This window comes from Ixodes scapularis, unplaced genomic scaffold (genome assembly GCF_016920785.2).
Source record: "Ixodes scapularis isolate PalLabHiFi unplaced genomic scaffold, ASM1692078v2 PGA_scaffold3__209_contigs__length_174095766, whole genome shotgun sequence".
NCBI lineage: Eukaryota > Metazoa > Arthropoda > Arachnida > Ixodida > Ixodidae > Ixodes > Ixodes scapularis.
In genome coordinates, this window is record NW_024609868.1 from 119,024,466 (window position 1) to 119,147,842 (window position 123,377).

The 123,377-nt window shown below is 44.1% G+C and overlaps 1 protein-coding gene across 1 annotated transcript; it reads left to right on the forward strand.

Moving 5' to 3' along the window:
* Positions 1 to 41,462: 41,462 nt before the first annotated feature.
* Positions 41,463 to 115,623, forward strand: LOC8052841. The gene is made up of 13 exons (XM_040211184.2): positions 41,463 to 41,558; positions 55,462 to 55,506; positions 61,563 to 61,727; positions 64,468 to 64,824; positions 69,387 to 69,716; positions 75,023 to 75,108; positions 83,188 to 83,274; positions 85,895 to 86,054; positions 99,317 to 99,607; positions 100,809 to 100,909; positions 107,553 to 107,763; positions 114,889 to 115,065; positions 115,416 to 115,623. The coding sequence occupies exons 1-13, from the start codon at positions 41,522 to 41,524 to the stop codon at positions 115,520 to 115,522; spliced, it is 2,154 nt and encodes a 717-aa protein (XP_040067118.1). The 5' UTR covers positions 41,463 to 41,521; the 3' UTR covers positions 115,523 to 115,623.
* The last annotated feature ends 7,754 nt before the right edge of the window (positions 115,624 to 123,377 follow it).

Below are 123,377 nucleotides of genomic sequence, written 5' to 3' on the forward strand. Positions count from 1 at the left end.
CATGTAATCCGTGATAGTTGCATAATCCGGTTCGGGCACCACAGAAAAATTCGCAAACACAACGTCCAGGATGAAGGCGGTTGCTCACATTCAACGGAACTCTCGCCGTCGCCGATGAGCAGCTCTCTGTCGTGATAGATGCACAATCCGACTAGGGCAGCACAAAACTACGCAAACACAATGTCGAGGATGAAGGCGGTCGATCACAATCAGCGGAAGTCTCACGAGCGCCGACGAGCAGTTAGTTCTTTGTCGAAACGCGTCCAACAAACACAGCACAATAATTCTATGGACTCCGACGAAATTCACAAATATTACCAAAAAATTAGTATGAACGTATTCCGGCCGTTCAAGACGAAAAACCACGGCTGCGACTGCAACGCACGAAAAACAGAAGAACACTGACGCCTGACGGAAGCTTTTTAGAAACCGGACCTACGTGGCCCCTACACTCACCGTAATTTGGAATACGGCAAAGACTTCGGCCCCAGTGAGCCCATCAGCGCGTCGGAGCGAGTCACGTGACATATTATAGTCCAAGCGTCCCTGTCCCACGGAGAACGGTCACGTGTTACACACCACCCCTCTGATTTGCTAGAAGCGGCCTTTGCACTCGCTCACAGCCACACGAAGACACATAAGAAGGTGTGGAGGCTTATCAGAAGACGAGGTCAAAGAGGGGTGGACAAAGCAGCTAATCTCCCTCTGCGGCTTTGTATAAGCCACCTGGGCTGCCCAAGGAGGGTCGCAAAATGGGACACGTCAGGACTTGCTTCACGCAGTGGCGTGCGTGCTCTGATGCCGACCGCGAAATCACGAAATAAATAACACAAAACAAATTCGAACGCATGAAACAAGAGATGCAATTTCACCCGTACGAAAAAAGAAAAAAGAAAAGGAAAAAAAAGCGTCGGGAGGCTAGATATTTTGGTGTCAACTAAGGATCGCGTACTATAGCCGGGGTGTCATAAATTCGGCACTTTCGATTGTCTTGCGGAATTGTTTCGTTAGAACTACACACAAAAATAAAATCTCAGTGAAGGTGCTATAAGTAGTGCGAGGGCCAGTCAGGTGAGTTTGTAATACACGAAATGAGGGCGCCACGGCCCATAGTTTGTTCAGTGGTTCAGCGCAGGAGGTCTTTCTCTGGTTAAAAGTAAGCAGATTCCGTTTTGCTTCATCTTGTTTTTCTTTTCTTTTTTAACGTCGGATTTTAGGCGGTTAAGAAATAGACATACCTCGCCGGCATAGGCCATTCATGCGGGAATCTTGACGCTCAACCAAAAACGGCATCGCCTACGGTATGTCAGGATGGCGTCGCCGCGACCCATCCTTTTTTTCACAGATATTGGCTGGACCAAAATGGTAACGGCGCAATTTTTCATATTTGATCCTATGTGATCCTATGATCAATGCTGTGTGCTGTTTGGGTTGTATATTGACACGTCTTCGTTCATCTTTTGCGAGTGAAGATGTTTTGTTTTTAAGTCGAAGTTGAACTGATGAAACTGACGCACACGCGACACGTAATTTTCGGCTCCTCTCGGACGAAGAGTTCGATCGGAGTTGCAAAAACTATACTCCATCACTTCCTAACCATACGCGACTTCGTGTAGCGATTAATTATACTGGATGTTTATACCGCCGTACATCAGCAACAGTTTCAGCAAAGCAATAAGCATTAACGGATATGAAATCATGGGTGTATTAGACTGGCATCACCATAACGCCCCTTTCACACCGTGTTAATACAGGGCGTATAATTCGCCCATACACCCTTTTTACACGATTTCAGACGCCATCGCAGTAAGCGAGGTCGTAAAAAGGGTGTGGAAGGGATGAAAAACATCAGCACACCCTTTTTACACCCACCGATATTCAAATATCGTGTAAATGAAGTGTAAGAAGGGTGTTTTTCCTAACTTACACCCTTTTTACACGATTATGGGTGTTATAATGTTTAGTGTGTGGGACATTAAAACTAATAGTAATTTGTTTATCATCTTTGCTTAGATAAATGTTTCTGAAGTTTGGCAGGAAAGACCCGCCTTCCAACATGAACCCGAATCTGGTCTTTGGTTTGTTTTGAAGTCATGGCAGAGTACTCCTAATAAAATATTGAAATAAGCAGTTGAGAAGACAGCAGATGATACTTATCTCACTTGGTCTCCAGCTTTAAAAAAAAAATATGTTTACAGATTGGCATAGCGAAGACACCCTTTCAAACACATGTATCTTAAACAACCATAGTTACATGTGATTTATCTTCAGCATGGGTAGTTACATCGACCACGCAAACGGCACGGCTTTCCTCTGCTCTTGTCCCTTCCCCCATCTTGTTTTCTTTTGCGAAGATCGGCATTGATAAGAATAGCGTAGGCCCCGACGACAGCAAACTGAGCTTGTTAGTGGTTGTCCGCACCAATTTAATCATAACAGTGTAACCCTCTTTTTTAAGAATGCAAACAAAACAATGCTCTCCCACTGAAAAAAAGGAGTAAAGTGGATTAGAGTATGATCATAGCACCTCTAAACTCACAAAGCCTGCCAGTTCGACGACGGAGTCATAGAGTGCCTGGTCACAGATTTGGAACGTGAGGATTTGGTAGCACAGAGCATTAAAGAGCCATTCCTCGGGGAACCTGGACGTCAGCACACAGCTTTTGCAGTGGCGAGGACCCAAAACATACTTTTTTCGTGTTTCGCGTCCGCTGCAGCGAGACTCTTCTCCGTTGTATGCCACTCCACCTTTTCCATTTCGGCGACCGCTCCTCATGGCAATCTGCCAGGTTTCGTCAGCATAAAGGAGGCTATGATACGACATAAACTGGTGCTCTGTAGCGGGGCGCCATCCTGCTGCGTAACCTTTGGGCAGCCCCTTTGTCCACAGAACTCTGAGAATGTAGAGGTTATCTATCCTACCTGTGACATTATCCGCAACTCACAAATTTCAGTGCTGCAATGGATTGTTTACAGCAAGGCATGCAAGTGAGTCATTTTTTTTTTATCCGCAAAACTTTCAAAAGGCCGAATTGTTTACCTCGGCAAAAACTGCACGGTTCGGGGTACAGCCACGCAGGCGGCAAGGCGTTGACACCAAGAGGTCCCGTTCTCTTTCCCTCGCTGGCTCTTGTGGTACCCTTGTCTCCGTCGACTGAAAGGAAAGTCCCTTCAGTGTCGTGCATACTTGAGCCTCCACTGAAGCAAAAATGATTCCATATGAACCTACTTGCCATTAAAGACCGAAGTTCACTTCTTCACTCTTATTTTCTACCGACCTAATACAATGGTTTGTTAACAGGAACACCGCCGTTAACTAGAAAACTCATTCGTAATGCAAGTCCTACGTAGTAAGGAATCATGTTCAAGGACTAATTCAACAACAAGCATGGGCACTAAAGACACCCTCTTACATGGTTGGGCATTAGTGGACCTGATTTGGCTAACATTTGCGAGGCCTAGCTTGACAACATAATAAATGACATTGTTTCTGGTCACATTATTTTTTTTAGATGCCTTGGCATTAGTTCTGACCTTGGACTGGTTTTGAGCGCACCAATATCATGTTTGCAACTTCGCCATGGGAACCACGAAGTTCTTTCAAAACTAAATAGCAAGCTTTAAAATAAAATAACAAAAAAAGTTGTACAGATGCACGAATATAATTACCATTGTTTATGCCCGTACCTGCTGGCACCCGTTTCCAGAAAAATCAACAAATACCAAAGTAATGCACATAATATACATCGTGAAGAGGCCTGCCGAGAACCTGATGAAATGCCAAGAATGCATGAACTGTTAAGTTTTTCGTTCACTGCATGGTTCTCTAAAGGCCCGTTCACACTCTTGCGACCTCTTAAAACTGGGTTCCTTAAAACCTCTTACAACGGATGGATAGATGGATGAATCCGGCTGAGCCCTTTGGATCGGGCGGTAGCTTATGCCACCTAACCATTTTGTTTCACCATTTAAGCTTAGAATATTTATATGTGAAATCTATACCCTTAGCGAAAACTAATACGTTTGAAATATACCACATTCTAATTTGAGTGTATTTGAAATACAATTCATAATTGTAAGTACACGAAAAATATACCGAAAATATAAACTTCTTTTTTTGTTACCTAGTACTAAAATATACTTCTAAAAATCATTTTAAAGTACCTTTACTCAAACTACATTTGAAGTTCCCTTCATGCGTTTTGAAATATGTAAATACTAAATTAATAGGCACAAAATACCTTTCGCATATATTTCTTGAAATATTTATTTAATTCATGCAAAATATACTCCAACCCTAAAAAAATGGAGCAATCAAGAATGCGTGCAGAATACTCTTAAAATACCTGAAAATCGTAAATACTGTTGTGTTATACTTTAAGTACCTTTTGACTGCAATACTTTGGTAGTTTGACTTAAACTACCAAAATATTTAAAAGCTCCCCTTCTGAAGTTCACTTCAAGCAGATATGGAGTACACTGAAGCGCCTAAATACATTTGATTAGTTTGGCAATTGAATTGCGCAGCATCGCACTGATAAATCAGCCCAGTTTATGTTATTGTTTCCTTTTTTCTATCAAGAACACACCTGATCAGTTCCTTGCACACCAATCACAAACGGGGTTCGGGAACTACAACCACAACATTTGCTGATGCTGGAAAGCTTCAGCAGGTGCTGTGAACAGATACGTTTGGCGTGGTTTTGTTAGCAAAATGTTAGTTCACTGAACGTGTATACTCACCATTGTACGTGATGTGAATAGTGACTTTAATACAGTGACATTAACTACCATATTAAATAGTCAACTACTAAAAAGGAGAGGGAAAACAACTACTGTAAAATATTTATTTTTCGCGGGCTCAATATTTCGCGATTTAGGTCAAAGTTGGAGTTTTGGAATAATTCGCAAATTCTAATTTTCGCGACGCGCTGGGATCGCAACATAGATTTTAATGTTTTTACATTTTGCCGGAATTGTTTACGGGACCTATTTTTCGGAATTGTAGGCGATGGGCCAACTTTGCGAGAATTAGGTCCTCACGAAAATAAAGTCGTTTATAGTATTTTAAAGTGAAGAAACTGCCTTGATTCGCTTCGCCCTGAGTGGTGCTACGCAGAGAAGCAATAACATGTATTTTATGAGCCGTTTGTGTGGATATTGTTTTAGGGACTGTGCCGAATTGTTATTAGTTGTACCAATGCCTTTAGTAAGAGATATCGTCCACGAACTTCAAAACACTGTTTCCCCCTTGACAGACTCCCAAGGAGAAGATCGAATACTTGTAACCTTAATAAGCGCAGAGGTGGTCACCGAAAAAATTATTACCTTCAATATGTAGGCTATATAAGGCTCTAGAGCAGTCAACGGGACTGTGAATGAGCTCTTCAGTGCGTCAAGGTGTTTGTGTTTGTGTTCGTTTCTAATGTGGCTTTGTGAGATGTATTTAGTAGTGCCTTCAAATACCACAGGGACACCATTTGCTGACAAAATCGAAAATAAAAAAAATTGTGTACCCGGTTTTTAATCCACAAATGGCATCTTGAGTGTGAAGGAATAATATTTTTTGGTATATCTAAAATATTTTTGATACATATTTATAATGTATTTTGAATACATTACGCGCGTATTTCGAATGCGGCCAAAATAATACAGAATAAATACAAAATGAATATTCGTACTAAATATATTTCAACTTCGTTTGAAGTACGGCCTCTTTTTGCTAAGGGTATCCACTCCGCACCGCAAAGAAAGTGGGGCTATGAAACCCCTTGCCATCAGTTAATAAGAAAATACCTGGTTTTCTCTCGCTTTCTGCCACCATTCACTTAATCTTTGCTTGGTAATCTCTACAGTCTTGAAATCCACTCTCCCTTCGCTGTCTCTAAAACCCAATGACCTTATTAAATTCATGTTGTCTTCAGTAGGCATAGGGTGAAGCCCTTTACAGTAGATTATCAAGTGCTCAGCCGTCTCGTCCTCCTCCACAAGCAGTGGAGGAGGACGAGACGTCCTCCTCCACAAGCAGTCTTCCACAAGCAGTGCACACTGTATCCATTTCCTTGTACCTCGCTCTGTATGTTCTGGTTTGCAGAACACCCGTCCTCGCCTCAAACAACGAGCTTCCCGTAGAGTTGTCATAAATGCTTTCTTTGGCAATAACGGTTTTGTTTAATCTATAGCTTTCCAGAGCCGTCTTTGTCTGCATTCCGTCTAGCCACCGATCTCTTTCTGTAGCCTTAACTTTCTTCTTAACTGAGACCTGCTCTTCCGTATCTCCACCATAGCCTAAAAACTTTCCTCTTAATTTCCTAGTGCGCTGTCTCCACCTTGTGTCTATACTCCTCATGCATAAATAGCTGAAAACCTTTCGTGCCCATTGGTCCCTATCCATTTGCCTCGACCGATCCTCAAATTCTATCTTGCTCACCACTTCCCTGCTCTCAAAAGACGCCCATCCATGTCTCCTTGTACTCCCTGGTTTGGCGTTTTGTAATGTGCCCCCAAAGCCAGCCTATATACTCCGCGCTGTTTTATTTCTAGTCTTGCATCCACTTCGGATTACATGCATAGCACTGCGTTTCCAAAAGTCAAGCCAGGCACCATGACCCCTTTTCAAATCTCTCTCACCACCTCATACCTGTTGTATATCCAAAGTGCTCTATTTTTCATTACAGCTGCATTTCTGTTGCCCTTACCTATTATATACTTTTCATGCTCACTGAGATATTCTGCACCATCACATGTCCATACTCCTAGATACTTGTATTTACTAGCTCTCTTAACTGTAATATTCTGTATTTTCAGCCTCTCAACTTCATCACAGTTAAAAATCATGACTGCTGATTTTTCACTACTGAATTCTAAACCTAATTCCTCTTCTTCCTTACCACAGATGCTCATTAATTCCTGCAACTCTGTCCTGTTGTTAGCCATTAGTACAATATCATCCGCATACATCAATCCCGGTAAGGATTGCTGAATTTTTTGGCCTAGTTTACTGTACAAAAGGTCGAATCCAAGCCCACTCTTCTCTAGTCTATCCTCCAATCCTCTCGGATACAACATAAACAGCAAAGGCGATAATGGGCACCCCTGCCTAAGGCCTCGTCTTACCTCCATTTCCCCCGTCGCCTTTCCTTTCCATGTTATAATCACCTTATTATCTTTGTAAATGTTCCTTAATAGGGCTGTTAGTCCTTAATCTAGGTTTAAGCTCTCCTGTATGTCCCACAGGTTCCTTTGGTTCACATTGTCATAGGCACCCTTGATATCCAGAAATGCCAGTTAGAGCTGTCTGTTTTGTTTTTGCACTATTTCTATACACTGTGTTAGAGAAAATATATTGTCCTCCAACCTTCTTTGTTTCCGAAACCCGTTCTGTAACTCGCCCAGTATGCCCTCGCAATCTACCCATTTCTCAGTCTGTTCTTTATAATCTGCATTACCAACCTGTAAATAACTGGTGTCACGGTTATGGGGCGATAATTCCTAATATCAGAATTATCTCCCTTTCCCTTATATATCATACTCATCCTACTAAACCTCCATTCATCTGGAATATTTCCTTTTGTTATCATAGTGCTCACTACATCCCTTAGTTTTGCCTTAGATTTAGGACACAAATTCTTCACCAGCTTGATTGGGATCCCATCTGTGCCTGTCGACGTGCCACTAGAGGCTCTTCGTTCTGCCTTTTCCCATTCTCTTTGTCCAAAATCCGCGATATCACAAGCTGGACTGCTACTTCCTTCGGTTCTCCTATCTTCCACATGAACCCGTTCCCGAAATTTCTCCTCTATCACTGCTCCTATATATCGTACCGCATCATCTCCCTCTAATTGATCTCCCTGATGCGAGAGTATGAACCTCTGTCTAGCTTGCGTCGTTTCACCGAGTGAGTTCAAGTGCTCCCAAAACTTCTTAGCTGCGTTTCTATCTTTCTTGCTTACATTACTCATCCATTCCTCACCCTTTCTCTGAATTTTCGCATTGATCAAACTGGATGCCTCTCGGCGACAAGTTATAAAAGTGTCCCATTTTCTCTTTACTTCCGTTTCTGAATCCCCACTGCGCTTAGAATACCTGTGTTCTCTAGAGGCTTCTTGACGTTTTTGTATCGCTTGCTTCACTTCTTTGTCCCACCACCTTTTTGGTCTACGTCCTTGCTTCCCCTTTCGTTTACTCTGAACTTTGTCTAGTTCCAGAGCAAAAAACCTGGTTAGGCTCTCATAGGTCCAATCTGTATAACGTTGCCCCGAAACTGCTTCCTCTATTCTTTTAGTAACTATTTCCAACTCTTTGTCGCTGCAGAAAGTTTGCTTTGAATTATGTTGTCTAGTTTCAGCATTTACTTCTCTGGCAAAATTCAGCTTAAGGCCAACATGAGCCCGAATCTGGTCTCTGGTTTGTTTTAAGTCATGGCCAAGTACTCCTAATAAAATATTGAAATAACCAGTCGAGAAGACAGCGATGATACTTGTGTCACTTGGTCTCCAGCTTTAAAAAAAATAATGTTTACAGATTGGCATAGCGAAGACACCCTTTCAAACAGATTTATCTCAAACAACCATAGTTACATGTGATTTATCTTTAGCATGAGTAGTTACATCGACCACGCAAACGGCACGGCTTTCCTCCGGTTTTGTCCCTTCCCCTATCTTTTCTTTTGCGAAGATCGGCATTGATAAGAATAGCGTAGGCCCCGACGACAGCAAACTGAGCTTGTTAGTGGTTGTCCGCACCAATTTAATCATAACAGTGTAACCCTCTTTTTTAAGAATGCAAACAAAACAATGCTCTCCCCCTGAAAAAAAAAGGAGTAAAGTGGATTAGAGTATGACCATAGCACCTCTAAACTCACAAAGCCTGCCAGTTCGACGACGGAGTCATAGAGTGCCTGGTCACAGATTTTGGAGCGTGAGGATTTGGTAGCACAGAGCATTAAAGAGCCATCCCTCGTGGAACCTGGACGTCAGCACACAGCTTTTGCAGTGGCGAGGACCCAAAACATACTTTTTTCGTGTTTTACGTCCGCTACGGCGAGACTCTTCTCCGTTGTATGCCACTTCACCTTTTCCATTTCGGCGACCGCTTCTCGTGGCAATCTGCCAGGTTTTGTCAGTATAAAGGAGGCTATGGTACGACATATTGCCGCGCGCGCAGCTGGCCAAGTAGGCAGCGCGCGCGTGGCCTAAGGGTTATCGCGCTTGCTTTCCAATCTGAAAGCCAGGGTTCGATTCCTGGCCGCGGAGGCACATTTTTTATCGACTCGGTAAAGTAATGTTCTGGTAAATTCGAGAACCGTGTTGCTTGTTCGAGGTCGGAACGTTCTACACGCCGAACCTTCCACGCCGATTATTCCAGAAGCCCACACGTGTACATAAGGGGCTCCGCGTGGCGATCTGCAGTCAGTCTCGCCCCAGCGTTCGACTCTGCTGTCACGCCGACTTCGACGCTCTGTTATTACCTTTTGTACCCTTTTTATTTTTGGCACAAGTTCGCCACATTAAACGTTTATTTCTTCTTGTTTATTGTTTTTGGTCACCACCCGTGACAATATACTGGTGCTCTGTAGCGGGGCACCATCCTGCTGTGTAATCTTTGGGCAGCCCCTTTGTCCACAGAACTCTGAGAAGGTAAAGGTTATCTATCCTACCTGTGACATTATCTGCAGCTCACAAATTTCAGTGCTGCAATGGATTGTTTACAGCAAGGCATGCAAGTGAGTCATGTTTTTTTCATCCGCAAAAACGCAAAACTTTCAAATGGCCCAATTGTTTACCTCGGCAAAAACTGCACGGTTCGGGGCACAGCCACGTAGGCAGCAAGGTGTTGACACCAAGAGGTCCCGTCCTCTTTCCCTCGCTGGCTCTTGTGGTACCCTTGTCTGCGTCGACTGAAAGGAAAGTCCCTTCAGTGTCGTGCATACTTGAGCCTCCACTGAAGCAAAAATGATTCCATATGAGCCTACTTGCTATTAAAGACTAGAGTTCACTTCACTCTTATTTTCTACCTACCTAATACAATGGTTTGTTAACAGGAACACCACCGTTAACTGGAAAACTCATTCGTAATGCAAGTCCTACGTAGTAAGGAACCATGTTCAAGGTCTAATTAAACAAAAAGCATGGACGCTAAAGACACCCTCCTACATGGGTGGGTATTAGTGGACCCGATTTGGCTAATATTTGCGAGGCCTAGCTTGACAACATAATAAATAACATTGTTTCTGGTCACATTACTTTTTTAGATGTCTTGGCACTAGTTCTGACCTTGGACTGGTTTTGAGCATACCAATATAATGTTTGCAACTTCGCCATGGGAACCACGAAGTTCTTTCAAAGCTAAATAGCAAGCTTTAAAATAAAATAACAACAAAAGTTGTACAGATGCACGAATATAATTACGATTGTCTATGCCCGTACCTGCTCGCGCCCGTTTCCAGAGAAATCAACAAATACCAAAGTAATGCACATATTATACATCGTGAAGAGGCCTGCCGACAGCCTGATGAAATGCCAAGAACGCATGAGCTGTTAAGTTTTCCGTTCACTGCATGGTTCTCTAAAGGCCCGTTCACACTCTTGCGACCTCGTAAAATTGGGTTCCTTAAAACCTCTTACAACGAGAGGACACACTGGCACCCTCTATTGGGTAGCAGTGTTAACTCGGCGGTCTGGCATATTTACTATTTCTCTTGCGCATTATCCTTTCTTTCTTGGCTCGAAAAACTTTTGTCAACGTTATAAACAAGCCTTTCCTACAGGTATTACACACGTTTGACCTCGGAAATTCCGCGAAACCTTCGCTCTTGTAAAATGCAGTTCAAGGGTCAACGCACAGATGGTGCCAGAATGCCCCCAGTATGTACCCTCGTCCTAAGAACTTTTAAGAAGTTTTAACAGATCTCGTCTCTCTCGGTCGTACTTGGTTGCAAGAGTGTGAACGGGCCTTAAGACTCAAGTTTTTGCAAACTGTGTTCATTTTCTTTAATCTTGGAAAGTGCTTCCAAGATAGCAGTGCCCATGTATCCTCCCGAAGTTGCTGGTGCACGCTTGGGACACCCTCGGAAGCTTCTGCCGTTGACATTGGAAACCTGTGGACGCACACATACTGCGGTTCCATCCTCCAGCCAGGGCTACCCGCTTGCGCTTGTACAGCTTTTGCAGTTAGTTCATGCTGAGGCGAGACGAGGTATAGTGGCATTTGCACATTCAAGATATCAAAACCCACCACATGTCGCTCCGAGCGGCATGATGATGATACCCAAGAGCTATTTCGCGTATGGTCTATAAAACCTATATAATGCACGATGCTGAACCTTCCAATTTCTACATAGTTTAGAGCCGGGAAGGCGGACATGCAGCAAGGCACGCACCTGCAGTTGCATCCACTTTGACAGGTGTAATGGGCTTCCCTCCCACGGCGCCATACTTTGTCACGCCTGGAATGTTGGCCTGTCACACTCCTATTGACCAGGTCCTCGCCCTTGTAGAGGCACCGGGACAACAGGATCAGCAGCGCGAGTCGAACTTGGCCTTGCCTATGGCCCTGTGAAATTTTTTTTCTGGTCGGGAAACCCCGCCTCGGAGGTAACGCTGCAAGTGTAAAGGTAATCATTAATAAATAGGTGATCAAGCAAGTTTTACTACAGGTATAGTTCCTGGACATATTCTCCACTGGTGCAATTGCCATCTTGTTCCTCCCATGTATTAAGAGTTGTCCCAAGGAAGCAACAATGATGTTACAAAACCGAAAGTGTCATGCTGCCGAAAGTCTGCAGTTGGTCTTCAAACCTCTAGTGAATAAGACAAGCAGGCACAAGTGCCACTGTCATCATGGCGTCCCAACTTGTTACTGTGAAGTGACTGTGGACTGTCGAGGCATCGTAAAGAATGGTGCGGCAAACACACCGGATGACTCACCCCACCTAAACCCCCTTGACGAGTTTGTGCTAGTTTCGTAAGTGGCATCAAAGCGCCTGAGCAGGAGGCCCGTGCAGGACTTGGAAGCAAATGGCAGTGTAGCCCTGAAATGAGAGGCACTTGGAAGTGAGTGGCAGCACGGTACTCACTCGTGGCACGTGTCTCTCGCTTTCAGACAATTCAGGCTGGACCGCATGTAAGCGATTTAGTGAGCAACGAGACGAGCATCGGCAACAGCGACGGAGATTTCTCACTGTCGCTTGTAACGCTGCTCGGTCCTTGAATTACTAGAAAACGTCGCTCATCACATTGGTCGCTTGCTCCAGTAGCTTTCATGCAGTGTGCCTCATCGTGCGGCTGAGCGATAGCAAAAAGGGTCGCCATCGCTTGTCCCGTCGCTCCCTTCATGGTTGTCAGCACTTGCAAAAATGTGAAGTGTGAAATTTATGTAAAGCTTTGTCCATACCGGCTCTCAGACTGCTGGCAGAACTTTGGGTTTCAGTGAAATACGACCACATGGTTTCTCAGTCTGCTTATGTACTGAGGAGGAAAGCTGACGAAGTAGTTGAAAAATCAGTTCATGATCTCTTCAAGAAAGTTGTTTGAAACACCTCATTTTCTGTTGTTTTTTTGGCTGCCTACAGTGCCGTCCGACGGCACTCCACCCGTGCCTACAAGTGCCGTCCGAAAGAAAGTCGAACAGCACATGTATCCCTGGGGAGCCCGTTAACCAACCCCCCACATACATTCATGCCGCCTCGCGGCAACAGTATGCGGCTGCTAATTACAAAATTATTAACCTACTTGGTCCCGTTGCACATGATGCCTCGCAGCGTCCAGCCCCTCTGTCCCATCCCGAGCCCCGCTGTCCCCCATGTACCTCCGGAAAGGGACGCCCATACCATTTTGTTAAATTGGCTCTGCAGTCATATTTAAGCGCCTACCTTCTTTGCGGTTTCCACGTCTCTTAGGGTTCGGGCAAGCCAGCGGGCACGGAGAGAGTAACTAAATATCAGTGAGTCATATTTTAACCGGAAGATGCGGAAACCTCCTCCATTTACGAGGGCGACCGGCATCGCCGAAAGCGCGCAATATGTGACGTCTTTGGTCCTGGGCTTACCACTGGTCAGAGCCGCTAAAAGCTTTTTTTAGTCGAAATACAAAATATAAGTGTCGCGAACCATTTCAGTTATGTATGAAACTAGTTTTTGTTTGGTAATTTAGATCAGAAAATAAACAAATGCAGTTTATAAAGTATGGCGACAAGAAAAGACTCGTCGACAAACCCGCCACCAAGCGGCGGGAAAAACGACGCATACTAGAAAAGGCTTGTGGGATGAGGCTCCGAAGAACAGCGAGCGTAGAAAGGTCCCGGATGTACGCGGCGGCGCTGCGGTCGTAAACCGGATCGAGGATTCGACTGGTCCCGAGCGTTCCGAAGGCTTTCAGCACGGGCTTGGCTGGCGATTTGGCCGTTTGGCGGTATGGCAGCGCGAAGTGGCTCCCGTTCTGAACTGATCTTTACACTGTGTTTGCTGTAGTTTGTGGCCAATGAAGTGTTATGCCAAATTAGTCCTTAATCGCGCAGCAAATGCAATGCAAGCCGCCCTGGCCACCCGCCTCATACAGCCTATCCAGAATATGCTTTCGTGGCGCCCTCTCGAGCCGTCGACACGGAGTGCAGCAGCCGTGAGCGCTCGATGAGCTCACTACTCCTCTAGTTCACGGCCACTCAAGCCAGGACCTACGACGTCATGAAGGAGGTTATCTTTTGTTTGTTTTTTAATTCTAAATTGCCTATAACTTTTAAAATAAAGCGAAATTTGAGAAAAGATTAAGTTACTACGTTCAGTGCGCTCAAGTTCGGTGCAAATTAAAAACCAGTCAAAAAGTTGTTGCAGGGCCCCCTTTAAGCAAAGTTTCGTTGACAACATTCTTTTTTTTTCCCCCAGTGTTAATGGTAAAAAAGAAATGACGTAAATATCGCCAAATGCCTCGACAAAACAAAATGTTCGAGAAAAAGATTTTAAAAAGTAAGCCCACACTGTGGATCGAATCCGGGTCCGCTGCCCATGAGGCGAGCTATGCTACAATTTCCAATAAGCTACGCTACAACTTCGAAAAACTCGTTTTGACAATTCGCTTTACATTAGACATTCGGACGGCACTTGAAGACGTGAGTGGAGTGCCACTGCAAGGCACGTGAACGTTCTGCAAGAGTGCCGTCGGACGGTACTCGACACTACATTATATATAAACCGGGTGTTTTTGCGAAGACTTTCAAAAATCCTAAAAATTAGGGTGATTGAAAAAAGAAGAAACTCTCTTCGGGAACAAACTACCAGCCACGGCGGACGTCAGGAATTGCCAAAAACCTACTAATTAGCCAGATAAATAATTAAAACTTGTTAATTAACTTTTTAATTAGGGGAAATAGACATATGGTTCAAATTAGAAAGTTGATGAGCGTTATCGAAAACCACTAAATCAGTCATTTTCAGAAAGACTTTGAGCGCGCGAGACTAGTAGTAGCGCAGTAAAGTTACCACTCGTGGAGCAGGTACAAGGCTAGCATTTGCGGTAAGGCGCCCGCGCGATTTTTCCGTCTCTTATCTAGCCCAGCTTTGTACCTGCTCCACGAGTGGTAATTTTAGTGCGCTACTACTCTTCTCAAGCGCTTAAAGTCTTTCTGAAAATGACTGATTTAGTGGTTTTCGATAGCGTTCAGCAACTTTCTAATTGGAATCATATGTCTACTTCCACTAATTAAAAAGTTAATTAACAAGTTTTAATTAATTATCTGGCTAATCAGTAGGTTTTTGGCAATTCCTGCCGTCCGCCGTGGCTCGTAGTTTGTTCCCGAAAAAGTTTCTTCTTTTTTCAATCGCCCTAATTTTTAGGACTTCTGAAAGTCTTCGCAAAAACACCAGGTATATCTTTTTGTAATTACTCAATGCGCGTTTTTTCCCACAACCTTCACAATACACTACAGCCAGAGGGCTACCAAATAACTGCAACATATACAGCATTTTGTATAAAAAGTTTGTGCCCTAGTCAAAAAAGACCCCTTCGAAAGCAACATCAACAATGCAGAGAAACGAACCTGATTTCGAACACCCGCAGTGAAAGCAAACGGGGTACAAATACGAGCGCCAGCACATAATGGGTACCATAGCAGTCATGGGTTCCGCGAAACACACCGCCTAGTTAGGTGGTACCGCAGCCGTACAAAGGCGCCACCCGATTTGTAGAACTCGCCTTGTCCACCGATCCACGAGATAAAGCTCCCGATACACTTACGAAGTCCCGTCCCCCCCTCCGGCTTCGGTGGGACCTTCGCCTCTGTGTGCGTTCCCGCAATCTGACTGCTCGCTCAGTGACAGGCAGTGGTGACAGGTCGGTTGCGGGACTTCCTCGGGAAAAGCTCGAAGGTCATCCCATGCGCAAAGCACGTGTGCGACAAGAAGCCCAACACGTTCGCCGCGTTCGCCTTCACGCTTCCTGCACACACACACAAGGACACTTCACAAACACTCCGAAAAGAAAGCACTGAAAAATTCAAGCGAATAGACGAGTGCTCACCAAGTAGACACAAAACCCACAGCTCGGTCCATGGGCACGGCGACATCTGAGACACTTTTTGTTTTTCGGAGAACGTTCTTCGAAGACACTAAAGGCGCTAAAGGCCTGAAACTGCCCGAAAGTTTGCAGCTTACTTTGCTTTTGATTTTGGTTACGCTGGCGATGGCGTCGCGGCCGACGCGGCGACGTTCGCTGGTGACGACGAAACTCATTTGACGCAACGTGAATGTTTCTGTCTTAATCGACATACATTAGAACTTTTAAACGTAAAAAAAATTTGTTCAAACATTTGTCTGATTCTTTCTAATGAAGTATGTTGGTTGTGTACTAAACTGAACCTTGGCCTGTCTCAGCTTCGTCGTATACTAAACTGTAGCTTGGCCGGCCTCAGCTTGGTTTTATTTCAACATGGCGGCGACAATCGTTGCGTGCTGTGTTGTGCTCAACCTATTTTCTGTGCATTGGTCGTCCTGTTAGCCACCTCCTGCAATCCACATCAGCCGCAAGTATGCTGTCGGAGTATTGTGTGCCCGCCAGAAAGAATATACAGTCTTCTCGGAAGCAAGGCTGCTACTAGGGCTGCTTGGATCGTGGCTTGGACGTCGTCGGCTCCCACGAACCGCTTCCGCGAGCCCCACGTCGTTTGCTTGGTTCCTTTACGTTTCCGGCGATGAATCCCCCAGCCTTGGCCTTGGCCTCATCCCTACAGGACCCAGCTGGTGAAAACAATCTACGACAACGCGGCGTCTTTGTAATGCGATTGCTACGATCAGTGGCTCTTAAAACCTCGGTGGCCCCCCTTCAATTGTGAGCTCTGTCTGTGTGTGTGTAGGCGTTGTAAAGAGAGCTCTTCGGTGTGAGCGCTCTTACCTTCACAGTGTGCAAACTCTTCGAATGGTTATTCAACAGGCGGCGCTGCGAGACGCGAGCCTTCGGCGTTGCTTCAACTCGCAGTGTGGTGGTGTGGTTCTCAAAATGGGCACTTATACTCATTTTCATACATAGCGTGCATAGCTGTTACAGGTACTGAAGTGGTGCGCATGAAAATACAGAAGAAAAAAAAATGTGCTCCTGGGCGCGTTTCGTGGACGAGTGGTAGGGCTGCTCTGGCGATACCGACGTCTCGGCGGCAGTGGTTCAAACCCACTAGACGCGCAGTTTTTTTGTTTTTTTTTTAGCCATTTTTTGTGCAAGATTGTGCGCATTGCCGAACTGCATATTTCGATTCCTCCTTTCTTCTTGCTATTTATTTGTAAGTCGCCGAGAGGCCACATTTCTACCATCTGCTCTGCCGCTTTGCAAGTGTTATTTGCCTCCAGCACCGAGTTATTTTTATTTATTTTTTTTCGTGCAGCGTGGAATGAGGAATCTCACTGATTGCAGCCTTGCCCCAAAATTTATAATAGGACGTTAATCGACAATAGTTGTGGCCTGAACAGCTTATTTGGAAATAGCTGTCAAGGGTAGGAATCCCCCTCTCGGGGTACTTGCGATGCACCTTGAGGCGAATGGCGTTGTGTGTGAATTCGGCATGCTTGACAGTCCCCGTGCTCGAAACTTCTACATGGCGAGGTCTTCGCTTCGGGGACGCCAGCTTGCCAGATAGACACTGCGCCTTGTACTTCGCGACAGTACGGGCGCACACTCCGGTGTTGTTACTGACCGTCTCCAGGACTTCACGACCGACTTCTCCGGGAAACGCGTTCTTGTACTCGCGCACACGTTGGCGATCACCTGCTTGCACTCTTTCAAAGTCTGCGCACAACGAACCTTTGAAAATATCCGAGCAGGAGAGGTACCTGAGCTTGTTGCGTAAGACGCCATCTTCTCAAAACCAGCCAGTGCCACACAACCCGAAAACCCGCAGCTGCTGCTGCACGGACGAAAACGAAAACAATTTAAACTAGTTTACATTATCTTTTCCTTTTTATTGAAAAAAATTTGTGCTCCGTCGAAATCATAACACCACTATCAGTTTCTAGATCCAAGGAGGCACATTTTCGACTTTTTTATAAGTGTTTTTGCAGGGGACGCACTATTGTATGGGGTGAACGTGGACACTGTGGGCGGTGCAAATCGGTGCGCTAGCTTTGACTGCGTTGCATGCTACCAATGAAACGGAGTATAGTCTTGAATAAGCTGCTGCACCTTCACTCGCTCCCAGAGACGCACCCCACGACAGTTTTAGAAATATGTTAAATGCAGACGCAGGATTCGGTTTCGAATAATGTGCACGACGCGAAACTTGTTGAATCTCGTATAAAACGAATTCTCAAAACGAGTACTCGCAGGTGTAGCTATGTGGAAAGGTGCCCGCTTCTTACGGAGCGAACCCAGGTTCGATGCAAAAAATAAACATACGTTTTTTTTTGTTTTTTTTTTTACAATTATTCTTGAGAAAAATGAATGTCGACGAAACTTTGTGCATTATCTCTCTTTTCCTTTCCTTTTTAATTTTTTTTTTGCACAATTATTGAAAATAGAATGTCGACAAAGCTTTGAACTAAATGGTGTCGGACTCCTTTTCTAGAGGTGCATAGGGAAACGGCGGGGCTTGGGTTGCCGGATGGACGCCGCGAAGCAGCATTCATACTTTTTTTTTCGGTAGGGCAAATGCTGCTGACCTGTGACTCCCGTTGAGAAGGGGAAGAGTCAAAACAGAGTCACATGAACAATTGACTCTCTAAGAGAGTCGTGAAGTGTCAAAGAGAGTCATGGAAGCAGTGACTCCCTTTGGACTCCATTTTTTCTAAGAGTGTAGTTCTCAAGAGAAACTATTATTTCCATTCGTGAACTTCTTTTAATGTATATGTAAACTGTTGCTTTTCAGGGTGAACTTGCCATTTTGCACTTCAGCTCATAGCCATATCGTTCCCATGTCTTCACACTGTTGATTTTTGCATGTATGTGCATCATATAAAAGCCTCGGTTGTTTCGAAGGGACTGAGGAAATAGCCTTCTTTGAAACCAGCACTGCATTGCAACGATATATTTAATGTGGTGAAATAAAAACTTCTCGAGTTGAAAGTATGCACTCTTGTTTTTTCTCTTCATAGTTCCACTGGGCGTGCCTTTCTTTATACGAGTGTTTCTGACGGTACCAAGCAAATCTCTTTAACACATCCCCATTCGCGGTTCGAGCGTCGAGCAGCTTTTTATTCTGGATCGGGAGAGCCGCAGCACCGCTAGAAGGAAAGCACGAAGATCTGCGTTGCCGCGAGTAACGGTAATGCGATGACAACGTACAGGCGAAATAAAAATGCTGGCAATACTTCAAATTCAGCTTGTGGGTCAGCGTAAGCGTTCGTGACGACAGAGCACATATTCGTATCGAAAAAGGCAAGCGCCCATGCATGAAATGGTTCACATCCGCCGCGTCGGCGACGAACCTGCTCAGCAAGAATAAAGTCTACACCAGCAGCGACATCGAGAGAAGGCTCGACTTCGAAAACCACAGGTAGGCGTTGGTAGTATCCTTGCTTCGCTCTTATCAAGTGATGCGTTGAGAACGCTAAGAGAAGTACTTGCGCCTTTTATGCACTCCTGTGCAGAAGCACGATGCGAGACGTCGCATACTGCGGGCGTCGCGTAGTTGCGTCACCAAGTGCTGAGTCCCTCGCGTCACCGCGTTCACAGCGTCTCAGCCGCGACTGCGTCGATCGCGTAGGCTTCCCGTTTCAAGCGTTTCCGGCTTATAATCGACGGCGTAGGCTCCGTGTTTCAGGTGGCGGCGGGCGCCATGTTTACCTTACCACAGCGGCGCGAGTGGCGTCATGTAACGTGCCAATTCGCAAATCAATAAAACAACTGGTTTCGTTTTGGAGCGGAAGTTACGTCTGGTCACGTGACATAAAAAAATTGCCTTGGCGGAAGTGACGTCATGTCACGTGACAAAGGGGCGTGGCCAGGTGCTGTATGGGATATGGTTTGCTTATACTCGGCCCGACCAGCATGATTCAGTCAGTCGGCTCTTCTATCCTCTTCCTTCCTTCTTTCACTTTTCCTTCCACCTCTTACTCTTTTCTTTTACACTGTCCCTTCCTTTTTCAACTTCTTAGGCGGCAAGGGCTAACCTTGGGGGGAAACAGGTTCTGTCCCTGCAACCACACTCTTGTATGGTGCCCGGGCAGCACTGGTAGACTAAGTGTGTCAGCCAAGCTCTTCTTGCTATGGTAGATTACCTACCCTCTGGTTGGGCTACGTAGTGGGCGATGCGCCCGGGCACTGAAATTCCTTCCCATCTTTATGGGATCCGGAACTAAGCCACTAGATCGGGCCCTGAAAAGGACCCGCACCGAAGTCCTTGGCATTCCCATTAAGACCCCTGATCCTTTAAAATTCCCAGAGTTTCTTGTTTTGCACTATGAGGGCGAAAAGCCACTGGCTAAACTTTCTCCATTTTTAGTATCCAAAGTTCTTGAAGGTATTACCGGTGCAAACTTTAGCGCCAAAACGATGGCATCAGGCGACCTTCTCGTTGAGGTAAACACAAAGAAACAAACTGAATAACTTTTAGCCCTGAACACCGGCTCAGACTACAAGGTCATTGTGACTCCTCATCAAAAGTGAAACACCATCCATAGGGTCATCCCTGAAGATGACTTGCTCGACTTGACAAATACAGAGCTAGTTGAGGGTCTCTCTGGACAGGGAGTTGTTGCAGCATGACGTATCACCATCCGTCGTGACGGTATAGAACGCAAAACGAGGCATGTTAGTCTGACTTTCGACTCCACAACTCTACCCACTAATGTAAAGGCATGCTAGCTTCAGTGCCGTGTCTGGACTTATGTGCCGAACTCTCAGTGCTGCTTTAAGTGCCAAAGGTTTGGCCATGGGTCGCGGAACTGTCGGGGCAGCGAGACCTGTGCCAAATGCTCTAGTAAAGAGCACGTCGCTGATGCGTGTGAGAACGAAGCGCAGTGCACTGACTGTAATGGAAAACATCCAGCATACTACCGATCCTGCCCGTTATCGAAGCAAGAAAAAGAAATTCTCACCTTGAAGGTTAATGAAAACATTTCCTACATTGATGCAAAAAACCGTTTCGCCTTTGTCTGTGAAGGCTTTTTCCCTCGCCTTCGCTAACCTTGAAGGGCCAGGCAAATGTTCTTGCGGAACATTTTTCTGAAGTGTCTAGCTCATCTAATTATGCTGCAAAATGTAAGAAGTTCAGAGCTGTAGCAGAAAAGCGGCCAATTGCTATGTCGGAATCAGACACTCTTGTACACAACCAGCCTTTCACAATGTGCGAACTCGAGGTGGCTATTGGGTTAAAAAAGCAGTCGGCACCTGGACTTGACAAAATTCACTATAAAATGTTGTGGAACTTGTCTCTGGAATCTCTAGGCCATTTGTTAACATTTTCTAATGATTTGTAGGTGGCTTCGGCCTTTCCCCAGTGCTAGAAGCAGGCACATATTGCCGCGCGCGCAGATGGCGACGTGGGCAGCGCGCGCGTGGCCTAACGATGATCGCGCTTGCCCTCCACGCAGAAGGCCAGGGTTCGATTCCTGGCCATGACTACACATTTTTTTTTTTACACTGTAATGTGATGTTCTGGTGAATTCGAGAACCGTCTTGCTGATTCGAGGTTAGAATGTTCTACGCGCCAAACTTTCTACGCCGAACGATCCAGAAACCCACGAGGGTACATAAGGGATTCCGCAAGGCGAGCGGAATCAGTTTTCGCTCCAGCGTTCGACTCTGCTGCTACGCCGACTTCGACGCCCGCGACGCTCTGTTATTATCCTTTGTACTCTTTTATTTTTGGCACAAGTTCGCCACATTAAACGTTTATTTCTTCCTGTTTATTTATTTTTTTTTTGTCACCACCCGTGACATTTTGGTGCAGGTGTGGGGTAACCGCATGCCCGTGCAGCGCTCCCTTCCGAGTTCCCGCAATGCAAGTCCGAACGCAAGCCCCCAAGAACCCAACGAAGACCAGACTGAGATCCGATTAAGTCGCTGGAACCTTGGCCTATCCCCGGAGTTAGGACCCTTGCCACCCAGGACCAGGCAAACAAGGAGGACGACGATGACCAACCAGACGGAGACCCCGGCCGCTCCAGCCGTCGTTTAACTGCCCGTCGTACCGCGGACGGCTGCTCCATTCCACGGCGAGCAATACGAAGACGTCGAAGACTGGATTGACCATGCAGTATGAACGCGTTGCCCGCTACAATTGCTGGACCGACGAGCAGCGCCTGAACAACTCTATTTTTCACTTGAGGGTACTTCCAAGCACTGGTACGAAAATCATGAGTCCTCTTTGACGTCGTGGGACATTTTCAAGACCGACTGCAAAGCTACGTTCAGCAACTACCACCGCCGAGAGAGAGCCGAGGACCTACTGCGAACCAGAACCCAGGTCCCCAACGAGAGCGTCACCGGCTTCGTAAAGGATGTTCTTCGCCTGAGCGCCCGCGCCGATCCTCAGGCTACAGAGGAGAAGAAGCTGCGACACCTGACGAGGGGTGTGAAAAGCGATATATTCGGAGGTCTCATTCGTAATCCTCCGACAACTGTCGACGGGTTCGTCACGGAGGCGACGAATATGGAGCGTGCCCTACCAGCACGCGCCAGACACTACGAGCGACACCCTGGCGTGACAACTCTGGCGACGTCCGGATACAACCTTGGTACCGACCTCCCAGGCATCCGTGACATCATCCGTGAAGTCGTCCCGGAAGAAATCCGCAAGGCGCTCCCCGCTACGGATCGCCCGTCCTCCCTGTCGCTCGCCGAGGTCGTGCCAGAGGAAGTTCACCGGGCCTTCCAACCTCAGGTTCCGATCAACACGACGACGCCAGAGGAGCCGACTTTGAGCTACGCCGCCATGGCCCGACGACAGCCGCAAGCTAACCGCCAGGCCACGGCGCCACCCCGACGAGACCCTCCGATGCCACAGTATCCTCGACGCCAGGAAGGACAAGTCCAGGACGTCCGCCCGGTGCAACCCTCGTCGAGGAAGACCGACCGTCTGGCGAACGGCCGAACGACGCCCGCTCTGCTACCACTGCGGGGAAGCCGACCATGTGTACCGCCGATGCCCATACCGACGACTCGGGCTCCGCGGATTCCAACCAAACGACCCGCGCCCCCGGTATGGTGAACGCCCTCGGGAGATCGACGAGTACCTGCGACGACCCCAGTCCCCCGAGCCCGCGTCCCGCCGAGAGTTCCGGTCGCCGTCGCCGCGACGTACAGCTTCGCCGATGCACCGACCCCGACTTGAAAGCCTGTCGCCCCTCGCTCCTCGCCGGGGAAGCTAGGCGCGGCAACCCCTGGAGGTGGAGTTGCCGAAGACGACCAACGTAAAGAGCCTCCAAGAACGACGGAGCGCTCCCACCCTCACGACGCCACTAATCACAACGACGCTTCTGGGTCGGTGTCCAACAACCTGAACGTTGTGATCGACGGCCTCGACGCATCGGCACTCGTGGACACCGGAGCAGACTACTCAATCCTGAGTGGGAGGCTCTCCCGCCGCCTTCGAAAAGTCATGACGCCGTGGGATGGACCACAAATAAGAACCGCCGGAGAACACCTCATTACACCAGTCGGGAGATGCACTGCTCGCGTCAAGATCCATGGTGAGACATGCCCTGTGAAGTTCGTCGTTCTGCAGGACTGTTCGAGGGACGTAATCCTCGGAATGGACTTTCTCTGCGAGTATGGCGCCGTCATCGACCTCGCGGCAAACCAGTTGACGCTGCGAAAGCCTATCCTGCTGCCTATGGAAACCAACACGACGTCAACCGCTATCCGAGTTATCGCCGACCATGTGAACCTACCACCGCGGTCCAGTGCTTTCGTCACCGTTATAACCGACGCAATCATGCACGGTGAAGCTCTTCTGAAAGGCAGCGTCCAGCTGCTCCTCGAAAAAGGAATTGGTGTCGCAAGAGGCGCAACGGATCTCCAAGAAGGACGTACAACTGTTCTTGTGACCAACTTTCGAGACGAGCCGCAGCACCTAACGAAGGGTACCACCGTGGGCCATGTCGAGGAGCTTCAGGCGTTAGCCGTGGTCACCGCAACCTCCGAGGAAACCTCGTCCCAACAGCAGAAGAGCACGACGCCGCCGCCGCTTCTCATCGACCCCGAGCTCCCAGCCCCGAAGCGCCGGCAACCGGTTGATCTCCTCGCCGAATACAGTGACTGTTTTGCCACGACATCGAAAGTTCGCCAAACATTAATGGCGAAACATCGCCTTATTACTAACGACGACGCACTCCCTGTCCACCAGTCGCCGTATCGAGTCTCCTTAAAGGAAAGGAAAGTGATTCAAGATCAAGTCCAGGAGATGCTCGACGACGACATCATTCAACCCTCTAGAAGGTTATGGGCGTCCCCAGTCGTCCTTGTAAAGAAGAAAAACGGAACCCTGCGATTCTGCGTGGACTATCGTTGACTGAACGCTGTGACGAAGAAGGGCGTCTATCCGCTCCCCCACATCGACGACACGTTAGACCGACTGCGCCACTCCCGATATTTTTCGTCGATGGACCTGATAAGTGGTTACTGGCAGATTGAAGTCGACGAACGTGACCGGGAGAAAACTGCCTTCGTCACTCCCGACGGACTGTACGAATTCAAAGTGTTGCCGTTCGGACTTTGTACAGCACGAGCCACCTTCCAGCGCGTCATGGACACAGTGTTGGCAGGTCTGAAATGGCAGAGCTGCCTCGTCTACCTGGAAGATGTCGTGGTATTCCCGCGAGATTTCGACGGACACCTCAGACGACTTCGAGCCGTGCTTCAAGTCATCAAGACCGCCAGCCTGTCACTCAAGCCAACAAAGTGTCGGTTCGCCTATGGGGAACTAAAGTTCCTCGGCCACGTCGTGAACAACAAAGGTGTTCTACCTGACCCTGAGAAGACCCGCGCCGTAGCTGCATTTGCGCCGCCGTCTGACAAGAAGGCAGTGAGAAGATTTCTCAGACTCTGTGCCTACTACAGGCGCTTTGTTCGAGACTTCGCCAAACTATCCGCACCGCTGACACACCTCACGAAGGACGCCGTAAAGTTCGAGTGGACAGAAGAACAGCAGAGGTCATTCGACGAGCTCAAACAAAGACTCCAGACGCCCCCGATTCTTGGCCATTTCGACCAGTTTGCTGGAACCTAGATCCACACCGACGCCAGTAACACCGGACTGAGTGCAGTACTCGTCCAAGTGCAGGACGGAGCAGAGCGAGTTATCGCATACGCAAGTCGGACGCTGTCTAATGCAGAGAGGAACTATTCAACAACTGAAAAGGAGTGCCTCGCTGTCGTATGGGCAATAAATAAGTTTCGCCCATATTTGTATGGAAGCTCTTTTCGCGTGGTCACAGACCACCACTCGCTCTGCTGGCTGGCGAATCTGAAGGACCCCTCCGGACGCCTCGCCCGGTGGAGCCTAGGACTGCAGGAGTTCGACATGACCGTGGTGTACAAGTCCGGCCGGAAGCACAATGACGCCGACTACCTGTCGAGGGCCCCAGTCGAAGCCGGTCCTTCCTGCACCAAAGAGGACGACGATGAGTGTTTTCTCGGCGCTCTGGATGCCAGCGACATGGCAGCACTCCAACGAGACGACCCTGAGCTGCGAGCACTCATCCAACACCTAGAGGGACAAGGAAGCGCCGTTCCCCGCTGTTTTGTACGAACACTGCCAACCTTCTCCATCCGACAAGGTGTGCTCTACAAGGAGAACTTCAGCGACAACAGCACGGCGTGGCTGTTGGTGGTCCCTTCCAGTCTTCAAGAAGAAATTTTTCAAGCCTGCCACGATGACCCGACGGCGGGACCCCTTGGTTACAGCAGGACTCTTGCCAGGATACGCGAAAAGTACTACTGGCCCAAGCTTGCAAAGACAGTGCACCACCACATCCGATCTTGCCACGAGTGTCAACGGCGGAAGAAGCCACCGACGAGACCGGCAGCACTTCTTCAGCCTATTTCGCCGCCATCTGCCCCATTCCAGAAAATCGGTATGGATTTACTCGGACCGATCCCACCGTCGACGCAAGGAAACCGATGGATCATCGTCGCAACCGATTATCTCACGCGGTACGCCTAGACAAAAGCCCTTCCATCAGGAACGGCTGTTAAAGTCGCGAAGTTTTTCATCAAGTCCATCGTCCTCCGGCACAGCGCTCCCGAAGTCCTGATCTCAGACCGTGGATCATCATTCATGTCCCAGCTGACGCAAGAAGTCCTCCGTCTCAGCCACACCAGCCATCGTCGCACCACGGCGTACCACTCGCCAGATTAAACGTTTATTTCTTCCTGTTTATTTATTGTTTTTTTGGTCACCACCCGTGACAATATGATTTTCCTTCTAAAACCCGGTAAAAACTCTACCCTACCAGGAATTTATCGTCCCACTGCAATGACCAGTTGCCTTGGAAAAACTTATAAAAAGTAATAAATAGACAATAGGTTCACTTTTTAGAGAATGAGCGAATTCTTGATCCCAATCTGTGTGGGTTTAGAATGGGGCGATCAACATTGAATCATCTTGTTCGGCTGGAAAGTTTCATACGTGAAGCATCTGTTCATCGACAGCACTGTGTTTCGATATTTTTTACCTAGAGCAGGAGTTCTCAGCCATTGATGTTTCGCGGACCCCTTGTGGATAGGCGGAGGTGATGGAGGACCCCGTTCGTGGTGAGGGGAAGGGAAAGTATAGGTTAATTATGACGGTGATTTAATAAATGGATATAACTGAGGGCTAGTGTGAAGTAAACTTCACTTATTGACATATACACGAGAAAATTCACCCGAAAATCGGAACGTTTGTTCACAATTTGAAAAAAAATACAACTTTTATTTTCGGGCTTGACGGATGAGACTGGACTTCGCGGACCCCCAGAATGCCTTCGCGGACCCCAAAGGATCCGCGGACCCCCATTTGAGAACCACTGACCTAGAGAAAGCTTATGATAACTTGGCGTTATGGGATTTTAATGGACTTATACACATATGGCGTCCGTGGCAGGATATTGCGCTGCGTAAGAGAGTTTATGACTAACCGAACTTTTTAGGTTAGGTTTGGTTCCACACTTTCGGATGTTTTTCCTCGGGAAAATGGCGTCCCTCAAGGGGCTGTGCTAAGCGCCACTTTGTTCGTGGTGACGATAAACAGCCTTGCTGCAGTGATACCTACATCAGTTTCATATTCATTATATGTAAATGTGCAGATTTCGTTTTCGTCCTGCAATCTCTCAAGTGGCGAACGCAAGCTTTAAGTCTCAATAAACAAAATGAGCAGATGGGCCGATGAAAATGGTTTTAAGTTTTTTTTTCTAAAAAAACTGTGTGTGTGCCCTTTCCCTACGTCGTGGTCTGTTGCTTGATCCTTGTTTGCAGCTCAATAGCGCTGCAATACCTATAAAATAGGAGCACAAATTTTTAGGGGTTATTTTTGGCAAGAAACTTACCTTTCTGGCTCATGTCAAGGAGCTGAAGCAGAAATGCTTGCGGTCGTCTTATATTCTCGAAGTGCTTTCATACACTGCCTGGGGGTCTGACAGGCGATGTCTCATCCGATTGTGCAACTCACTCGTCCGTTCCCGTCTGGACTTTGGTGCAATTGTATACAAATCGGCACGGCAATTTGTCTTAAAAATGCTAGATCCAGTTCATCATCTTGCCTTCGACTCGCCACAGGAGCATTTCGGACATCGCCTGTTCTGAGCCTGTATGTAGATACACAACACATGTCACTAGAGAAGCGCAGGCAATATCTTAGCTTGGGTTATGGGTACAAAATTAAATCTGATCCTGTGCATCCATAATATATTTCTATTCACACTTCCATGTTTTTGCGGCTTTTTTGAAAACAAACTTAGCATAATACGCCCATTACACTTCCGGCTTCAGAGCATTTCTGCCTCCCTGCAGCTGTCTCGCCTGAAGGCAACTTGATTAAGGAAACACAAACTGTTGCTCCTTGGAGGGCAGTAAGATTATCATGCGACTGGTCGCTCACAAAATGTAATAAAAGGTTAATTGACCATCAGGTTCTTCATAAGGAATTTCTCCCATTACGAGAAATATCAAGACTATGTGCAATTTTTTACTGACGGGGCCAAAAGCTCGTCTTTCGTAGCTTCCGCAGTTTATTCGGAACACTTCAGTTGAGCGAGACGTATTGACAGTGTTGCAAGTATTTTCACTGCTGAGATTTACGCTGTGCTCATGGCGCTTGAACACATCTTAGAAGACCGTGTGAAGAAGGCAATTTTATTTGTAGATTCCCAGAGTGCTCTACTGGCTGTATGTTCTCTTACCGTTACAAAAAATCGCCTCGCACAAGCGCGTGTTCAATTGAATCGCGTTCTCCTGCCTGGCCTCGATATAAACTTATGCTGAGTGCCAAGCCATGTAGGTATTCCAGGTAATGAAGCAGCAGGTAGATTGGCTGACCCTGTTAATGGTGGCCTAAAAACATCGGTTTGCCTGCCCTATGAGTATTTTAAACCAGTTAAAAAAAAATCAATTTATGAACTTTGGCAGTGAATCACGAAACAGGCCACAAACTACATAATATCAAACCTTGCTTAGGATTATGGGAGAGTTCCCACCAGAGGAACCGGTTCCACGAGGTCTTGATGTGCCGCTTGCGTATTGGACACACGCGTTTAACGCATCCATATTTACTTTGTAATGACGATACCCCGCGCTGTGAGCATTGTGGCAATACATTGACTGTCCAACATAACCTGCGGCACTGCAGGTACTTGGATAAAAAAAGGACGAGCATGTTTTGCTACTATTTTTGAACCCCATCTTCCATTTCATCCCACATTTTTGCTAGGAGATGAAACTCTTGTAGCTTTCAGTAAAGTTTTGGAATTTCCTGAAATAACAGGCTATCACACCTGTTATAATCCCTCCTTTTTCACCATGTTTATTTTTTTTTACTTTTCAGATAATTTCCTATTGATTATAACGTTTATAATTACCTGAAATTTATGTTCATAGCTTTTGCACGATTCATGTTCATACTTTTATTGCATCACCAGCCACTATAGCTCTGTCTTCTCCTTAACCTTTTTCGTGCAATAGTTTATGCACCTGGCGCATTTGCGCCTAGTTGCTCTCGCGCCATAAAATTCCTATCAATCAACCCTTTTGTGATCGTGAGTCTATAGCAGCGGTGGCGCACACCCCATTAAGCTGTCCAAAGAAAACTGTCGCCCCGAGCGAGCGGATAAATTACTCTTCCCCACTTTTCTACTTCAGCATTACTAAGAAGGTCGCGGGTCTATAGCCGAAGCGGTATAAAACACGACTGAGCCGGCTAAAGCCCATTGGAAGGTCGGAGGCCTAAAACTTTGGTCGCGTAAAACACCCTTTAGTCGGCTAAAACAAATCCAATTTTCGCGATGCTATCGATTTAGGGACATAAACCACTCCATAGCCCGCTGAAGGAGATTGCATAGTGGCGAATCTGTAACATTAAAGGCATACATTTTTCTATAGCTCGTTAAGGAAACTGAATAGCCGCGAGTCCATAGCTTCTTAGAAACATCTGATTCTATAGCGGGCTACAGAAATCTAAATTATCAAGTTTTATAGCTTTGAAGAGATCGATTATTCTTTAGTTGTCTATAGCTTTCTTTATAGTTTCTTATGGCAGACCATAGCGCGCCATATAGCAGTGATAGCTCACCATAGGATTTTCCATAGACCATTTTCATCACTAGTTACCCGCATTTTATTGTAACTTGAAAAATATTTAGTTAGAGAAGATGTAACTAAGTAATTTAACTTAAATACTTTTAATTGCCTGAGTACCACATTTCTATGAGACAAAATTTGCTTGTTGGAGATTCGGCCGCCGTAGACAACTGACGAATTGTCTTAGGGATGAGCAGTATTTCGTACCAGTAGAACAGTGATATATTTACGTGTTGATGCGAGGCCACAGAAATTCCTTTCATCTATTTACAAACGTATGAATGTTTTAGAAATATCTGTAAATCGGTAGTGATAAAATATAAGTAGGCCTGTAATCACATTCATTTATACCAGTGTAGTTTATCGAAATACTTCAGGCAATGATGTGTAAAATAGGCGTGGCACCGTATTTCTTACGGGTTTTTTTGCACTTTGTTGTGTAACTAAGCGAGTGGATTAGAAACGACGTAACCCTCTACCTCATATGTTTACAACCTCTATACAGACGAAAATAATTTATATACAAAGGGTTGTTTTGTATTTTCGCTTTAGTCAGTCGAAATTCAGTCTCATTCATGTTATTCCTGAACTATGCAGTTTGTGATATACATTACTCGATAGCTGAGAACACTGGAATCACTGAGATAGTGCGGGAAGAAAGTATAATTTAAAGTAATTCTTAGACTTCCACCATTTTATTTTTTATGCGTAACATTACGATATTGCGTAATCTTATGAAGTTCTGCAAAAAAATTTAATAACGGAACAACCTATTCTTAACAAAATTCTTTTGACTTTTTCGTTCTAGATAACTGACGGAGTCATTTTACTTGCCCCAAGTCTGATTTCACAACTGGTTATTTGAGTCGGATATTATCAGAGCATCGAGCGCGCAATTCCGAAACTATACAGTTTGTGATAGTTGGCACTTGTACGCTGACTTGGCACCAAAGTTTCTAATTTAGCAGAGCCAACCAACAACTATACATAGCACATCGTATTGTTTACCCCTGTAGAGATTTGTCACATGAAATTAATTTCCAATTCTTTAATGAAAATTTATGGTTTTACTGTCGGGTTCAAGTCTTCAGGCAAGCCTCCAGGCATTTTCGTTCTGCTTAATCACTGCGAAAATAGCCCAGGGCGGATGTATAAGTTAAGCTTGGGAGCTGTGTGTGGGGGGGGGGGGGGAGGGGGGGGGGGGTTGGGAGTCTGCTCAGATATGACATTGCGGCCGAAACGTTGCCAGATATATTTTGTTGACCAAATATTTGCTATATCACCAAAAACTAAAATTTTGCTCACGTATACCAATTTTTTTTATTAAACAAAGGTTGACCTTCGCGAGGCTTAGGGGTAATGGAAAGGGGGGGGGAGCAGACGCCTCCCCCTCCCTTCCCCTAAATCTGGCTTTTAAATATCTCTATTTGAGCCCTGACCCTAGTGAAAAAGCCATTTGTATGAGAAATTTCTTGTGTCCAATAAACATATAAATCATAAAATATATATAAGAACATATAAGAACCATATAAGAATCGTAATAAGAACTATAGAAGATTTATAAGAACATTTAAGAATATACTTATATATTATAAGTATATAAGTATATAACAGTGTACTTATATACTTAATTATAAAAATATACTTATAGAAAACTTCTCACGAGTTTCTTTTATGGCTCTTATATATATTATATAGGTCTTATATGGGTCTTTTATGGTTTCTATATATTCTTATATATCTGGTATGATTCATATGTGTTTATTGGACACAGAAATGTTTCATACAAACGAGATTTTTTAATAGGGGACATACGAATTTCGAACTGGGGAACTATTCCGGTGTTGGAATTCGAACTAGAATAACGTACCACCTAGCTCAACCTTCTACGTTACTATAGAATAACGTAAATACATTCACTGTAAGACGGCACCACACGAAGATAAGTAGTCATGTCCAACCTGTTTTGTTGTAGAATATTATGCATTGTTAGAAATGGAGCGAACAACGTAAAGCTTGTTTAACATTTGTATCTAAATTTTGAATATATATATATTTCTGTACAAATATTCTAAATGGAAACATTTAGAAGCTGAAAGGTATTAATGCTCAAGATTGGCGCGGCTTGAGCGGTGTTTTGGTGTTTTCAAATAAGGATCCATAGGGGGTGTTGTATATATATATGTATATATATATATATATATGTTAAATAAATTTTGTAAAACCTCGCAGAGGTACCCACACAACGGAAGGAATCTTACTTTTGCAAGATATTTATTCTTTGCATGAACAAAAATGGCATCTAAGAGGATATTGAAAAAACAACTTTTCGAATTGCACGCTGACGCAAGGTCGATTGCCAGAGGAATAAGAAATACCAAAAGAAAGAATAATATGCATTTCAAAGACAACGACAGCGGACGAGACGACACCGAGCGCTGCTTACAACTGGATTGTTTATTGAAAAACACACATTATATGTACATATCATCGAGTTCTCGGCCCAGGAAGGCAAATGTTTTACCAGATAGGTGCGGTGACTGTGCACTTACGGGGTTTGTCTCTCCCCTCGACCTTATGTTATGGACTTCGGAATTTTCTCTCTCCGATTTATTTCTGAGTTTTCCTACTATCTTCCTTTCTGGCAGATTCGAAGTACATGGGCCTCTGTCGTAGTCTGTAGACCCCTTCATTGCAAGCGCCGTTGGCTAATGACGTCCCCGCGAACTTCCGGTAGAGGACAAACCACCCTCGCCATACCAACGCTTCCAGTGTTTCAACACACGGTGGAAAAATGGTGGTAGTTTGCAGCACAGAAAAGCAGCAGAAACTAGTTGATAAATCGAAATCGACGGCTACCATTAATTTGAGATAAATAATTTTTAGAGGCTTTTTTGTCGCATGTTGGTTTTCAGTGTCGACCAAAAAATCTAAAAGCGAAGAAATAAAATATACGGCTGTATGCCATACATCTAACCTAAAAATACTAACGGCTGTACGCCACACAACATACAACTAAACTAAAAAAAAACAATAATCAACACGATTATGTAGCAATTGCTCCAGCTGTTCATTTTTTTTTAATTTCTGTATTTCGCTTCCGAAACTAACAGTAAATGTTCCTTTAAAATTATGTTACTGCATTCTACCGACCAGGCGTTTGAAGTTCTTTACTAAAATGTGCACTATAGTGTATTGGTATATGTCAGCCGATATTATGCCGTCCTAGAAAAGAACATGCACCACTATAATTTATATTGCATGTTAGATGATAGGAGATTGAATTTGAGTCACCGCCGACCTTGGAATTTGTTTTCCCAGTACATGCTTACTTTTTTTGTCAAAGGTGACTTTCGTTTGCAATGTTGTTGGATTCTGCTGGTAAACGTTTTCAGAACAATTTAAAAAATGCATTAAATGCGAATAGGATGGTTGACACTAAAAACTTTAAGATCTTTTCAGCATCTCGATTTCTTAGTGACACAGTACTTCACTCAAGTACCTTGCGCAAAGTGCGAACTTGAACCCTGTCCAAAGGCAGTGCATGGGCACACGTGCCTACATAAGTCGTAGTATCCAGGGCAGACCATATTTAATCGCAATGGCTATGAAGCTAGTAAAACTTCGTTGTTTAACTCTGTATAAAATGTAAGACAGATAAGAATTATTTTTGGAACACTGTAAAGAAAACGAACTGAATATCGCAAAGAAATCGGAACACGAAATAAAAATGTTCCAAACCCTCCAAAAAAACTTCCTACGTTGAAGATTTCTTGTACCCTTGCCATTTAAAAAAAAATGAGGAAGCTATTTTCTATTATGCCGATTGGGTGATGATCTTGTGGCAAGCAGTGGAGAGCACTACTTTGTTCTCGCCATCCTCATAAGCATTGATAATTTGGCTGATTGATTTCAGTCTTATTTTTGGTTGGTTAAGTCCTAAAACTGCCCTTAAGCAAATTTTGGTAGACGAATTATGGTAGCTTTTGTAAATATTCAGCCCTAAACAACCAAAAGTCAGTGTATTTGAAGTTTCTTAACTGATTAGAAAACCATTAATTAATCAGCAACAGTCGCAACACGAACCGTTTGTAGTAATGTTCAATAAATAGTTTGTGAACAGTTCGCCGGTGACTAGCTAAAGAACCGGTTAGCCAGAGATTTATTGGAGATTTTTCAATACTCTTGAGGGACGACTGATCCATTCTGATTTGTTTTATTGGACGACAGAGGGTCCTCGCTAGATCCCCAACTTCGGGATTCCCGTAAAACTTCATCGTCCCAAGAATGTTGAGATCAACAGGCTCGGAAACCCTGCCGACACAAAGCTACCGGAAGTCTCTTGGGGGGCAAGAAAGTTTGGAAACAATAAAATTGCATATAAGAGGGAGACTTCCTGGCAGACAACGCAAGCTTGTGTACCCTGTCATTGAAAAACCTTCCTGTCCACCCTACGTACACCTTGTCACTCGTCATTGCAATATCATACACCACTGACGCATTACATTCAATAAATTGAGGGGGGTGTTTGTAAGGGTGTTTTGAATGCACCCGAAGTTTTCTCACATCTGAAAGTAAAAATTATGCGAATATCATGCGGAAACTAAAATAAATAGTTCTCCTCGATTTTCTGAAAACCTCATCCAATGAACACTCGACAACCTGGAATTTGAATTCTATGAAAAGATGTTGCGTTTCCTTGTTATCATTTGGAAATACAAATAGACGCTTAACCAAGTCTACGTTGCGGTCAATTACCTTTTCAGGGTTTCCGTCTTAACGACTATTAGCGGCAAGATGTTTCGGTGGCACCCTCGTTCGGGTACCTTTCGTGACATCATTACCTAGTAAACAGCAAGCTTGGTGATGTCCGTAATGAGCATTCTGGAAGTCTGAAATCATAGAGCTCTCAAAGAAACACTGCCAACACCGTCAAAATTAGTGAGGAAAGGTAAAAAACACAGGCGAGCTGGTGAATGGTATTCATAATAACCCTGAGACGAAGGAAAAATAAAAAAAAAAACGGACAGTACAACGAAGTCTCTAACACAGCTTGAAATTTTTATTTAACAACCATCGTCTTATATACACGTCACCGACCTTCAAAACAGTTCAAAAGACCTCCTCGCCCACTTCACAGAGTATTCCCACCCTCAACATAAACCGACAAACGCACACAAAGCAAACACGCCCAAAACAAAAAGGGACACTTACTCGAAAAGGGAATGCAGGAACTTCCACAATCGACAAGGTCAGACCGAACCAAACATCACTTATAAACTCTTTTGTTCCCCTATAAAAAAAAAACAATTGCCCGAAAAAAAAAAACCCAAACGAAGAGAAGAATTCCAACCACGAAACAAGTGACACACACTTAACAAAAAAAAATTATAAACCTAAAAACTTTTTTGTTCCCTTATCAAGAGATAATGAAGGTTGACTGATACAGTTTCCGAAGCTTAAAATGCGTAAATTTTCCTTTAACACTCTCGTATGGTTATTTTTTTTCTCTATGTACGACTTCTGTACCCTTCTGTACCGTCAAAATTGAAGTTCTTACATTCCTCTTATTTCCGTCCATGAGACATCCTTTGCTGACGTCATAGTCAGCATTCGGCCAATTGTGGTGGGCCGACCACAGTGACACTTTCGATCGCTCACGTCGCCAAGGTTAATCTTCTGGGAGGAGAACAGAGACGGTCTGTGGTTATCCGGGAGGCACAAAGCAGGATCCTGATAAAAAGGAAGCTCCTTCTTCCCCTTTTCTCTGGAGGGCATCGGAAATGACGTCATGTGCAAGCCATGTATATTTCTTCTTCCTTTCTTGTCCAGTTCCGGTTTCGGTTTCGGCCAATTGCGCATTGTGACTTTATTGAATATATACTTGACGCTGTAGCAAAATACTGATTGAGTAGTCTTTTGAAACCATAATAAAAAGCCTGGCAAAAAAAACTTTTCTGGAGGGTGTAGTGTTTTTTTAAGTGCAGGCGCCGCGCGGCGCCAGGCCGGTACTCGCGTCCTGTTCGAACACCAGTCCCAGCCGGGAGTTGGCGACAACCCAATGGGCCTGATCTGTAACGTAGTCAATGACAACCTTGAAAGTGCAGGGTGTGACTCATTTTATTCGGGCTTCTTGCCTCGTGATTGGTTGCTGGGCGTTTGTATCGGATAACGTCGCACACTCATTGACTGCGGAGGGATAATGAAATGCTAGGGACTTGTCAAGCCCTGCGTTTTTTAAGCTGCCAATGACTCTAGCGTCATAATCGTTCTGATGAATACGAATCCCGGAGAAAAGCTCACCGGAGAAAAGCTCACCGGAGAAAAGCTCACCGGAGATAAGCTCACCGGAGAAAAGCTCACCGCAAAACCGGCGGATGCGGAGAAAAGCTCACCGGCCATTGAGCGTGTGCGCAGAAAAGCTCACCGATATTTTTTCTTCTTTTTATACGGAGGCTGTTGGATTGTCCGTAATACATATCAATTTATTATCATTAAAATTCGTCAGCTTTGTAAAAAAATAAAATGTCCTCTTTTGTAATATTTGTCAAGCTTAATGGGTATATTTCTCCCAAATTAATAATTGCGGGCCAGTGTTTTTTGTGGCTTACTCTCTAGGCAACGAAAGCCTAACTAAAATCTTTATGAACTTGAAGAACAGGAAAAAGTTAAAAAAACGCAATGATGACTGCCTAAAACCTAAAAATCAAAGGTGTAAATGCCGAAAATTCAAAAGTGCACGCGCAACTCCGCGGTGCCTGAAATTCTCTTTGAAGCTTTTGTTAACATTTGAAAACAGGATAAAACAGTCGATAGGATATCGAGGCTTATTTCTTCAACGGACGTGCACGCTTTCTAACCATTCGTGCTGGTGTTTCCACACGTTCCCTTTGTGCGATAGTGTCCTTCTACGGTGCGCCAGCCATGACCTTCAGAGGTGCACACCGTCTCCGTTGTTATTCGTGAGCTATATAAGAACTAGTCATTTGTAAGGTACGTAGCGAATTGAGAGAGTTGGTAAACGTTATACATGATGAAAACCGGTCAAACGACGACGACGGAGTGAAGACAACAAACACGTCACGACGAAGCTGTTCTCGCAACTAAAGTTTTGTTAGTAAAATTAACAGAAAGAAAACAGCGTAGCCTACACTGATTACATTAACAAACATCGACTTGTCTATCAGGCACTACACAATATTTGGACCTCAAGCGATTCAGACACCGCTATTCATATCAGCTCGCAAAAAATAAACCTCTTTATCTGACAGAGCTACCGACGGCGCACCCCCAGCTGTCAATAAATTGTTGCCTTTTTTACCGGTATACGATGTTCTGACTTTATACTTGCGGCTTCATTAATTTACAGAATGGGTGATTACTAATTTCTGAGGAATTAGTAAATATGCCCGATGAACCTCAAGAATATTACAAAAACGAGGACATATTTTTAATGAAGTGACGAATGCGAATTGTGTTAAATTGCCACGTTTTACGCAGAATCACGCTAAGCTAAAAAAATATCGGTGAGCTTTTCTCCGCATCTGCCGGTTTTGCGGTGAGCTTTTCTCCGGTGAGTTTATCTCCGGTGAGCTTTTCTCCGGTGAGCTGTTCTCCGGTGAGCTTCTCTCCGCCGCCCGATGAATACAGCGACGGTTACAGGGACTGGCTGAAGTTTGTAACCAAAACAAAAGACTCACTCCGAATAAACTTACGAAGCGGATCCATGATGTATCCCAACTTCCATACTGTCAAAGTCTGAAAATATATCTCCAACCAAAAAATGAAAAGCAACCCGACGTTTCAAAACCAACACGGTTTCTTCTTCAGGGGTGACTGAAGGCGCGCGGACACAGCAACAGCTCCCAACCTCTTCGTCTTCAAAAAAGGAAAGAAAAAAAAAAAAAAAAAAAAAAAAAAAAAAAAAAAAGAGAAAAGAAAAAATTAAAAAAAAAAAGAGAAGTTAGGAAATCGGAAAAATTGTAAAATAACTTGTTAGTTATGAAGATGGTCATCTCTTCAGCTTTTCCGTCAGGTCACGGAGGCCATGTGCGTACACAGAGGGCAGAGCGCCCAGCGACCTGTTTAGGTTTCCTGGGGTGTGCTGGATGTGCCACGATTCCAAGAAAAGTCTTCTTCGAAAATTGGGCTCTGTGTCCACCACGTGCGCGTTCGCGAAGTCAATGCGATGGTCTAGGGTATCGCAATGTTCGGCGATGGCGCTGCGCTCACTGTCAAACTTCCGCACGTCGTTCTTGTGTTGGCGGATACGCTCGGGAAAGTTCTTTGTCTCGCCGATGTAGGTTGCAGGGCACTCTGCGCAAGGAATGGTGTAAACCACGCCCTGTGCTTTTTCCTTTGGTGGACGGTCTTTCGGTCTTGGCATAAACCTTCCCAGTGTGGACGTGGGCTTGTGGGCCACCAGAATACCTTGCTTTCCCAGTACTCGTGCGAGCGCTTCGCTGGTTCCCTTTACGTAGGGAACGCTTATGCGCGCGACTCGATGGGGCTGTCGTTCTACTGGCATCTGGTTTTGTCTGGCGAGACCTTGCCGTCGGGCGATGCGCTCAATAAAGCTGCTAGAGTAACCATTTTTCTTTAGGTCTTCAATTATGGTCTTCTTCTCCTTCTTTCTATCGGTTTCCGACGAGCAGATGGTCGTTGCCCTACGCAGCAGGGTCGAAACCACTGAGGCCTTATGACTCGTTGGATGGTTGGAGACAAAATCGAGGTAGCGTCCGGTGTGTGTTGGTTTTCGGTACACCGCAAACGTCAGATCTTGTCCTCGTCGGTTCACCAGCACATCAAGGAACGGCAAGGTGCCATCCGTCTCATATTCTACGGTAAATTTAATGGCCGGCTCGATAGAGTTGAGGTGCGCCAAAAAATTATTCACGTCCCGTTCCTTGAGAATGCAGAAGCAATCGTCTACATAGCGCATGAATACTTTGGGGCTGTTGGGAAAAGACCTCAGCGCTTTTTGCTCGATTGCCTCCATCGTGAGATTCGCCGTTGTGACCGAGATGGCCGCACCCATTGCAGTGCCACTGACCTGTTTGAAAAGCTCCCCTTTGAAGGTGAAGTATGTGCTGCCAAGACAAAACTCGAGCAGACGGCACAGCTCTTCCACAGTGAGGTTGGTTCTTGTGGTCAAGGAGCTGTCTTTTTCGAGGGCTTCGCGGGCTGCAGCAACTGCAAGGGGAACTGGGACACTGGTGAAGAGGGACACCACGTCGAAAGACACCATGGTGTCACCATCGCCGAGATGTAATTGCGAGGCGCGTTCCACGAAGTGGCCAGCATTTTCTACATGGGTCGACGTGTTTCCGACAAGGGGAGCCAAAGTCCGGTGAAGGTAACTGGATAGTGCCCGAAGCGGTGACGTTGTAAAGTCCACAATAGGTCGTAGAGGCACGTTCGGCTTGTGGATCTTTGGAAGGCCGTAAAAACCTGGAGCGGAGCCATTCCTGCAAATAAGTTGCAAGTAAAGGCTCTTTGACTGAGGGTATTTCTTGAAAATCTCTGCCAGGATTTTGTTCAAGTTCCTCTGAACCTGTGGCGTCGGATCTTTCTTGAGCTTTACGTAAGCATGGCTTCCAAGAAGGTCCCGTACCTTTTCCTCGTATACCTCCCGATCCAGGACGACGGTCGACTTCCCTTTGTCAGCCGGCAGAAGCACAATCTCCGTCTCTTCACGAAGTTTCCGAAGCGCTGTAACTTCTTCGGCCGGCAGGTTGAGTCGTTGCCGTTGTGGGAGCTTGGAAAGGATGCCCACCGCTTTAAGCCGCACTCCATCCCGGATGCTAGGGTCTAAGCGCATAATTCCGTCCTCCACAGCCGCGACCATTTTTGGAAGAGGCGGCCGTTGCGTGGTCATGTTAAATCCGTGGCCTTTTGCCAAGACCGCAATCTCGCATGGCGAGAGCTGTCGAGAGGAGAGGTTCTTGACAAAGTTTGTGTCATTGGTGCCTCGACTTGAACGGTCCGATCTTGTTAGCCTTGAAATCTTCTCTTTCTGAGAAGTCCGTCGTTTATCCAAAGCAGTAGATGCGACACTTGTGGCAAAAGCCTGCAAAGCCGGGAACACGTCCGGGATGCGGTGCTCGAGTTGCCGGCGTGCGAAGAAGAGGTCCAGTTCTTTTCTTCTTATTGTGGCCTGGCAATCGTGAATTCTGGCGCTTACCAATCGTTTCTCTGCCTGCGCCACGATCTTGTGCCCTTCCTCTGTGTGGACAAGGCGCTTGAGACGGAGGCTTCGGGGAACAAGGTTCATATCCCGGCAGGACCTCGTGAAGTCGAGATGAGACTTGTAGGTTGAAATGCTGCGGGTTACGTTGACAAACCGCTTCGCTAGCTGTGCTGTTTCCGGTCCGAAGTCAAGGCGTAAAGACTGGAAAGTAAACATATTCGACAGATATCTGCCTGGTTGGGTGAGAGTTAAAGTCTGAAAATATATCTCCAACCAAAAAATGAAAAGCAACCCGACGTTTCAAAACCAACACGGTTTCTTCTTCAGGGGTGACTGAAGGCGCGCGGACACAGCAACAGCTCCCAACCTCTTCGTCTTCAAAAAAAAAAAAAAAAAAAAAAAAAAAAAAAAAAAAAAATTTTTTTTTTTTTTTTTTTTTTTTTTTTTTCTTTCCTTTTTTGAAGACGAAGAGGTTGGGAGCTGTTGCTGTGTCCGCGCGCCTTCAGTCACCCCTGAAGAAGAAACCGTGTTGGTTTTGAAACGTCGGGTTGCTTTTCATTTTTTGGTTGGAGATATATTTTCAGACTTTAACTCTCACCCAACCAGGCAGATATCTGTCGAATATGTTTACTTTCCATTCCATACTGTCAGCTCAATAATAACACCTCTACACTGACCCAAAATTTGTTTTATGCAATCTACTGGCTTCGCTTGATTTCCAAAATCGAGTAAAAAAAAAAAAGTGGTTTGCAACAATGAAAGCTCTGTTCTGCCGCGTTATATGTTTTGAGACGTCATTGTGTTGTCCTCTTTTTTTTTTCTTCGTATATTTCTCCTTGTCTTGAAGTTTTATAAGTATGATCATTTGCCAGCTAGCCTGCCCCATTACTTTTATTTCAGTGCTACATATATGTTCCTTTTAATATGTGGTGTCAGGTTGCTCCGCGTTATCGTGGAGCTAGCAAGAAAATTTTAGTGACCTATATATATACAGCAGGATATTTATATATTTTTATATTTACAAGCTTGTGATTTACCTATAGTTCGTACGCTTCTTCTGATCAACCGACCCGGACGCATTCAGTAATGCTCGTTCACCCCCAATCCTGACAGTATAGACCTTTGCAAAAATCGCCTTCTGCGCGCTGCCATCTTTGTCTGCTGAGCTGTGGAGCGCCTTCTGAGCATGCGCTGTTGCTCTGCTGTGCGATAGATCAAACGCTGCTCATGCGTCACAGCTCAGCGAGTCAGCATTTTTCGCCCGGGTGATAAGCGATGGAAAGGTCTATAGAGTTCTAGAATATGGGGCCCCACTGTAGTCCCTTGTTTTGAAACCCCGGCTCCGTGTTGTACTTCTATGTTGGGCATGCAGTAAGATAACTTCCCCACAACCTTCCGCTTTTGGCACCGCCTTTCTAGTCCATGAGAAAACCCAAGCTCTCAATCAATAGCGTCGATGCACAGACACTTACTAAGGAACAAAGCACATGCCGATTTTAGTTTGCAATCGCTTGTTCTGCAATTTAGAAGGTCCTGCTTTAAACCGATCAGATATGTACTGGAAACAGTAATCATAGCTCTTCCTTTATTCGGTTCAACCAATAATATGGGCGATCAGTACGTCGTACCTGTTGGCATGCTGCCTAAGTGCCATAATTGTGTCCCCTCATTTGCCACTGAAACGGTTATCATGATGCAGTCCCCATGCCGATCTTCCTTCTCACTGAGAACTTTTAGCAGATGGTATTTTCAGTGAACCATATTGGTGTCGACATTTCACATTGCACCTCCAAAACGTGCTGTTAAGGGCCAGTTCGAAATAATAAGGTGATTTCGAAAAAGTCTTGGTAAAATGCTTAGTTCGCTGAACAAGACCAACGACAGTAGTCCCCTGGGAGTGTACGTCGGACTGCTCTAGAGCGAGTGCGCAGTTTGCAAACGTGTGAAAGAGACCGTCGAGTTCCCCCGCCTTTGTATCGTATTTCGACGCGGCTGTCTGCCGTCACTTCACGGCGGTTTCATTGGTGGCTCGTGAGAGATAACCAACAAGACCGCCAATGGGATCCGATAGACAGGATGAGCGATAACTCGAGCGCCGTTGACCTCGCTTGAAGATGGGCATTTGAGTATCTTCTTTGCAGCGAAGATGAAGCGTCTACTCCTAACTCTACTTTTATTTGAACGTAAGTAATTTTACGTCCTTTTGTACTCCCAATGCAACTATTATTCCTTTTCCCAGCAGTGACAATAGACCCTTTTCAAAAGTCAGAGTCATCATGTGCCAGCAGCGAAACCTCAAATATTCTCGCCCTATTGCCGGTGATAGGGGATCGTGCTCGCCTAAGTCAAAGACCCTCAACTTAGTGAATCAGAGATGACATAAAAGGGGCGACATCTTCTCCGCTTTCTGCTCTGTGTTTCCAAAAACGTTCGTGTTTTTATTTTTATTTTTTTTTTTTTGGTATGGAGAAGCTGTGCAGTGCCGCCATTAGAGCGTCGGGTTCGGTTATACGCATGGTGGGTAAACTGACTTCCGTAGAAAGTCATTCATAGCAACGAGAAAGTTTATCCTATATGTCTATTTTAAAAATATCCAAAACGAGTTCTGTTCTGCTATGGCCACTGCGACTTTAAAAAAACGTAGGACGTGGCGACTCCCGAGAAGCTTGTTATCGCTTCAGCCAATCAGATTGCAGCATTGGCTGATAAAAACGCCCAAGAACCAATCACAAATTAAGAAGTTTGACTAACATAATATGCCACGCCCTGCTTTTCTTGAGCTGTCAGTGACCATGCGGAGCGCAAGTTTGTCACCTTCTTGGTGGGGGATTTCGGCGACGTCGGAACCCCGAGCTCCGATTGGCTCCGTTTCGAAGTCTAGTGGGGGAAGCCTCAAGGCACATAGCATTGAAGTCTCCCCACTTTCCTTTCAATCAGAGCCAACCTGATCTCGGCGTTCCGACGTCACCGCAACCCCTGCGCAAAAAGCAGACGAACTTGCGCTCCAGGCCTCCGCCGGTTGCACTAATTTTATGTGAAAGATCTCTCGGAGGAAGTTGTAGTGGGAGGAAGTTTCGGAGTGTACCATTTATTGAACATGAAAATAAAATGTGCTACGAGATCGAGTAGAAGCTTAAAGGGGCGATGCAACAATTTTTGTACTTCGCGCAAGTACCGCTTAGAACAACTCCCTGATATTATTGACCCGTGAAACACGCGAGCGTTTTTCATCTCACGTAATAGAGGTCGCAATTTTTTTTTAAGAACAAGCAGTGGTTGTTTTTTTAACACGCAGCCAGGACAAGCGGCCACGTGATCTGGATAAGATTATATGCCGCCAATGTTGATTATAGCCACGCGCTGGAGTTGGCATAGCACAGGGTACGCGCCAAGCACGGAGCCAGGATTTTGGTTCGGGGGGGGGGGGGGGGGGGGGGGGCGCCCATGACAAAATGCTTTATGAGGGAGAGCACGGAGAGAAGGTCCCAGAAAGATATAAATATTTCGAGAAAAAACCGGGCCCAATCCCCCCGCCCCTCCCATGGCTACGTGCCTGGTACGCGCTGAGTTCCAGGCATTGTGGTTCGGCAGTTGTCGTCGCTGCAGTGATTGGACACGGGCCACTACCCAAATGCTTGTCGAGCTATTGATTCTCACGAGCCCAAATCGAGTGCTCACGCAATGCTCGGATCCAATCTATGAACCGCATTCAAATATCGTTACTGGGAAATACTGCAATTCCCCAGCTACGTCAACAGAGGGAATCGGTGACCGAGTGGGCTAGCGCACACCAGCTCGGAGCACCTGGAGCGAAAGCTCACACTGCAGAACTTGGGGATCCAGGGTCTAATCCCCACCCCTACCCGTTTCGACCTGGATGAGCGTCGTACCGGCGTGCGGTTGTGTATGATGCCCAGCCGTACGTAATGCGTTACAAGTAATGGATTATTTCCAATCGATTACATTTTTTTGTAGTTTTGTAACGCGTCAATTACATCCCTTAAGGAGTAACGATCCTCAATATCGAATTACTTTTTTTGCTGTAATCGATTACAAAATTACCCATTACAATTTTTCTCAACCTTTTTTTTCTTTTTTTTTTGTGTGTGTGGGGGGGGGGGGGGGGGGGGGGAGTTGCTGGAGTCACACAGCTCTAAGCAACGGTCGATATATTTTTTTTTTCAAAACGACTATAAAAAAAAAAGACCAACACGCGGCCCTGACGTCACGCATCTGCGGTGGCACTGTGGACGGCACTGCGCATGCGCAGACGCTTCAAGTCACGGAAATTCGCTTTCTGCGCACGCGCAGTGCCCACACCTGGTGTGGGCAAATACGGGCTTGTTTGTAAACAGCGTGTCGGTCTATAAGCACGGGACCTCAAGGATTAGGAAGCCACTTCACTAAACCTCGTTTCCTGGGTACGTTTTTTTTTTTTTCTTTTTTCTTTGGTACACAGAAGACTGCGCCGGGTATGAAAAATGACCTTATCCAGTCTCTTCTGAGCAATGTATTTAGACAGCGCTCTTTTTATTACTTTATTTTTTCACAAGAGGGATTGGGTGAGTTGGCGTCACTCACTCAGCACCAAGCAAAAACGGTCAAGGCTTTGTTTTTTTTTTTTTTTTTTTTTTGGAACAATTGAGCGCGAGACTCCAAGGATTATGCTACATTAATAAAACGACAAAAAAAGTCAAATTTGGGTGTTTTACGTGCGAAACCAACGACGGGCATCTGGCACGCCCCAGCGGAGGACTGAGGATTAATTTGGACCACCTGGGGATCTTTTGACGTGAAACCGAAAGCTCGGTTACATGGCGCCTTTTCCGCAATAAGCCTCCCTCATATTGCGAGGCACCTCGGTCGGGATTCGAACCCGCCACCCAGGGATCCGTAGGCCGGCGCTCTCGCCTCGGAGCCACCGAGGCGGCTATTTTTAATAAAAAGAAATTGAACGGCAAGTAATGTGGGAAGTAATCGATTACTTTTTGAGGCTGTAATTGTAATTGTAATCGGTCACTTTTTACAGTGAAGTAATTGCAATTGTAATCAGTTACGTCTTTTCAGTAACGTGTACAAGTCTGCGTGTATGACTACTGCGTGGTGAACGTTAAAGACCCCAGACTAGTGGTTGTACTGCATTGGATAAACTGCTCCTCCACAGCCAAGGTTACTAGAACAATTCAGTTGGGAGACTGCTATAAGCTTACTCGGTAAACGTGGCACCGATTCGTACTCAAGAACCGAACTATAGTCGGTTACAAGTCCCAAAAAGGTAGGAGAATCTCCTCCCACAAGCGTGATGCGCCGGTTTCAAATCCCTCCGCAGTAGAAAGTCGCGCGTTACTCGCGATGTCACGGAAATGATGGGGCACTATTGGATGCGGAGGTGGTGGAGGGCTATATGACTCCCTTTGAGGGGCATTCGCCGCTGACTTCTTGTCTTGTAACTTGGGTTCGGAGTTTTCGGTTTAAAGGCCGCCGTACAGTTCGCGCTTTCCACTTTTTTTGCGTTTCCTCCTCCCCTGCCCTCCTTTCCTTCCTTCACCGCCCCCCCCCCCCCCTGTTTACCGCCCTTCCCCGAGGGGACAACACGGAGAATGGATTAGGAGACGCCTCCGTTAATCCGGCCTAGCCCGCCGAAAAGGGGGCCTGCTGCTTGACCAAAAATTATTTCGCTGCCCGAAAAAAAAAAAAGAAAAAACGCCGCGGGCAGCGACCGAATGCGCTTTGCCGGATGCGCAACGCTCCGTCCGCCTTGAACAAGCTTGTATGCACTGGACTAACATTTTTCGCAGCGCGGCAGGTTTAGTGTAGGTCCTCCTATCTTATGGTCCTGCAAGACTTCCCTGTCCGCCACAAGCTAGCCAATAATTCAAGAACATAACGACGGCAGCGTATTCAAACAGTGTAAAATGAAATGTATATAATATTTATAAAAACACCGTTGTCTTCACTGCTTGGCTTTCAAATTTTTAGCGTTGCGAATAATCGTAATCAAACTATTTTTATGATTGAAGACCCCTCGTCGTGTATCGACCCCAAGATTACGCTTACGTGAAACATGATTCTGCGCGGAAGCGGCTCGAGTCACCATAAACTTTTTTTTTTTTTCAACGTGGATTTTGTTTTTTAATTTAGCTGAGGTACCACTGGCAGAACACGAATCGCATACTTAGAAGGTATATACCGTCTGAAAACTCATATAGCTGGTTGAGTGAATGCAATACTATCGCATTCGTTGAAGCTTGATTTGTTGATTCGAACTTCAACAAATCACACGCACCCATTCTCCATATTCCTGTTTACCCAGTCATAGTCGTTCCCTCACGATGCAATACGTGTACAAGTAACTGCAGTTTATGCATTGTTGACGTTGCACAGCCGTGATCGCACGGTTTTTAGAAGCGCTATAGAACGACCACAAGCGTCGAATTCCAGTACACTGATTGATTTCTGTCTCACCGCCGTGACGCCCCACGAGAAAAGCGATTTCGTTCTGTCTGTGAAATTAGGAACACAGAAATCAAGCTATAATCCCGGTGATAAAACAAAGCGAAATGGATCTCTGTAGCCAATACCCAACCGTTTGCGAGGTGACTAGGCGAAAGCATATATTACTTTCGTACCTTTACGCTATGCACACCGCCAGAGAGAGTCATACAAACTCCTTAGAGCTATTGCCAACACGATTGCGTTTGCAAGCCGGTAGTTTGACTCGGCTGGGATTCGTCCCTTTCATACCTCTCTATGAAACCAGAAAGGTAGATACTTTTCTACATGGGGTGGGTTTGTCCGGGGCCTTCAGTTATTTACGGCCAAAATCACACTGGAAGCGCTTCAGCAATGTTCACTCTGGTCGACACACGTGCACTGTAAACATGCCAGTCGCCTACTCTTTCCGAAAAGATACTTGACGAGCCAATCTTAGAGACCGACTGATAACGAGGCCGAAATGATGCTCATACCTCAAAAAAATTATAACACAAATTTGGCCTCGTCATTCCCAAACTGGTTGCCGGACGAAATTCTCTATGCGTATTGCAAGCCAGGGTTGGTAATAGTAACATAAGATACGTACGGCAGAATTCCCTTCCATAAATAAAATTATTCGGCTGACACCAAAGTAACGCGAAATTGGTGCAAAGAGTTTTGCAAAAGGGAGCGTAAACCGAAAGAAAGGGGGAAAAAAAAACAGAAGAATAAGAGAAATAAGAAAAAAAAAATCTCTGGTGACGTGGCCAAAAAAATTTCTGTTCATGCGATTTTTATTGTCACGTGACCGAACAAAAAAAAATAAGCGAAATAAAAAAGAACACGAGAAAAAAACCATCCCCTGCCCGGTTTCGAAGCTAGGCCCTCTTGATCGTGAAACTAGCGCGCTATTCGTTGCGCCTAGTTGCGCCAACATAACTTTTTTTTTCTTTCTTTATTGCAAGTTGCGCCAACATAACTCTGCCTGTAATGCTCACGCATTCTGACACCATAGGAGAAAGCTTAGGTGCCTTCGTAGTTTTTCATGCATGTGTTATCTTTATTTGTGTCAAGAGTTCACGTTCCAGAATGCTTTTAGAGTTTTGGAGCAAAACGAGTTTCTTCATCTGAGTCACCTTCTAGAGCCAGTAGACCGCACTGGGTCCTCCGGCTAATCAAGCAGCTATTTTCAAATTCTCTGACGTGCCCGTCCTCGCATCCGAGGTCGCCGTTTGACAAGCTTATCTTCCACCTGGTAGCCGGAACCCCCAGCAAAGCGCACATGAAGGCTCCCTACCCACGGCAGCTTTGTTCCGTCCCCACTCCCTCTCGAGAGGATGGCTCGCCCCGAGGCTAATCCCATTCTCTAGACGCCCTTTCCACCCAACGCTGGCCCTTTCCCTCCCCGTCTCCAGCTTCGGGAGAGAAGATTCTTCCCTGCAGGACGTCCCGTTTGTACAGCGGCCTTCAAACCGATAAAAACCGATAAAAGTACGCCGAATTCCTTTTTGGAAAATCGTTTTTAACCGAAAAAGGTCAGTTTTTTTTTTAAGTTCGGCATTTTCGACTTCAAGTGATAAAAACCGATAAAAGTTCGTCGAATTCATTTTCGAAAATTCAGTTTTAACCGGAAAAGGTCACTTTAACCTTCCAGTCGTACAGCAGAGCCGTGGCGAAAAAGTGGAACGACAGCGTCTATCAAAGCGTGTCCGAATGTATGGAATGCACGGATGGCATCACGACGATTTGCTTTAATGTGCGCATCATCGATCGGAACTTGAAGTCCGAAATGCCGCATGGGTTTGCCATGTACGGGGGTGCTTTCAAACTCGTTGCAAGGAAAACTGACTTGATGCAAGCTCTGCATGTTGTGTTGCGCTTCAAAACATCGCACCGTGACTCTTTTGGCGGTCACAATCGGTTGATTGTCCGATTTTGGCTCAGGCAGCGCTTCATCTGCTCAGCCTGCCAGTGTCCAGTGTTAGCGTTGAGGGGGCATTCTCGAAGCTCAGGGTGCGGTTCAAGGAAAAGAACCTGGGAAAGTACATGTGTGTGTACTATAATAAGATCACCTAGTCCTGATGTACAGAAGGTGAAGTTCCATGTTTTTGGGGCGCTCCATATCTGACTTGTGTGTACTTCTGTGTTTTTATTTTATTGTTTTACTGTTGCACACATTTGGCAAATGAAGTGTCCATTTCTTTTTCAATGTGTCTGTGCCGTTATTCTTTGAGGGATCACAAATGCCAGGTACGAGAATCATCTGATACGGTGTCCGTTGGTGTTTCTTTTATATTCACCGAAAAAAGTTGATAAACATTTTTGTGCATAAATATACGCCGAAAAAAAACGAAAATTGAATTTTAAAATAAACACCGAAAAAAGTACGCCGAATATTGAAAAAATAGAAACCGAAAACGCGGATCCCTACTTGTAACCTACTATAATAGCCATCGCAACGCCGCCATTTCTCCCGCTGCAATCACTCGGAGAACTGCACGGTTGCTCGTTTTGGTCCGGGAGTATCGCATTCGGTAGTGTTCGCTGTGACTCTTCTATTTTGGCTTAAATCGGTCATTTTGGCGCCGAAACATAAACGTTCGAAGGGGTTTCAGGGATGTTAAGCCCCGTCTCCCAAGCGGACGTGCCGCGAACTATACTACCGAAGTTAGAACGCGCCCAGGTCGGGACGGGCCACTTGAAACCACCGGTGAGACCTGGTTGTACAAAAACAATATAGATTGTGCCGGAAAACATTATAAACTAAAGGTTTTAGAAAACATCAAGCGCCAGTCATTTTGTGCTAATCTCTAATCAAAGTTCCTACAAATAGAACTTTTTTTGTTTGTTTTTAGGCAAAATCATGCTTTCTAAAAGCTCATAGTGAACACAGCAAAGAAACAAGATTGAGAAGCCATCTCTCGCTCAATGGTCGAGTACTTTATTTCCCTATCATTGAGTCGTTTACTTGCATAGGCTGTTGGATGTAATATACACCCCAATGTTCTTGCAAGAGTACTCCCCCGGCATAACCGCTCCAGCCATCCGTCCTTAACACGAAAGCTTTTGAAAAGTCCGATTCTCTGAGAATTGGAGGGGAGGAGAGTGCCCTCCTCATTTCTGTGAATGCTGCCTCTTGGGCATCCGTCTAATCCGCCTAATTTTTCGTGAGTTAAACTAAGTATTGAGCTGCACGTCCGTAGTTAGGAATGAATTGTCGATAATAATCCCTCAGTCCAAGGAACGATCAAACTTGTTTCTTTCTTCGGAGGTTTTTCGATCCGAATATTTTCTCCAGCATAGATGATAACAGTACGATTTCGCAGCCGCCAGTTTGTGTCCAAGAAATATTATCTTGGCCATTCCGGCTTCGAACTTTTCTGGTTTGACGGTCATGCCGGCTTCTCTTATTTTTTAGAATACACTGCACAGCTTCTTGATGTGCTCGTCCCATGTTTGTGTTCCTATCAGCGCGTAGTGCAGGGGTGGCCAGGCTGACCCGGCCTAAGAGCCCCTAACAAAACCACAAACCTTCCAGGAGCCGCGGGGGGGGGGAGGGGGGGGGGTAGGGGGGGGGGGGGGCGGGCAAGCGTTTGTCCAGAGCAATAAACGAAACTCGAACTACTTTCAATCTATCAGAGTCAAAAGCAGCCCAACTGTACATAAGATAGCAGTAGCACAAGACTACCAAACCGCAACCTGTCTTTCGATTTAAGCCACCCCTGCGTTTTACGTTTGGAAGGTCACCAAGAAGCGTCCCCAATAGTCGTGTGAAGACAGCCGATGCTGTTTTGATTCCGAATGGCATATACTTGAACTGGTACATCCAAGACGACGTTGAGAACGCCGTTTTTTTAGGGGTCCTTAGGGTCCATCCGTCCGGCGTCCGTGCTCATATCGATTGCCATCCCATCTGTCTGTCATAGATGAAACGTTGCATGTTGCCGCTCAACGTCTATACAGAAGAGGGCGCTGCGGTCAAATGCGTATATAATCGCGTTAAACTTTGCATGCATTGGCTCAACGTTTATAGACACGAGGGCGCTGCGGTCAACTGCTCAAATGCGTATATAACCACGTTCCATACCACACATTCTCTTTCTGACATGGACTGTTGGCTTAAGCGGTGGAGATGCGCTCCCACGGCTTCTAGCGGATCCAAGCTGATGCGCTAGAAGAACCACTGGCTATGCATTTCACCTACCATAAAGCAGTAATAATGAAGTAGAAACGCACCCGGAACTCAGCACTAGCTATGAGCAATAAAAAAAATCAGCACCATCAGCACTACTTATGAACAATAAAATCAGTATCATCAGTACCACCAGAGCTTCGCCCCAGTCAACATCATTCACCACATGTAGATGTGATTTGTTTTTATACTTGTCAGTAAGGGGAATCTGACAATATCCTTTGACGAGATCCAGTTTAGGAAAATACATAATTCTCGGCCTCCGCGAACATTGTTAAGTTTTTCGAAGTCAATATCACCAGAAAGAAGCTGTAGGGTGAGATAGCAATTTCTAGGAAGCAAAGTCTGAGCGTCTCCTACACCTCTTCATTTTTTCAATTCATTGCAAATAGTATGGGGTTCTGCTGCGTCTGTATGGGAGATGCTGTTGTAAGCTGTAAATAACATTTTAATAAGTTTATCTTTCGAGGAACGTCGCTAAAAATGTCTTTATAAACTTCTTGAGAATACGTTCGACATCGTCACGTTGCGCTTCGGAAAGTTCCTTGGACTCGCCCACTTCCTTGCGATTTTGGGTCTTTGAAATACTCAAGCATGGTAATAGTATTTCAGAGTGTGATACTTCCACTGCTACAACTCAACACCCCTGGTTCTCACCCCGCTTAAAATCTCATTTTATGTACTGCTACAGCAAATTCCTTGAAACAATTTCTTGGCGTGTCCTAGGTCCAACGAATAGTCAACCTAATTCTTCTTTTCAACCCTAGGGAATTGGCCCGTTCAGTACATAAGCAGCTTGTTTTGTTCACTTGGTAGCAAGATAAATGCGCGATCACCCTTAAAGGAGCTGTGCAACGATTTTAACGTTGAAAGAATTGGCATTTTCTGCTTTTGATATTGTTCACTGTGTCACAAATGGCAGAAAACACACCTCCTTTCATCGTAATGTTACGATTCCGCCGCGTAATAGCGAGGCAAAACTTGGAATATTTCCCGACCTGCAGCCACGAGCGGCGGCCATGAGAAACAAGCGGCGTGACGTCACTTGGGTCGTTGTAAGAAAGATAGCAAGTTGTGCGAATACCTGCTCGATAAAAGGTAACTCTTTTTACAAATCGTGTCGTTCCAACGTATATATAAATGCGTCAACACCCTGGTATCATCAACAACTTTTATTATACGGAGTTTTAGTGGCGCCATCTATCCTAGGTCCACAAAACCGCGAACAGCCGCCAGAAGCCGGAGGGGGAGGGGAACAGCGCCGGACGGGCAAGGACGGGTGGTCACGCAGTCGGCAGCGGATGAGTTCTCGCTGCTCGCTGATGGCTCTAAAGAGAGAACTTTTCCGGAACTCCGCGCCTACTCTAGTGACGTCACTGTGCACGTGACCCGGAAGACGATGCACGAGTTGAGAGGCGGCAAAAACCTGGATCTTTTTCATTTTTTTAAGTAAAAACTAGGGTATCCAGGCAAAATCTGTTTTCTGTAGTTCACTGCAGAAGTTCACTGCATCAACTTCCACAATTATTTAAGCAAAGCCCTGAAATTGTTGCACAGCTCCTTTAAGTTGTCTTTTTGACGATCTCATGTCGTAAAACCTTTTTTTGTGATATTTGAGCCTCACCTAGTTTCTGGTGGGCCAATTTTAAGGTTTGTCCAAGTCTATTTCACAGCTCTAATACATAGCTATATGTCGTTTTGAATTCTACGCTGAGGTCATCTTGGGTCCAGTTCTCCTTTAGGACTGTCAGTTGCACTCGGACGTGGCGGCCATACAGAAGTTCAAAAAGAATCCCAAACCAATCCCAAACTCGAATGAGCAAGAGATAAGATATCGATCCCACGAACGTGGCCTCTTTTGACACTCGTACATCTATTTTAGTGACTCATTAAACCTCTCCGCTAGTCCCTTAAATAGAAAATGGTATGGTATGGACAACATTTGCCGAATTCACAGCAGTTTGGTCACGTCATGCATATATTCTAATTTAAAATTCGCCCTTTTGTCGAAAAAACAGTTTACCCAGCAATCCCACACGCGAGAACATATCTAAGAGCCCTTTGGCCACCCGCCTTGTGTCCTTCATTGGTAGTGCCACTACATCACGGTACCTGGTTTCGAAGTGCCCCATGGCGAAAATAAATAGATTTTCACCTTCGGAGGTTGAGGAAAGGGGACCAATAATGTCAATGGCTACCCTTTCGAACGGAGTGACAAAGATGGGTATTCGACCCGCGGTGCTCTCGGCACTTTTCTTTTTGGAAATCTTCTCTGTCAAATGTCACAAGAGCTGACATACCTTTTAGTGTATGCCTGTGCTCCAGGTCAATAAAACTCTTCAAGCACCATGTTTGTTGTTCTATTTACACCTTGGAGACCAGCCATTGGACTGTCAGGAGGTATTTCGAGGACCTGCTTTCTTAGCTCGTTCGGAAGAACGACTTGTTTAAACTCCTTGCCTGATGATACATGATAGTACCGGAACAAGATGTTTCTGGAGATTTAGAAGCTGTGAGAGCTTCCTTCTCTGATACGGAATATCGTTTCTGTCATCTCCCAGTAAGCCCACAACGTGGGTGCATTCTTCTGCACCGCTTTAGAATTTCTCGAGTTATTCCTATATTTCTAACTACGGCTATTTTGGCTCGCCTCGTGCGACACTTCGGTACGGCTTCTGTCACTTCACTGACAAAGCACTTGGTTTTATCCTCAAGAATATTGCAGCTTCATTAATTGACTTTCGTCACATGAGGAGCTTCTGAGTTTAGATTCGAGACGTTCACTTCGCGTGCCCCTAGGATGTTGCCTATTATAAGATCATATAGTTGGGTGTCCATGCACTTGGCTACGACCTCTCCGATGAAGGAAGGGGAAGCTACTGAAATGTTTGCTTCAGGTAGCGTTTGAGATGTTCTATCAACAAAGAAAATTAGGCTCCTCGCATCGCTCACCTCTTTCAGGGGAACCAGACCTGTACGTACCACCACGGTATCACAGCCTGTGTCCTTTAATACCATTACTCGTTAACCGTTAAGAAGGCCTTTCATGACAGGCATTCCCAAGTTCAGCCTTCCCAGATTCCTCTTGTCAATCCGTTGCTGCCGTTCATTGTGGTGCTCTTAGACCGGACACATGAGGCCTACGTGTACGATGACGGCCCGTCCTAGACATGTGGCCTTTTATTTTGCAAATGTGACATAACGGTTGAGCTTGACCTGGTTTCGAATGGCAGAGAGACGTCCAATGGCCTTTCTTGCCGCACAAAGAGCACCTCATCGCCGTATCTGGTAGGTCCCAATCTTTATGTTTGTTTAGCGCCCGATTCACATCCACATTTCCCCGGAGAAACGCTAAAGTTGACTGTCCTTGGGCCTTTAAAACATACCAGCAGCCTCTGCCGCCGGCGATAACGATTTGAAATTCCTCTCTCTTATGAAGACGGCTAGTTCGGTGGGGAAATTTTTCAAAATGGTGTTCGACCACCAACAAGTCCAGTGCATCCGTGCATGTCTGCTGAGATTTCGATATATAGATCCATCGGTCGAAGTAACCAGCCCACCTCGTGCCGTATTGTTTGGCAATTTCTCCCTCCCCGGGCCTACTTTCTTTGAACTTCTCGCCATAAACAATTGCTGGAAACCGAAATCGAGTGAGAAATGCAAAAAATATTTTTTTTCATAATCTAAGGATATCTAGGGGGCATCCATCCATACACGTCCAATGTTTCCCCCGTTAAGCACATGTTCGACGCAATTGCCCATTTTCTCTTGGCCATTCGTGCCCTACAGCGACCCGTTCGAAGCGTGTGAGGTGTGCGTCCAGGTCATCTTTCTGTTCCTAGAAGGCTGGGATCATTTCGTGCGGACTCACTTGAGCTCCCGATAATTGTTTGCCCTCGCCACCACCGGCACCTCTAGAGGGACCTGGCCTTGGTTTTAACTCAGCGATCCTAGCTCTTAATTAGAGCGCTCCTTCTTCCGACTGCAACCTTTCCCGAGTTGCTTCTCTTTCTGAGGCTAACTTTTCCTTGGCTCCATCTCTTTCGGCGGCCCGTTCGTCTCGTTCTCGTGCGCGTTCCTCGTCTGTCCATTCATGTGCATCCGGTCCCTGTAGACATAGAGGCTCCGCCACATCTAACCATTTCTTAATATCCATGTTAGTCGTCGAAAATGTTAAGGGTAACACCCGCGGTCTCATCCTGTAGCGAACGCCAAGCTTGTCAGGCTTTTAATCTGATATAGAAAATGAATACGAAACCGCTAGTTGTGAGAAATCGTTATTTAGAAAGTGCCGCACAAGAAAAATAATAGATAATGAAGGACAAGCACGCACAGTTTGTGTTTGCGATTAATAGCCAGTCTGACCTGTCACAAGTATTGGTTCAATCATTTATTCATTCATTCATTGTACCTTTATATCGCCCTCAGGGGGCTTTACATAAGGGGGGACAAACAGCAAATTATGTTAAAACTCACTGTGAAAACACACACACCAACAAAAAACAGTTTAGGTTAATTACGTGTAAAGAGCGGCAAGTGCCGCTCGAAACGTGCTGGGCTCTTCTATATTGTTAGAATGTTATCGGGGAGTGAATTACACGATATATCAGTTCTGCGCGCCACCTCACGTACGCGGTACCATAATTTGAATGTCCCTGCCACTTGCATGTACTTTGATCTTGGTTTGGCTCACGGGAGACTCATACTATGGTGCCTGGAACACGACTCCGACTGGTGTGTTTACCGCGGCCAAAAAAGTGGTCCCTCGATTTCCGCCTGCTGATGTCATAGAAGTGTCATGTTGTCCCCGGTCGCGACCCTGGCGGCGTCCCAACGGTTGTGGTAGAAATAGCAGACGTCTGTTCTGCTACAGGTCGCTCTCCACTGTGACAGGTCACGGGAGCCAGAGCAGCCGGAATCTGGGACGCCTGGGATGCCGTGACGACAGCGACACTCGCGTTCGCTCGTGCTTTTCGTCAGCATTTCTATGGCCAACCGCCAGGATCGCGACAGGCAACAGCATGACACTCCGGCTTCTGTGACGTCATTTGTTGCCACTTGGGGACCACTTTTGATGTATGGGCGGGATAAGACGCTAAACACACCATTCGAAGACGCGATCCAGGCACCATACTCATACGATGGTATTGCTCTGTGAGCTCGGAGTCCATGGGTTGAGACGACGAAAGGTCTGCAATAGCATACCTGGGTCTTCGACTCTCGCCCCTTTGTTTTTCTCATTACAGGGGTGGAGAGGGGTGAGTATGGTCAATGGGGTTGAATCAATGCAGTGGAGACGAACGAGGGTCCTGGAGGCAGAGCTCGAGAAGGAATGCCTGGAGGTTACTAGTGCTAAACCAAGAACGTTTCACGTAGCAACAGAATTGCAGGGCAACTTGCGATACTTTTTTTTTTCACAGGAGCTGCTCGATTGTTGGCGACTTCCTCCAGTCCACTGGCCCTAGGTAAGTGTGCATTCAGAACTACCTATATCTACCAACCATTAAAAAGAATTCGAAAAACTTTAAAAAAAACTTACTTAATATCAGGCTACCTTAGCTCTCTTGAATTTGGTGATAGCGCTTCCATTGAGAAGGGTGTTACGCAAACCACCTTTATTATTTTTAAAGCCGGCAACAATTGCCATGCGGCGAACCTTTGAGCCCCCTTTTACCTGTTAATGGCGTTGAGACGTCACGGCCTCCTTTTTAGAGCAAGCTGAGAGGCAAGCAAGGGCCGCATAACATTGGCCCTGACGTCGCTTTGGCAAGTTTTTCTGCTTCTTCCCTTTCTCACCTGTCCTCGATGGCCACCAGGGGGCGGTGCTAACGTCGAAAAAGGGCTTCACCCAACAGTTAACAGTGACCGGGCGGATTTAATCAAAGCATTGGGTTTTAAAGACAGTGAAGGAAAAATAGACTTTACACGGGTAGAAATAACCAAGCGGAGGTTATCAGACTGGTGGCTAAAATCGAGGCAGGGGTGAGATTTAATCTTGGAATTCAAAACATATAATTAGATTTATAATGTTGGCTAGGTGGCGCAAGCCACCGCCCGATTCACAGGGTTTAGCCAGATCCATCCATCCATCCATCCATCCAAGACACACTGAGGGAGTTCGTTGGGTCAGTTAGTAGACTTTGTACACATAGATGTACGTACGTTAATAAAAAAAGTAGTCAAATAACGTTACTCGTTACTAGCTCAACGAAGTGATTAAGTACGTTACGCGTCACTGAGATTCAAAAGAAACTCGTACCTTCAGCTTAAACGAAACGCGTTCCTTTCTCGTCACTCTGAGTGTATTGTTTTTGTGTAGCAGTAGCCGCCTCCCAGTGTTTAGAAGAATTAGACAGCATCAGGAAAAATCAGTTTGGGATTAATGTTACTACGGTTGTAAGCATGGGTTAATGCATGTGAGTAGAAACAGAGAGGACAAAAACAAACAAATGTACGTACTAACTTTGATGTACCAGCTGGTTGCTGACACAATGATATCTTAATAATTTAGTGCCGTAAGATCCTTGAATCGAACGTTTTTCCTCTGGCGAAAACTAAATTGGGTGACTTGTACGCGTTCCCCTTTAGATGTAACCACTGTTGTACGGAACGGCGTTCCTGGAACGCATTCCTTTTAGGAGGAATGAAGGAACGCTGCCATTCCATTTTGCATAGCTGGAACTGGAACGGGAACGCGTTACATTTTAACTAGAAAGGAAAGAGTAACGGCGTTCCTTTTTTTCGTCCAGTGGGATAATTTTTATTTTATTTTTAACAGGGAAATTTTTAAAGTAGGAAACCAATATCTGTACGAAGAGCAGGATCGCGTCAACTTTTTGGCTACTAATCTTATGGATTTTTTTTGTGTGGTCCTCGCTCGCTGACAGTTTGGGGTGCAGAAGAGCTGGTGAACACTGATTTTTTTTTTTGAGTGCCCGAAACTGTGCTACACAAAGCAAAACTTTTAGTCATAGGAAAAGACAAAGAAAGAGGGTCGTTTCAAACTCATGCTACTTTCTTTGGTTCCACGAATCCTCACACACCCAGACATCTAAGGCCGACTTCAGCCATTTCTGAACTTTATAACGATACCAACAGTTACAATAAAATCACAGGTTGACAGACATCGACGCACCCTTGTGTCCAAAACATTGGTCACTCAAAAGATACAAAAAAAATACTTTAATACCTTTTCTTGTCCCCCACCTGCAAACTGAACAACAAATTCAACCTTCACAAAGAAGTATTTGTAGTTTTCAAGACTGACCTTCCAAACGCCCTACACTTTTTTATCTTGCTCTTCTTGCGGACAACAACATCGAGGAGCAACTGTTGTTGAGTTCTAACAAGATACTTTGTTAAATTGAAACGTTCGAAGTTGTTGTAAAATGCTCGTGCAGTGTGGGGTAACAGTACATTTGGCTCGTCTGAATCGTCCACTACAAACATGAATATGGTTAAAAGCTGAGATTTTTAACTTAAATATATCAACAAATAAAACCGTGCTTCCGCCTGTTTTCTTCTCCTGGTGCCTTTCCATCAAGACATACAAACTCGTATGTTGCCTATAAATGGGATAGATTAAAAAAAAAACTCTGCTTGATTTAACTAAACATGGTAATCAGCAAAAAACAAATGTAACTTATTTGTAGCGATCGTTCCATTTTTTTAAACTGTAACAGGAACGAGTTCCTTTCTCACAGATGAAACTTGTAACGGGAACGCGTTCCAAAAATCAGAAGGAACGAGGAACGAGCTTCCGTTCCTTTTTTTGAGGCGCATGTACAACACTGGATGTAACTAAGCACCGTGACTCGTTACACCATCAAAGAGTAACGAAAGCGCATTACTTGTTCCTCCTCTCAAGAAGTAGCTAAGTCGTTTTTTCGATACATTAAAAATTAACAAGTAGCGCATTACTTCTAACAAGTTACGTACAAGTCAGGTCGTACTTAATGGAGATAAACAGTTCAATAAGCGTCGAGGAATAGAAGACACAACTATGAAAGAACACTGTTTTGCTAGCACCGTAGTTTAATAGACCAAACGGGCAAGAAGGAAGCAAGCAAGCTCAAATAATCAAATAGAAACACACTTCTGACTCGCATACCGGGCACCAAGTCAACAGTGAAATAACTCGATGGGACGCAATTTATTCATGGGTGTAGGAACGCGAACTTATTTTTCGATAGAGCCACAGTGGAGGTTCACTGACGCACCTCTCCTCCCGAACTGCAATAAAAAGCCCTCAATCATTTCTCTTGTCACACTTTTCCAGCTGTGTTTTAATGATAATGATCTCGCCAAAGTCGAAAAATATTTGGCACGAATTACTTTTTAAGGTGCCTACATCCAAATTTTTACAACTTTCTGCTATTAAAAAAAAAAGCTAAAAGCAAGCGTTGAAATTTTATTCCTGATCTCGCTGTGAAGAAATCTAAAAAAATACCTGGAGATTTCATTCAGTTTTTTTAGCTATGCATATTTTTATACGCCTCGCATGTTCGAAAAGATGTTCCTTTTTACTAAGTCTTCAAACTCGACATTTCCTTGAAAGTAATATGTTAATATTATCTACAACAATATTCAGAAAAAAATTACGAGTCTCTGTAATGCCAAATTAGAGCGGAGCTCTTGAGTAGGAGGGGGGAGGGTACAGAAGGGAGGAAGTTTCCTACCTCCAACGCCGTATCCTTCCCTTCTCCTCTGCTGCTCGCCTCTCATTTAGCGTGAATTTTTCGCAATTTCCCGCTAAATTTAGCAAAAATTTCCCCACTAAGTTTAGCGAAAAATTTTTTCGCTAAATTTAACGGAGAATTTTTCCGCTAAATTTAGCGGGTAAATTTTCCAGCTATACGTAGCGGAAACGTTTTCCCCCTTAATGTAGTGGGAAAATTTCCTCGCTATTTAGCGGAAACATTTCCCCGCTAAATTCACCCAGAAAATTTTAAAGCTAAATGTTGTGGTAAAATTTCCCCGCTAAACTTAGCGAATAAATTTCCCCAGCTAGGTTTAGCGACAAAATTTCCCCGATAACTTTAGCGGGGAAACGTCCCATAATGCAACGCCCCCGGTTATACCGACGGCTAGGGCGACGCCGCTCAAGCCGGAAACGGGACACCTGAGACGAAATCCGCTGCTGCGGGAGCGGATTCGCTCCCGGTGGCGGCGGCGACGAGCGCGTTGTGTTTACTTCTATTTCCTTCGAGCGGCAGCGGCGGCGCCGGCTGCGGCAGCTGTTCTCGTGACATTCCGTCAAATATGACGAGAAGTCGCGAGACTTCCCACCTCGGCTGTCTCTCCCGGGCGTTGCTGCCATAGAGTTATTATAGTGTACGCTAGAGGTTCAAGGGGCGTTAGTGTGCTGACGCAAATTGAAGCAGACAGCAACCAGTCCAAAAGTGACTTTCCGTAATGCATTTCTATGGGAAAGAGTGAGGGCATTTTCTCCCTGCGCTCTGAGTCAGGCCGATGAAATAATTGGTCAGTAACGGCGTTTATCTTTCAAATTCATCGCATTAAGAACGGTGCTTTAACGGCTCCGTACGTGTATTTATGTGCACTGTCCGACACTGTTAGCGCGAACACGACGTCGGAACTTTTCAGCATGAGGGATATACGAGCCGAACGAACGAAGGACATGTGGAAAAACAAGAGAGACGGCCAGAACTACGCAGTAACACTCGATCAGTTAACTACCCGTGCATGTACGATCAAAATAAATTGAAGGCCACGTAATATATTCCGATTTTAAATAAGTAAGTACCGCTTTGTTCTTTCTGCTCGTGAGGATATGTGCGAAGATGTTTGTTCTGCGTTGAAAACATTACCCGCACGCTCGAAATCTTTGAGAATAACTGCCGGATAAAGGCTGCCCGGCAGAGAAAACACTACGAAGAGCCACCTTTCATAGCCCACATACCTTATTCTTTATTTGAATGTTTTTAGCCGCTCATGCACGACTGGGTCATTTTCATATGGTGACAGGACTGGCACTCTATCAATATATAAGCGACACCGGGATGCTGGCGAACCTTGAACACACACTATATTCTTTTCGATTGTTATTTTGTTTTGAATCGTCGCTTGTTTTTACACACCTGCTGCAGAACAGATGTTTGGGACTGAAATGTAGCGAAGTTAGACATCGTTCACCGATGAAGAAAAATGCGCTAGCTAAAGCAATGGACCTTTTCCAAGAAGCGTTCTGCGCACGCGCGAGCGCCCGATGCCAAGCGGCGGAAGTAGGCACGAAAAATCGAGGAAATTCGGAAAGAGGCTGTGGATTAGCAAGTATAACACGTAATTGCAGCATATATATAATTGTGTTACACAAAAAAAGAAAGTGGACGAAAAGAAAAACACAACGTCTGGGTGGACGCCACGGATGCCCCTCTTTACAGCCGCGTTGGGCTCGCGTTGGCTCGCGACGCAGCTCAGAGAGCGAAGAAACTGGTAGCGTAGCTCCCAAAATCGATTGGTAGCGCAGGTAGGTCACTTCCTCAATTTTTAGTTCGTGCAGCCACCACCTGGTGCCGTCGGTATGTGGAAAAGGTCCATTACAGTTTTAGAATGTTATTCAAGGTACATATTATTCGATACGACCCAAATAACCAAAGCGTTCCGTGTTATTTTCCGGCGAAGAGACAAAATGCACGCGCGTTTTCTCATAGGAATGCACAGGAGCTCCGCAAAAGTAGACTGGTTGCTGTCTGCTTTATTTTGCGTAACGAAAGTCGCATAGACACTAGCCCCAGTTGAACCTCTAGCGTACATTATAATAACTTTATGGTTGCTGCACCCTGAAGAACGCGACTCGTGACATCGGCAGTGTCGCGCTGCCCAAGAATGTCGCTTCCGGTCGGCGAAACGCCTCGTTCGGCGGCAAAAATAGGTCCTGGACCTACACGGCTCGCCGCGGCGTTTTCCGCCCAGCGTTTCGCCCCAGCGGCCAAAGCTGGGCGAATTCGCTAGCGGATCCGTAAGTGTAAACGTACCATAAGAGCTTCGCTCTAAAAACCGAGAAGACTTGATTCTCATCCTCCAGAAACTCGACAATGCTTGTTCTAGAGATTTTGCTTTAAAAGACTGTCTCGTTTTGTTTGAAGGCTTTTGAAGTGGTCAAAGTCTTTGTTCGGGTGCTCTATTAGTTTTATTGCGAAGGAAACGTTTGTCTTCGGTTGTAAAGTTCCATGCAAAGAACGCGGAGATTTTAGCGGTACTTGATCTTAAAGTTTATTATTAAAAATACTCAACAAAGGGTGCTTTGTGTGACCAATTCGTTTAACCTCGAGAGTGCAGAGATTCAGACTGTTTCGTTCCTTGTATTCAATTTACACTTCAAGCATTTTCTTCATTCGCTGTTGCCTTAGTCTCCGGTATATTCGCGACTTAACTAACAACAGAGTAACGTATTTTTAAATGGTTCTAGTAAGTGCGGAATGAAAAATACAATATTAAAAGCAAGGCGAGGCAGACAATTAAATTTACAATAGAAATGCTTAACATGTCTTATTTGCAGGTGACTTGAAGTATGACGAAGATCCATTTAAGTGTCCGTCTGGCAGCGTCTTGACAAATACCGATGTTTGCAATGGAGTTTCTGAATGCCCTAGATATTTTGGGCGTCGTGAATTTTATCGGTATATAGAGCCTGAGCCTGAAGAGGAAGATTCTTCCCTCTGCGGTAAGTTTCTGCTACTTTAAATTCATGATTTTATTTTAGAAAATATGTCCTTCCGGTCGACGGCATTCATCCAAACAAAACGGGTTAGTAAATAAATATATACCGGACGTATTATGAAGCATCACCTAAAAAGTTCCTCCGCGTCATAAGAATACAAACAAATATTGGCCTACTACATATGGCCGAGAAGCTAATTTAGTTACGTACGTAGCGTTTTGAATTCTAAAGAGTTAGTTTGGCAAATAAAACGCTTGATCGGGAAGTAAACATATGGTATCAATAACTGGACGATGGAAGAAGAGGCGCATCGAAAACCACTAGGTAAATCACAGGGAGATATTGGACGTGTGGGAAGCATGCTGTGCGTAACATTTACCACTCATGCTACTGTTGAAAAATATAAAGAAGAAACTGAAAGTAGGCTTGGGTGTGTCGAAGTTGGATGTACTTCAGGATCCAGAAAACCAAAGCACGTACGCTCGCCAAATCTTTTTCAAATGGATCTATATTTTTGTTTTACAGCGAAGCTGTATATGACTCGCAGGTGGATTTTTTTTTTTGTCCGTCAACACGTGGTTTTGACACTTGTTTCGATACGAAAACCAGACAACAAGTGTCAAAACCGCGTGATAGATTATAGACCGTTCCATTAGGGTCATAGCAGAGAGGGTAAAAGAGAAAAAAAAATGCACTCCCCCTCTCCCCCGCAAGCCGTCCGCTCCGCCGAGTGGGCTGTAGCTAGCGTCCGGCTGGCGTGCAAACTCCGTTTAAAATCGCGTCATTTTGGAACTTTCAAGTGCAGATGCGCAGATTTTGGTATGCCAGTTATCGTGTAATACTATGCTAGATAAAACGACTCACAGGGTCCAATTGCACTGTTACCTGCGTGCAAATAAAAAACAAAAATAGGGAAAACTGTGTCAGACTGGCCGGTCTCTTTGGCGAAAAGAAAATTCGGTTGCTGTGCCTTTTTTTACTATACAAAAGTTCGTACTGGTGTAGGCCTTTAGCGACCATGAGTGGAAGTCTGAAATAATAAATAAAAACGTGCTCTCCTGCCGCAATACACGCAGTAGTTGAGGGTAGTACTGCCGGCTGACTCAACTGCTATTTAAGTAACGGAAAAAAGATATGCTAGTTTATCATTTAGCAAAATAGAACAACAGAGAGCTATAGGCTGATTTTGGAGTAGCCACAACTATTCTGAGAACGCGAACCACTTCACAACGGCAGCCACGAGCGAGAGTTCGGTGTTCGGTTGAGCCCGCCGATACAGCCCAAAGATGGAGAACGGCAACCTCCCGGTTTGTCGTCTGCTAGCGGAGTCGGCGGCGTGCCCTCTCTCTCGTTTTACCTCGCCGAACCCGCTGAACTTCTCGGATGTGTGGAGAGGGCGCTGCGGTCGAACAAAATGGTGCCGCCCTGAGAGCGCTAAATGGAATGGTCTATAAGGAGCGCGCGAATGATGATAAATACGTAGCGCTCCCCGCATGTGTTTCACAGAAAAGAGTGCGGTTGCATAAGCTGCCGCGGCAACGGCAAAGTACGAAGTGTCGAGTGACGTCACTTGCCCCGCTAACAATGTGAAGCACGTAGCACTCTCCGCATGCGTTTCGCGGTAAAGGTTTGGGTTGCATAAGCTGCCGTGGCAAAGGCAACGTACGATGTATTTCATATATAAAAAAAGGATTTTGGTACAGTGCGTTTACTTTTCTTTCGTCAATCATTTGGTAGAGAACCTTTCGCTGTTTACAAACATGAACTGTCGCTTTCTTCCCAATTGACTTCCGGTCGCACCGCCTTTGCAAGCCTATTGAGCTTGCTTATGTCACCAGCTCTAGAAAGCATAAATTCTACACGGACAACAAAGTTGGGGATTTAAAGAAGGCCTTCGGCTGTACAATATTACATCTTGGAGGAGGCAAGTAGGTTTACAAGAATACTCGAAACATATTTCAGATCTCGCACTTTTTCGTTCTTTTTGCGTTCCCTGGAGAATTAGTGGTTAGACGTTTCATTTAGAAGATTTTAAGCAGCGGTGTTAAGGTGGTTTTTGCTCCTCGTTCTTATAAACCGGAAGTTCCCTGGCACGTCAAAGACTGGAGCACCACCTAATGGCTTTTGTCAAAAAAAAAGGTCTATAGTGCAGTGGGCCATCGTTGCAGGGGATACCACAGCTTCGCTGTCGAACCACTTTCGCAGCGTGGATTCGAGCTTTAAGTTTCTTTTTATTAATAAGTAGTTAGTTTCTAATCGTATGTGTATGTTTATTTTACTCATGTATATGTAAATATTACAAACCTAGTCTTAATATCATTCCCCGTATATGCTATGTACGATGGGAATCAGTTATCAGGTACTCATCAGGTACCCAAAGCACATATACGCCAGTTGTCGTCTAGGGTCGGGCTAAAAAGCCCTTTCGTATTACGTATAAATTATTTTAAGGAAGAGTGTTCCCAGCTTTTTCCTATCACATTGTGACCTGCAAGTTAGGCAAAGACAAAGATTTTATTTTTGCCATTATAACGCTTCCCAAATAAAGAAAGATTCTTGTCGGGCTGCTGGAAACGTTGTAACAAAGAATACTGTAGCAAGCTAAGAGAAAATTGTGTTGACCAACTTAAAAGAAGGCCAGTCATTAGTATCTCATAAATACTAGGCTGCATCAAAATCAAAATTGAAAGAGCCATTATATACTTTGATATTTTCTTTTTATATTTTTCCCTACGACATTTAGCTCCTAAGGAATTCCTGTGGCAAGGCTTGGACATGATTGCCCATCACACCACGAACAACGCTACCTTTCTCACGTGGTCGTCTGCTGTGGAGCCAAGCCTAGAGGCTACACCTGGCACGCACTTGCATGGAAACGAAGCTGTGCAACTTAGCGGCTACTTTCTGACGGGAAAATCGCTGGGCCACACCTTCCAGAAGATCTTGAAGCCAAGTATCACCGAATACAGTTTGCATGGTCTGAAGCCCTGGACCGATTACAACATTACGCTGAGGAAGTTTTACCTGAGCGACGAGGACGGTGGTCAAACAATGAGAATAGGACGGGCAGCAGCATTAACAGTGCGGACACGGGCGGGCAGTAAGTAGGCTATGAGTTTTTACATCCCTAGTGTTTGCCATTTTTACCTCATTAAAAAAATATATGTATATAGACATGAATCACATCACATATGAAGAAAACACATATAAAAGTAAGCTGAAAATCGAGCAATCTTATCAGTGGACTTCACAATTGAAGGGGTTTAAGACATCCTCCCTTATCTTACAGACATGCTACACAGAAAAAGCAGGACATTGCTAAGCCGTACGCCTCACCTAAGAAAAATTAATAAAGACAAGAAGGAGAAAAATTGTAATTTAAATGCCACCTGACAGAAAAAGTGTCAGACAATTATCACCAATCATCAACATGAGCTGTGCGTTCTTTGATGCGAAATATGCGTGCTACGCGTCATGTGGGTTTTCCATACCGTATTATAGAATACGGATCGTATGGACGCATAATTTTTTAAAGCATTCTAAGCGCCCGTTTCCGAGTTTCGCGGCGTCGCCGTCGGCGTCGGAGTCGCCATCGGCGTCGGAGTCGCCATCAGCGTAACCCACACCCTAAATTTAGCGGGTGATTGAATTGGTGTTGAGCTACGTCAATTTTCCCGCTGAATTTAGCGAAGAAACTGTATTTGTTCATGGGTGACGTTACACAAAGTCACGTGACGTCATTTTCCCCGCTGATTTTAGCAGAGAAACTGTTTTTGTTTATGAGCGACGTTACACGAAGTCACATGACGTCATTTTCCCCGCTGATTTTAGTAGAGAAACTGTATTTGTTTATTAGTGACGTTACACGAAGTCACGTGACGTCATTTTCCCCGCTGATTTTAGCAAAAAAACTGTATTTGTTTTTGAGTGACGTTACACGAAGTCACGTGACGTCATTTTCCCCGCTGATTTTAGCAGAGAAACTGTATTTCTTTATGAGTGACGTTACACGAAGTCACGTGACGTCATTTTCCCCGCAGATTTTAGCAGAGAAACTGTATTTGTTTATGAGTGACGTTACACGAAGTCACGTGACGTCATTTTCCCCGCAGATTTTAGCAGAGAAACTGTATTTGTTTACGAGTGACGTTACAGGAAGTCACGTGACGTCATTTTCCCCGCTGATTTTAGCAGAGAAACTGTATTTGTTTATGAGTGACGTTACACGAAGTCACGTGACGTCATTTCCCCCGCTGATTTTAGCAGAGAAACTGTATTTGTTTATGAGTGACGTTACACGAAGTCACGTGACGTCATTTTCCCCGCTGATTTTAGCAGAGAAACTGTATTTGTTTATGAGTGACGTTACACGAAGTCACGTGACGTCATTTTCTCCGCAGATTTTAGCAGAAAAACTGTATCTGTTTATGAGTGACGTTACACGAAGTCACGTGACGTCATTTTCCCCGCTGATTTTAGCAGAGAAACTGTATTTGTTTATGAGTGACGTTGCACGAAGTCACGTGACGTCATTTTCCCCGCTGATTTTAGCAGAGAAACTGTATTTGTTTATGAGTGACGTTACACGAAGTCACGTGACGTCATTTTCCCCGCTGATTTTAGCAGAGAAACTGTATTTGTTTATGAGTGACGTTACACGAAGTCACGTGACGTCTTTTCCCCGCTGGTTTTAGCAGAGAAACTGTATTTCTTTATGAGTGACGTTACACGAAGTCACGTGACATCATTTTCCCCGCTGATTTTAGCAGAGAAACTGTATTTGCTTATGAGTGACGTTACACGAAGTCACGTGACGTCATTTCCCCCGCTGATTTTAGCAGATAAAACTGTATTTGTTTATGAGTGACGTTACACGAAGTCACGTGACGGCATTTTCCCCGCTGATTTGAGCAGAGAAACTGTATTTGTTTATGAGTGACGTTACACGAAGTCACGTGACGTCATTTTCCCCACTGATTTAGCAGAGAAACTGTATTTGTTTATGAGTGACGTTACACGAAGTCACGTGACGTCATTTTCCCCGCTGATTTTAGCAGAGAAACTGTATTTGTTTATGAGTGACGTTACACGAAGTCACGTGACGTCATTTTCCCCGCTAATTTTAGCAGAGAAACTGTATTTGTTTATGAGTGACGTTACACGAAGTCACGTGACGTCATTTTCCCCACTAAATTTAGCGGGGAAACTAAATTGGGGTAGAGGTCACGTAACGTCAATATCCCCACTAAATTTAGCGGGAAAACTTAAACCCCTAAATTTAGCCGCGAAGTTTTCCCACTAAATTTAGCGAAATATTTCCCCGCAAATGTTAGTGGAAAAATTTCCCCGCTAGTTTTAGCGAGAAATTTTCCCGGCTAAATTTAGCGCGAATGTTTCCCCGCTAAGGTTAGCGGACAAATTTTTCTTGCTAAATTTATCGGAAAAATTTCCTGGCTAAAGTTAGCGGAAACTCCCCTTAGAGGAGAAATTTCCCGCTATAGTTAGCGGGAAAAGTTTTTGGATAAATTATGCGGGAAATTTTTTTTTTTGCTAAGTTTAGCGGGTTAAGGTGGAGGAGGGGAGGGTACGGAGAAGCATACCTTCCCCTTTGTACCCTCCCCTCTTCCTCCTCAAAAGCTGCGCTTTAATTTCGCATTACAAAGATTTGTAAACGTCTTTAATTTTTTATCGCTACCCGCAGTCCCAAAATGTCCGTTCGTCCATCGGTTCGTCCTTCCGTGCATTTGTCGCTAAATTTAGGGACGAAATTGATATCACAAGACCTATAAACTAATTCAGTTTTTCAGCCACATTTAGCGGCAAAATTGGTGTCACACTACCTGACGTCGCGGGACATTCAGACCAATTCCGTTTCCCCACTAAGTTTAGCGGGAAATTGGCGTCACGTGATCAATGCACCAATTCAGTTATTCGCTAAATTCAGCAGGGGAATTCACGTCTTGTGGCCCGGACACCGATCCGGTTTCCCTACTAACTTTAGCAGGGGACATTGGCGTCACGATACCTGACGTCACGTGACCTATAGGACCGTCCAGTTACCCGGCTAAATTTAGCGAGAAAATATGTCACGTGACACAAAACTTTCCTCACCAATTTCCTATGACGTATTTCATACATTATAGAACTCAGAAGGTAAAGAACGCTGCCACTTTTTTCCTTTAACATGGCAGTATACTTTAGCGAGTCGAAACGTTCCGTGATATGCCAGACTTGTTTCTATAGATGTGCTAAAGGTGGGCTTCACTTTGATACAGAGCAGTTAGAAAACAAAAAAACTGCCAAAAATTGGCTTACTTTGATACGAATAAGTAACACTACAAAAGAAGGAACAAGGGTTTTTGATTATAGCATCAACTTCATTTTTGACAAATATTAGGAACGAGTGAATAACCGCCTTTCTTTTCCTTTCTTCCGCTATCAAATGTGCGAATGACTTAATAAGAATGCAATTCGAGCAAGGGTTCTACGTAGAATTGTTTATAGATACAAGCGTTGGCACAGGTAATTTCATCAGCCCCAGCTGAACGTTCGGCTGGAAAAATGTATCACAATAGTGCGTTAATGGCTATCTAAGAAATTGCCGAAGTAACGTCGTTGCGAAAATTCGACATGAATTATGCTGAAGATAACAAAGAGCAAGCTAGGTTTTACAAGTAAGCGCTACCCTGAAGAAGTACTTGCATTTCCGACAAACATCTCCAGGACCATTAAAAAAAATTTCCAAAATATGTTAAAAAATGCTGTTTTTTGTTGTTGTTTTTTGTAGCACATTTCTTACAACACTGGTTCTTTCTGCAACAGAAGCAGTTATGTAGTGTACGAAAAAGGTTTACTTTTAGGACCCGAGAAGAGTCAGGAGCAACCTACTTCTTCGATTCAAATTTGGGACGCCTACATTTATAGAAAATTTCATTTTACAGCCCACACAGATTAATTTGGAATGTTTACTTGCTTGCTAAATTCAAGTAAGAGCCATTTTCTGGATCGAGTAAACAAGAAATAACTAGTCAATACTGATTTGTGTTAAATGCATTTCAGCATAACATATTACATACAATTGTGAAGAAATAATTCCCAAGTCAAAATATATGTAACCAAATATTTTATTTCCCATGTGTTTTTCACGTAACATTGCAAGAAAAATGTTAAAAGCTATTAAAACATATTCACATTCGCACAAATATGCTCCATTCATAAAATCCTCTACCACCTTATGTTGGGCTTAGGTGTTTAACTACATTTTTTTAAACGCTGTGAACATTCTCTTTTGATTTGATTTTCGTAGCAGAAAGCAAGAACCGATAAATCTGCGATGTTTAACATCTTAACGAGCGACGTCTCCAAAAGTGTGAAAATGCAAAATGCGCCTAACGGTGATACCACCTCGGTGTTCTCGCGTTCTTGGCAGTTTGAACGATTAGGGAACTTCAATACATAAAGTCGCCAGTTACGACCGAATTAGAATTGACATTTAGCTTACTTTGTTGCGACGTATATCTCAATGAATTTGGGGTGGCGGTTGGGGGATTAGTTAGTTTGATCTTAATTTGCGTCAACGCAAATTAAGACCAAACTAACTAATCCCCCTCACACATGTAATCTATCTTCCTCCGTATGAATGACTGTTATTGATTTATACAGCTCCCCTTCCGCCAAGAGAAATCAAGATAATCTCATCAGGACAAGGAAAGGTCAATCTACGCGTCGTTGACCCTATCGCTTGGAATGGATTGCCGCTCAAGTATCACTTCCGATGGGAACCTCGAGACCCCCAAATCGGACTTCCTGGAAACACTGAAATCGATATACCTTCAACGCGGCCTCACGACCAGGATTGGATGAGCGTTCTTTTGTCGCTAGAACCTGGTGTAAGGTACATAGTGCATATCTCGGCAAAGAATACCGGAGAAAGTCAGAACATCACACTTCAAAGTCCGGCCATTTCCCAAGATATATCCACTATTCCAATGGGTGAGTAGGGTTCCCATACCCCTCTTCATTTATTAAAGGTAAACAGCGTTTGAATAAAAAGTATATATATTGCCACGCGCGTCGCTGAGCGAGCGCGTGCGTGGCCGAATGGTTACCGCGCTTGACTGTCTCGCGGAAGGTATAGTTTAATTGCAGTCAGCGGACTGTACCTTTATTTATTCTTTCAACTTGGCGTTCTCGTAAGTCCAAGAAAATTCTCATGTGATCGAGTTCCGAATGTTCCACACGCCGAAAGTTCTACGCCGAATGTTCCAGAAACCCACGAAGGTAAATAAAGGGGTATTCACAAAAGGGAGAAATCCCTGGGATTTCTCCCCGGCGCGCGCGCATAACAAGACAAAAACACAAGGCTTTTGCACACCGAAAAGTCTGCTGTTTTCGTCGTGTGGTGCGCGTGCCATGGAGAAGACCCCGGAATTTCTCCCTCGTGTGAATACCCCTAAAGGTACTCCGCATGGCGAGTGGAGTCAGTCTCGCCCCAGCGTTCGATCCTGCTGTTACGCCACTATCGACGCCCGCGACGCTCTATTGTTATTTTCTGTTTCATTTTTGTTTCCGGCACAAGTTAGTTCATTAAACGTTTAGTTTGTCTCAGTTTTCGTCGCCTCATCAATTGTCATTGGTGACATTTTTGGTGGAGGTGCGGGGTATCGCTTCTTATGCCCGTGAAGCGTACCCCTACGAGGACATCCCGGCCAAGTGAGGTGCCCAGCCCCGGAAGGCTACTCTAAGCAGAAGACGCCCACGCCCGAGTAAGCCGCCGTACCACAGGCCGCCCCACGGAATTCGAACCCCTGCCGCAGAAACCATGCAAACAAGGCTGCGACGATGACCACTCCATCCGTCGTTGTCCTACCCGTCATTTCCCGTACGCCAGCGTCCTTCCTGGTCAGCCTTGTAAAGACATCGAGGACTGGCTACAATAGTACGAGCGAGTGGCCCAGCACAATCGATGGGCACACGAACAGCGCTTACAGAGTCTTTACTTCGCGCTCGAAGTAACGGCCAGGCGCTGATTCGAGAATCGCGAAACTTCCTTGATCTCGTGGACCGCCTGCAAGGATGCGCTGAGGCGGACATTCACGAACCAATATCGACGGGAGAGGGCCGAGAACCTTCTTCGAATGAGGACCCAGGGCGCAAACGAGACAATCACCAGTTTCACCGAGGATGATTTATGCCTGGTCGCTTGCGCCGACCCTCAAGCTACCGAAGAAAAGAAGCTGCAGATCCTGATGCGAGGTGTAAAGGATGACATCATCGGTGGTCTTGTCCGCAACCCCCCTCCACCGTTGAAGATTTCGTCAAGGAAGCCACGAACATAGAACGGGACCTCCTCGCAAAAGCCAGCCACTACCGGCACTCGAGCATCGCAGCTTCTTCTGCATTGGGCTACGACATCAGCCCTAGCATCCTCGGCATTCGTGACATCATCCGTGAAGTAGTCCGGGAAGAGCTCCGCAAGGTGCTCCCCGCTGTGGATAGCCCGTCACCATCACTCGTCCGAGAGGAGGTTCACTGAGCCTTCCAGCCTGAAGTTCCCATCAACACGACGACGCCAGTGGAACCAACGCTGAGCTACGCTGCCATGGCCCGACGATCGCCGCAAGCTAAGCGCCAGGCCCCTGCACCACCCCGACGAGACACTCCGATGCCGCGCTATTCTTGATGTCAGGAAGGACTGGTTCAGTACGTCCACTCGGAGCGACCCTCGACGAGGAAGGCCGACGTATGGAGGGCGGCCGATCGACGCCCGTTGTGTACCAGTGCGGAAAAGCTGATCGCATCTACCCCCGTTATCCCTACTGGCAACTGGGGTTGCGCGGCTTCCACCCGAACGACCCACGCTACGGTGAGCGACCACAAAAGATTGAAGAGTACCTTCGGCGACCTCAGTCCCGCCCGCCTGCACCTCGCCGCGGGTCTAAATTGCTGTCACCACGGCGTCCACCTTCGCCGATGCATCGACCCCCTCGTGAGAATCTGTCGCCCGAGTCCTGCCGGGAGAACTAAACGTGTCAACTCCTGGAGGTGAAGTTGCCGTGGACCGATGACGTAAAGAGCCTCCAAGAACGCCGGAGCGCTCCCACTCTCCTGACGCCACGCGTCGCAACGACCCTCCGGCAACGGCGCAAACAACTTAAACGTTATCGACAGCCACGACAGATCGGCACTCGTGGACACCAGAGCAGATTACTCAGTCTTGAGTGCGAGGCTTTGTCGCCGCCTTCAAAAAGTCACGACGCCGCCGGATGGACCCCAGATACGGACCGCAGGAGGACACCTCATCACGCCTGTCGGAAGGTGCACTGCTCACGTCGAAATTCAGGGCAAGACTTATACTGTAAAATTCGTCGTTTTACAAGACTGTTTCAGAGACGCCATTATCGGCATGGACTCTCAGTGTGAGTACGGCGCCATCATCGACCTTGAAGAAAACAGATTGACGCTGCGGACACCTGTTCCGTCTTCAGAAAAACCCCAAACTCCGTCTGCCGCCGTCCGAGTCACTGTCAATCACGTGAATCTGCCGCCGCGATCGAGTGTTTTCTTACCCGTTGTGACCGATGCAGCTACCTGCGGCGAAGTTGTTCTAAAATGTAACCTTTAATTGCTCCTGGGAAGAGGAATAGACGTCGCAAGAGGAGTACCCGAACTTCAGGATGACCGCAGTGTGGTTTTCGTGACGAATTTCCAACAAGAAACGCGATACTCACTTCCAACAAGAAACGGAACATGCAACTTGGTCTTTTCCCACCATCGACGCAAATAAACAGATGAATAATCGTTGCCACAGATTACCTCACGCAGTACGCCGAAACGAAAGCCCATCCTTCAGGGACTGCAGTAGAAGTCGCCCAGTTTTTCATGGAGTCTATCGTCCTCCGGCACGGCGGTCCCGAAGTTCTGATCTCAGACCGTGGATAATCGTTCATAGGCCAGCTGACGCAAGAAATTCTTCGTCTCAGCAACACCAGCCATCGTCGCACTATGATGTACCGCCCGCATACCAACGGGCTGAAGGAGAGACTCAACAAGACCATCGCCAACATGATCTCCATGTACGTCTACGTGGAACGCAAGACATGGGACGAAATGTTGCCGTACGTCCCATTTGCCCACAACGCGGCCGAGCAAGAGACAACCGGGTTGACACAGTTTTAACTGGTTCATGGTCGCACGGTAACGACAATGCTGGACGCGATGTTACCCCATGAACCTGCTGTCGACGGAAGCGACGACGCCCATGTGGTCTCCCAGCGGGCAGAAGTCTGTCAGCCCGCCAGACTTCGGATTAAAACCCAACAACGTGTCGACCCTGGTTGCTACAACTTCGTCGCCGGGACGTCCACTTCCAGTTCGGAGACAGGATGAGGCTGTGCCGGCGTGATCTGAACGAGAAACACCTGAAGCGCTACCTAGGACTCTACAAAGTGCTTCGTCGACTCGGGGATCTGAACTTCGAGATGATGCCCGACAGAACAAGGACTTCATCACGCCGCCCTCCGCTACCGGAAGTCGTCCACGTCGTGCGCCTCAAGCCGTACTACGATTGACAGGACTGTGCATTGTGTTTTGTAATACGCTCGGTAGGATTGTTTTGTACAATTCTACGTAATTTGCCATTATTTTTGTTTGTTTTGCTGTTTTGTTTCCCGGCACGTCGCATCGAGACGAAGCGCTTTTAAAGGGGGAGTAATGCCAGGCGCGCCGCTAAGCAAGCCCGTGCGTGGCCGAATGGTTACCGCGCTTGACTGTCGCGTTTAAGGTCTAGGTTCGCTTTCAGGCATCGCACTGTCGTTTTATTTATTCCTTCAACATGCTGTTCTCGTAAGTTCGAGAACATTCTCATCTGATTGAGTTGCGAACGTTCTACGCGTCGAAAGTTCTACGCCGATTGTTCCAGAAACCCACGAGGGTACATAAGGGACTCCGCATGGCGAGTGGAGTCAGTCTCGCACAGCGTTCTATCCTGCTGTTACACCGCTATCGATTCCCGCGGCGCTCTATTGTTATCTTCTGTTCCCTTTTTGTTTTGGGCACAAATTCGTCGCATTAAAAGTTTTGTTTTTTTCAGTTATCGTCGCCTCATCAATTGTCATTCATGATAAAATATCGCATTCTTGTGCTTGCTTATTTGTATGTATTTGAAGGAAAATAATTTGAAGAAAAGCATTTGTAAAGTAAAAATATTATTTATTAAAATACGACGACCAACCAATCACTAAATCAGGGGCCCAACGTTTCGAAACCGGTTCGGCTTCTTCCTCAGGGGTGACTATGAAGGAAAGGAGCCGCAATCTTCTTTTTCCTCTATGACGGAGGCGAATGTCCGAAAAACTTTCCGTCAGCTATTTACCATCAATGCGTACCTTGGCAGCTCCATAATAAAAATAATTACATTAAAAAGCGACAATTCGGAAATTCGCTAACTGACAGATTCATTTCTAGAACATGCGAGATTTTTTGTTTCACGGCTGATCAAAGGGTAGGACCTTTTTCTGAGTGTCCTGTCTAACTCTTACGCTTCCCCTGATCTAATCCATCTTTTCACATACGAAGATTGATGTAAATCTTTAGTTAAAACCTTAATTTCAAGGAATCTTAGCAGAAAGTTCTTTCTCTCCAAAAACATTAACAGGCGTAAGCGAAGCGATCAGAGAGGATCAGTTATTGTTATGAGAATGCAAAAAACTTTTTGCAAATGTTCCGTATTGTCATAATTTATTCGCAAGGAAATTGCACTGTGTTAAATTTAGCGACCTTAGAGGATGAGTTATCAATAAATACAATAATGTGTGCAAATAGAAAAGGGTTAACGATTCATCCGGAGACAATTTAAACTAGCAGTTTGCTTATATCGAATTTCCGCAGAGAAACAGCTGAATATATTTCAATTAACATATATTTTAGGTATACTGCTATTATAGAGAGTTGTGTATATATCAAATATTTTTATCTGCCACTTGTTAATAGCTGCATGTTGGTACACAAAATTAGAGACATTTATATGCCTCAATATTTGATGACAGGTTCATCAAACGGGTGCCGCGATTTACTTTCCTTAAACGCATTACAATAGAATATTTCTTCATATCCTCGCTTTAATTTTTGATAAATTGTTTAGCCTGACAGTCTACCTGTTTGCGTCGAAAGGTGTACATTTGTTAGAATTTGTTTTTATAGAAGTATAGTTTTCATCGTGCAGTTTGAGGAAAATTTTAAAATTTTGCAAGCATGCCAAATTAGCGCTGGTCCCACACTAATTGCCAAATCTATTCCAGACCCTATTAACCTCAAGGCTGACTCACTCAGCTCTCGAGAAATATTAGTGCGTTGGGGCGTCTCCGGTCATGCTGAATTCTTTCGGGTGAGTCGATCTTTATTAAATAAACTCTGTTAAAATTGCTCCACGTAAGGCAAGTCTGGTGCTCTATATATATACTGCGTAATTCAGTTCTTTATTTTTTATCTGTCTGTTTTCGTTTAACATCAAAATAATATTTACAGTCTATGCTTCATGTCACATTTCTTTGGTATTATGCTTCTTGCATTTAAACAGAATGTGTTTATGGGCTGCATTTTATGAAAAAGCGTAACGCTCGATAGTGAGTGTTGTGTCTAAATAATTAGGGGCGAGTTTGAGCGTTATAAATGAAAGAAATGTGGGGAATGCAAGCAAACAATATGTACAAGTTTAGAAACTCTCGGAGTATTTACATTAGCCTACCAGGTTATAATTTGCATATTCGTTAACCAGTTTCAGTACACACTTTCTTTTCTGATTTCAACAGCATCCGGAGTAGGATAGTTATTTCTGTTTTTTACAACTAATATCAAGATCGTTGCGTCGCCAAAATTCTTATTGAGTTGTCATTAAGTTCCTGTCAGTCTTTTCATCGCAATTTTAGCTAGAAACTAGACGTCTTAAATTACAAATACGCACTCTATTCAGAAAATGCCAAGAAAATGAAACTGTTAACGCTGCTTCAAACAGCTGCTTCTTCAGAACGACCGATTATATTACGACTGCTTACAACGAGATCTACCGTGCGCTTCCGCGACATTGGGGATCCCCGCAATGTGTCAGAGTGAACCACAACGCCACTCAACGAACTCTAAAGAAAGATAGTGTAGAGCGATACACCCGTAGAGGGTGTAAGTGCTTGTCCCATATACACCCTTTGGGGTAATATCGGTACACCCTAAAGTGTGCGCCCGTTGTTGTGGTGCGCATGTACACTTTTTTCTACACCAATCTCACTCGAAGGAAACACAGGTACACCCCGTTCAATGGTGTACGGCTACACCTCTTTCTACACCCAATGAAATTAAAAAGAAGACAGATGTTCCCTTTCGAAGGTGTGCCATTGCATCGCTTCATTAACCTGCCTCACTCAAAAAGAACACAGATGCACCCTGCTGGATAGTGTACCATTACTCCCCTTTCTAAACCTACTTCCTTCAAAGGGAACACAGGAGCACCCTATCCTATGATGCACTGTTACACCTCTCTACATCTACTGAACTCGAAGGGAACACAAATGCACCCTATTCAAAGGTGCACCGTTCCACCACCCTATGCACCCGCTTCATAATTAACCTCATAAACATAATTAAAACATCAAGAAAACCCTAAAACAATGTACACGCCCAGGTGATTGCAAAAAAGTAGGTAAACAGACACAATGGATTGTTTTGAAATCTTCTAGAAGTTTATTAGACGGCCTAGTCCGTAAACAAGTACAAACTTGCAAGCAATCCGTGATATGTGAAGAGGTACAAAGAAGCTGTTACACAACTGAGAAGATGCCTAAGCAAACAAGAACCGGGCTGAGCTTTAGATAGAGTCTATTCTCCCAGCAGCCGGCAGGATTATTTCCCTGAAATTCTACCGGCGGTGGCCACTCATTGGCGTTACAGTCACTTCATTGAACGACGTTTCATCGACATGCGATGTTTCATAGACAGCTCATATTAGATTTCCTATATTAGCTTCTTTTCTTTTTTCTTGTGATGAGCCGCCCCAGACTGTATCTGCAAAGTGACGTCTACGGGTGGGACAGGTGCGTTAACATTTTTGTAATGAGCCACCGCAGGCTGTCGCAACGAAGCAACGTGAACGGGTGGGATGGGTCGGTGAGCACGCGCATCAGAGATACACGCGTGACGAAAGGTCCTTACATCGTGCATTTCGCGTAATGAGTGATGATGAAACATTAGTGTTGATGAAATGTTAGTGTCGACGAAACGTGTCTACAAAACCTCTATAAACGGAAAAGTGTGTATGTAACGTGTCTTCAAAAAACGCCACGAGAAAAAGAAAGTCAGTATTGTGCCTGAAGTTGTCACATGATTTTAGGCAGCTAATGGCAGACGACTGCCGATAGAATTTCAGGGAGTTATTCTCCTGGCTGCTAGAAAATAGGCACTGCCTAATGCTAGAGGTAGTGCAGAACGCAACGGTCAACTGTTGCAAAGGAGTAGGTTGCAGCGCACTTACGATAAAAATACCGGACTTGAAAGATGTCATCTTAGATATATGTCGACACGGACACCGAAGTCTTGAATGTCCTTCTTTTCTTGTCGTAAATTATAAATCAAAACGCTCAACCATCTACAGAAGAAAGGGATCTGTGATGATTCCACAGGATGTGGCAGAAACAGTCACTTTCCGAACCGAATATTAAACGCATCACAAGAATATCTTGGGCGTTTTTGAAGAAATTGCTTGTTGCCTGTATACGCGTAGGACATTTCAAACACTGGTGGCCTTGGTACACTTCGAATATTTTGTCGTAAGAGAAATGCACGCCAGCCCCGCAGGTCGCAGCACAGCACAAAAGAAACGAGGCTAGGAATTGAAACAGGCATTCCAGGATTGGAAAAAGCTACTACGCCATTCGTGAAATCTTTACCACGTGATCACGCTCTTGACGTTAGTCGCGCCCAGAGAGCAGAGTGAAGTGATAAAAAAGCCTTTGGTTGATTGGCCCGGTGACTGCGCACCTTGTTCCACGCTTACAGCTTAGGTAGAGAGAGACAAAGAGAGAAGCAGTAGGAAAGCAGCTCCTTCAAGGCCAAAAGGGGGGCGCCCTCACAAAGGCTCATCTTCGGGGGCATCCCTACAATCAACACAACGAGAGGATTTGTCACTTATATACTCTTGAAAGTCGGACCCAAAGTTGATAGTGCAGTGTATGCTATCCATGGCCTTCGCCTTCAGGCAGGTGCCGTGCTCTGCCTTATCTCTAGCTTGGAGACTGTAGTCACGTGACTCTACCCGGAGACACGATTGGACTTAAACAAGCATAGCATCTACTCTGCTGTTAATACCGAGTGGACAGGACAGCTAAATACTCCCAAAGAAACTGCCCTGCCCAAAAGTGACCCCAAAAACGGGAAGTTTGAAGATCCTATGTTTTACGCCGTATAGCCCACATTGTAATATAAAATGAATAATTAATCGTGACTGCGTTGACTGCGACCACGTTTACTGACCGCGTCCGCTCTGCTAAAATTTGAGCGTGGGACTCTCGAGCAGCGTTAGCTTGCCGATGAGGCAGGATGCTGCTTTATCGTTGAAAATGTGAAAATGTGCGAACGCGAAAACGTTCTCATGATCGGCGAACCCTACGCAGCGACGCCTGTCAGCAACCGCCCACGCAGCATCGCAACTTTTTTGCCGCCTGTTTGCGGCCTACGAGTGCCGGCAGTTCATCGTCGTGACTGATGCGCCACGGCGCTGCCCGCCACCCGCCAACACCACGTTGCTAGAAACAAAACCAGCGCTCTGCACATCTCTGCAGCCATGTTAATTTTCTTTTTCTTTTACGTGTGATTCGATTTTGAACGTTTCCGTTCCGCTTTTAACCGAAGCTTTTAGCTTTCGTTGGCACAGAAATAATTATCCCAGCATATATTTAAAACATCACTGAGACAAGCTTAATTTTAATCAATATATTAGAGTCGTCATGTGTAGGCTCCTCCAAAACAAAAAGCCCGAAAGATCCAACTTTATCCGATCCAAGCACAAGCTGATCAGGACGCGTGGCTAGCGTGGTGGTGTACTAAGCTGGGTGCACTGATACATCGAGAGGGTTCTAATGGAGAGGAGGATGCTCATGGTCGGTGTACAAGTAGAGTGTCTAAGTAACGGAGGGTGCATCTACCAGGAAAAGGGTGCATGTGCTCCCGGTGCACCCGCCTACACCTTTTTTTTTTATTATTTTTTTTTAAAGTGATTGCAGTCAACGAAACGGAGGATACGTAATCTCTTATGGTAGCCCCATTTGGGATTAAAAATTCCATTATATATGATTGGGCGATGTATACGTTTGAGTAAAGAAAAAAGTCCATCACATGTTAGTGAGGCTACCAAATTGCGTTCTCAAAGTAACGCAAAGAGTAAAGCGTATGTTTATTGAGTACTCAAGATGCCTGCCAAAATTATATATGAAAACGTAAACATCCCAACCTAACATGTGTTGGACGTTGCAAGATTAAGTTTGGGATTGCTGTCGCCTGACATGATCGGTACAGTCGTGGAGGATATGAAAAATCTCAGGCAAGCGCGTGGTTCCGAAGGCCCCTAGTGCTATCTAGCGGGAAAAGGCTGAGCTATTTTCGACGCTGTTGTGTGAAAAAAGCGGCATTTTAGCGGCTGTTCGATTTTATTTTTTTTTCACTCCCGCTTGTTCGGCATACTATTTCTGTGTAAAAGACGATAAGAGCAGTGCTCGGTGAAAGGAAATGAAAACAGGTTATTATCATTTATCCCACGAACTTATTACCAAACGTATGAAAATTGAGCACTCAACAAGCCAACCCGGTGGCTTAAACCACGCTTAATTTTCCTTTTTTTTTTCTTTTTTTTCTTTTTTTTTCGGGGGGGGGGGGGGGGGGGCGACGTTTTTAAATTCGGCCCTTATATCAGCTTTAAGTCGGCGACAGATAGTCAAGCAAAGGAGTAATAAGGCATGAAGTTGAGCTAGTTGGTGGATTATGAAAACTTGGAAACAGCGCAAAATAAACGAATGACAAGAACAAGAGGTGAACGGACTCAACGCTGTGTCCGTTCACTTCTTGTTCTTGTCCTTCGATTCTTTTGCGCTGTTTCCAAGTTTTCATAAAGGAAAGAAGTTGTGGAAAAAAGAGAACAACCAGGAGCGTTGAAAACTCTACACCAGAAATCAATATAACTTTTCGCTATCTGGATTATGGACCAAGAAATCTGACTGGAATAATTGCTGGGAACATGAAATCTAGATTGCAGACAAAGTAATATTTCCTGAAAACCTGAAATCTAAAACGAATTCAATAAGATTTTAGGTTCCCTAATCTCGATAGCGAAAAGTTATATTGGCTTGTGGTGTAGGGAATGGTTCAGCTCTCTTCTGATCAATAGCGCTGCAGGCCTTTGAAGCCACACGCTAGCTTCAGCTTTTTTGACATCGTCCGCGTCGGCGCGCTGGCTATAAGTACTGCCATTCAAATTGTACCTTCTAAAGATCAAAGAAACTGCGGAAGTGAAAAGAAAATTTGGAGACCCCTACACTATTACTTTGAATTGATATGTGAACTTTTTCTTAAAATCCAGAACATTCTAACCGCGATTTGAGGATTTTCGCTGGACCCCTCATTGCTTAGTCACTGTATGGTGTATTACGCGGGCATTTAAATTTTATCTTTCGTCTTCTGGTTGCGTGTATGAACAATGCTTTATAGGGGCAATAAAACAATATCATCTTTAATGTTGTGAATTTTTAGTATAAGACTGGACTATCTCCCTTAAAGGGCCCCTGAAAAGGAAACAAAATGTTTTATTGACCAGTGAAGAATGGTTAGGAAACCCATGTAAAAAAAAAAAAAAAAAAACGTTTACGCAAAAAAATAATTTAGAGCAATATTGACGGCGAGAGATTTATTTGAAATTCTGAGCGCAAAGTCTATAACGAAACAGAATGTTAATTCGCTCTTTCGACCTCAACGTGAAGGCGAAGCCGATCCACCTCTCCTCCACGCGCCCCAAATGCCAGGAGAGAGAACGAGTAGAAAGGAAATTACTCTCGACTAAATCGCGTCTCGCGCTGTCAATATTACTCTACTTTTTTTCGCGTAAAATTAGTTTTTTGACGCGCGTGTCTGAACCAAATTGTTTAAAAACATGTTTCTTTCATCTAAGGGGCTCTTTATTCTCTCTTTCAGCAAGCTTACTGATGTAGTCAAAAAAAGATATCAACTTTAATGCTGTTGCGAAATGTTTAGTGTAAGAGAGGACTTTTTCCCTTAATCTCTCTTTCATCAAGCTTGCTGATGATGTCATTTTGATAACAATGCTGAGGAAGACGCGGGAATCAACCAAAGGTTGCGATAGTCGAACACATCTCCTGAATTTGACACAAGCATTTTGAAAGCCCTCGAGTGGAGCTCGGTTAAAGGCCGGATCAAACAAAACTGAATCCCGGGTTGTGGGCCCCAGAAACCGCGAAGTCGGTGATTTCCGCTACCTGTTTCGAGAGGAAAGCGCGCGGTTGAGTACGGGTGGTAGCTAGTCGAGCCAGCCGCTAGCCGCATGACGCTTCGCAATAGGGGAGGGGAGCTTTGGTGCACTTGTGGAGTGACCTTGAATGCATCGAAGCAGTTAAGGAGGGGACAGGGGGGAGAGGACAAAAATCGCCTGACCGTTTGCAATTCCCGAAATTTGAAGCACATTCTACTGCAAATGCAGCTACACTGCCGGAAGTCGCAATACGTGAGCGGTGACGTCACACGGCTGGCAAGGACATTGAGCTTTCCGGGACCCCTCAACCCATAATCTGGCTATTGTAATAAAATCCCGAGACTCGAGAACACAGAAGGGGACAAACACGAACACAACGTCCCCTTCTGTGTTCCTTAGAGTTCCTGTATAGGCTCCCTACGTAGGTAGCTATACAGGAACTCTAGTGTTCCTGAGTCTCGGGTTTTTATTACCATGAATCACCATCAGCTCGCTTGTTTTTTTAAGTATTGTTGCAATCTGGCTGTGGTTTAAATCGCGCTTTACAATCATTGCTTTGGCAGACATTTGTATTCTGACACATATCTAATCAGTTCGGTGACCAGGATAGCACCGGGAACAACAATGCGTTATGTAGTCGTTGGAAACTTCAATTTAGAAACTATATGACGTACATTAAAAACGAGCATTAAAGCATTCCTACATTCTAGGGTTGTGCGAATATTCGAAATTTCGAATAGTATTTCCGAATAATGCACTATTCGATGTTCGCTTCGAAAAGAACTGCACTATTCGCGTTTTTCGAAGTGTTGATTACGGCGGGTTAGCCCCGTTGAGTGCGCTTCTTACCAAACACCGGTGCGCCGCGGAGAAGCAAAACCCGCGGAAGTGAGCTTTGCGGGTGTTGCTTCTCCGCATTACACCAGTGCTCGCAAAGAAGCGCACTTAACGGTGCACCCGTGCCGACTGTATATGAAAATAAATGGAAACTTTGTGAATGTGTATATCTACATTGTAGTAAAAGTTACAAAATTAAACTTTTATGGAAGAGTACACTATGTTAGGCAGAGATGCTTTTACGGCCTGTTTACATCATACGCGACTCATTCTTTTTTAACTTGAGATTAAAGAAAGAATATTTTATATATCAAGATTTGTAAATTCACTCTATTGGTATAGTTGACCATCTATATAGGATTCATTTTATGTCGGATCCGTCGTTTACTTGCCATCCCGAGACACCAGACCTTCTGAGATCACAGTTCACAAATATAGATAGATTAAGCTTAGCTTATGAATGAAGAAGTTGAATAACCTTTACAGGTTTAGCTGGGTTTTCGTCTAAACATTATGCAATGGTAGTGAAAGTCGTGGAAAAAAACTATTCGATATTCGAATCGAAAATATTCGGCCAAAACCACTATTCGCTTCGAATTCGCTTCGGACTCAAAATCCACTATTCGCACAAGACTACTACATTCATAAGTATTATTAAAAAAAGTGAATTAATACTATCGAGATGCAAGCACATGTACTTAGTTAAGACCAGAATATTATTAGTAAATCGTGAATGTATCCAAACCAAGACGAGCAAGTTAATGATCCAGTTGCTTTTGTCCGGCTGTCAAGGTTCTGGAAATGTATTTTCAGGTATAATTTTGTTTAGTCACTATAAACGTAAAATATTACATGTTGAAGTCATAGCAATACATTCATCTACCTTTCCGTTTACTTTTGCAAGAAACCTAAAAACCGGCCGTTTTTTATGTATTTTCTCACTGGAGAGCTCGCAGAAGAATTATTATGCAAAAACGATGCGTGATAAATGAATACAGGGAAGTTATAATATAAGAGAGTTGCTTACTAGGCCCTTCTAGCACGAAACATTTTTATAGTTTCCCTCGTAAAAGGGGCAAAACATTGAGAGTGCTCCTCGTAATATTTCAGGTAAATGTGAGCTGCTGCAATGAGAATCCACATTTTGGTGCTTCCTCTGAACCTCGAAATGATTTCAACGGTTTTCAACACAAAACTGTAAGTACACGATGTCTGAAATAAAGTTTTGTTTGTCATTTATAAAAGCCGGTGAAGCTTGATTACATTTAAAAATTTATTTAAAGAAATAGCTTCTTTTTTTTATAAGAATGATGTGCTTTGCTTTGGATATGAAGTTAAGCTTTATATAGTATTCAGGGAAAATAATGGGTACAATTATACCTCTAAAATTATGAAAACTATTACATATTTAGGTAATTTTTTTAGATTCTCAGATAACAAGAAATAATGGAATACGTACGAATCGCGGTTGCTTTTTTTTTTATTATTTTGTTCATTTAGACACCCAAAGTAATTGCAGGAAGGGGACTGGTTGGAGGCATGGCATCTTCTTGAATGGAGATATAATAGACTAGTACAGATATTATGCAACTTTTCTTGCACACATTAGAAATTACAATTGCTACTTCTAAGATGTTGAACACTTGCCAGTGTTGCAAGCTACTCATCTTTAAGGACTGAGGGGTGATTTGCACAATGTGGCAAACAGACTCGCAATTCAAAACACTTGACTTATTTGCAATATTTTGTGAAAATGTCTCATCTTTGTTATCGAATGTTTATTTGCAGTTGTTATATGTGTCAGAATTTTTTGTAATTATAAAGTATAACCTGCCGTTTCGTAATTCGTTTTGTCAGCCCTTTTCCTTTGTCTTGACAATCTGTATTGTTTCTACCATAAAAAAGGACACCACAAATCAGTTGCTTAATTTAGACTTTAAAATATAATTAAAGGACGAATATATAACCTTTTTGTGACATTAAATCCGCATTGGTGTTTCATCCAAGCTCCTGTTCCACAGCTATCATTGCTAATGTTATTATGTCGTATATCTGTGCATACAGTTACTAATTTCCTAATCCCATCGTCCCCTTTTGGAGATATTACTAAAAGAGTTGTCGATGTTCATAAAGAACAATAAAAGACCACCATCGCAATATAAAACCGACAGTCGCAGTGACATAAATACCGGTAGCTTGCAATATGCTTGGCGTTAAAAAAACACGGGGAAATTCTGAATTCACAATTCTATGTCAAAAGTTTCACTGGACTCCGTACTTTACTTCAGATTACGTCCAGACGCTGCCGACGCTATAAGGTAAAGGGATCAATGAAGAGTCGTTAAAAGCGCAAGTCACTAGGCCTGCCGTGTACATTATTGTTCCAGCAATGTTAGAACGCGCGCAGAACCATGACGCACACCGTGATTGTGCACTTTTGACGTTGTCTGATTCTTCCCATGAGCTCGGAGAGTCGGCTGCGTCTGGACTTAAAGGGGCGGTGCAACAATTTACGGACTTTGGCTAATTAATTGCGGGAATTGATCCCGGCCACATTTAAAACGAAGGACCGAAAACAATTCTTTCCTGCTTGCCCTAGTTTTCATTAAAAAAAATAAAAGAAATTGGTATCTCTGGCACCCCTCAACTCAACATTGAAGCGGCACCAGCTTCGCCTGTGACGTCATTCGGAGTGGCGTTGGTTTCCGGTTGGGTTCTTCTGGCTTCCGTTTCCCCAGCGCTCGCCGGCTCGCCAGGCTCGCCGCTCTCCCGCTCTCCCGCCGATTCCCGACCAACATGGCGGCATGGGCGGACGGCCTGAGCGACGTCGAGCGCAAGATGCTTCCGACGCGGCGGGCAGTCGAAGTCGAGGTCGAGACATCAGGAACAATAACGATACCGCGATACTACGAACCACGACCAACGCACTCCGTCGAGCAAGGGAAAGACAAAACGTCCGGGTTGCTCGTGTAGCCGCCGTAGGCGCCTCGGGCGTCGACGGATGACGGCGACGGCAGGTTTTGTTGACTTGCGGTAGATGGCGCCACAAATAATTCATACCCTTTTAGCGGCAATATTAGGCTTTTGAAGCGTTTCTGCATGCCTAAACAACAAGATTTTTTTTTTTAACTTAACCTTAAATCAAGCTTGCAATTGCCTAACACTATCACTTACAAAAACCACTCCGAATGACGTGACACCACAGGTTCCATTTGCGGCCACCATGTGGCCGCAGGTTGGGAAAAAAAGCGTTTTTTATTTTACGATTACGCAGCGAAATAGAGGCATTTTGGGGTATGGCGGCACGTTTTCTCTTACTTATGCCGAAGTAAACAATATAAAAAATACAAGCTGCACATTCGTTCAGTGTTAAAATCATTGCACCGCCCCTTTAAGCTGAAACAAGGATAAATTTTTCAAAAACAAAGCGAATAAGAAATACGTGCTTTAGTTTACATTAGGACGGTCGGGCCATTTTAAAAGGGCCATTTCTAAAAGTATGCGTTAAAGGCGTTTAAAAAATACAATGCACCAGCCACGCTATTCTACATATGACAGGCAAAAAAATTACTAAATTTAGTACAGAGGAGTGCGCTGTCAATCGAGTAAATTTGTTTATGATATTACTGCGTGTTATCAATATCGTCGAGTTTTTCTGTAAATAATGTACCCCTAATTATGCTGCAATTCAAATCATGTAGTCATAGGGTCACAAAAAATGGTTATTCGTGTTTGTTACTCCTGTGTATGCAGTGTTGTTGTGTATGCTACTTATTCTGTCATTCTATAAACGAATCTGGGGCCCACAATAAACCAGGCGACCATTCTTGTTGACGGAGGAGGCACGCAATCTTCTACGCGGAGCGTTATCGTGTATCAATTCCCTGGGTTCAAGAATTGCACAGTAAAAGTGGAGGCCTGTTCACTGAGTGGGTGTAGCGGCGCAACAACCACATCGGCCACTGTACGACCTATAGGTAAGTTGTTGTCATTATTCCACTATTCTTACTGACTTAGATTGGCCGTACAAATATGCCTATTATTTTATGCAATATAAGTATTAATAAAACGAAAGAAAGTCAACCATATACATCGTCCTGATCAAATACAAAAAACAAACAAACCTCACAAAATCAAGGAGTTACACACCAAACTCAAGTTGAGAATCAAAACGTTTGTGCTTTAATAATTACAATGAGCGACATTGAAATTACCGCACCTCAACCATTGGCGGTTCAGGTGACGGCAGGTGGTGTTTGTAAAGCGAAAGCTCAACATGGTGATTATCTGCCGGCGCCGTTTCTAAGGCTGCCAATCTCTCCACTAACTTCATTAATTTTTCCCTCTGTCTTTCTCTCTCTCTCTCTCTCTCTCTCTCTCTCTCTCTCTGTGTGCATGGTGTTCTCGAGCTATTGGCCTCGGGATCAACCTAGAGGTGGCGCTACTGTCGCACTATCATCATCATCGAAGCGGGTATAGAAGCATGGCTGTCCCATATGCTCTCCAGATTCGCATGTAGATTCTAGCATTTATTTTGTTGCATTTTATTGGTGGGGAAACAATTTTAGCGAAAAAAGGTGCCATACTGCTCGGTGCTTCAGTGAATATCCATTCGTGTGACCAGCGTACGGCCTAAATTTAAAAAAAAAAAATGTCTCGTGTGGATGCGTCGTCTGCTTTAGGCAGACGTTAAAAAGCATGGATCACCACGACGAATGCCTGTTTCCGGGTAAACTGCGCTATTTATGTTAAATATTTGCTCCTTTCAAAAATGTATCGGTTCACCAGTCTGGAAATTCAACAAAACAAGGAATTCCAACACAGATAATTGCATAATACTGGCGCTCTGGGCTGTGGAACCGCAGGTTCTTTGTATATTTATTTTTGTGTAACTTATATTTTACATCATTATAAATATTTTTGTACTAAGTGAAGTTAGTCCTGTATCGGAAATTGTCGCGCTATTGCTAGCTTTTATGAGTAAGAAAGTTCCGCAGCAGTCAAGGTTTGGTGCGGGTATACGTTTTTCAGAGTCGGAACAATTCTACTACGTTGAGGTGAGGACAGAGTGTCACTTCTAGTTACGATACGCAAACTGTACGTTGGCAAAATAACATCGACAAGTGAAACAAACTGTTCTAATATATGCCGCGAGTGGAGTAAACGAGTGCAACCGAGCAAAGCAGCAGCGTGCGTGTTATTAAATGCTCTTCTCTGTACTTTGGGTTCACCCGCTTTACTTTTCTTGGGGAGGGCCGGGAATGCCAATAGGCTAATATTGTAATTTTCTGGGTAAATCATCTTGCTAAGGTTGAAGCTTGGACGAGTTGGTACGACATTCTTAAAAGATTAAAACAGCGCAAAAAGACGATGGATTGGATGAAGGAAGAATGTGGTAGACTCTACAACTCCAACAAACGACCCGAATCACGACACATACATGTCATTGGTAGCAGCAACACTCTTTTACTCATGGCTAGCCCCTCTCGAAAGGGTTTCCGATAACTCTCCGCCCTAACCTAACGCGTGTCGGGACTGGGCAGTTCATCGATTAACCTTTCGATTATTCGAGCAATGCACTGATTACGATATTTTTCTTTGCCGTTTATAGTTCTGTGCTCACAAAATCAGGAAAAATGTAAAAGAGAAATTTTTGCTTTTATATTTTCGACGTCTTTATTTCTTTTTTGAGAGTCTTGCACGTTAAACCACTTCCGCGTGCTTCTTATTGTCCTCGAGCGAGATTATATTGTTAGAATATTAAATTAAAAATGACTTCACTTTTTAAGGCTTCCCGTGTTCATATTTCGTAAGTGTCCAAAAGTGAAGATTGAAATGGGACATCAATACGCCATTTATGCAGGGTGTCGAACCGGTCGTTATTTCGCTTCGGTTCGGGTTCGGGTTCAGTAACACTGTATTTTGTTCCGGTTCGGTTCCGGTTTGGGGTAGCGCACATAATATGACTCCGGTTACCGGTTTTAATAAGCGCGAACTGGTTCGAACCGGTTTCAAACTCGGCCTTTGAATATTGACCGAGCACTTCCTGGAGCCTTTTCTCAGCACGAGATACTTACAATTGACCCATTCCAAAACTACTCCGTCTTCAGGTAGTTCTGAAAACCCTGTACAGTGGAATGCGCAAAACACACTATTAATGTGGCAGGGCTATTGTATAATACTGTTCTTACTTTAGCTATATATAAGCAATCGGCTTTCCATCTTTATGGCATCTTTTGCACACGCAGCTGTGCAGTATTTCAAACTCTGCCAGAAGATGGCGTAACATCGGGAGGGGTCTATAGACCTTTCGAGAAAACAGCTTCTGCCCGGTGCCATCTTTAGTGTTCGTACGTATAGCGCTCGCTTTGCTCGCTTTCCAAAACGACGAACACGCACGTGCTGGCTCACCGGCCAGCTCGACCCAAAAACTAGCGCCCCAAAACGTTCGCTTAGGTTAGCCAAAGGCTCACATACTTTCAAACCTGCTGTCGACATTGCCTTACGGGGAAGCCACCCACCGTGTCCTACGTAAATTGTTCTACTCACTAGCCTCCCAACGAACAAAAACACGTGCGGAAGGAGTTAGTCTCCAAAAATTGCAAAACATTAAAACGCACCAAAAATGGCGTTGTCATTTATTTATTTATTTTCAAAATACTGTCAATCCCCATTAGGGGATTATAGGAGGTATAATACAAATAAAAAAAAAAGCACACGAAGCTTTTCGTCAGCGCGGAAAACAGTAATTCTTATAAATCGTCACTTTCTTTCATATTGAAACAACAAAACAGAATAAAGCAGAAAGGACTAACTCTTGAATTTGCTAAGACGGTCTTGCTCAAAAGCTTTAATGAACGCGTCCACATCTGTGTAGTTCAAAAATAGCGGATCAAGGCTGCTCCGATCTCTAACAGCTGAAGGTAAGAAATAGTACCTAAAAGTATTATTATTAAAAGAGTATTCGGTTAATGTATTGCAGTGTTTATGTCTTGTTGTTCTTGCCTTGGAAAAATTCACGTACTTGTTCGTGTCTATTTTAGAGGCGTCGTTTAAAAGGAAATACAAACATTTAAGTCTTCCTTATTTTGCCAGCTCAGCAATGGTCAGTAGCTGGATCTTTACAGCAATTCTGTAGGGGAATCAAAGCGACCATACTTGCGGTGAACAAATCTTATCGCTTTCCTCTGAACACTTTAGAGGATGTTGACATTGTTTTTTTGTTTTTGTTTTTTTTTTCTTTTTTTTATGAGGGAATCAGGCAATTAATACATATTTTAATACCGGGCGAATGAGTGTGCTGTATGCGAATAACTTGGCGTCACGACTATAGTGTTTTAATATCTTTTTGGAAAAAAAAAATAATTTGACGAGCGCTTCACTAGATACGTATTTGACACGCGCATTACAGTTCAAATTAGACGTTAACGCGACACCTAGGTATTTGTATTCAGTGACTCTGCGCAAAAGTTTACCGTCTAAGCTGTCTTAACTGGGCACCTCTCCCCAGATCGTCTGCAGAGGATATCGGTGGCTTCTTCGCACTCGAAACAAACAACTCTCAAGAGTCAACAGTTTGGCTTGCGAAAATCGAAAATATAGCCATAGAAAATTGTTCAAATTCCTGACACCCGTCCGCGAGGTGCTTGCCGCAAAACGGTTTGAAAAACACAGAACGCTGGGCAGCAATCGCCGGTAGTCTGCTGCTTGCGAAGGGCTGAAGCAATTTGGCGCGAAGATTACGAGGCCGCCGTGCGGAGACGACATGAACCACGTTGAAAGACCATTCGCGTCGTATCTAAATGAATTTAAGAAGTTATTCAAACCAAGCACCTTTGTTTTTGAACGGGTAGAACATTTCACTCGTATGATGAAATGTGACTACATCAAGATAGCGCTTCGGGTTCCGGCGGAAGAAACGCTGTTCTAAAGATCTCGTGGAGATAGTTTGTCTTGTCTTTTTTACTTTTTATCGCAAACAACGTTCTATGCAAATGACCTGCTCTGAGGGACTCAGAATTAGTTACATAGAATGAATTGTTCACAATAAGTTTGTGATATTATTATATAACAGTACTCACATTCGAAACTGTCGGCCACCGAACAAAGTTCAGGTAATGCCACCACACCGAACAAAGCTTCTCGAATGCTCTATTGAAGACGATGAAAGAGTGACTTCACACAAAACTGAGAAAATGGTTAAACTAGGGCTTTAGAATAAACAGGCAGCATGCTGGCCCTTGCTAGTCTGATAAACCTACAAAAAATATACAAAGGAACATATTTTCTTCTCACCCTTGCCTCCCCCCAACCTCCTTCCAAGGCGCGTCGCGTCGTAGAATCATCGCCGCGTAACATTGCCTCCGACAACCCATGTTTTTCTTTTTTGCGAGGTGACACTCCGAACACGTTGAAAATATTGTTTTTCATTGAAATGGACCGGAGGCGACTCTAAACACTATACTGCCGATGCAGCGCGGTACTTGTTCCACTTTCCTTCAGCGTGTCGCTGCACCCAAGTGGAAGGTGGTGCACTTTTGGTGCTCGATTGGCTAAATGGCTCATCGACTGCAACTGCGGTCCATTTTGAGGTCGAACATTCGCGGACGCGTAGGCCTCCGTGCCTAGAGTGGCGGAATCCGCTCCGACACTTGGATATTTCGTAGCCAAGCGGCCAAGCGGTGCTTTGAAATCACCTCCGCCGCTACCGCGCCGCCAGGGTAAAATTGAAGCTTTCCAGGTGCCCGAGTAGAGGAGGGAACTCAGTAAACTCGCTGATCACGCGGTCTTTTGTGTCGCTGCTTTTGATGATCATGTATTTTTTTAATACGTATGCAATGGAAACGATATGTAAATATATCTGACAGTATGTAGGATTAGTCCTGGCAATATAAGAAAGAAATGGGCACTAACTTTTCCCATTAGCCAATTATTGACACAATTGAACCTGAAGCGCTTTCGTTGAACCGGTAACCGCCACATCAAATTATGGTTTAGTTCCGGTTCGGGTTCAGTATGAAGCGTTCGATTTCGGTTTCGTACCGGTTCGGTCAAAAATTACGGTTTTGATCCGGTTATCGGTTCGGGTTTGGGTTCGGTTCGACACCCCACATTTATGACATAGTAAACATGTGTGGTTTTAACGTCTTTCATGTAATATGACTGGAGAAAAATCAACTATCGAATTCGTCAATTTAATATATAGTCTATTAAAGAAGGGTTGCGATCCATCGGGTTAATATTTTATTAAACCCCCAGCTCCAATCAGTATTTTATGTCTTATGAAAGCTATGGATTGCGAGAGATAACAAAAATATATAGGACCAGCAGTGGTACAAACCACAGCACTAAGGTAATGGAAGCATTCGGCTTAATATTTATCATTTTGCTGAATTTCCACCAGTGTGAAACAATACAAAATAACGCTTAGCGAGAAGAGACAACAACAAAAAACAACAAGCATATAATAGGAAGGATCCTGCTTAGCTGGAAACGGGCTTGCGTCGTCGAAATCCATGCTTCTGAACCTGTGCCCGTAGCAGACGACGCCCGGCGGTATATCCCCGCTTTTGCATGAAACCACTCTCAAGACGAATACTCAATCGTGTGAAAAACCATATAAAGAAAGACAATAAACCAAGTTTAATAAACCGATCTTACCAGTCAATTCGAATACGCCACCACTGCCGCAATGCATTGAGGGAACTTTAGTCTTTCTGCACGTGCGACAACCTCGCTCGAGCTCCGAGCGTGAGGAGCACGAGGAGCACGAGGCAGCACGAGCCCTCTCGTGCACTGCCTTTTGACTCCTGTGAACTAAAGTTGTGGCGGCGTCACACATGCGCCGATCGCTTGGTGAGGCCGGTCAATTAAATTCATGTTTACACATGTAGCGGAGCGCTACAAGCATAGCGCTGACTTCGCGCTAAACGCGTGCTAACGGGAGCGTTCACAAGCTTTGTACCGCACCGTCAAAACTGTTCCTCATGGCAGACGATAAGTAGCTGACGACACGTGAGCACCACCAAATCAGCGCTTCGCTGCATATGAGACACGGCCTTAAAATTTGCACTAAGATGTCTTCGAGAGGTGCAATTATCATTCTCAATAGACCGATCTCACCAAGCGTTCCAAGCATGCGTGACGCCGCCGTAACCGTAGTTTGTACGAGGCAGACGCCAGTTCACGAGGCAGCTCATGCCGCCTCGTGCTCTGTTCGCGCAGACCTCCAGCAGGGTTGTCGCGCCTGCAGAAAGACTACAGCTCCCACGATGCATGTGCAGCGGTGGCGTACTCATACTAGCCGGTGAGATCGGTCTATTTCTTCTGTGTAGATTCCTGTAAACATGCATTTGCTTGTCTCGATCACCCTGGTAGGCCCTGAAAGTGTCGTATATGCATTATACGAGTGCGTCAGGATTAATTATCCTTGGTTGCGGGTAGCTTTAGTCGGTTTTAAATACGTTGCACACTCGGCACACTCAGCTGCTTAGCGGGTTTATTAAAATTATCAAGGCAAGTTTAAATTCGTTTATGAGTGAAGTATGTGAGGCGAATGGGCCTTAATGAGAAGCTTCCGCGGGTTCTGAAATTACTTTATAAGGGAGTACATCTTACTCCGCAAAAATACAATAGCCTTGGCACCGACAGCTTTTGTGTAGGTGGAGTCACTCGGGGCTTCGAGGTTTTCTCCGAAGCCCCGTCGAGACAGCAGAGATGGCAGTTCCTGCTGGCTTGGTGAATCCGGTATGTTGGTGCGCCACTGGTAGCCCTCTCCCTACGTGCAGCGAAAAAGCGGGACAGCGTGGAATGCGCGATGCGCATACATTATCTCGGACGGAGCGTTTCCAAACCACTCGGAGAGAATTTGGCACGGAAGGCGCGCTGAATAACGCAAATATGCGAGGTATAATGTATTATACCGTTTGAAGTACTTCGGTTCTGAATCTTTTCAGGATGCGTGTAGCGCCTCGAGATATTAGTGCTTCTGGATTGCGAGAAGACCCTTGTGTTAACTCAAGTAACCGAGGCTTATTGCGCCTGATGTACCATGTATTTGCTGCTAGGTAAAGGCGTGGCGTCTTATACCCGCTGCGCTATCCGCTGGTGCGTTATTATCCGCCTCATGAGGTCGTGAGATAACGCGGAGAGCGCGACTTCATCATTTGAAGGTCGGCTGTGCGCGCAGACAGTTTCAATTATATCGCAGCATCTCATCAGCCATCTCGTACGAAAATGTCATATACGGCCTGAATCAGCCATGGATCAGGAAGTGTCCCACTTGAATCCCTGTTCCATTTAGGGCTTCGTACTCTAATCCCGGTCTGGATCCATTCCAGGCCCGGTCAAGGACTGGATGCAGTCCAGACGGGTGGTTCCCGTTTCGACCCATTCCCAATACAACCTTCCCGTTTGTACCTTCCCGTTTCGACCCGGCTCAAAACGACCTTCTCGTTTCATCCTTTCCCATTTCGTCCTTTCCCGAAACAACCTTCCCGCTTCGGCCATTGGTTCGTTTGTATTATTCATTAACAGTTGATTAGGCTCAAGTGTCCAGTATCTGTTCTCCATGCACACATCACTTCTCCCTCTCCCGAAACGACCTCGGAGACATGGCACCGTAAGATAAACGCTGTGTCAGGGAGGGCTCACCCGAACATTTACAACTTCATCGACCTGCAAACGGGATGACGCCTTGACAAGGATATCGCTGCAGCAGCTTGCAAATGGTGGTGCCGTGCGGGCCAGGTGACCGCCGCGAACTATCACAATTGGAGTGTCGCCTTTCTGATGGCGGGATTTTCTTCCTCGACTTCCTCAACCAAGGCGATAGCATTTTTTGGTTTATGATTTTTGCCTGTGTACACGACGGTTCTGTGTGTGAGCTTGTAAAAAAATGAAGTCGCATTCATATGCCCGTCCGCATGTGTGATTTATCACTTTTAAAAATATCCCGTTCACTATAAGGAAGTTTTAGAATAACGTACGCAAGCGCTTTGGTTTACCTAAAAATAGTGTCGCGATATAAAAACTTAGGCAAAGATAATTTTTGCTTACTCAAAGTACTGGCCTGCGTTACTCTAAGACTGTATTAAGGAGTTTTCGTAGACCGCGTTTCCCCTTTCGCTAAGCCCTCCGCAACGGAGAAGCCGCTACTGCGCCTGCGCGCCGATGGCCTTGACTGTAAAGTTCTGGGTATCGTAGCGGGTTGCGGAGGAGCGTCGCGTGACGTCGAAAACGGTCTACGAACGTTCCCTGTTATTGTACAGAGCGCGAAACCGTTAGCGGGAACAAGTGATTGTTGGTTTTAGCTGTTTGTCTAAAAAAAAAAAAAAAAAAGGTCAGAAGACTGCCATCAATATTATTAGTGTGTTTGAAAGTGCTCATCTGGGCCACTAACCTAAGCGGTAAAATGTGGTACCTTCTAATACCATTTCGAAGTAAAATTCGAAAAATAGCCAACATCGTGTTCGTGCTAACGTTGTCGCGCAGTGTACATAGTTCATTTCGTAGTAGTACATTTTAGGGACCATCTTGAAAGAAACATTTTAAGTGGTTCAAGTAGAAATATATTTCGTTGAAGCTTGTCTGAAAGTATTGCATATTTTAAGAATACGTTTACAAGCTAAAATATTTCACAACATAACTGAATTGCTCGCCTGCACCTTTGCATTAATTGCATTAACATCATTTCGGGACATATTCTTAAAGGGGCGGTGCAGCGATATTCAATTAGAATGTTTTTCACTTCACGCGAGCTTACTGGCACTAGTGACACTCCAGGATACTCGGACGCAACGTAACTGGCCAAGAAACTTCTTTGTTGCGCTGTAATTTCAAGGACAAAAGCGAGTGTTTTCATTCAATCTCTCCTTCGTAAAACTTGATGAGATAGGTGGGTGGTCGCAGTACCTCCCAGTGACGATAGTTGAATGCGGTTCATAGATTGGATCCGAGCATTGCGTGGGCACTCGACTTGGCTCGTGATAATCGATAGCTCGAGAAGCATTCGGGTAGTGTCCTGTGTCCCATCGCTGCAATGACGACAGTAGCCGAACCATAACAATGACTGCAGCTCAGCGCGTGTCCTGTGCCTTGCCGACCCCAGCTCCTGGCTATGATCAACATTGGCGGCATATAATCGGCTCCAGATCACGTGGCCGCTTGTTCTGGCTGCGAGTTGACGGGGTTAACTCTGCTCGTTTCCTTTAATATTTTTCTGCGACTTCAATTGCGCGTGGTGTAAAAATAACGGGTGTTTCACAGGTCATTAGCGCCAGGGATCCGTTCTAAGCGGTATTAGCGCAAAATACGAAAATCGTTGCATCGCCCCTTTAAGCAGAAAAACTGCGCAAACCAGGATTAGAACGATGGACACTTTTCGCGAAGAGGTTGAGATGTGCGGGGCTTTATGCCAATGGGTTCAAACGGGACGGATTCAAACGTAAAATATGTCTTGGCTACGGGTTCAAATATAAAGGGCTTTTCGGGAACGGGTTGAGACGAGAAGGTCGTTTCGGGAATGGGTCGAAACGGGACGGGTTCAGACAGAAAGGTCGTTTCGGGAATGGGTCGAAACGGGACGGGTTCAAACGGGAATGGGTTGTTTCGGGCTACACCCGTCCAGACCCAATCTAAGCGTTCCGGCATTATCAAAGTCCACTGCGGTAATTCCAGTACGACGTGAACACACTGCATGGATAGTCATTCATTCTGCATTACTTTTTTTATGAAAACGTTTCTCGTCAAAGTCTATCATTGTTTCATTAATGAATAGATTGTTTTAGTTGGCGCCTGCTTATGGGTGTGTCATATATTAGTACGCTTAGATAGTTTTTTTTTTTTTTCTGGCTAGTTTTTTTAAATTATTTCCTTTAACATTTGTGGCTTTGGCGACCCGGCGAAGCAAACGGAGATATTGCACTTCGCCAAGCAAGCAGCTGGCGATATCCTCTGCCTCCAGGGAACAAATTTTTCCAACCGCCGTGATGTAGCAGAATTTGTGGCTGCTTTTTTCTCGCGACTTTTTTTCTTTCGCATCACAGCGTTTGTGCGGCGTACCGTAGGTAATGTAGTTTTAACCATGAACTACTGCGTCATGGCTCCTATTTGTTCGACACGGAGAGTCAAGTGATCCGCTTTGATTCGGTTGTTCAGGGCATTAAGTACAGGCTTTTTAAGGTTTACGATTCCGCGAACCACGCTTTGTCGCATTCTTTTTTTAACAACCTCCATGTCCATCTACTCTACGCGTGTCCTTGCTTCATCGTGGGGAATTTTAATTTGGTCTTTGACACGATGACGAGCATCCGGGTCCCGGAAATAGGACGGTCAGTTTGATATGCACGCGAACTGTAGAGATTGGTGTGCCATTTAGAATTTGAGGGTGCGTCGTCTTTCCTTCACGGAGCCACTTTTCAATCTACAAGGAGCGACGGCAGGACCAGCTGCCGCTTGTATCGCGTTTACGTGCCACGTCGGTTGACAACGGCGGTGACGTCCTGCACCGTGGAGGGTTTTCCGCCGACCCCGGTTCGCGTGTTGGCTTGTAGTCCCATCATCGTCGCTCTTTCTTTACCCAAAGCAAGCGGCATGCGTCCTTGGCGTCTGGACGTTCGAGTTTTGCGTGACGAATCAGCCAAGAGGACGCTGTCCAACCTAATAAAACAGTCTTTTGTTGTAATGTGCCCTACTCCTGCCACTTGGGTCTATCTTAAAAGTAGGTGGCGGGGTTTATGCTCAATGCAGGGGCAGCATCTTCGAGCGGACCGTCGAGTGCTCCTTCAGGTTCCGGCAGCACGTATCCAGGTCACGCGGGCGTTCGCGAGGGGTGTCCTATCTCCCTCCCTCCTTCTGTTTGTGCTCAGCCTATAAACTTTCCTTCGGGGACCTGTGTGTTTGTGGCCTACACCTGCCGGGAACGGGTCAGATCAACGCGACCGCGTATGCTGACGATGTGACGCTCTTCGCCCGTGATGGCGACAGAGTTCTGGAGCCACTTCAGGTTTTTGCGACCTACGCGGCTTTGTCCGGCGTAAACCTAAACTCCACCAAGTTCAAGATTGTTTACATTGGCAATCCCCCGCACAATCCCTTGCCGCTTCCTGGCGCAACTGTCAAAATCTTGGGAGTGACCTTTGATGGACAAGGTGTGGCACGCGACACGTGATCTACGCTTGCGCGTGACCTGAACTCGCGCGTAGAAGAGGCCAGGAAATATGCTTTCCCAATGGCCGTACGTTGTTACTTGACACCGTCCGTGATTTGCGGTCAACTCTGGTATGCCGCGCGCGTGGCTTCACCGCCCTCTTCGTTTGATTGCCAGGCGCGCACTTCTCTCGTGTCCTTTTTTGGGCAGGCAAAACGGCCCTGGTGGCCCGCTCCGTGCTCAGCCTCCCTCGCGAGCGCGGTGGCAGGAGCTTTTCTTGTATTCAATTGATAGCTTTCGCCCTAGCTCTCAAGACCCTCTTGACTATCCTGGAGGACGCAGAAAACCCAGCCCGTCCGATGGTCATTTATTTTCTCGGGACATTGTATAGTGACCTGGAACCCTCGCAACCGCCCCTCATTGGAGCCCGTGTGGACACGGTTCCCCCTTTCTACAGTGCTTCTGTTGAGAGTTTCCTGCAGCTCCGCGCCCATGTATTAAAACAAAACGTTAATGCTCCGGCATCTTGTCTTGTTGAGATCCTCTACTCGTTCCAGTTTCCGGCGCCATTGCCGGGACTTGAGCCGTCGTACACGGGACTACCCTTCCCCCACGGTAACCTGCATGGAGAAGTGTGTGACTTCCAGTGGAAGAAAGCTTGGGGTGTCTTACCAACCAAGGACCGCCTTTACCGCTGGGGTGCGGTCAATGATGTAAAGTGTCCCGACTGCAGATCAGTAAGGCGAACGTCCACGTGGTGGCGCAGTGCGCGGTGAAGCAGATTTTCTGGCGCCTTGTGGCGCATGCCTTCCCTGACGCTGGTGTGCGTCCTTATATCAGTCGGTCATCGGCTCCGAGGGGATTTTGCGTTCCTTGGAATCGCAACCGTTGCTCCTCGAAAGTGCGGCAGCGTTGCCAACGTGTGATGTGGGCACTTTTATGGCGTCTGCGACGCGAGCTGATCCCTTCTTTTTAGTGTGCGCTGCTCCCCCTGTGGCGCTGGTCGTACCAGTACCTGACGGTGCTTAACGGCCATGTGCACCTAACCTGCCTGTTCTTGGAGATGTTGTAATACGGGCACTCTGTGTCCCACTTGCCGGCTGCGACGGCCCAAGTGATCATTGCGTCGTGTAATTTTCGTTTTGTGCAGAGCATACATCACGTATGGCCTTGTAACATTGTAAAAACTCGCGCAGATGTGCAAATAAATTTTTATTACCCTGGAACCCCTTCCACCTTATCTGTTTTGGCACCGACATGGCCGATCAAAGCCAAAATATCAAAGTCACAGCAGACGATTTCGAATGTGATACTCTGGCAACGTCTAGTTCCCTCCGGTGCCGATCGTTCGATGCCGCGCGGCGCCGTACGCCGAACGAATCCGGCTGCCACCCGGGATCTCAAGTGGGAAGCCGGTGGCGTGAAGCTAGTGGGAGTACCTTGATCGGTGAACCGCAGCCCTAAGCCATCGCCGGAGTCAAGGGCCTGATTCGACCCGGAGGCGTGGAAGCAGGCCGGTCGGGAATGAAAGCGAGATGCGACCCGGATCCAAAATTGGGGCAGGAACAAATGCCAGACCGGATCCGGTTCATGTCCGGCCTGACATTTGTTCCTGCCACAATTTTGGATCCGGGTCGGATCTCGCATTTTCCATTCCAGTTTCGATCTGACATTTTCGTACGGTATACTTAATCAAGCTGCTTGCGCGCACTTTTCCTCCTTCTTGAGGCGCCGAGAGAAGGTGTTGGACTGCGGATCCCACGATCTCTGGTACAATTCCCGCCGAGCCGTATGGTTCATGTTGCTTGTAACCAATACTTAAGCCTAATTATAATACCGAATAATTAAGTATGGCGAGGTGTACCTTCTGAATGCTTCTATATGCCTGTAATAAGCTGCACATTATTTATGTTGCCCTGGCCTACATGTAACGCTTTTCCGCACATTCGAGCGTAACGCTTTTGTATCCAGTCAATAAACACATTCTGCGTTCTTATATTGTTGGATAAAGTCATGAAAACAATAATAATCTTCATCGGTCAAAAACATTCGTTTTGTGGTAATTTACATCCTTTAAATTATATTTTACAGTCATTCCAGAACCTGTGATTACTGGAGTGGCTTCAAACAGCACGAGCTCCTTCGAAATAACGTGGACCTTCGCTTATCAGAACACCAGCTATTGTGATGGTTTCCTGGTTCGATATTGCTCATCAGCATCATTCTGCCGGGAAAACTACACACATACCAACAGCATCAATGCAATCAACCTCAGCTCTGACACGGTTTTTGACATTGAAGTACGCGCCCGAATAGAACGCATCGATGGCCGCGTCGAGCTGGGACCCCCTGCCAAGGCGAAAGTTTCTACGTGGACAGAAGGTGAGCATAATTGTTGCGCAGTTAATAATCCTCCTGGGTTATCCTTCAAAGACTACGCACATATGTCTTGACTGATTCCACATTCCAGAAAATTTGGTAATTAAAGGAAGGTTAAACATATAATGCGTGTTGCGCTAATTACACAACTTACTACCATTGCCAGCATCACTTGACGGCGCCAATATATAACGATTCTGCTCGTTGTTGTCAGCTTTTTATTTATTTTAATGTAATTTAATAGCCGACGAAACAATAAAGGTCGTAAATGCAGTAGAAAAAAGTGGCAAAAGGAACAGCTGTTAACGTGTTTTTATATATATATATATATAACCAGATGATGCTTATCATCATCTAAAACGGCAAAAAATAAAGTAGTTGCAGATAATATATTTATGCAAGAGGTGTCGCAATTGTGTGATGAATCGTAACAACTCAGAAACCAATCCTCTTGTATTTTGCAAATATAACTCGAACTCTAATACAAACGGTTTCCATGATGAGAAATTTAAATTAGGCGAAACTTAAGTTTTCAGTCTTACGAAATTAAAACATTTTTATTTCTGTCAATAAATATTATGTCAATATTTGTGCCTTTTTTCAAGTGTTTATGTATATTTTGTTTCGGTTGTTTATGAAAACTAAAAACTAACTTCCATATTCGCCACCTTAAAGAAGCAGACTATTCTAGACTATGGTTTGCTCAATAATTACTAGATAATAGTAAGAATACAGCAGTAATTTTAACTGAAGAGTTTCATAACAAAGAATTTTTGAGACGCCAATTCTCGTCTTAGCGATAATCTTTAACGTATGTAGAGCCGATCTGATTCAAAACAACACGCAAATAAGCTTGAAGTCTGACAGTACTCATGTAGAAAAACGCTCTTGGGGTTGCATTTTAAAACTTGAGAATGACATTTTGTAAGTTTGAATGAGAAGTTAGAGGGAAGTTAAAGGCCTATTTTACGGCTATGCACACTATAAAGTGCCTACGTATAGTAGCACATATAGTAGAATTATCTGGCACTGCGCTATTCATCGAACGATTGGTTTGTTGCGATGCTATCAAGATTACAAATAAAATAAGCCCTTACCATCTGATTACGCGCTTGTCTGGGACTATTAAGTTACCCAAGGCGCAAATTTATTCTTTAGAAATCAGCCATATAAGAAAATTTTGACAAATTTTGATGAATTTCAGTTCCACTTCAGCCCGGATTGAAGGTTCGTGCCCCGACAGTGAGATCAAATTGGCTTGTACTCTTTTGGACATTCATCAACAGCACTGTCGACTACCTTCAGGTACGTGTTAGTGCACTAAAGTAATATCACAAATTTATGTAAGAACATTATTTTATATGAGTTACACCGAGCCTGAACATCAAAATTAAGTTTTTCATTTTTACACTGATCAATGTAAAGAAAAAATTACTCCATCAGTATTTAGTTCACAATTAAATACGAGGGTCCTTCAACGTTGGCCTGGACTTGTGTCGATGGGAAATTGCTCAACAAGTTTAACCTAATTAAACTTCTACAGGAAATAAACGTAATCCTTGGCTATGTCGCATCCGAAGTGGCGTATCTGACGCCTGAGCATCAGTTTCAGATACCATGGCGGCGATCAATCTGTCTGTAGCTGCGCAACAGCGGTGCATAGTCAAATTGTATGTGAAGGATAAAGTTACTCTGCCTAAAATTTGGAGAAGATTGTAATCACAAACGATGTTATGTATGGCAGTCTCAGAATGACGTGTTAACAGTTTGGCAAAGGATGACAGCAAGAAATAATTCAACCACTCGCATATGTTCGTGCGACTGCTATCAGGCAAGCCAGGTCTCTCTAAACCAGAAAAAAATCAGCAAACTGACAAAAGTATAGCATTGTTGTCCAAACGTGCATGGGGACTTTGAATATTTTATCTAGTTTCCTTTTTGCTGGAATTTAGTTTCTCCGTGGTAATAAAAGTCTCGGTTAACCTTGAATGAACCTTCTAGATAATGCACTGGACTGGTTTCTTGCAAAAGACATAACCTTGAGTGTGCAATTGAATTGAAAGGTTTAATACCTTGCCCCCCCCCCCCCCTAAAAAAGAATATACTTTTGAACTACACAGGAGTCTGCAAACTGCCCTCTTTATGACTCTCAAGGCGTTTTTCCAAGAATGTATAAATTTCTACACAACGTGATGTAAATAAAACGTGCAAGCGTTTTGTGTGCATTCTATATGATTGATGTCGTGGGAGTATTTAATGAAACGATTAAAATCTTCTTACCAGAATTGAGCTCGAGCGTAGGTTTAGTTTACTATATCTTCTGTCATTTGTGATTAAGATAAAACCGACTTTAAACCAGGGTGTCGAACCGGAACCGAACCGAACCGAAAACCGGAACAGAACCGTTATTTTTAGCCGAACCGGAACTGAACCGAACCGAAATCTTCGCCGCCATCTTGGAACTGAACCGGAACGGAACCGGAAAAAATATAACGGTAACCGGTTCAAAACGGTTCACGGTAATTTTTTTTTGTTAGTATTACAAATTTATTATTTGGGAATAAAAAATTGGCACGGGAATTCCTCTAAGTATTGATCAACTCGTCATATACAGAATTCCAATGTATAATAAATCCTGTTTTTTTGCGGCGCTTTCTTATTGGCACTATGAATAGCCATGTGTCACATCGTCACGTGACGTCATAATGTCAAGACATGCTGTCAAGTAATGTCACATCACGTGACCCCGTGACGTCACGTGACTCACCGCGTAAAGTCGATTCAAATTGAGGACGTCGCTAGATCTATTAACGTTGTTGATACCGTGACGTCACATGACATCACAACTTCGCACTGAGAGTCCCGTGACACCATGATGTACCCGATTGTCATGGTCCCGAGTCAAATGCTCTGGTTCATGACAACCAGTATCGCCAAACATTCGGGTAACGGCTCGTGTTCAACTCAAAGATTATGATGGGCCCGAGTCTCACTAGAGCTAGAAGCAGAAGCAAACAAAAGCGACAAGCCTCAGACAGATGCAGCATGTTCGCGATGGTACCTTTATACGGCTTTGAGTTGTTCGGTGCTCGCGAAGTTAGCACGAGTGTTTACAAGCCTGCAAATGGTACCATCGTGTGCATGACACTCGTGTTTGAGCATAGCCTTCTTTATTCTACAAAGCCTGTCAAATCGCGAAATACTCTGGTTTAAGGCTAGCCGCTGTCGTTTGTTTCTGTTTGTCGCTTTAGTGGGGCTCGTTATAGCCCAACTAAAACTATATCTGAAGATTAGCCCATGCTTCGCTTTGCCAACCCTGCTTATGACTGTGATAAACACTGACGCTGCATATATTAGGCATATATTAGGATCAGATCACGTGGCTGATAGTTCTAATTGCGAGTTGAGGAGGGGAAAGCTGTTTCATTTCTTTCTTTCGACTGTCTCCCATTTCTCGGAGGAACAAACTAATGGATGCTTTTGCAAGTTATCAACGTCAGGGATTACAACTTAGCGGTATTTATTGAACTGAAGGTAAAAAAAATGCTGCACGGCCCATTTTACATGTATGCACACCATTGAGGCTCCCAAACATGTTTTCGTTATTGCTGAACTGCCTCAGAAAGTTGTACCGAGAATAGAAGTGTTAAAGGGTCTAAATGTGACGTATTAGTCCGACGTTACATGGAACTATTAGTGTGTACGTGAGGGATACCTGAAAAGAAAGATCCTAGTGGTCTCACGGGGATAGCCAAACGTTGGCAGCCGCTCTAAGTCTCACAGGAGTGTCGTTCTCAAGTTCTCCAAGTTTCGACCGCCCTGTATTTTGTTTAACCTTCACAGTTTGGTGCAAAGTAAAAGCAAGGAAGAATTACTGTTAACGAGTGACACAAATATAATTGTCGAGTGAACACCACTCAATACGGAGCAGGCAATCCCTGAGGAATAAAAAGTATCTTGAGGAGCAACTAAAAAAGAAGGGAGTGGGTAGGGGGGTAGTTTTAAAGCATACTGTGTCGTAAAGATTCCTCTACCCCGCACTTTCGGCGCAGACTAGAAAGCGTGGCCTGGAAACGATAGTGACAGATGGGTAGTTGGTACAACTTTTATTTGTAAAAACACTCTTGCCAGAAAGAACGTTTTCGCCGCGCCAGATACTCGCGCCGTGTCTAATGACGATGCACCAACAAGAAAAATGTGTGCCTCTCAAATACATAGCTTGCACTGAGCGCGAAAATTTTTCAGCGTGCATTTTGCCCCATCGGATTTGATATTCTCAGCAAGTACAACTCGCAATGACAACCAGTATCTAGTGCGATTACGTCACGTGCAAACCATGTTAAATACTTCAGCTTTCTGGTGAAGTGCGACGTTCGCAACACTAGCAAGAGACGTCCAAGGTGTAAAGTTGTGTAGTATTTATAGCAGTCTCGCGATGATATACGGCAGCCTAATGAAATGTTGCAGCACATGACTGATAAAGAACAGTCGTGAAGTAAGGTCCCAAAACAAGTGCACGTAAAACCTAAGATAACATTAGTAGTATCTCGCGACGTTTCGAGCTGAGGCAAGCTGATGCCCAAAAGTGACTTATATTAGGATTCTAAAAATCTTCATTTGCCCTGCGAGGAATCTATGTTTAATTAGGAATATGATTTTATGCATTTCTATGCATCTCTTTTTGCAGTAAAGCGTTGTGTAAGGGATTATTTAGAAAAAATTGCGTGTCATCTCCTTATTTCTGCACATTTCGTGTATTTGCCTTGCGATATATCATGGACCACAGTGTTTTGTGGCATACCCTGCAACCCAGTATTTTACACTGCAAAACAGCTAACAAAAGCACGTTGCCGAAGACTCAACAGCTGGCGTATTTTCGAGTATCGTCCTTCCGTGTCGGTCTCAGGCGGTTATGTGAACTTCATAAAGTCAAATTTATCGATGATAATACAAATATACTTAATTCCTGTCTGAAGATTTGGCAGCATAAATAGAAGATCCTCACCTCAAAGATATATAAGTAAATGCACCTTTAAATTATCTGAAAGATGTTCTGCAAATCTTTTTCGGCGCTTTTATCCCCTATAGACACGTTATAGGTGATTTGGAAAAGCTTTAAATAATGTTGTTGTTTTTTTTTATTCTGAAGCTAATTTAAATAACTGTATGTGTTCCTCACGCATATATAACTTCTCAAATATATAGAAGTTTATTATTGCGTTTTTTATGCGTTTTTATTATCGCCTTTTTTTACTGGAACGAATGGTGGAACTATGGCGATTGCACACTTAAATTCTCAGAAAGTGTCCAATTAAGTAGCTTCCGAATTGAGTAGAGCATGAAATCCCACTTTGTTCTATTTGACAAAAATCATCAATTAGAGAGGGTGATGCTTATTTGCAAATTAAATTGACCGGCATTTTGTCAAGAGCAAACCTCAGAACCAGGCTATGCCAGTTTATCCAATATAGAAAATGTTCACATGGGTAAGCACTGTTTTAGGTCAGATTCGATCTCAGTACGAAGGTGCTCATAGGTTAGAGTGAACAATTTCAGCCACTCCTTTTCGCATGATTCGTCGCCCGCATCATGGTGCTGAGAGCAAACAATGCTAGTTAGAAAAAACAAGCATTGCGATTGTCGCTTAGTGTTTTTATAAAATAAAGAGTGAAAGGACTTGTCCCGTGACTTTCGTGACATTTTTAAAATTATATTGCCTTAAGATCAGTCGTCTCGTCGTCATATATATATTGTGAAACGTATTCCTAAAACACATTTTATGGTATATATGGCGACGAGGTGCCCATTTCATGATTTTATTCACTGTAATTAATTTCTTAGTTCAAGCGCAAAACCACGATTCAACATCTAATACTGCGATACAAAGTTGTACCTGTCACGGGTATTTTAGGCAACCTACTTCACTTCGCGAAAACATTTCGATTCAGGTACAATGTATGTGACTCTGGTAAACGAAGGGAGGTTGAGTCGTATAAACACGACGTTTGGTATGTTAATGGAGATTTTCCTTTCTTGTTGTGTAGGTATAAATAACAGAATTTTATAATTTTTGTACCTGAAAATAAAACTGGATTGAACAAACGATACAAAAAAGAAAAGTATATACTGTAAACGACTTATTTTTCGTGGGCTCAATATTTCGCGATTTAGGTCAAAGCTGAAGTTTTGGAATAATTCGTAGGTTGTAATTTTCTCGACGCGGTGGAATCTCACTATAAATTTCAATCTGTTTACATTTTACCGAAATTGTTCGCGGGACCCATTTTTCGCGAATTGTAGGCGATTCGCGAAATTCTCAAAAATAGGTCCTCGCAAAAATCAGATTGTTTACAGCAGTTAGTTTCATGGCCTAAATAGTGCCTATTGACAAAACAACGCAGAAAATATATTCTTAATTTAGCGGTTCAAACCGGTTCGAACCGGTTCGAACCGGTTTGAACCGTTATTTTTGCGCCCCGGAACTGAACCGGAACTGAACCGAAAGCCGTGAACCCGAACCCGAACCGAACCGATAAAAATATCGGTTCGACACTCTGCTTTAAAATACCAGAGGATCTACAGTGTGGCCTCGAAAGCTGCCCGTCAGTTTGAAAGGTTGCATAAATCGGCCGCATAATGACATCTGCTGTACACACATTGTCGCAGCGGGCAGACAACCAGGTTCGTCATCTGCTTTTTACGCCTATCCGGCTCTGCTGCCACAAATTATAACTATTGTTAAATTTGCTGTCTGTGTTGACGACAGTCGTTGACTCTGGCAAGTTTGTTGGTCTCATTTTTCGCAGATAATAAGCTATATCTTAGAATTTCTTAAGGTAAGATGCACCCCTGAAATACACGTCTGGGAAAATTCGACCTTCTTACGTGCAGGCGCCGATTTTTTAGAACAAGTTTAGAGCCAGCATTTGGACTTTTGACAAACACCTGCGCCGCGAGCTTTGCGGGCCACACAACGCAACTGTGCATAAGATAACAAAGGAAAAAAAAAAACAGAGGCAGGAAAAATCTCCGGGACGCGTTGAAAAGCTGTCGCCAGCTGCAAAAGCTTTGGAAAGAAATTAAAAAAAAATAAGTGACGGTACAAAAGGAAGGCGTGGCTTTGTGACATGGCGTCGCGTGACTGGAAGGCTGAGGTTGGAGTTAGCGTTAAGTGTGTTCCTCATAAACAGAAATTCTGCATACGACGGTTTGAGCGATAAAAAAAAAAAAAACTGCCTTTTTTTTTTTTTGTCGTTTCAAGAGTGACCGGTGGGTTTATTGTGCGCCGGCGGCATGTCTTTCATGTGGCATTTCTTTGTAGACTCAGTGATTGTTTCCGTGTAATATGTCTTTTTATTTGGTCTTTTTACTGATGAGCAATTCTTAAGCTTGGTTTTGCCGGCCATGTAAGTTCCTTTTCTTTCTTGTTCATGTGCCTGGGCTTGCTGAATGGTGCGACCGTAAGGAGGGGAGGTCGCTTTCGTAAGTCGCGTCATTGCATTTTTTTTTTTTTTTGACAGCTCCTTAGTTTACTTTACTACTCGTCGGTTGTCTCAATAAATGTTTACTTGAACTCATTTGACTGTCACAAGTCTTGCAGAAAGAAACACTTTTCGAAGAAATTACCTTATATATATATAACGTTGCAAAAAGATTACCCTTTTCACCTAGAGCGCGCCCTGTATTGACCCTTTACTCTTTTTTATTGAAACTTTCATTTGGGTAATAAAAAACGCGCAATTATTTTCATCTTAGAACGGTTTCGTAACCTTCGTACACTTCCGATTTGTTTTGCCGGTGCTGCCTAATAAAATGAACTAGTACCGTGCCAGCACAAAAATAGCGATGGTCTGGGATACATTTTTATTCTGTTTTGCTTTGCTCTCAATAAGGAGGTGTGTTATGTGTAACGAAATACTTCACAAGCTTTTCTTGCTGTGGTTTACAGGTATCGACAAACGAAAATGCTTGGACAGACTGCACGGACGACGTTGGATGCGATATGGCTGTCATATATGGGTGGACGCCTGAGTTCAAGACTGGGTTCCTTTCGCTCAAGAGCCTTGTGCCCTACACAAACTACAGTGTCTCGTTAAGAGGTTGCAGCAAGGGTGGCTGTGGAGGCAACTCAACTGTGCATATTAAGACTGGCATGGCAGGTAACACCTTTTCGGGCATTGTTGAGTGTCTACCTTTCTTGACCAGCTTCATTTTGTAATTATCAACACTAATAAGGTACATATATTCCCTCTGCTCCATACATGCTATATCAACTTGCTTGTGAATTACTGATAATCCACCCGACTTCTGGCCCTACTTGGCTCAACGAAGAAGGCGGAAAATCAACGAATCACATTCACCCGCGTTGCGAGGCGATTTAGATAGTTTGTGACTAGGCTGATGCTGTCTTATACTTAAGACAGTTGAATGCCGTATGCGTGCTCCCATTACGTACACCTATGGGCATTTTTAGTGTTGATTTGAATATAAGTGGAGAATAGGCGCAATGAATTTTATTGCTCAATATGCAGAGGATTACAGCTTGAATAATAAAATGACTAGTTTTGATTCAAACATATTTTTTATAAGGGCGAGAGTTAGACGACGCCTGTCTTCACCATGTTTTTATCAGGTTCGATGGATATTTGATGAGTGGATAATCGTCACGGCAAATTGAATATTTAACTAAAATCGTTTAATTAACTTTTTGACTAGTACAGTAAAACCTCGTTAATTCAACCCCCGCTAATTCGGAAAGTTGGATAATTTGAACTGCCGATTCGGTCCCGTCAAACGTATGTATTAGTCAATGGCAGCGAACGCTCATTAATTCAGAGTGAACGCGGCGCACTATCGTAAATTCGGACGAATTCGGCAGGTGGCGCTAGCTACCGTCTGTTCCAAAAGGTATAACCGCTACCCATCCGAAGTGCGCACGTGATTTTTCCGGTTTTCCCATGGTTTTTCGCTCTTTCGGTTCTCCGTGTTTTGCACCAGTTTTGCTCTGGATCGCTGTGCTTCAGCGCGTTACTCTCCTGGCAAGGAAGCAGCAGAAGCATTGCTGCAACGGAAAAAGGGTATCACAAGTGACCGACGACCGGAATGGCAAAATCGCGACACGCGGGGCTATTGTTCCCGAGCGTGCCAAGAGCGAGAGTGACAGCCACGTTTTATGTCTCAACGCGGGGATCCTAAAGCCCGCCATTTTAACAACTATCCTTTCCCTCAATTTTTCGTCGGCCACCCCGCATTGAAAAATGCAACGTGACTGGCACTCTCGCTATCGGCGCTCGGGAAAAATAGCGCCGGGTGTCGCGATTTCGCCGCTCCGATTACTGGTCAGTTGTGCTACTCGTTTTCCGTTGCAGCTGTACTAGGCTAAGAAGTTAGCGACGGAAGTGGAAATACTGAGGGCCTTGGAGGGCGGCGTCTTTTGACAAGTGATGGAAAGTTACGACGTCAAGAGAAGCACTTTGGCCGCGTACGTAAAAATTGTGGCCGATATCCTACGGGCTTTCGAGAGCGAGAAGTTCAACGCGAAAAGAAAGCGGCCTTGGAAGGTGGTGCACCCGAAACTAGAAGAGGCCTTGCTGTGCTACATTGTCAGCGCACGGGATGCGTAGCTCCGACAGTGCGAGTGCGGTGGAGCACTCGACCGCGCTAAGGAAAGTTGCCGTCTTCGCCCAAGTGTCGTCCAGAAAGCAGGCGGTAATAACAGATTTCTTCTCAAAATAAAGGTATGTCACAGGGCAACGTTTTCACGCAGCTTTCTTTGTCCTTGCGATATTTCGACTTTCGGATAATTCGGACAGTTTTGCCGGTCCCATGAGATCCGAATTAACGAGGTTTTACTGTATTGGTTTTAGGGGTCATGTTGTAGATGCATTATTGACGGCAAATAATATTAGAGGCCATACCAGTTTAAAGAATTCGATCAATTTTTGCGTTTTCCGACATATTTAGGAATTCCGCTCTAAAAGAGCGTCGCAATCTTTGCTCCCAGTGACGCATGGAAGAGCCGCGTTGTCAATTATATCATGTAGTCACTCTCAGCACAGTACGTGTCCTTAATAAGTGTGCCGATGACACAAGTGACGAGATTACCTAAACGACTACGTTACTCTTCCAAACGTCATTCTGGGCAGGGCTTAGTGCGCTCCTTTAGCGCACAATATTTTTAGTCGAGCAAAAAGAAAACGTGAAAATGTAATGCTTAATATTTCAATATAATTGCCTTTTCTTAAATGCTTTAAATTTATCTGTCTTCTAATAGTAATGGCCGTCAGTACAGCAATTGCAACATGACCCCTAAAACTAATAATTAAAAAGTTAATTAGTGAACTTAGCATGCTGATTATTCTCTTATCTATTTTCCGCCAAGCCTGATAAATACCTGGTGAAGAGAAAACTCGTCTAACTACCACTCAATATTTTTAGAATTGTTCGAATTAAAAATTATGCATTCTGTGGGTACAGTCTTGTGCATTCGTCACCCACAAAAAAAAAACACTTTAAAACCTGATTATCGCGTTATTATGGTTGAGGTACTTTGAGCCTTAAACTAAGTCAATGATAGCAAATTTATATAAGCATTATCTCTACGTCATTGTAAGCTATGGCAACCTGGTCGGTGTCTGGGGGCGTTTGTAATGCTGCGTCTTTCTCTGGTACGGGTACTTGATAGACTTTGGCTTGATGTCGATAAACAAACTTGATTCCGTCAAAATTATTTTATGTTGCTTTCTGACATTAGCTAAACCGCCTCCAGCATTCCGATCTCAAATTTCTACTTTGTATGATGTAGACTTGTATATGTGTCTCTTGCCACTTCAGCGTTTTAGCAGCAGTGCACTTTGCCTTCCCTGCATGTAAGAAAACCTTTGGATATAGACGAAAAGGCAAACAGCGCACAGTAAACGGGGACTAAAGGAAGTGCAAACAGGACAAGCGCTGCCTGTTTGCACTTCCTTTAGTCCCCGTTTACTCCGCGCTGTTTGCCTTTTCGTCAGTATGAACCAAGTAACCCACATCGCCACCCTTTGGATATCAAACCGTTTGGATTGCTTGTTATCTCAATGTGATGTATAACTGAGGAAATAAGAGATTCAATATATTTAAACAAGCTACAAATACGGGCCCTTTATTTATTTTTATGTTCATGTGATGCATGAAACTTTTTACAATGTAATCTAACTGGCTTTGCTTGTCATAAGAACAATTAGATAATAGCTCTGGATATTTTATTTTCGCGCGTCATGTAAGCTAAGAAATTCGAGCCTATTGGTAAGATTTCAGGATCAGCTCACTAAATATAAAAATTAATTTGGAAACAAAATGAATCTATTAATAACGAACATAGTTGCTGTCGCTGCTGCTTGAAGTGTCCGTAAAGTGAAATGGTTTAGCAAATATCAACGATCATACTTGAAAACAATTTGCAACAATTAAGTGTTGTGTAAAAACTAACATACCAATCAGCATATAAATATAAAAAATGTAAGGATAAGTATACAGTCATTTATATACTGACAATATTACAATGTTTTTTAACCAAACAAGTGTCGCATAGCAGATATGCCTTTATCCGCTACGTTATGTAGGTTTCTATTTCTGAAGAATTTTCGTCTTCAGTATATGCTGCTGGCCAAATGAAGCTATCCATGGACGGGAGAATGTCCGCGTTTCTTAGGCTGCCAGCATTTTACTTATTCCTAGAGAAAACAATTTATTGATAAGAAATTGAAAATAAAAACTTGTTTTTGCTTAACACAGCCTGTATAAATATGTATTTTCTATGTTGAAACTGAAGAACAAAAAAGGCATTTTCTATCCAACACTAAAGACAAGATAATAAGAAAAAAAAAAGAAAATTTATCAGACACAGTTCTGAAATTTCGTCAAGAAGGCAAAAACCTCAGAGTGAAAATATAGGGTCGGATTTTCTTCGGATAATCCCTTCTTTCGAAAGCCTGATACACAGGGTATTTTATTTTAATGCAAACATGTTTTCTAAAAAGGGGGTGAGAGTAACACCAGTACTTTTTCACCATGTATGTATCACGTTCGGCATACATTATATGAAGAATAATCATCATTGTGTGTTGGCTAATTAACTCAAAGTTGGTAATTAGCTTCTTTAATTATTGGTCTTAAAAGTCATTTTGAGTTGCAGTATTGACTGAAATTACTATTATATGACATATTTTTTGTAACTGTGAAGAGGCATTGGTTTTAATATATGAATAAAAAAATGTCTGGGTTTTTTTTTTATTGTCCGATTTAAAAACTGCGCTAAAAGAGCACAGCAAGCCCTGCCGCAATGGCGCTTGGAAAGGGGACGTAGCCGTTTCATTCATATCGTTGTTTTCTCAGTAGCGTGTTCCCGATGAGCGCTCTGAAAACACAAATGTCGACGTAACTGAAACGATTACGTCTCGTTACTCTTCCATGCGTCGTTTTGGGCAGGGCGGAGTTCTTTCTGTTTTTAACATTTGAATCGGTCTAAACAAATCCCAAATTTCTCAATTAATATCTCGAAAACCTTTTGATTGCAAAATATTTAAATCGCTCAAGCTTTCAATAGTAATGGCCGTCAGAACTTCAATCGCGACAGGACCTCTACACCCAATTATTAAGAAGTTGATTTAAAAGTCAGTTTATTAGTCGACACCCTAACGATTTTCGCCTCATCTAATGTCCGCCTAGCTCGATAAATACATGGTGAATATGGCACTGCACTTGTATGACTCTCAGTCTTTTTTAACTATGTTCTAATTTAGAAATCAAACACCCTTTATGAATTCTTCTTGTAAGAAGGTATCTCTGGTAATTAAAATCAAATCTCGAGACGTATTGCCTGTTCGCAAATTATCTAAATTGGTCTCGCTTCCGAGGATAGTTGCCATCTGCACTGCAATGACACATGATCCATAAAACTAGTAATCAAATGTTAATGAACACATTTTAGCTAATTAGTCGACATCCCTGACGATTATCCCTTCGTCTAACGTCCACCGAGCCCAATATATACATGGGGAAGACGGCTCTTGTCTAACTCTCACTCATTTTTAAATATGTTCCAAGTGAAAGCAAACACCCAGTGTAAAACGCTTTCTTCCCAACCAAACTATCTTAATTTGTTTACCTTTCTATAGTAATTGGCGTGACTGAGTAAGCTTGTATGCGCCAACAAAGGACAAACACAAGGGAATGACCAAGGACAAGCGCACTTGTCCTTGTCCACTCTCCTTGTTCGTCATTCGTGTTTGCGCGCACAAGTTTACTCAGTACACTGAACCAACTAGCCCAACAGTAAGTCTTGCTCAATTTCATCCCTACTACACTTTCAATATAACCCCTAAAACAAAAATTAAAAAAGTTAATGAACAATTTTAGCTACTTAGTCGACATACCCTGACGATTATCCCCCCATTTAATGGTCGCCCAGACTGATAAACGGATGGTGAAGACGGGACTCCAGTAAATCTAATTCTTTTTTTTATATGACCGAATTAAAATCATGCACGCTGTATAAAATACTTGCTGACAAGAACGTATCTTGCTTAATTCATAGTTTATTTTTATAAATACTGCCCCAGAACATAAATGAACGTCATTTCATTTTATTCCACTTTCTGTAAAGAAATAGCCTACCCTAAAACACTACCTCCTGGCCAGGTATTAAAAAATAACCAATATTATGTCCAGAAAGCATAATGAGTGCAGTAACTAATTATGAGTTCTCAGTATTACATAGACTTTTGCTTCATCTATTAGGCAGCTAATGTTGAAAATCAGATTTTTTACGCGTTCTTTCGCATCTCAGAGTGTGCCGTCTGAAAAAACCCAAATGGGCACGCCACATTTTGACACACCGCTCCGTGCAAGACTCTGTCAAAAAGGATATGTGACGGCTTCCATGAATTGCTCAGAGCAGATTACCAGAATGCAATATATATACACAATCTTTGAGTATTCGTACGGGAGTCTAGTTGTAATTATTCACAATATGGATTCTGAACTTACATCATTAAATATTTGGTCTGGTAGACAAAACTATGGCTCGTCGCATTTGACAATGTGTATACCTACTGTTTTTGTATGCCACTCGTTCTTTCATTAAGGACCTGTTATTAGTTCAGACTAATGAAGAGACACCTTGTTAGATGATTGAATGCAGCTACACTCTAAAATGCAATTTACGTTCACCCTTCTGCGGAACATGCAGATAGCCAGTTATGGCCAAGCGTGGCAGGATCCCACAAAATGGCAAAAGCTCAGAATACGATTAGAATTTATCAATACGACCCAGACACTGAGAATAAGCAAGAAGTTCCACCTCCTCTTAAGCACTATACACATTGCAAGTTTGAGGTCTGGGTGTTCTGCATGAAGGTAAACGAAGAGGCTTGTTAGAATAGATAGGTTACTGATCACCACAAGACGAGAACAATCTATCACCCAAGGGGAATAAAAAGCACTTTATTTTTAACAGCCGCGTTAGGCGAAACATACAGTCAGTCTAAACAATGGCTCAGGAAGTAATGATTCTCAGGCGTCAATCAAACTATATCTAAAAATAAAGTAGCACAAAGAGCATTTTCTTCTTACTGAGAACAATATATGTTATAAAATGCGTCCTGGCACCAAAGTTATAAATTCGTTATCTAGACATTTATTGTCATTGATTGATGTTACATTCAAAGTAAACCGATCTCCGCCTCCAATTGACTTTGACGTCCAATGTATAGGTTGTTTTATGTTTAAGTATTCAATAGAGTATGTATATCGAATTATTTACTATATAAGAAACATTTATTACTAAATACTAAAGATGAATATTCAAAACTCATTTTATGGCGCAATTATATAAAAATATGAGGAGTACTCGACATCGCGAAAGCGTCGTCAAGGTAGACTGGTCTAGTTTGCCGGTCAACGCACCAGTGAACTTTACTTGAAGGCTAATTCTTCAAAGTAAAAATAAAAGATCAATTTTTTTAATTTTTTCTGAAATAGGTTTTTTTCAAAAATCCTCGCCATCGCCTCACTGTAATAGCATGATCACGTGCTTTGATCATGTATTAGTGACGAGGGTTTGCGTCAGCCTACGGCGTAAACTCGGCTCATCTCGTTTGGAATACAAGTGCGACGTCAGCGTTCGGCAAGGACTCGGTTCCAATCACACGCTACGTATCCATGCAGTGGCGAACGCCAGTGTTGCTCAATAAATTTTGAAACACGGGTTGTTTCGCTGAACAAAAATGTGTTTTTTTTCTCTCTAGCCCCAGGTGCGCCAGGTGGTTTAAAGGTTTTGAGTCAGAACAGCACCGGGGTGGTCGTAGCCTGGGAGCATCCTCACGTGCCAGCCGGACCGCTGAATGGTTACATCGTTTCCTGGCAATGCCCATCCAGTGAAAAGCTGAGCACAACTGTTGAGGACCTTCAAATAATTGTTCAAGGTAAAGCTTAAACAAAAAGAAAAAACCTTCGTCAGAGTTTCAATATAGCCGAGCAGACACTTATATGAAAACCTACATCGAATTAAGTTTTGGTTTTGCAGGTTATGCAAAAGCAAGTCCTAAAACAATGTTAGAATTAGTGAATTCCCACAGAATCGCTCCTTCAGCGAAACCATTGAAATTTTAGAAAGTATTTAATTATGAGCAAAAACGGCTACAGTAAATCTTAAGATAAGTTCAAATATCGTAAGAAATTAATGGGCTAAATAAAAATAGTGCCTAAATTGGTCAGCATTGCAAAGAAGAAGTAGTAACCAGTGTGTACTATGCACACCCGCTTCTTATTCTAGATCTTCCGCAAGAAGGGTCGAACTGCACATTTTGGGTGTCTGGCTTCAACAACACTCCTGAAGGGCACCTGCTGGTCGGCGAGGCCGCTAATATATCTCTCCCATAATCCATGCTCTCAATGTGCCATTTTTCAGAGCTCTATGTCTTAACTCTCTATGAATGTTTTCTTCAGCTTTTGAATTTCAATAAAGTAACACTCTCTTTGAACAATCGTATTTCGTCGCCAATCACATGCACGAAAGCAAGGGAACAGCTACGGCTAGTCACTGAAAACTCGGCTAAACAAGTATGTACTTATTTATTATACTAAAATTAATATCTATCAAAGCTTGACTTCGTTTTTTTTTTTATTATTTTCTACTCCTCATTTATTTGTGCTAAGAAAACCATGCAAAATAACTGAAAATGATTTAGTAGAATTGCGGTACTAAACTGTAAGCTATTTTGCTACGTTTAAAATGTCAATAAGGAATGAGCAAGGACTTTTTTCTCTACAAATACATATTTTCAGTCTGCGCTTAGTGTTTGAATGAATTTCTACTTTTATCAACCTGACACTTTTAACCACGGTTCTGCTGGAACAAAGCCTCTGGCATTTAAAACTGTTATCTGGTATTTTGAGGGGTAAAGTGTCGTTTGTCCCTGACCTGTATGCAGATATTGTATATGTACAAACCACATGATCTGCGTCACCAAAAAAAAACGCAGAACTTGTTTTAAAGTTTGAGATTTGATTTCATTAGTGCAATTTTTCACGCAGAGCTCAATCATCATTTATAGATATAAAATTAGCCTAATATTGTCACAACGTTATGTACAACCCCTAGAAGAGTTCGGCCCCGTGGAAAGAAACTTCAACTTCTTCACTTCGGTTTCGAGCCCCAGCGGAGTAGATTAATCAATCAGTCAATCAATCAGAGCTTTATTGTTCCCTAAATAGCTTTAGGGGCCTTGAACACGTGACATAATAAAACAGCACTCAACTAAACAAACTACACGGCAATCCTGACTACTATACTATTCTTAAACGTTTTGAAAGGCATAGAAAGTCCACGTGAGGGTTAAAAAATGTGTTGTACATGAGCATCATCCGTGTCAGCGGAGCACTGTACTCTAGATAAAAGGGGTAAAAAAAAGAGTAGCCCTTTCTTGTCGCTAGGGGCCATGAATTGAGATTCTACTGAATAATATTGGCGAATCAAAAACGGAATTGAACAACTTATTTAACAACATCATGTCGCAAACTAGTCGCCTAGTTAAAAAAGGCGAAAGACCAAGAGTGTCCAAACGAAGCACATAATCAAAAAAACGCTCCGTCCAACGTAGCGATCGTTGACAACTTTCACAAGTCGTCTCTGTATGCACTCCAACCTGAGCGCCTGGCTGACACCCAAAGAATTTCACACCGTAGAACAAAACTCCAACCGTGATAAAACCAAAGCCAGAGAAAGGGCCCGTACAGAGGTGTAATTCCAGAAGTCCCGAGTAATGTGTGCAATTATACCCAGGATGCGCAAGGAATCATTGATTACCTTCGAGACATGCAAGGTAAAGTTCAGGCGTGAATCGACCAAAATGCCAAGGTCACGCACAACAGAAGATCTTGAAATTTCAGAGCCGTCTAATGTGTAAGGATGAACAACAACATTTGTCTTACGGGAAAAAGAAACAAGCTTACATTTGGTGGGGTTTAAAACGAGCGAGTTCGCACAGCGCCACAAATGAATTGCATCAATATCTTTTTGTAAGAAACTACTTGGAAAGGCCACTGCAAAAAAGCGAGACGCGGGATGGAAATACGTGTGGGTGCGAAACAGCAAGATTTGGGCCCGTAGATCTGAAACCGCAGATATCGTATCGATAGAACACGACGGTGATCTCGACAAGATTTGTTAAGCCAAAATTGTAGAATAAGCGTTTTCCTTTTTATTGTTTTTTTCTGCTAGGTAATGGCAGACAACGATCTGTTTCTTCCGCAAGATATTTGTAACGAAACAAATAAAACAAGTAAACTCTTGAAACTTTTTCACCTGAATGTTAGGTCAGCTAGATCTAAGATAGACGACCTTATGTTTCTTTTTGAGTCATGTAAATGCTCGTTCGATGTCATAATGTTCACGGAAACGTGGTAAAGAGATGAAACAGATTTTTTTATTCTCCCCCAGTATAATCATTTTTATCAAAATCGTGTTTCCGGGCGGGGGGGTGGTGTCGCTATGCTTGTCGCGAGTGATAATTTCGAAAATATTCCTGAATACACATCTGTTACGGATGACTATGAAATACTGTGTATAAAACGGGACTTTTATATTTTTGCTGTTATATATCGTCCGCCCAGCGGGAATGTGGCACGATTTTTGACATTTCTAGATAAACTGCTGTGTCACGCAAACGAAAGCAAATATGTTCTTTTTATTGGTGGCGATCTAAATATTAATTTGTTAGAAACTAGCCCCAACGCGGCCGACTTGTTATCACTCTTAACGGCGAATAATTTTGTTAATGTAATTACTCATCCCACACGCACTACACTTTCTACATCAACATTAATTGATCTTTTTATTACAAACCATGAGAAGGAAAAGATCAAAGCTGGCGTAATAAGCTCAGATATTAGCGACCATCTGCCCATATTTATGCTAGCTGACACAACACGAGAGGTACATAAGCGTGACACAAATTCTATGACTTTCCAAAACATTACACCGCTTACACTAGATGCATTTAGGCAGAAATTATTGGCCACTGATCGGAACGATGTACTGAACTCAAAAGACGTGGATAGTGCATACAACGCGTTTTTGGAAAAATTTAAACAGGTTTATTTTTCTTGTTTTCCAAATAAAACTATTTAACTTGCTCGAAAAGGACGAAAGCCTTGGATGACCACTGCACTCCTTAAGAAGACGCGTATAAAATATAAACTTTATAAAACATTTCTTGTGACACGTGAGGCAGTGGCATTTGTCAATTTCAAAGAATACAGAAACCAACTAACAGCGGAAATTAGAAAATCTAAAAGAATTCATTATTATAGTCTGTTTGATGCTGAGTGTCTAAAAAAGGCCGATATATTATGGAAACGTATAAATAGTGTTTTCAATTCGTCTTACAAGCCAGAAAGTTTTGAAAATTTTAAACATAATGGAGAGGTCTTAAGTGCCTCAAACCTGGCAAACCTATTTAACAACCATTTTGTGAATATCGGGACCAACTCTTATTATCATGAAGCGTCAGAAAATAGTAAGCCTATCTCGGAATCGCTCTTTATGTACCCCACATATGAGACTGAGGTGTGTTCCTCTATTATGTGTCTGAGTAACAGTGGCAGTCGTGATGCGGATGATTTACAAATTAAACCTGTAAAATATGTAGCAGATATTATTGCCCCATATATAACATACATATACAACCTCGCAATATCTTCCGGTATCTTTCCTAAAAAAATGCAAATCGCGAAAGTTGTAGCTTTATTCAAATCAGGAAACAAAAATGAGTTAGGAAATTACCGTCCTATATCCATTCTTCCAGAATTTTCAAAAGGGTTAGAAAAGATTATTCACTCCCGCATTATTAATTTCTGTGATAAGCACTCACTCATTACTGACTGTCAATTTGGATTCCGAAAACATAGATCAACAGAAACAGCCTTATTAGTTCAAAAAGAACATATACTTAGAAATTTCGAAGACAAAATTTTGACGCTTGGGTTGTTTTTAGATTTCAGCAAAGCATTTGATTGCATAAATCATTTAATCCTGCTAGATAAATTATTTTCTTATGGCATTCGCGACCTTCCACTCACACTAATTAAGTCATATTTACAACATCGCTCCCAATTTGTGCAAATTAAAAATCAGAGATCAACACCTTTAAATATATTATCAGGAGTTCCCCAGGGAAGTATCCTCGGGCCGCTTCTTTTTTTGTTATATATAAATGACATAGTGAAACTCGATTCAAGTTGCAAATATATTATCTATGCAGACGACACCAGTGTATTTTTTTTCAGATTCATCCGAGGAGGGTCTTGTAAATAAAGCAAATGCGTTTCTTATAAAATTAAAAACATGGGCTGAAGTAAATTGTTTAACTATTAATGTCTCAAAAACAAAAGCAATAATATTTCGCCCACGTGGTTCGAGCGATAGATTATACAATCCTCTCAACTTTGGATCCTTGCACATTGAATTTGTAAATAGTGTTAAAACACTTGGAGTTATTTTTTGTGATAATATGCTCTGGACTAACCATATAAGAAAGCTCTGCTCTAAACTGGGTAAATCTGTAGGAATTATGAACAAACATAGACATGTTCTACCGAAAAGCGTAAAAAGGGTTTTATATAACTCATTATGTTATTCCCATTTGTGTTATTGCAATCTCGTCTGGGGAAATACGTCTGATTCAAATTTAAATATGATACATTTATTACAAAAAAAGGTGATACGAATAATAGCAGATGTTTCTTACATTCATCACACCGAATCATTGTTTCAATTATATAGGATCCTTAACATACAGCAAATTTATAACTACCGTTTAACAATAGCTTACAGAAATGCTACTTACGGCCGTTCCAGTACAATTCTTCAACTATCTGAATTAAAAGAAACAGAGAATCATTACCCGTCTAGACATCACCAACCTTGGAAAATTCCGAAATGCAGGACCAATTATGGAAAACAAACAATACGTTATGCTTTACCTTTTTTGTTGAATGAATATTGTGATCAAAATATAGATGTAGTGAAAATGTCAAACAGCAGTATACTCAATTTGTATTTTAATACTTAAGAATGTATTCCTTATGTGCGCACTATATTTGCATTGTTTATTTCTGAACGCATTTTTGTTTTTGTGCTCCGTCATAGCTGCTGAGTGGGGGGTCCGGAGCTCGTCAAGCTGCATTTCTGCAGCTTTTTCTCCGGCCTCCCATTCACCACATGTATCTGTGGTGAGAATAAAGTTTGTATTGTATTGTATTGTATTGTAACAATTCACAGTATACAGGCGTGTCGATACTACGATAAATGTTCACGTCATCAGCATACTAAAGCATCATTGAGTCACTCACACTAGTTACAATATCATTTACAAAAATATTAAAAATTAAAGGTCCAAAGTTCGACCCTTGTGGTATCCCAGAGTTCAACAAATAAGGGAATGATTTGCATCCTAAATAGGAAACCATGTTTGAGCGTTCACCAAGATAACTAGCAAACCAGTCGCAGAAACTAATCTTATGCCGCCGCCAACGCGCTGGGGACGGCAAAGTAGAAAACACGTGCTGAGCTCGAGGCATTGTTAAAGTTTTTCTATTCCTTACACAGCGGTGGTTGGACCCGAGAGTCCGCCGAGGCATGGACTGTTACTAGCCGAAGTGGAGTGCGTACGCAGTTCTCGTGTCCAATCCATGAGCCGCGCTCGTGGATTGGACCGCTGCGTAAGGAATAGAAAAACTTTAAAGGGGCCACTTTAAAGGGGCCACTTTTATCCTCACAATTTCACCGAGACCAAGAAGCTTCTGAATCAGTGGCGGTCTGTGCGAGTATACTTGGCCCAGTCTAGGACCATTACACCTCAGCAAAGTCAAGTACATTCCAACCCGGTTTCGTTTCATGACCCCTTTAAACAAATTTCTGATTTTTAAGCCGATTTAAATAAGTATGTTCTCCTGACATATATATAAATTCTTAAACATACAGAAGTCTATTATTGCCTATTTTATGATATGAAGAGCAATTTTATGTCTGTGGGCTGGGCGAAAACAAAGTACACGAGCGCGTGGCGGAACTATGACGATTACGCACGCATACGTTCAGAAAGTGACCAATTAAGTAGCTGCCATGCCGAAACACTACTTAATTCTATTCAACAAGAAAAAAAAACATCAGTTAGCAAGGATGAAGCTTATGTACAAACTGAATTGACCGGCATCTTGTCAAGAACGAAGCTCAGCAGCCAGGCTCTGCCAATTTATCCCGCATAAGGAAATGTTTACTAAGGGAGGCACTAGTTTAGGCCAGATTCGATCTGAGAATGAAAGTGCGTATAGATGAGAGCGAACAATTTTCATTACTCTTTTCCGCATGATTATTCGCCTGCAACATGGTGCTGATTTTAAACTATAGTGATTAAGAAAACAAGCGTTTTGATTCCCACTCAGTGTTTCTGTAAGAGGCAGACTGAGAGTTTTTTCTAAACCTTTCGTGACATATTCAAAATAATATTGATTTTAGCTCAGTTGCGCTGTCATTAAATATACTGTAAAACATATTTCGTAAACATTATTTGACAATATATATGACGGCGAGCCGCTCGTTCCATCATTCTATGCACTGCAATCAATACCTTAGTTCAAGAGCACAACTACGATTATACTTTTGATACAGCGGCGAAAAGTTTACAGATCACGGGTTTCTAGGCGACGTACCACACTTCGTGACAACCTAGTGGGATTCGACTTGCCTTACTGCACCACGAGGTCGATCCCACTCCGTAGCTCAATGTTGAGGACTTCTACGGCCGGGTCCGTCCGGAGGCTGCCGTGTACTCCGAGGAGAGGATTCACTCCGAAACACAAAGATACTGAAGAAGCGGGTTTATTTGACTTATGTGCCACCACGGTGTGCCCGTCGGCAAAACTAATAAAAAAAAAGAACGGAAAAGTGTTGGCGCTGTCGCATTAGACAGATTCACCTGGAGGGGGCCCACGCTGCCGAATTAGGCAGATTCGTGGAAAGGGGAAAGCTCCAAAAAGAACGAGGCCCCGTGAACCAGAGCCTTCCCCGACGAGAGTCACGGCCGCCATTCGCGGCCGCTTATCTAGCCAACGGAAAATGAACGCACCCGGGGTAGGTGGTGTGGCTTATCCCGCAGATGGGCCGCGTCCATAAATAATAATTTCCAAGGGTTCACCCAAAAAGGGCGAGGGTAGACACGCCCTCTTCGAGGGATGCGGCCTTGCCCCCGTATCCGGCATGACGTCGCCATAACGCTCCCACGGCCTGCGTGTGCTAGGCATAGGGAGACGGGAAGCACGTGTTTCCCACAACTTTTAACTTTAAGTTCAGTTAAAATATCTGACTGAGGTAAACAAATGAATGTTGAGTAGTATAAATACGACGTTTTGCACGTTAATCCAAATTTCCTGTTATTTTTTTTTGTTTTTTTTTGCGTCAAAATAAATAACGCAATTTCTTATTTGAGGAATGATGAATTACTCATCTCACGGCGGAAATAGTGCCTATTGCGAATACAACGAGGAAAATATATTTTATATTGAGCGGTTCAAAACGGTTTCAACCATTATTTTTGCTCCCTGGAACTGAATAAAACTAAACCGAAAGCCATTAACCCGAACCCTAACTGACCCGATAAAACTTTCGGTTCCACACTCTGTGGACGACAACGAAATGGCTCTGTCGTTTTCCTCGCATCGCGCGCACGTCGGTCATGCCACCGTTAAGTGACTTGATTTGCTTGCACCAGTGAGAAGAGGGATTTCGGGAATGTTTAGCCCGCGGAAACGTGCTGAGAGGTACCAAAGCCTGATCTAAATGGGCTGTAAAAATCGGCGCCTGCACATAACGATCTAAACTTTTTGTCAATGGTCTATTTCGCAGTTCGGTTTTATCTTGCAAAATTACAAAGCGTAGTTCGAGCCGCTCGGCGAAAGTAAACAGAGAGCACGCAGACGAAATCCGTCGGAAGCAAGATTGCCGTTGGCGTCGTCGTTATGGAGCCGCGTTTTCTTTTATTCTTGTAACTTCAACTTCTGCTATCACTGTTTACGTTATTTCTTAAACTAACGTGCATTACAAAATTATTCTGTTCATTTTATTAGACTACGGTGGTCGCAAGCAGATTCGATAAGGAGGTAGCGCCATCTATCAATACGTGCGCAAAGCGCACCCCGCCACTCGTCTCGGTCGTCTGGGTTGTCGTCCGCCGTTGAC

Excerpts from the sequence above, each read along its gene's own strand:
- LOC8052841 (XM_040211184.2), top strand. The coding sequence starts at position 41,522 with ATGAAGCGTCTACTCCTAACTCTACTTTTATTTGAAC. Across the intron at positions 75,109-83,187 it reads GTCATGCTGAATTCTTTCGG|GTAAATGTGAGCTGCTGCAA; the intron begins GTGAGTCGATCT and ends GTAATATTTCAG. Across the intron at positions 99,608-100,808 it reads AGTTTCTACGTGGACAGAAG|TTCCACTTCAGCCCGGATTG; the intron begins GTGAGCATAATT and ends GATGAATTTCAG.